A 144,179-nucleotide genomic window follows, 5' to 3' on the forward strand; every position below is an offset into this window, starting at 1 on the left:
GGTATGATGAGGTCAGGTAACTCTCCCTGACACAAGATGACACAATTTGTAAGTAGTGGAACTGGGATTCGAACCATTTTTGAAAAACTCCAAAGCCGACACTTTTAGTCATCATTGGGATTCAAGCGTGGGGATTCAAGCGTGGTATGGGAGTCTGGATCAGAGGGTTTTTGAGGTCCGTTCGACTGGAAGACTTTGTGACTGGGAAAATGGATGTTCCCACCCGCCTAAGGGAAAGCGTTGGAGTGTTAGAGAGGTATTCCAGGGCCCTGCAGAAGGCCCAGGGCTGGAGACTTTAAGGACATGGAAGAGTTGTCAGCGTGCATCACCTCACAGCTCAGCAGCAAGCGATACTCTGTCGTTTGAAGATTCCCAGACCTGCACAAGAGACCAGGGCTCAGGTCCTCATGATGCTCCACTCCAGCAGCGCGGCCAGGGAGCGTCGTGGCGGCTGGGTTCTGCGGCGGAGCCGGGGGTCGGAACAGCGCTCCGGTCCCTGGCCGGGCGTGAGCCGGTTGGGCGGCGCCAGGGAGGCGGGGGCGGAGAGGGCGCGCGCCTAGGCGGCTGCGGCAGTTGCGCGCTGGGGTTGCTGCCGAGCGGTGAGGCTGGTGAGTGTGGCGGGACCTGGGGGCGGGAGGGAAGGAGAGGGAAGGCGAGGGAGGAAGGGAGGGTGCGCGGCCGAGCGCGCGACCTGGGCTTGGGGACTTTGCCCCTCACCCGGCCTCTGCGCCCCTCAGGCCCCTCTCGGTCCGAACGCCCGCCTGCGCGCCGGCGACCCCCGCACCAGCGTCTCCGCAGGCCCCCAGCCCCAGGTCGCCCCCTCTTCGGAGTAGCCCCTTCCTCCGCGCGGCGGCGACGCTCCCAGCCCCACGTCACGCTCGCGCCATTGTTTCCCGGTCGTCGGCTCCCTGGGACCCGCCTGACCCTCGGAGCGCGGCCCTTGGCCTTCGCAGCCAGCCTCGCCGCGTTCCGGCCGGTTGCCCTCACGCTCCCGGCTTTTCTCTCACACTGGTGGCAGCCCCCATCCCGCCTCTGGCAGGCACCCCTTTAGTCAGTTCTTCTTTTTTCCGGCCGACGCCGGGCTCCTCCCGTCCACACCTTAAGCCTGCTTTTCCGCCTTTATGGGCTTCCCGCCCCCTGCGTGTTCCCGGTGGACCCCGACGAACTCGCGGGCAGCTGTGGTAGGATGCGAGGTTGACGGTGTTGTAGCAAGAACCGCAGGAAATTGCAAACTGATTGCCTGCATGCCAGTTGTGTCGTTTGCAGCACTTCCTGGAAGGCTTACATCGAATTGCAAGGCGCCGCAAAAAAAAAACCAAAAAAACAAACAAAAAAAAAAACCGTGCTGGCCATTTTCCAATGGCTCCCAAGTCAGGGGCCAACTGTCCAGTGGCAGTCTATTTTTCTCCCTTTCCTGGGGATCCCTGAAGCTGGCGAGAGCCGAGGTTGATTGCAGATCTGAGGCCTAAACCATTAGTTGTCAGCGTGACGTATAAAGGGGTTTGACTCCGGTAGGCCCCAGTTTTTACAGGCAGTGGGTAGAGCTGGGTGTAAGATGCAGTTTCCCTTGCTGTCAGCTTTGGGCTGTTATTTTGAGGATGCATTGTAAGTGCGGCGCTCTGCAGTGACTAGTCACCATTATAGGTTTGTGTCTCTGTGTGTACGCGCGTGTGTGTGTCCGGGTGCGGAGAGGTTCTTGGTTGAACTGGACTTGTCTCACAATGTCTATACACTGTTCCTTTTGCCTCTTAAGGCAGCGGATGCAAACTCTGCTAACTGTAATGTGAAACTGTGCCGTTTACTGTGGAAACTTAATGTTATTGAGATCTTTTTAGATATTTACCACATTTTTCAACAATGGTTAGAACTTACCCAGATAGACATCCAGGTCGGAAGAGATTAAATTCAAGTAGGCACAGCTAGTTAGCAATTAAAAGCAGAACTCCACATGCTGGGCTGATGCAAACGCACACAGACTTTATTTCTGAAATGCATTTCTACTGCAGTATAAGCCACTGCATTTCAGTAGTATAGATTGCTGCATTACGCTCATCAACCCAGAATTTAGACTTAAGAATTTAATGATCAAGTAATCTGTAAAGTAAGAAGGCAGAAAGAGATGTTCTGCAAGGGGTCATTCAGTTCTAAGATTTGATTCCATCGTATGAAAATTTACAATCAGCTACAAGTTTCCAAAAGTTTATAATTGTAGGAAGATTTACATAGAAATTTACTTACGGTATCTGCAAGCCTTCCGAATATCAGGTATATTTTCCTAAACAAAGTCAAATTACAGTGGAATGTTAGAAGGAATGTTCATCTGTCTCTAGGCTATTTCTGCTGTTTAATGGGGGATAGAAAGGAGCACACAAAACGTGTTTTGTTTTGTTTTTTAAAGTACACCTTTTTATTGCTTATCTCTTTTACCAGAAGGCTTAAATTCAATAGTTAAAAAAAAAAAAAAAGAACCAACTTTATCGTGTTATTTAATTTAATTTATTTTTTTTGTCTCTGACATGCCTTTATTGCGGAGGAGTACACAGGAGATAATGGCGACCTATCATTTATGATTATGCTCTTTTCGAGTTCTTACGTAAATATAATTTTTATGTGGTAATAATTGCTGTGTACGTATTTAAAATTTTGAACTTACCCATATTTCGGGGATGCCCATGTATCTAGAGAATGCATCTACTTTTCATATGTCGAGGCTCTGTAACATGTTTTTATGCCCAGTAGTCAACAATGCCTGGCATACAGGCTCTCAGTAGTTTTTTGTTGAGTGAATGTAGTATTTTGAGCTTCTTAGACTACATCTCCAAACACAAAATGTTAACTATCACAGGGCATGTGTTAAATGACATGTAAGCAGTCAATACAAAGATAATGTGATTCAGGAGACGGCACCACTTATGTTTAAGGGCCTGAGTTCAAAAGTTTTGAGTCTGAGACCTGACTTGCCACTCACCGTCCATGCAGCCTTGGAGAACTCAGCCTTAGAGAGCCTCACTCAGTTTCTCTCACCATGAAAAAGGGAAAAATAGAACAAATTTCACAGAGTTGTGTGGGCAAAATGGGATAATTCCATTGAAGCAATACTGGCACACATTTAATTCTGTATAAATATAAGCTATCTTTTTGGTTCACAGTGGAGAGATTACGGTAGGTTGGTGCTATCAGGGAAAGTCTTATAGAGAAGGTGACTTGAGTGAGAGTATGGAGAAGATACAAAAGTGGATATATTAAGAGTTTAGTGAGTAGATTGTTCTCACTGAAAGGGTTTGGTAGAGTGATAGAGACAAAGCTGGAGAGAGAAATTCTGGGAAATTCTGGTAAGCTCTTTACAAGATACGCTGCATGCATAGAGCAGAATTAAGAGCCCTTTTTTATGAGTAGCTGATGTTCGTTTTGTTTGCTTTTTAGGTTCAGGCCTGAAAAGTTATTAATTTTAAGGAAATTGGTACCAAATTGTTATGCAGTGTTTAGGTCCTTGTCATTTGGCACAGTACATCTTATATGACTTTTAACCATTTGAAATTTGATTGTGTTGTATGATTTGTTACCAAAGTTTGCACTGGCTGTTTTTTCTTTCCTTTTTTTGTGGAAAACAACTTTAGCAGCAAACAAACAAACAAAAACAGCAAAATTGCCAGCAGAGCAGCAAAGCTGCTCCCTTATTCGGCAGAATACACAGAGGAACAAATTTGATTTGGAGAGTCTTGAACTATTTGTTCCTACCTTTTGTGTGTTTCTTTTGGTTGGGTAGCATTATCAATAGTGTGACGTAGAAACATCTGGTATGTTGCTTGGAAAGGGAAGACTGAAGTCTGGTGCCTGAAGTTTAATGGCTAAAAATAAATATGTAAAAAATACAATATAGAACATACGTATCAGTAAGTTTGTTGAATACAGTAAGTCCTATCCCGTATGCGGGTGCAGAACAGGGGGGAAGAACGTGGGGGTGACTGTAGGGCGCCATTTTACCCACTGGACTTGAGCATCCGGGGATTTTGGTATCTGCGAGGGCAGTGGGGTGGTGGTCCCAGGACCAACCCCGGCGGATACCGAGGGACCGCTGCTGTATACGTACGTTTCCGTCTAAAATGGCCAGTAATGTTTTTGTTTTTAACAGTCCTTGGTTCAGTTTAATGGGATTTCTTTAATGTTTTAGTTTAAATTTATTTAAAAACATGAAATGTTTCAAGCACACAGAAAATACAGTAATGGTCACCTTAGTTATAGACAATAATATTTACTTTTGTGGGTTTTCTTTTTCTTTTTTTTTCCATTTCCTAGTTGTGTAGTGCCTTTCTCTTTTCACTACGTTATATTTTTCAAAGAGATAAAATTACAGATACAGTTGAGACCTATATAAATCCTTGCTGGTCCTATTCCCCTCTCTTGCCCTCTCATGAATTCAGTAGTTATTATATACTGTAGTAAAAATATAATGGGAATGATAATCCATATAAGTGCATATACTCTTGTTTAATGTATTATGCACATGATTCTGCAACTTGTCTTTTTATTCAACATCGTTTTTATTTTTTAAGATATGATGGTTTTATGATAAAGCATCGATTAAAGAAGCTCATAGGAAGATTTTTGGGGGAGTACATTTAACTTCTTGTCTTGCCTGTGTTTCTAAATCTATCCCAATATAGGGGCTATTTTTTTAAATCGAGGTAACATATATTTATAACATGATACAAGTTTCACGGGTACAACATAACATTTCTACTTCTGTATACCCTCTGCTCACCATCAATAGTTTGGTTTCCACCCATCACCATACAGTTGATCCTCTTTACCCATTTTGCCCTCACCCCACCACTCCCCTTCTTGTCACTACTACTCTGTTTTCTCTGCAGTTTTATTTGGTTTGGTTTGTTCATTTATTTATTGTCTGCTTTTTATCGTCCACAGATGAGTGAAATCATATTGTTTTTGTCTTTCTTTGACTTATTTCCCTTATCTTAATATTCTTAACGTCCATCCATGTTGTTGCAGATGGCAGGATTTCATCTTTTTTATTGCTTAGTAATATTCCATTGTGTGTATGTCTACACACCACCCCCCCACGCACACACATCTTTTTATCTGTTGATGGGCACTTAGGTTGTTTCCATTCTTGGCTATTGTAAATAATGCTGGGATGAACATAGGGTTGCATGTGTCTTTTTTTAGATGAGTGTTTTAATGTTATTTGGATAAATATCCAGAATTGGGATAGTTGGATCATATGATAGTTCTGTTCTTAATTTTTTGAGGAATGTCTGTGCTCTCTTTCATAGTGGGTCTAATTTATATTCCCACCAACAGTGTATGAGGGTTCCCTTCTCTCCACATCCTCACCAACATTTGTTATTTCTGGTTTTTTGTTGTTGTTGTTGTTTTTTAAGTAATAGCCATTTTGTCAGGTGAGAGGTGATATCTCATTGTGATTTTGATTTGCATTTCCCTTTTAAGTAGTGATGCTTACCATTATTTTTATATGTATCCATGTTAGATATATCTTTAGTTCATTTATTTTAATTGGTCTGTACTGTTGATTTATATGAATAAACCAGTTTGTTTATGAATGTTTAGGTGTTTCTGACTTTTTTGCTCTTTCTGACTTTTTTACAATCAACAGTGCTGTAATAAACATTTTTGTCATCTTGTTTACATTTGTGAGAGAGAATTCTAAGCCTAGGGAATTCTTAGGTTGTAGGCTATGAGATTCTTTACCTTTATTAGATAAATCTGAATTATTTTCCAAAATACTAAATACAAAGTACCCATCAGCAGGTTGTGAGAGTCCCCATTTTGCCATATCCTTAACAACATTGATATTGTCAGACTTTTAAATTTTAAAATCAAATTAAATTTCATTTTAATTTGCTTTTCCATTTATTGTAAGGATTACTCCATTTACATCCATTTATTGTAAGGTTTTCTTTTCTGTAAATTGCTATTTATATCCTTCATTCTTTTTTCCTGTTGGCTTATTTGCTTTTCCGTCATTAGTTTGTAGCTTTCTTTATCTCTGTACTAATTCTCTCTTAGTTTTGCTATTGCAAATATTTTTTCAGTGTTTGGTTTCTCTTTACTTTTTGCTGTGCATAAATTTTACATTTTTATTCCAACTTTTTATTTGAAAAATTTCAGTCCTACAGAAAAGTGCATTGATAGTTCGATGAAAAACACTTACATATTCATCTGGATTCACCAATAGTTAACATTTTGCCACATTTACTTTTTTATTTCATATATACATGTTTTTCTTCAACTATTTAAAAGTAAGTTGCAGACATCATGACACTTCACCTATCAAAAGATACTTGAATGTTCTAATAACAAGGATGTCCTACAAAACTGCAGTAGTCATCACATTTAATATGAATGTAACATTATTATCTAATATACAATACATATTAAACAAATTTCTCACTTGTCCCAATAATGATGTATATAGCTATTCTCCAACCCTACACCTTGTCCAGTATCTAGTTAAAGATTATGAATTACATTTAGTTGCCTTGTCTCTTTAGTTACTTTTAATCCATAGCAGGTCCCCAGATTTTTGTTTGTTTTCATAATATTGATAAATTTGAAGAGTCCAGGTCAGTTGTTTTGTCAAATGTCCTTCAGTTTGGACTTGTCCGACCATTTCCTTGTGTTTAAATTCAGACTAAATGTTTTTTGGTAGGAATAAGATTTAAATTTTAGCATAGTCAAATTTGCCTCTTTTCTTTTGTAGTTTGTGTTAAGTGGTTTTGCTTTTTTTTTTCTAAAAGTTACGTGGTTTTGCTTTTTTTTTTCATATATTTAGTTTATAGATACTGTTTATATTTCCTGCTTAGTCCGCCTTTAATATAGTGTTCAGTTATTATTTTTGTCACACTTTTTTTTTCTACCATCGTATTTGTCATAAAATTACTTGGACAGCTTTTGTTATGTTCTAAATTTGGGCCAGAATATCAAAGAAGGTGAAAATTTTGAGTTATCTGAACAAGCTAAACGTGTAGAGGTTGAAACAGCTCAGGAATTCTGTATCAAAACTGTAAAAGTTTTAAGGTAATTTGTAAGAATTTAACTGGTATCATGCTGTGAATAAGACCAAAATGTAACTTAAGAGAATAAACATTGGAATCTTTCACAAATTTGAAATCGCTAAATGCCATATTTTTAGCCTTGAATTGTTTACTTTTGCAGTAGGTTTGATGAGATAATCCTATGTGGAACTAAAAGAAACCTATAGATAGTATATTAGGATACATAGATTGATATGAGAAAGGCGTGTGAAATTGTGTAGCCTTTGGCACTTAATGGCATTCTGAAGTTTTGACTGTAAAAGTAGAAACCTATTACAACGTTCCTCCAAACACAGAGTACTGCATTGTGCAGAGGCCACTGCGTTGTGTAGAGGCCACAAGTATTAAACACTGTGGGCTCTAATATTATAAATAGTAATTTATTAGCACTGTGTCAGCCCCTGTTCTTAGCACTTTGCATTTATTAATGCATTAAATACTTGTTCCAATTGTGGCCATTTTGGAGTAGAAGAAATTGAAGTGATTGTATAATTTGCTCAGTCATACACCTAATTCATTTTGGAACCAGGTTTTGAACTTTGTGTGGCTCCCAAATCTGCACTCTTCAGTACAAGTATAATTCTGTGACCTTGGTCAGATTATTTAAATTCTCTATGCTGTTTTCTTCTTCGTATAATGAAGATAACAGTACCTGTTTCATATGATTGTTGTGAGAAGTCAAGTAGATAAAATGTGTATAGAGCTTAGAATAATACATAAAAGAAGAGTGAGCTCTCAATAACTGTTAGCTATTATGTTAGCATTATTAAGGCACTGACTTACTCATATCTCTGAATTTTTACCAAGTAGGAAGACTAAGCCATGAATATGAATTTTTATACAAAAAATTAGAAATATCATGGTGATTATTTCTGCCTACCTGATTTTTATCTCTTTATTATTTTGGAAGAGAAAGGTAACAGCTAAAACAAAGTTGAATGGTGAGCCAGGAGCTTATTGATAAGAGAATGAGTTCTTTTTGAAATAAAGCAGAACTTTCTACCTGCCTTTTAATAGAATATTCAAGAATTATTACTAAAGGTGCAAAGTATTATATATTGGCTGAATGTAAAAATTGTTTGGCTCTGTTACCTTTATGCTTTTGAAAGACCTTAGAGGGAGTGTATAGCTAAAGTGGTAGAGTACATGCTGAGATCCTGGGTTCAATCCCCAGTACCTCATCTCAAAATAAATAAGCCTAATTACCTCCCTCTCCACCAAAATAAAATAATTAAATAATATGATAAATGAAAGACTTTTTAATTATAAGACCTAGTTAATTATAGCAATGTTTTGAAGAAATATAAGTCATACAGTGTTTCTCCCCTTATTCACAGTTTCAGTTACCTGTAGTCAACCATGGTCTGAAAATATTAAATGGAAGATTCCAGAAATAAACAATTGATAAGTTTTAGATTGTGTGCCATTCTGAGTAGCGTTATGAAATCTTACAGTGTCCTGCCTGGGACCTCCAGCCATTGGCATCGTCATGTCTCAGTGATCCTGGATCTCCCAAAGCAGATTATGCTCCCTCTGACATATCATCAGGTCAGTAGTAGCCTAGCACTACGTCACAGTGCCTACGTCATTCACCTTACTTCATCGCAGTATGCAGGCATTTTGCCATCTCACGTGGTCAGAAAAAGAAGGGTAAATGTAGTAGAGTAAGATGTTTTGAGAGAGAGAGACCGCATTCACATAACTACTCTTACAGTGTGTTGTAATTGTTTTATTATTAGTTATTGTTGTTAAGCTCGTATGTGCCTAATTTATAAATTAAACTGTATCAAAGGTATGTATGTAAAAGAAAAAAATAGTATATATAATAGTATATATAGGGTTCAGTACTACTTGCAGTTTCAGGCATCTACTGGGGGTCTTGGAATGTATTCCCCTGGGATGAGGGGGACCTCTTTACTACATATTATCAAGCCCAATTATTTAAAATGTTTTCTTTACATGCTCTCTTGTTCCTTTGTGTCAAAAACCGTGTTATTTTTGAAGATCTGGTATTACTCAAAACATTGAGTTGGAAGCAGCCTTGCAGATGTAGAACAAATACAGCATTCTGTGTGATATGGAAGAGGTAATGGAATTCTAGGAGTAGCAGCAGCAAAATGTTCAGGAGAATGTAATAAAATTCATGTCTTTTTTGTATATTTTTGGAACTTGAGGAACATATGAGATAAATTCATATTTTCCAGTTACAGTTTCAGACTAGAGAGTAGAGCATGCTGTTGCTTGAAGAAGAAAAACAAACTGTCCAGGCAACAGGTACTACATTTCTTATCTGACAAGATCTCTTCTCGGTTTTGTTATTTTCCATCAGAGAACAAGGAACCTTTTGTTCCGAGGCCTGGTGTTGAAAGCGCAAAATATTACATTAATCAGGCCAAGAATCTTTTGCGTTTCTGAACCAAGAGTAAGATTCCATGAAGATTTATTTAGAGCCGTAAAGGAAACTAGTGCAATAATATTCTTGCATTTTCAGGCTTACAGAAAAATTAGCTTCGGAAAAACAAAGAGCTCCAAGTGTAGAGGTTTAGGAGTTTATTTCTGCCTGTATGTGTCAAGACTGCTGTTCAGGGAACGGGGGATACAGCAGCGAACAAAACAAGTCTCACCCTTATGGAACTTACATTTTAGAGAAAAGGACTTGACAGTATGAAAACTGTCAAATAGTTTACGTCTGGAAGTGTAAATGTGCAAAAAAGAAAAATAAGGCAGGGTAAGAGGATAGGATAGCAAGTGTTAAGTGTGGATAGGTAAGTGTAATTTTATTAGTTGGAATTTGTTAGCCATCTGTATCTCTTGGTGTGCAAACTATGAATGTTGGCCTTTTACACAAAATTGATAGTACAACTTGGGGCAAATGATATGAAGAACTCGGAATGAAAATAAATGAACAAAAAGCTATTCCTCATGAATAATTTAAAAGATAAAAGTTAATGAAACATTTAACACAATTTACACATAACACACTTTTAAGGAGTTTTATATTTTGGGAAAATTGATATTCCTTCATCTTAAAATATTTTATTTATTATTACCTTCCACATATTACTTTTATGATTAGAAGGAACAAAGGTTACAAAAATACTTGTAAAGCTATATTTATTTCAAAGTGCTGTTCTTTGAGTTGGGGTGACGCTGTTAACGTAAATCACAGTGTCTATAGTTTTCAACACTATTATTAGATGAATTAATCTAAATTTGTATTTGACTTCCCTTGTTTTCCAGGGAATGTATTTGTAAGTAGGTTGGTTTGTGGTCTTGTTACAGGCGGTACACTTGACCGCAACATAACAATCTAACCAGCTAACTTACCACTATGCTTTTTTGGTTTTACTTGATCATCTGTCAAGGATTAGGGTTATCAGGGGCTATGTGTAAAATGTGCTTACTTAGTATGATACCAGGCATACAGATGGACGATACAGCTTTATGTTTTCTTTTTCCCTAAAGTAAACTAGTTTAATATGTGTAATATGCAGTTAAAGTTGTATTTATGAAAATAAATTTAAGGCTGGTGAGAAAATTTGAAGAAACCATTCAGAATTATCATTTCCATTCAAGTTTCAGAGCAGTGTTCATTAGAATGAGAATGGTTGATTACAAAACTTATGAATTCCTAGTTTTGTATTTAAAACACAAAATAAATTTCAATGAAGTTTAGTAAAACAGTGTGTTCATACTTACAGTTATAGTTACCCTGTTACCTATATTGACACACTTACTCCATTGAAAAATGAATATTTGGTTCAAACTGCCATGTGTATTAAACACTTTGCCTAATAGACCTGAGCTGCATACTGTGTTTAAGTGCTACTCATTTCTTTCCAAGTGAGCTACTGATTTGACCTGAAACAGACATTTAAAATGGCCTTGCTACCTAGGCTGCAGGTTGCTCACCAGGCTTATCCTGCAGCTTCAGTTACTCTTTACTTCCTGTTTTCAGCCGTTGCCTGGAGCTGTTGGGGCAGCTGGTTTCCCTTTCTTTGGGGGAGGGTGATGTTAGTGGTGAAGGGAATTATGCATGATTTGCCTATGAAATATTTTTAACATGTGAAACTAAAGTATTTTAGATGCTTAAGGGTTCATTTGGTGCTCTTCAGATACAACTACTTTGCAGGCTGGATATTTTATATTGAAACAAAGAACCGTTTCAATATAAACTGTACTATTAATGTTTGAAAGGAATTAAAATTAGAGCATTTTACTCAGTATTAGTCACTGCTGAACCTTACTGAAAAAACTGCTCTTAAGCTGGACACTGTAAATAGGTGACAAATGAAATGTTTACCTACTTACTGGGAACACTATCTGTTTCTCTCTCTTTTTTTTTTTTTTTTTTTTTTGCCAGATTATAACCATCTATAATTTTATTGTCACTATGAAAAATAGTTAAACATTAGATAGACTTACTCTGTGGATAGAGTCCGAAAGTCTCATAGTAATACTAAGGTGTGTTGAATAAGATCATAGGAAAACTGTCAAATAAGGAACTTTTTGAAGATAATGACTTAAGAAAATGTCACCTCACTCCTTTACCTCACATAACTATATAGAGTTCGTGGCAGATTTTATTTGATATTAGTGGTAATATAGTTACTTAATCATTTATGTTTACATTTTTAGTTGAATAAAGTTTTGTTTTACCTTTGCTGAGCCTCTGTTAACTTGAATTTTTAAAATAAAATGTATTTTGTTTAATCCATGTGTGATCCAAGAAAGTGCTTTGAAGTTTTCCTACAGCTTCTAGAAAGTCATTTTAAAAAAAATATGTAGGGGAAATCTTTTCTTACTCTAATTACTACCTCTAAGTTGTAAGGAAAGAGGGAAAAAAGCCCAAGTTTTTAAAAACAGCTTTATTGAGGTATAAATACATCTAACACAGTGTACATATTTAGAAGGTATAGTCAGTTTTGCCATATACAACTGTGAAACAGTCACCTTAATCAGGGTAATGAACCTCCTCCCCTCGCCGCCCTAGTTTCCTTGGGCCCTTCCCCGCCTCGCTCCTCCATTTTAGACAACCACTGATCTGCTTTCTGTCACTGTAGATTAGTTGGCATTTTCTAGGACTTTTTATAAATGGAATTATATAGTGTGCATTTTTTTGGTCTGCTCTCACTCAGTCTAATTTTAAGATTTATTCATGTTGTATATCAATAGTTCATTCCTTTCTATTGCTTAATAAATTCTATTGTACTGATGTACCACAGTATGTATCCATTCACCTGTTCATAGGCATTTGGTATATTTTCAGTTTCTGGCTATTGCAGACAAAGTTGCTATGAATATTCATGTACAAGTCTTCATATGGATATATGCTTTCATTTCTCTTGAGTAATTACTTGGGAGTAGAAAGATTGGGACACAGAATAAATAAGCGTTTAACTTTTAAGGAAATAACAAAGTTTTCCTATTGTGTTTCTGCCATTTTTATATTCTCACCAGCAGTGTGCATTAGAGTTCTGGTTGCTCTATACCCTCACCAAATTTGGCGTGGTCAGTCTTTTTTTTTAACTTTTTATTTATTTTTTTTTCTGGGGGAGGTGAGGTCATTAGGTCTGTTTATTTATTATAAGTTTTTTTTTTTTTTTTAATGGAGGTACCGGGGATTGAACCCAGGATCTCATGCATACTAAGCATGTGCTCTACCCCTTGAGCTATACCCTCCCCTGGCATGGTCAGTCTTAATTTTAAACATTCTAATAGGCATGTAGTGGAATTTCATTACGGTTGTAATTTGCATTTCCCTGATGATAACTGATGCTGAGCATCATGTCATGTGCTTATTTGCCGTCTATGTATCTTTCTGCTTTGTTTTTTGCCATCTATATATCTTTTCTGATGAAGCGTCTGTTCAAATATTTTGCCTATATTTTAATATTTGGATTGTTTGTCTTACTGCATTTTGAGAGCTCTTTATATGTTTTGTATACAAGTTCCTCTATCAAATGTGTGATTTGCAGGTATTTTCCTCTAGGCCATAGCTTATCTCTGCCTTTTCCCCCAGAGAGAGAGAAAACATTTTAATGGAAAGACAATATGAAAATACAATTTTGTTTTGTTTTGTTTATAGTCCTGTGTTAGCCATGAAAAGGGACCTTTAATAAGTTGAGTATGCAAATAAGATTGAAAAGACAATATTTAAACTTCCTAAGAGAATAAAATATTTTAAAATATTTTGCATCATTCATATATATGTAAACCATAATGTGCAAAACAGGTTAACATGGCTTGTAATGCTAACCTAGTAGTAAGTTGATTGTTCTGTTTTATATATCATCCCCTCACTTTACTGAGGTCTCTGAACAAATAATATCTTCTTATAGAGACATTCTAAGGTGTTCCTGTCTACAGTATGACCATTGTCATTCTTTATTTCTTCATCTTATTTATTTCACTTGTACCACATACTGCTTATCAGCACCTGACACAGTATTTTATATTTGGTTACTGTCTGACTCCTCCACTGAGATGTAAGCTCCACAAGGTTGAAAGTTTTTCTCTTTTGTTGTAGCTTGTCTTTTCTTTTCCTTAATGGTGTCTTTTGAAGAGCAAAAGTTTTAAACTTTGGTAGAATCTAATTTCAACTTTTTTTCTTTTAGCCATTGTACTTTAGGTTTTGAAACTAGAAAATTTTGACTAACCACAGCTCACAAAGATTTTCTCTTATGTTTTCTTCTAGAAGTTTTATAGTCTTAGATTTTACATTTAGGTCAGTGGTTCATTTTGAATTAATTTTTGTATATGCTGAAAGATGCCTGATTGTACTGACTAGGATAGAACCTCCAGTACAATATTGAGTAGAAGTGGTGAGATCACTGATCTTAGGGGGAAAACATTCAGACTTTCACCTTTTTAGTTTAACGTTAGCTGTAAGTTTTTGGTAGGTGCACTCTACCACTAATGTGTTTTAGTTTGGATAGTTTCTGTTGCAATGTCTTCAGGTTTGCTAATGTTTTCCTTAATGTCTAATCTGCTGTTGATCCTATCCAGCATATTATTCATCTCAGATATGATAGTTGTCATTTCTAGATGTTTGATTTGGGTTTTCTTTTTTAGTTTTTCGTGCCTGTACTTAACATTTTCAGCATTCTAGTTTTTTGAACATATGAAATATATTCAATTATAAATTATGTATTGAATGATGTATTATTTGAATTACATACTATATATTGAATTTTGTGCAGTTATAACTTTAGAGCTTTTGAGTATTAATTCCACCATCTACGTCATTTATGAGGTTTGCTTCAGTTGATTTTCTCCTCGTTAGGGATCATATTTTCCTGTTTGTTGGTTGCTAATTTTTTATTGGATGCCAGACATCATAAATCTTACTTAGTTGGGTACTTGTTATTTTTCTTTTACTATGTATATTTTTCTTTCTTTCTTCCTTCCTTTCCTTTTTTTTTTTTTTTTTTTTTTTTGATATGGTTAAGTTACTTGGAAGCAGTTTTATGCTTTCAGGTCTTTCTTTTGACTGCTGGGCAGGACCAAAGCAATATTCAGTCTAGATAATTTTGCCTTACTGCAGACACAAAACCCTTCTAACTGCTCTACTTAATACTGTGTAAATTATTGTGTTTTCCATTCTGGCTAATTGGGGCAGCAACCATTCCCAGCCTGTGTGAGCTTCAGAGGTTGTTCCCTCAAAACCCTTTGGCTGGTTCTTTTTCAGGCCTCTGCTGGTTTCCTCGCTCAGCCTCTTCTGTGCTAATCAACATGCAGATGAAAATTAGAGGTTTCACCTTCCACAGATCTTAATTTCCTAAAATAAAAAGAAATGCTTTTGTGAATACTGTTAGAGATTTTTAAAAGTTGAAATTCACTTAAGGCCTTAATAAATTTTATTTCCTTTGTTTTACTATGTGGACTATAAATATAAACTGCGGAACATGTGGAACTCAAGTTGAAGTCTTTCTTTAATGGCATGACTATTCTGATTTTCTTAATGCATTACAGAGTACAAATTCATTTTTGAGTCTTAAACTTATATAAGATATAGTCATGATCCTTCCTCCAGCCCCCATTTTCCCTCCAAAATCCTTGAAGTTCCATTGTAGTTCTCTACTTTCAAATTTTCTCCCTTTTTTTGGTCCATAAAATAGTCTGGATTTGCTATATGATTTTTTTTAAAATTAAAAACTCTCATAGTATATGTAGATTCAGTTATAATTGTCTAGCAGATAACATCTCTGAAGTTAATTTTATATTTTAGTATGATTTTCACTGGAGTTTTTTTGCCAGTATTTTGGTTCTATAAACAGTCTTTGGAAATCTTGATTACTTCAAAAACATTACAGATCTAAATATATATCCAAAACAATTGAAAACTGGTACTCAAGTAAATACATTGTTCAAATATGTTTATAGCAGCACTATGCACGGTAGCCAAAAGGTGGAAATAGTCCAAATGTCCATCAATGGATGAGTGGATAAACAAACCGGTACATACATACAGTAGAATATTTATTACTCAGCTGTAAAAAGGAAGGAAGTATCTGAAGCATAGTACAACATGGATTAAACTAGAAAACGTGTTAAATGAAAGAAGCCCATCACAGAAAGTCACATGTTACATGATTCTGTTTATATGAAATATCCAGAGTAGATAAACCCAAAGAGACAGAATTAGAATTGGTGGTTGCCAGGGGGCGGGGGAAATGGGGAGAAACTGCTTAATGAATAAGGGGTTTTACTTTGATTTTTTTTTATTGAGTTATAGTCAGTTTATAATGTTGTGTCAATTTCCAGTGTAGAGCACAATTTTTCAGTTATACGTGAACGTATATATATTCATTGTCGCATTCTTTTTCACTGTGAGCTACCACAAGATCTTGTGTATATTTCCCTGTGATACACAGTATAATCTTGTTTATCTATTCTACATATGCCTGTCAGTATCTACAAATTTGAGGGGTTTTACTTTGAAGTGACGGAAGTATTTCAGAACTAGATAGAGGTAGTGGTTACACAATGTTACGAATGTACTAAATGCCATTGACTTATTTGTTTTAAAATGTTTACTATTCTTCTGTAAATTTTACCTCAAATTATTTAAAAAGCTACAACTATGGTTTATTTAAAAATTGACTTAATGTCATAAACAATGTTAACATTTTCAAAATTGGACAGAAGTTAGAATGTAGATGTTTGGTGGTGTTGGTATTTTAATAAAATGTTAAAAAACTTGACTCTAAAAGGTTATTTTTCATCTTTATTTAAAACTGTTTGCAGATGAAAACTTCAAAAATTGAAGTGAAACTTAGAATAGTGCCTATAGTTACTTTCAGTAAAGACACTTAGCTGCTCACCTTGTTTTAGTTGTTTAATGAGATGAAATGTTTTAGTTTATTTCTTCTTTAGTTTAATCTTTAACACCAGCTGAAAGATAATTTATCATAGAAATATATAAAAGCATGATATAATTAGAAATCAGACATTCATTACATACATTTGTATTAACATTGACTGAGCTTAGTATGTTTATTAGAATTAAAATGTTGCTTACTTAACATATTTTGGAATATATATTAACTGAAAATTGTATGTTTTTACAAGTCTATGGTCTCAGTCCCTTTCTTAGAATTTAGGATTAAGGTTAGTTATTATTAGCAGTCATGCTTAATTATTTGGAAGTGGTATGTATGATTTTTCTGGATAAAAATTACTATATGAAATTACTTTCCTGAATTTACATAGTTTAGAAGTATTGGTATAATTTTTCAATACTTCCATATTCAATATATTTAAATAGATAATTATATCAGGCAATTTGCAAACTAGAGTTTTACTAATTTAAAAAAAATCTGATATAAATATAGATGCCAGCATTAATCTGTTAAATTACTTATTTTCTTTTCTAGAACTGAGCATACAATTAAAATAAAATGACAACCTCCTGGAGTGATCGGTTACAAAATGCAGCAGATATGCCTGCTAACATGGATAAACATGCCCTGAAAAAGTATCGGCGAGAAGCCTATCATCGGTAAGTGTTTTGCCTGTTTAATCCTCAAAACAACTGTGTAAAGTGGGCACATATCTTCATTTTACAAGTGATAAAATTAATGTACAGAGCAGTTACATAATTTACTTTAGATCACATAGCTAGTTCAGGCTTCAAACCCCATTCCGAAGTCCAGACTTTTAATTGCTAGTTCCACACTCCTGCTGCTGCTTTTTAAAGAAGATATCTTAGTGCTTCTTATGTCTACTAATAAAAATCCTTAAGAGCAGAAAGTCTTCAGCTGCTTGAAAATTGTGCCTTAGTTATTAAGAATGCAGTTCTAATTGCCATTTACCACAAACTGATTATAGTTTTTAAATAGATTTTTAGGATTGTGCCTACTGATTACTGTGTTAGATTGAATGTTGGTAACTCTGGGTATTAACAGTGTTTTCTCATATTGATTTAAGACTTTAAAATTTTCTCGAAATCATTTTTCCATTAAAAGTTTTAATGTAAGTTTTTTCAATTTATTTGGTACTTTTAATGGATTCAATTAAATGGCTCCTTCTACCTAAATTTTAAGTAGCTGAGATGCTTGGAAATAGGTGCTGCATTTAGGAATCATTTGTTTTTAGACAAATCAGAAATTTCTATTTATAGGAAAGAAAGGTCTGGGCCCTGCTAGAACTCTCTCTGCTTCCATCCTGGGAAAGCCAGGAGTAAGTAGAAATGCTGATATACTGGTACTGCTAAAAAGTTGCATGGGAACTCCAGGAAGTCTACCACAACTCATAATTACTCATTTGTTTCTGGGATGGTTAAACTAGTTTATACAGATAAATTTTTATAAGCAAACAAAGAAAATTCTGATTCTGTTTTTCTCTGTGTAAGAAAGCTAGGTCAGAATTGAGTAACATTTTAGTGATTTAGTAAGCATGATATTTTGAAGAAAATAGTTACTTGATATTAAAATGTTTTGAAAGTTAATTATTGTATCAGTAGTTTTTAAAGTAGGTTGGTGATTTTTGCCTGATGGCAGGTTACTAGATAGCATTTTCCCCAATTTGTTATTGTTTATGTTATAAAAATAACATAAGAACAAATATTATTATAAATACTACTTGTACTATAGAATAATATTTTGGAAACTATTATATCAAGAGAGAGTTCAAGATGAAAAATTAAAAATTGACTTCTAAAAGCAAAAAGCTTTATATTTAAATCATTTAATTCATAATATATACAAACTTTTGTCACTTTTAGGTGAAAACCACACCTTGCTGCTAACCTCTGTCACATACTTAGAAGGATGCAAAGGATGAACTCTGAATCTCACAAATTGTGCTAATTTTTGTACTCTGAGTTTAAAACATGAGTACTGTCTTTTCTAAAATACAGACCTTTTATTCTGCTTTTTCTTCTTGCTTGTTATGTTCACTAGGAACACTTGTTACTTCTACATTCTCGATTCAGTTTGGTCAGTTTGGTTTTATGTTCTCTTACCATCCAGAACAATTTCAAGTGTTTGTTGAATGGGTTGAAAAACTGATTCATACAGTGCAAACCATCCTTTCTCCTCAGTTTTCATTTAACACATATTTATATTTCACATAGTCCTGGAACTCAAATATATGACCTAAATTAAACACATGGGCTTACAACAAATCTTTAACTTGGCTATGTGGAATCTCCAAACTGTCCCACTATAAATGGTATACCCATTTACCTTGTTTTTGGCCTTCATAGATTTTGTTCGGTCGTTTAGTGGTACAGATCTATCAGAGAAAGAAAAATAAGCCATATTTATATTGGTAGTATACTTCAAGGAACTGAAACATTTTTATTGAACATTTGTACATAATTTTAATAATCAAAGTCCAAAATGCATACAACTGATCGACTTTAAAAATGAAAATGTCTAAGTTAGATATATTGTATGATTATGATGTAGCAAACCTAGGAACATGGTGAGGATGACAAAATACAAGATTATAAAACTGTCTCTGCCATTAGTTCTAAGCAGTGGAAAAGGAGTAAACAATTAGAGTCGGAAGAGCTGGGTTCAGGTTTTGTGATACTGAGATCCTGGGGAGGCCAGTTAGCCGCGTTGTGTGATGGTTTATCTTTAAAATGATGAGATTAACGCAGAAGATTTCTAAGATCTCTTCTTCCAATTTTAAAAATTCTGTGCTCAAGGGATATTTGTTGCTTGGAACTTAATAATTGCTAATCAGCAATTGCCTACTTGAGAGCTTAGGAGCCACACTACATGTTAGCGTTTTTAATCAACAATCCTCAAGTGAAAACAAGTTAAGTGTTTATGGGATAAACTCCCAATCACTTACCCAGCAGGTCATGATTTCAACCTTCATGGGAATTCTCTGGTGAATGTGTTTATATGAAGGAAACAAAGTATTTCATAACAAATTGATTCATTTCTATTAAGCAGAAAAATCTGCTGACTATGTAGCATTTCTAGATTTTAGGTTGCCGCTATTCCTTAAACTTTGGAAAAGTAAAAACATATCAGGTTCCAATCAAGATATGAAGACTCAAAATCAGTGGGTACTAGTGATCCTCTGCAGTGTGTGAAACATGTTGCTAGATGTGAAATGGGAATTAAAATGTAAAACAAGAATTTTTATGCTTATCTGTATAAATAAAACATATAGCATAGGCATTTGGAGGAGATGAAATATATAGAGGTGTTTTATACTTTTCTGTTCAATTATTTGCATAGTCTTTATGTTCATAAAGTATACGTTTGGTTATAATGTAACATTTATCAGTGGAAATAAGGGCTAAAATTATGCAATGCAGAGAGATCATCTAAGGAAACATAAAGTGTCCTAATTGTACCTGGTATATCACAGCCTGAGCACACTCTGATTCATTTGGAATGGTATTTCCTGGAAGATTTTAGACGGGCTGGGCTCCTTACATTCTTCATATAGTAGAGTGTCGTCTGAAATAATTGAAACAAAAGAAAAAGCGTCTTAAGGTTTTGAATTTTTAGATCATTTAAAACTTTTTTCCCCTTTTTTCTATTGTGATAAAGTACACATGATATAAAATTTGCCATCTTAACTGTTTTCAAGTATACAGTTCAGTGATATTAAATACATTTACATTGTTGTGCAGTCATCACCACTATCCACCCCATAATTCTTTTCATCTTGAAAAATTGAAACCTTATACCTGTTGAGCAATAACTCCATTCTCCTCTCACCCCAGCCCTTGGCAACCAGTCACCATTATCTTTGTCTTGATGATTTTGACTACTCTAAATACCTCATTTAAATGGAATCATACAGTGTTTGTCTTTTTGTGAATGGCTTATTTCACTTAGCATGATGTCTTCAAGGTTCATCCATGTTGTAGCATATTGCAGAATTTCCTCCTAATATTAAAAAATAGGTTTTTGATTTCTTGCAGGTGTTAGTGTTAATTAAATTTTTAAATAGAAACCATTTAGAGGAAACTTATTTTAGTTTCCTAGTTAAGGCAGTTTGTAGAGTATTCTGTTTCCAAGGCTTTTTATAAAAGACATTTATTGGAGTTGATAATTTATTATTGGTTAAGTTAGGCAGACTATGTTAATCATTTATGATAACTTTACATTTTATATGATACTTTAGAATTCCCTTTTAGAAGCTAAATATTTTTAATTAAATAATATCTAACTTCCAGCTTTTTTTTTTTTTTTTGGCTTAATATTAGGCTTCTAAATTTCAACATGGTCATGTGTCCTTATTAAGAAACTGGGCTTCAGAATGTATGATTTGTCTTCTATTTCCTTGTTATGGTTGTTGAGTCTCCTAGGTGGGGCTAATTATCAGGCCAAACCCTTCATTTGAATATGTTTAGCTATATGTTCAGAAGATAGGCTGAGCTGCTCAGATGTTATCGTGCCTTGAAGGAAGCAGTTTAGACGATTACCTCTGGAATAGTACCTTGTTTATCACCTAGAATCTGATAGTGATGAACACAGATCAGAATTTATATCTACCAGATCCAGGAATGGAGCAGTTAGAATTTTCATCTCCTCTCCCCATTGACAGTGCTCAGGATGCTGAAGTCAGGTATTTGCTTTTATCCTTTTAAAGTTTCAATGATTGTAGTATGAAGAATTTTTGTATTTTCTTTATGAACACAGCTTATGAATTCATTAGTGGTTTTTATCATGTTGAACTGAAATTTGATAAGTAATTGGGATTGTGAATTTTTGGTTATCCAATCTTTATTTTTAATTTAATTGTTTATTTTATTTATCTTTAAAATTTTGTTTGGGGAGGGTAATTAGGTTCATTTATTTGTATATTTTTTTAGTGGAGGTACTGGGGATTGAACTCAGGACCTCGTGTATGGTAGGCATGCACTCTTGCCACTGAACTGTACCCTCCCTCCTTGGTTATCCAGTCTTTTTCCTTATTTTGAAAGACATTGCAATCACTTTGTCTTTAAAGTTTTTTTGTATATTTATCTGAATTTTTTAATTGAAATTTTGGCCCTCAAAGTTATACCAGTGTTTATTTAAATCTGTTGAATAATAATTTACTCTCTAATCAAAATAAATTTATTATATATGTTTGAGTAGAAACTTTTGTGTATATATAGAACATTATTTTGTAATACCTGTAGCTTGTCACTCTAGTAGAATTAGAAATGTTTTCGATTTTTTTAACCTCAAATTAAAAGAGGTATCAGGTTTTATGCAGACAAAGACTACAGGTTGATAAATTTTAATTTGTTCGTCACTTAGCCACTATGGATAGGTCAAAACATTTGATCAGTGGAATACTATTCAGCATTGAAAAGAAATGAACTATTGACACACATAGCTTTGATATGTCTCAAGAAAATTATGCTGTTAATAAAGCCATCTCAAAAGGTTACATACTGTATGATTCCATATCTGTAACATTTTTCAGATGACAAAATTATGGAAATTGAGAACAGAGAGAGTAGTGGTTGCCAGGGTTTAGGGATTGGCATAAGTGGAGGGAGGGAGGTGTAGCTATAAAGCAGTAGCACAAAGAATCCTTGTGTTCGAACTGTTTTGTATCTTGACTCTAGTGGTGATTACAGGGATCTACACACACACAAATGAGTGCATATAAAACTGGTAAAATCTAAATAAGTTTGGCAAATTGTATCAGTGTCAGTTTCCTGGTTGTGATATTGTACTGTATGTATGTAAGATGTTCACATTGAGGGAAACTGGATGAAGAGTACAGGGGATCTTTCTGCATTATTTCTTACTACTGTATGTGAATCTACAATTTATCAACATAATAAGTTTAATTTTAAAAATTCTCTCAGTGCCATACCTTTTCTTAACATCATAGGTGTTGTGTGTTCCAGTTACAAATGCTCTTTATAATATGTAGTTAAACTACTTGATGGAATACAAATTCTCTGAACTTTATTCTTCAAAAAAAGATACTGGATCCCAAAACATTCTCAGTTTGTCTCCCTGCCACCATTCCCCTGTGCTTCTTCCCAAAAGAACGTACCTAAAAGTAAAATAAAAAAGGAAAGTGGTGGTGGTGGCAGCAAGAAAGAGAAAGAATAAAAGATAGCACATATTTGATTTAATGAAATTCTATAATAAGAAACTTAGGTTTAAATGTTATTCATATTTAGATAGTATAGTTCACGTTCAAGGATTCTTTTGGGTACGGCTTCTTTTATTAAGTGTAGTGTCTGAGAGAGAGATTCATCCATATTTTTGTGTATATCAGTAATTTGTTCTTTTATATTACTCTGTGACATTCCATCACATCAGCATACCATAGTTCATTTATTCATTTTCTGATGATGGACCTTTGAGCTATTTTCACTTTTTAGCTATTAAGCATAAAGTGCTACAGACTGAGAAAATATTTTTAAGTCACACATCTGATAAAGGGCTTGTATCCAGAATATATAAACAACTTTTAAAATTCAACAATATGAAAACCCAATGAAGAAATGGGCAGAAGACTGCCCATGTCACTACAGAAAATATATGGATGGCATAAAAGCACATTTGTAACATTGGGCATTAGGGAAGTACAAATTAAAACCACATTGTATATACTAATTACTAAAGTAATGTGACTAAAGTAAAAAATACTGGCAATACCAAGTGTTGTCAAAATTAGGAGCAATTGGAGCAATGAGGAGTAATTCTCATACATTGCTGGTAGTAAGGCAAAATGCTACAGCTGCCCTGCAATACAGGTAGTTTCTTATAAAATTAAAGATGCTTAGCCAATGATCCAGAGATCTTACTCTTGGATATTTGCCCTAGACACATGAAAACTTATCCTGACATGAAAAGCTATGCATGAATAATGTTTATAGTGTGTCTATCTATAATTGCCTCAAACAAGAGACACCCCAAATATCCTTCAATGGGTGAATACATAAATAAAATGTAGTACATCCTTACAATGAAATATAACTTGGGAAAAAGGAAAAAACTGTTGATAAGATGCAGCAGCTTGGATGACTTTCAGAGACAGAATGCTGAGTCAAAGAAGCCAATCTCAAGAGGTTTCATACTGTGTGAGTCTATTTCTCTAGCATTCTGAAAGGCAAAACTGTAGTGATGGAGAACTGATCAGTGGGTTCTAGAAGTTGTCAGAAGAGGGCAACTGTGACTATAAAAGGATAGCAGGGGGGTTTTGGGGAGTGATGGAACCATTTTGATTCCAGATTGTGGTGGTTATTATGAAAATCTAAAAATGTATTAAAATTCATAGACATGTACACCCCAAAAGTTTAATTTTACTATATTTTAATTTTGAAAAAGTAAGAATAAACTGCTGCTATAAACGTTCTTGAATATGTCCTTTGGTGGATGTATGCACTCATTTCTTTTGGTTTCTACCAAGGAGTAGAATTGCTGGGCCATAGGGTAAAGCATATGTTTAGTTTTAGTAGATACAGCAAAAATAATTTTCTTAAGTAGTTGCTCTGAGTTACTTTTATGTGCAATGTATGAAAGCAACACAACCAACACTTTAATATTAATCTCTTGAATAGTATTTTTAACTTAAAAGTTATTTTGGTGGCTATGTGGTGGTATCTCATTTGGTTTTAATTTGTGATTTTCTGGTGAATAATTAGGTTGAACACCTGTTCATATATTAACTAGCCATTTGGATATCCTCTTTTGTGACTTGCCTGTTCAAGTCATTTGTTCATTGGGTTGTCTCTTCCTTTTGATTTGACTTTATATGTGTTCTTTAAAAAACTGCTTTATTGAGATACAATTCATATAACATAAAACCATAATATACAATTCACTAGGTTTTAGTATATTGAGAGTTGTGGAACCATCACCATTATTTAATTCCAGAACATTTTCATCACCCCAGAAAGAAACCCCATACCTATTAGTAGTTACTCCCCATTCCCTTCTCTCCTCAACTGGTGACAGCCACTAATCTACTTTCTGTCTTTATGGACTTGCTTATTCTGGACATCTTATATAAATAGAATAATAAAATATGTGACTTTTTTTGTCTGACTCTTTCACTTAATGTTTTTGGGATTTATCCATATTGTAGCATGAGTCAGTACTTAATTACTTTAATAGCTGAATAATATTCCATTGTATGAATGTACCACATTTTGTTTACCTTTTCACCTGTTGTTTAATATTTGGATTGTTTCCACATTTTGGCTGTTATGAATAATGCCACAAAAAATTGTATATGTATGTTTTATGTGGTCTTGTTTTCAATTTGGGGTATATATATATATGTATATGGATATATACATATATATATATGGATATATACATATATACATACGTGTGTGTGTATATATATATACACACATATACACATACATCAGTGGAATTTGCTGGGTCGTATGGACTTTATGTTTTCCAATGCAAATGCATCTTTGTACATTCTCTACAGCAACGTATAAGGCTTCCAATTTCTCTGCATCCTCGCAGTATCACTTGTTATTGTTAATGGGTTAAAAATGGCTATAGGCATCCTAGTGTGTGTATAGTGGTAACTCATTGTGGTTTTGATTTGCATTACCCTTATAATTACTGATGTTGAACATCTTTTTATGTTCTTATTGGCTATTTGTATATCTTCTTTTGAGAAATACCTTTTTAGGTCCTTTGCCCATTTCTTAATTGAGTTGTCTTTATTGTTGAGTTGTATAAGTTCTTGATATATTGTAGATACTAAACCTTTGTCTGATATATGATCTTCAGATGTTTTTTCCTAGTCTTTGGGTTGTCTTTTCATCTTCTTGGTATTGTCATTTGAAGGACAAATGTTTTTTAGTACTGGTGAAGTCCAATTTACCTATGATTTTTGTTGCTTGTGCTTTTGATGTCATGTTTAAGAAATCATTGCTTAATCGAGGGGCACGAAGATTTACACCTTAATTTTCTTCTGAGAGTTTTATAGTTTTATATTTAGGTTTTGGATGCATTTTGAGTTAATTTTTGTATATGGTTCAAGACTGGGGTTTAAGTTCATTCTTTTGTATGTGGATATCTAGTTGTCCTAGCACTGTTTGTTGAAAAATGAGTATTCTTTCCACATTAAATTATCTTGATACTCTTGTCAAAAATCAGTTGGCCATAGATGTTTGTGTTTGTTTCTGGACTCTCAGTTGTATTCCACTGATCTTTTTGTGTGTCTTTATGTCAGTACTAACACAGTCTTAATTGCTGCAGCTTTTAAGTTTTGAAAACTAACTTTAAGTTTTGAAATTGTGATTTGAGTCCTCTAGTTAGTTTTTTCTTGCTTTTCAAGATTGTTTTGACTATTCTGGGGACCTCCTATATGCACAAGAATTTTAGAATCAGCTTGTCAATTTCTGTTAAAAAAGAAAAAAAGCCAGCTGAGATTTCGGTAGGGGTTGCATTCAATCTATATAACAATTTAAGGAGTATTGTCGTCTCAGCAGTATCAAGTGTCCTGGTTGATGTATATGGGATGTCTTTACATTTATTTAAATCTTCTTTACTTTCAACAGTTTTTGTGGTTATTGGTATATAGGCCTTACACTTCTTTTGTTAAATTTATTTCTAATTATTTTAGAATCTGATGCTATATTAAATGGAATTGTTTTCTTAATTTTATTTTTGTATTGTTCATTGTTAGTTTATGGAAGTACAACTGGTTTTTACATACTGATCTTGTATTCTGCAACTTTGCTGAATTTATTAGCTCTAATAGTTTTGTGTGTGTTTGGATTCTTCACAGATTTCTAAATATAAGATCATGTCATCTACAAATAAGGATAGTTTTACTTTTTCTTTCCCAATTTGAAGACCTTTTTTCTTGCCTGATTGCCTTGGCTAGAATGTCTAGTACCATGCTGAATAGAACTTGTGAGAGTGGACATCCTTTTCTTTTACCTCACCTTAGGAAGAAAGCTTTCAGTCTTTCATCATTAAGTTTGATGATAGCCCATCTCTGACTATGACTACCATAGATCAAAGAAGGAGAGTATAATACAATTATTGATCTCAAATTTTAATCTCTTAATTATTTTTTGAAAAGTGTTTAAAATTATTTAAATAATATACAAGTAAATTCTTACTGTACAATATTCAGGAATACAGAAATATATAGAGTAAATGTGAAAGTTCCTCTTCATTTACCCTTTCACTCCCACTTCTCTTTCTCATAGGTAAACATTGTCAGTACTTTGGAGATCATCCTTCTAGTCCTCTTTTAGTACATTTAAACACACAAGCACACAAGTGCACTTTATTTTTTAAATTTTCTAAATGGAGGTACTGGGGATTGAACCCAGGACCTCATACATGTTAGCCATGTGCTCTGCCACAGAGCTATACCCCCATATGTGCACTTTTAATACAAACCTAATTTTTCTGGATTCTGGACTTTTTTCTTCCTGATAATGCTAGTCCAGCCTCCCTGCCCTTCATCCTTGTCCTCTTCAGATCTATTTTGTGAATCATGTTTATCACAAAACCTTCAGTGGCATCGCGTCCAGCCTGCTTTAGGATAAATTCTAAGCCCAGTAACATAGCATTTAAGGCCCTGTAAGGACTGATCCTTTCCTTTCCACTTTCATCTTAAGCAGCTCCCTTCCTCAAACTGTGTGTTCCATCTATTCTAAACACCATCTAGGTTTTTTCCACACATCATGATATCTGTGTCACTCTGCTTTTCATTTATAGTTTCTCTTCAGTTGGAATATTCTGTACCCCTTCTTTTCCTCTTAGCCTGATTAACACCTGCTAATCCTTTTATTGTGGTGGTTAGGAGCCTGAGCCTTGAGTTAGTTAGCATTTTGGATTATTCCATATAATTTCTTTAGAATCATGATATTTAACTGCTATAAACTTTGTTTTGTCATCTATGAAATTGGAATAATTTCTACCTCACAGAGTTATTTGAGGATTAAATGTGCTAATAAATGTATAAAGTGCTTAGCATAGTGTCAGTTTAAGAACAATGTGGGCATCCTGTCCTTCACTAAGACTCAGCCAGGAGAATACAGATACACCTCTGTTGTGCATATCTCTAATACTGCAGCTAAACATGACTTTTTTAACTGGGAGTAGGCCTCCTCCAGTAGACTCTGAACTCCTTAAAATCAGGGACTGTCGCGTTTGTCTTTGTATTACTGGTACCAGGCACGGGCATGTAGAGAGTCAGTAAGTACTTCTTGAATATGTGAACAGAGTTTGAAAGCGCTAATCATCTTTAGATGGTGCAGTCTCCTTCGGCATAGGAAGCTTATATAAGTGTGTATACCCTCTGTTCAAGTGAGTTGTTTTCCTTTCTCCTTATAAGTAGTAAAGTCTTAAAATAGTAATTACATTTATTTCCACCACACTGAGCTGTGATGCCACAAGCTGAAAATCCAAGGAAGCCATGGGAAATTGGCGCTCTTAAGGATTAGATCATTTTCCATATTTAGTTTGTATTCTTGTATTCATGGCATTTGGTTTGAGGATAGTGAAAGTCCTTCATAGTCAGGTATAATTGAGAATTGGATTTTTAAAAGGTGTTTCTCAAGAGGTATTTTGTCAAGGTAATGCTTGACATTCCAGTTGCTTTTCTGGAACCCCAACCCTCCAAGTTACAATAGTTCTTTGAGTCGCTTACGAATGACAGACAACAGCCCTACCAGATGTTATCTGTCTTCTGTAGATAAAAAGCTCAGGCTTAGGTTAATCAACTTATTCAAGGCCCCAAAGCCAGAAAGTGGAGAAGTGGGATTTAAACCTAGTTGCGCCGGTGCTCGTTCTCCTTCCATACTGCTTTTCTAAATAAACTGAAAATTATTTTAGTTTGAATTTGTAGTATTTAGTAGTGCTTTTAGTTACTTGATGACTGTTTAAACATTTTAGTAACTAATAGAAACCGTTATGGTAGGTAATTTAGGTAATATTTAAAGAAAAAAATTTTTAATTAAAATTTTAACTCATGTAGTATTTCTTTCAGGTATATATATTTTATCTTTAATTTGAATCACCCCTGGGAGGATTTATTTGCCATCTCAGTGTTCTTAGACTTTAGCATACTTGTTTATTTCCTCCCCTGTTGCATAATCCCTATGCATTACATTGGTCAGGAGGCAGGAATGTTGCAGATGTTTTTCTTTCAAACTTCAATTTGCTCTGAGATTTGGAATTAACCTTTAGAATGTTCTGGGTTTATCGCCCATATGCCAGAGATCTGTGGATTTCTTTTTACATGAGCTGAAATTTTCAGGCAATTGAGTGAACTGTTTGTGAACACAGATGCTTTCCTTAAAAGCAGTTAATGATCAGAAAAAAGACCTCAGTGTGGAAATACTTTAGGTTCTTCATTTAATATGACTGGCACATAAATATTTCCTTCTCTTATAGTTCACATTGCTCATTTTCTAAGGAAGGAAATAACTAAACTGATAATTAAAACATAGTGTTTTTTTTTATCCTGTTGATTTTTTTTTTTCCTCCCAGAGCAAACTAAACATGATTTGGACTGACTAGGACCGCTCCATTCTGTGAAACTCACATTGTTTGCGTACTGTTGGCGGGCCTCATTAGGGGGTAAATTTGCTTTTTCTGTGTGTTTGCCAGTAACGATTCCTGTCTCTTACGGGAACTTGCCATTTGGATTGTCTCCTTCCTAAACTGGCTAGTCTTAAACAGTTCAGACTATTAGTTATTTTTCCTGCTCTCCAATTTTTTCTGTTGTCTTAGGTTTTTCAAGTATTTAAAGCTGAGAATATTGGTCTCTGAGATATTGCTTGGTTAGGGTTCGGCATTGTGCCTGAATTTGTTGGGCCTCTCAGGGCCTGAGTTCTCTGTGCTTTAACAAATGAGCTACAGTTCTCAAGAGATCAGTGAAGCTTGTTTGTTGATCCTGTATTCTCTTCCAGAGGAAGTAGATCTTTGAGAATGTCTAAGGAAGGGTAAGTGAGTTTATTATTCTTTTCTCCTCATTTTTCTCAGTGAAGAGGTGTTATAGTCATCTGAGTGAATTAGAAGATTAATAAGCAGTGCTACTAGTCTGAAAGTAGAGATAGAGGGAGAGATTGAAAGAAATTCAGCTGAAAGCTTACATTGTTAGTGTTTCACATGTAATCTACTGTAAAGTTACTGTTGCTATTTTGAAAGACCACATTGAGAATGGATAATCTTAATAGGAATTTAGTGAGATATAAGCACCCTGTGGTAAACTCATTTTGTTTTTCAACAGAAAGTGTTTAAGATTGGAAGAAGCAAACAGTGGTGTTTTACCAAAGAATTTTACATAGAATAAATGAAGTTTAAAAATTTAAATGCATTTTAAAATAATTTGTACCTTTAGAAAATGATATGAAGATTGAAAAGCATCCTGTGTTTTTGTTTCTTTCTGGACAGTGTAGACAAAAAAATAATTTCAAGTAGAATCCCCTATTCCTTTTTATTTTGCAGTGTAAAATAGTTCTCTGTTAGTTTTTTGTTGTTTATATTATTTTCTCTTATGCTTCAGAGTCTGAATTGTTACTGATACTCTTTTTGTGACCACTGTAATAGGTGACAAGTAAGTTTATAGCTGCATACTGTTAATTATCTCATTTCTAGTTTTCAAGCATAACTAGACCTGGTTGAGAGAGACAGTCCCTTTGATCAAACAGAACATAGATCTCAAAAAAAAGTCTTTAAAAATAAGTACAATTTAAAATTTTATTTTAATTTGAAAGCTCTTAATTCTTCTCCTAATTTTTTCTAGTAGAAATTTTGAATTAGTTTCAGAGCCTCACATAATTTATTTTTATCTAATCATGTGTTGACTATGAGCAAAATAAAATTGGCCCACTTTACTGCTATTTTAAAACCTCATTATTGAGTAAAGAGAATAACCATGTGTATAAGTAATTCTGTATTATTTTTAGATCTCTCATGACATCACTAGAATTTTGAGGTTTCTCTAAATGTGAAAATTATGAGAGGACTGCCTCTTCAGGTTTGTAAGTTTTTCTTTCCTTCCAGCACTGGCGACAAATTTACAGTTTTTGTTAAACAATTTTTCTGATGAAGATTATCTCAGATGCTGGTAATAGTTGTCAGTCTTGTACAAGTGGTTGTTTATAAAGCTCGTTTATAGATTTAAGAACTATACTTCTAGATGCAGTCTGAATTCTTGGGAAGTAATTAGTACTACCTTTCTCCCTATGGTAAAGCATATGTTAGAATTGGTTAGTTAAAAAGATCTCTGTATAAGTTAGCACTCTAAGACCTGAGGTATTCTTTTAGATTCCTTTCGAGGGGTCCCTGGGGGGAATTCCTATACTGTCTGAGTAGGTAATGAACAAGTGCATTTGAAATGCATGAATCCTATAAGTGAAGTTTATTTTATTAGCTTTTATTCTCATTTGCTATCTCTAGAGACAAATGGATAAACTTCTACTTTGGGATGAAAAGAATTCTTATATTCACAATTTTTAAATGTATGATGTTTTGATACCTATAAAATATTTCCCTAATAGTAATAGGAAAGGATTGTTAAGAGTTAAATCATCAAAAATTATACTTGAGTGTTGTTACAAACCTGTGGTAATTGAGACGTGTGGTATTAGTGTAAGGATAGACATATGTAGATGATGAAACCTAGTAGAGAGTTTGTGGACTCACACATAAATAGTCAATTGATTTTCAGCAGTGAAGCCATGGTAATTCAATGGCAAAAGGTTAGTCTTTTTAACAGATGTGCTGAAACAACTGAACATTCATATAGAAAAAAAAAAATGAACCTCGACCTTTGCCTTAAACTTGTATTTAGAAAAAAAACACAAAAAAGAATCGTAGACCTAAATATAAAAGTTAAAAATAAAGTGTAGTTGAAAATCTTTCTGACCTTGAATTAGGTAAAGATTTCTTAGATAAAACACATTAAAAACATGAAAGACAAAATTGACAAATTGGGCTTCATCAGAATTTTTTTTAAAATCCTCTACTTTTTGAAAGACAGCATTAAGAAAATGAAAAGGCAAGCCACAGACTGGGAGAAAATATTCTCTCTGTATATGTATCTGATAAAGTACTTATATCCAAAATGTATGAAGAATTCTTTATAACACAATAATACAAACAACCCAGTTTAAAAATGATTCTTCACACAAAAAGACATGGCCAATAAGACGGAAAGATATGCTACATCATTAGTCATTAGGGAAATACAAATTAAAACCACAATGAGATAGCACTGCTACCCACTAGAATGACTAAAATTAAAAACACTGACAGTGTGGAGCAACTGGAGCTCTCATGTTGCTGATGAGAGTGCAAAATTAAAAAAAAATTGGGCAGTGTCTTTTAAAGTTAAACTTACACTTACTAAGTGAACTAGTAAATGAACTCCACTATTAGGTATTTACTCCAAGAGAAATGAAAGCATATACCCACACAGATTTGTATGTGACTGTTCATAGCAGCATTATTTATATATAATAGCGAAAAACTGGGAACAACTCAATATCCATAAGTGAATGGATAAACAAATTGTGGTATATCCATAAAATGGAATACTACTCAGGAATAAAAGAACAAGTTTTTGATACATATACAACATGAATGAATCTGTAAAGTATTGTGCTGAGAAAAAGAAGCCAGATGCAAACTACATGATGTTTGATTCCATTTGTATGAAAACTGTAATGACTGAAAGCATAGATCAATGGTAGCTTGGGGCCAAAGGTTGGCCAGGGTATTGCAAAAGGACATGAAAGAATATGTTGTGGTAATTGTTACATGAGTGTGTACAATTGCCAAAACTCACTGAACTTTACACTTAAAGTGGGTGAATTTTATTTTAAGTAAATTATACCTCAGTAAATTTGGTGGGGGATGAGACTTGAGAAGCTCCTCAACTTGCTTATTTAAAATTTTGTAAATAAAAAAGTTATTGTTTATGCATTTTCAAGGGAATATATTTGGGAAGATACAGGTGCTCTAGGATGTGTAATGCAGGAAAAAATGCATTCTCCTTTTAGTGTCATTGTCATGATTGAACCCTAATCCTCTAGAGCTGTTAGAATGCCTTTTATTACCAGAGCTAATGTTTTTTAGGTTAGAGGTCAAAATCAACTTTATCATTTGCTTTTATTTTAAATTCTAGATTTTGACCTCTCTTTTCCATTATAGGCACAGTTAGTACACTTATTAATTTGGCCTATCTATAACATGGGTAGTATTTTCTTCTCTAATTTTTATCCCACAGAATTCAACCTTAATATGTTGCTACATTTTGTAAATTATCCTGTATACATTGGCCTTTACTTTTAAAAATTGGGGCAAAATAGTAAAAAGGAATTGAAGGGAAAATAGGAAAAAAAAAAAGATAGGGAAAACTTATGTTTAATTAAACTGAGGCTTTAGAACAGTAGGTTTATTTTCAGAAGTACTAATATTGTTTCTGGTTTTTCCCTTAATTAATGTATTCTTCATTTGTTAGTCCTCTTTTTTATTCCCCACCATCCTTGCTCTCATTACTGCAATTTCTTCACTTGAGAATGAAGGTGAAAGGAATTTTAATCTCTTCTTAAAGAGAATCTCCTTAAAATATGCTCTGAAATCTTTGGTGGAAAGACAGCATGATCCTACTGTTAGTCTTTTATTACTTTCAAGATACACATTTTTTCACATTTAGACATCTCTGAACTTGGTCTGTATCTATCAATCTACCACCTAGAATAAAGTTGAGTTCTTCTAGAGAGGACATCATTTCTTTGAGTCACCTAGGGGCAGTATTAACCACTTTAGTAGTGTAACTTCAGACCACAAACCTACCTGACTTGGTTGTTCAGATTCTCAGGGGGAGATTTTTCCCCTTTCCCAGACTCAGTGTCAAGGCTGAGATGTACGAATTTCTTTGTGTGTTCTTTCCGTGTGCAGATTTATTTCTCTTTTTCCCTTGTATTATGGGTATAGGCCTTTGATAATCCTAGCTTTATGTGGCTCTGACTTTTCTTGTGCATCTCCTCCCCCTTTCCTTAGTAGCATGTGATATGGGTGAGCTTTATGATTGATGGCATCTTGAATTTTAATTGTCTTTAATTTTGTTGTATGCATGCCTCCATATGCACTTCTTTTCACTAGAACTTTTTCATAAATTGAATATTTGAATGAGAAAAGTTAATATTTTAATTCATGTATTATTTTAGAAATGATAATATGTTTGTTCAGATTTTTAAAGCACAGGGAGCTGTTCTCCTGGCATAATCTGATAAACAAAAAGTACCCCACCTGAGGATATTCCTCAGAGAAAATAATCAGACAAATTAGTAAGAACTTATTGGCTAAAAATGTGTGAAAATAAGAACTAATGCTATCAAATGACTCTTCCTTTTATGATCTAGTCCAAAATTTCTTGTTGTGTCTACATATCCATGGTATTTGAAGTTTCAATTTTTAAGAATCCATTTCATAAATTAGAAAGTTTTTACCTATTTTTTAGATTACTAGCATACTTTTACTGAAAAATGGAGACATGTAGGCAGTCTGAGGTCTTGCCATTATGTTTTTTAAATAACATTATTGAGATAGAGTTCACATACCATTCAATTCTTCCTTTTAAAAGGTACAATTTGGGGGGAGACTATATGTATAGCTCAGTGGTAGAGTATGTGCTTAGTGTGCACAAGGTCCTGGGTTGAATCCCCAATACCTCTATTAAAAATAAATAAAAACCTAATTATCCCCCCCAAACAAAACACCAAAAAAAAAAAAAAAGTGTAGAATTCATTGGTTTTAGTATATTTATAAGAGTTGTGCAACTGACAATACTATCTAATTTTAGAATATTTTTATTAGTCCCAAAAGAAACTTCCCAGTCCTTCTTCCCCACAGCCTCTGGCAACCACTAATTGCTATTAAGTTTTTAGTTTAAGTTTAATTTTTAGTTTGGTTAAATGTTGTGTCTGCTTTTTACAAGGCCCTATGCTAGTTGTTGGGAAGGCAATACATCTTGGTCTCAACGTTTATAGTAAAGAATAAGAGAACTAGCCACATATTTTATGTATATGATAAAATATAGTAGGTGCCAAATAAAGGATTTTGAATATTCATACTTCTTACATGGATCACAACTTTATAGAATTTTAGTTGTTAGTGAAATCTCTTTCATTAACTGAAAAACTAATCTGAGACCCAGAGGCATCACTATTACATAGTTCTTTGGCACAGCCGAAATAGTTTCTTAAAGAAATCATTTGAGATTACTGGGTCCTGAGAAATAAGAGAGATAATTAAGCAGGACATTTCAGGTATAGGGGACAGTATAAACAAAGCCTCAGGGCACCTTTAGGAAATAACAAGTAGTTCATTTTATTTATTAGAGTAAAAAGTGCATGATGTGGAGAAATATGAAATAAAACTGATTTTGGAAAGATGGTGAAAGACTTTGAACTTCAAGACACACAAATTTGTAATACATTTATTTGGGTAGGTAGTGAGGGATATCTAAGGTTATTAAGCAGGAGAGAAAAATGATTAGAAATAGGGATTAGGACAGTGCTCATCTATGTTGGAGAACTAGTTTTTTTTTTTAATTGCTTTGTTTCAAATTGATACACTTACAAAATATAATAAAAATGAATTACTAGAAAAATGAAGAGACGTAAAATGTAAATCTACATTTTTTATGATGTTAAACAAACAAAATTTTTTTGTCAAATTGCTATAAAATTTTCTAACTATTTGCAATTTCTGTATATTTCATATCATGAATTAGTAACAACTATTCCCAAACCAGCACTGGGCTGTGGACCGCACTTTGAGTAGCACTACTTTAAAGCAACTAATCTGACATTAGTGTGCAGGCAGAGCAGTTGAGAGATGGTTGCTGAAGAATTAATGAGAACCTAGGTAAGTTGTTAGCAGTGTGAAGATCTGGATCAGAGACATTTGGAAATTTAAAGGAAGGCAAATAAGATGATGTAGATTTGAGGGAGAGGAAAGAAATGAAAGATATTAACTAGATTTTAGGCTTGAGGGGAAGAGAGTGCCAATAGAAGAAATAGAAACTAGCTTGAGGAGAAAGATACTAAATTAGGTTATCAACAAAAATCCACATTATCACATTTTTCTATTAAGTAAACACACAATACATCATTTGGTTGATAATCTAAATTTGCACTCTCAAAAAAAGCACATGTAACTTTTTCTTTTCTTTGATTGTAACAAACTTAAGAGTCTATAATTACACAAACCCATAACCAAAACATGTCCAAGAAGATTTTAAACTTGTATCCTTGATCTCATTTGTTGTTGCAGTAACTGCTGTTGGGCCTTTGGCCAGGAAATTGTGACTCCTAGGCAGGGGGAGGAGCTAGGGATAAAGTTCACCATTGGCAAAGAAATTCTATTCCAAATGAATTTGTGTGGAGCAACAGTGATATCCAATGACAAGTTAAATTAGACACAGAGGTGTTTTCTCCAACACTGTCTCAGAAGATACATGCTGTTGAGGGGCCTAGTTCAGACTAAAACAGTCTTTCTGAAGTTAGGTTAAAGTCACACACAAAAAGTTATACTAGGGACTTGAAGATTTTTGTTATGTGACTTCAAGAACTAGTTGACTCAGATAGTTTCACACTTTGCAGAACGGCAACCAGTGACAGATGAGGTAATGCTGCTTTGAATTATGAGTTAAATCTCAAAACCATTAAGAGTTTGCTATTTACAAAATTCCAAATTTAGTAAATTGCATGTTCATGTTCCTTAAGTGTGAGAATATTATATCCCTGTTCTTGGAGCTCATTGTATTAATAGTCTTATTTCTTTTGATTAATATCTGTATTTATTTTGATAGCATTTCTTCAAGTTTCATGCCTTACTACAGTGGGATATAATAGTAAAAGCTGTTACATTTGTCTTTCTGTTGAAGTCTGTGCCTGATTTTTTAGTGTTCCTTGATTTGTCTCCTAAAGATTGTCTCTTGTTTTTAATGCTCAGATCTGTATCTTGCAAATGACTTAGCATATAGGAATTTCTGGCTGACAATTGTGTTTTAAGATTAGGTGCTTAATTAGTTCAGTCATGCTTTCTAGGTTGGCGACTTTGTGCTTTATTTAAAACAAGCTATAGAGGTAGAGTATGTTCCACTGGTTAATAATTTAGAAAAGTGACACAAGTTAACTGGCATTGACAAAGATACAGTGAAGGTCCTGGGACCAAAAGAAATTTTTGGATTCCCTGAGGAGATATGATCTTTTTGTTTTAAATGTCTGATGAAACAGTGAGCCAGGCTTTTAATTGATATAGTACCTAATACTTTCTTTTGTTGTAACAGTAAAGAATAGTCATTAGTTTGAGGCCAAGAAATTAGTTTCTCTTTAAGACTGTATTCTGGAGACATCGTATTTCTGGCTCAAGGCTGCCTCTCTGCTGAAGTCAGTGCATACTTTCAGCATTTGGATGTTTATTATCTTGTAAGTCTTAGCATGTACATTACTGCAGTTCTCTAAAATGCAGCTGTTCCATTTCATCATCATAGCTTTGCTTGTGCACTTTAGATATTCACACATGAATTAGATTTAATTCCCTATTGCCCCCTTCTCCCATGTTTTGTAGCATAAATTAGGGAAAGAAAAGGAGAGATGAGAATATATGTGAGGTTTCTTTTTGTTTCATAATGAATTAGACAGGGAGACAAGAGTAATTGTTTCTCTTTTAAGTTGAGGGATTCCTTCTGTGAGTAGGGGTACCTATTTTAAATGAAAATGAAAAGATAAAGGGTATTTGATTTCATAGGAAAATGTCCTTTTTTCTAATTTTAGACATCTAGAAAGTCTTTAATAGTTTTGGCTACTTCCCAAAAGACAGCTTCTAGAATATATGTCAGAAATGGTACCTGCTTTGTAATAATAAGCATTCGACAAATATTTTGATTGAATAAAGTGACTAGTCAAAGAGGAAAGCATGTGATTTGATGGATATTTAGCAGCAGTTATTTTCGCAGAAACAATAGATTTTCTTATTCCTGAAATATGTCGTTCCCAGAGTTTGTATGGATGATACCCAAGGTGCATTAAAATCTCTATATCCTTAAAAACATAAGGAGTACAGGCTTAACCTCTCTTCTGGATGAGAAAGCAGAGGGTAAACTCTCTAGCTGGGTCTGTTGATAGTTTCTTTCTCCATTTAGCAGTGATTGATAAGAGCAAAGTATCTTTTTCCCTGTGATTTTAGCTGTGCCTGAAACCAGCTCGCATCATTCTTCTATCAGAATCAAAGCTGTTTCTTTTATTATGTGGTCCCATATATATCTCTCCTGGATTGTATCATAGAAAGAAAATCTTCCCAGTCTGTTCCTGCCTGAATTCCCATAGAATATTTTAGGCATGTCAGCTGTTTGGGCTCTGATCAAGGATTTGATCCAGTTGGCCCCCTAGCCTAAATTCAGAGTGTGTTTGAAAAGCCTAAGCTTCAGTGGTAACATTTGGTTTCCAGAGTTAAAACCATTACTAACTAATATATATGTAAAATAGATAAACAACAAGTTCATACTCTGTAGCACAGGGAGCTATATTCAATATCTTGTAGTAACTTAGGGTGAAAAAGAATATGAAAATGAATATATGTATGTTCATGTATAGCTGACAGCATTATGTTGTATACCAGAAATTGACACAACATTGTAAACTGACTATACTTCAGTGAAAATATATATACAGAGTTAAAACCATTACTTGATGTCTTTTCCCTCTCTTGTGCCTTCATAAGGATTTATATAAATGGGAAAAGGTGATAGTAAAGTAGATGCTCTTATCAGTAAAAATAGAGTGAAGTTGATGAAGTGGTAGAAGGGTCATGGTGATATGTTTGGAGTTGTGGGGTATTTTAAAAAATTTTGGGTGGATGTCATTTATCCTCTAGTTCTTTGTATCTTTCAGCCATCCACTATTCTTCCCCAACCCTCCCCCCCATCCATTATTAACCCAATCAAAGTAAATGTTGATTTTCCAGAAGACTAGGTTTTTTTAGGGAAAGAAAGTATAAATATTTTATATAATTTCTCTCTCAGGACCTAAGAGTTTTATTCAGCTAATCTAGTCTGCATAGCACACTATGAGACAAGTAATGATTTTCATGTTTTTCTGAAGATGACAGTTCTAATGCAAGGGCCTATTGATTTTAAGTCCCCAGCTAAAGTATTTTTAAGCAAATATTTGATTATTTGTCTGTTTAAAATTGGTGCATACATTCTGAGATGAGAGGGATGAAGAGTTTAAAAAAAATCATTGCCTAGATTAATGGTTTCTAAACTCTTAAGTTAAAATATGGAATAGTCATCCCTGTGTGTGCTTATTTATAAATTATACTACTATTCTTACTTGTGCATAATAGAAAATGTACACAAATTAGACATTTTTAAATGATGAAATAAGTATCAGTGTAAGATCTAATACTTTCTTCTGTATCCCAGTGGAGTCTTCTGTATCCCCAGGTGCAGTCACTCCTCTTTGGAGAATGCTGACATAGATCATTAATGGGGGAAGCCCAGCTTAGACATCTTTATTTTTAACAAGTTTCCTGAGTGATTTTTGAAGCATTCTCATTTCTCAGAGTTACTTATGAAGTGAAGTCAAAGAAAAGGTTTGGTAATAAGAGGATGAACATTGGATAAAAGTAACCAAACCTGGGGAATCAGATGGAAAGGATATCCTTATTTTCAGAGATGATTAAGACTTACCTGCAAACAGCATCATGGTGATGATCCACCATACTATTATATGTTTAGTTTTCCGTGTGTCTTCATAGTCGTCATTCTGAAATTTGAATCTGATTATTTTATTTCATCAAAATCTGATCATTTGTTCTTGCCTGCAGGATAAAGTCCAAACTCTCTAATGTGGCGTACAGTCTTCATGATTTTGACCCTTGCTATCCTTCTTAGCTTCATAACCTTTTTTGCCTCTTTCCCTGTTCCTCTGGAAAAACCTCTGTTTGCAAAAACAAACAGAAAAGCAAAACTAAAGAAAACTTAGCTCCAGCCACAATAAATGTTTTATAGTTCACTACAAACCTTGTCTTTGCTTGGTTATTCTGTCTGGAATGCCTTTGTTGCTTTGTCCTAACTGGAAAACTTCTACTGATTAAGGTCAGCTCAAACATCTCTTCTGGTCTCTAAACAACTTGTGTTCCCTCCTCCATGTTATTTTATAGCATTTATTGAATTGTTATAATTATTTGCTTATAAGTCTCTTCCCTGTTAGGCTGAATTACTCAAGGATAGAGATTGTATGTTAAAATGTAAGTTCTATGAGGGCACATACTTTTTTTTCTCTGCCATATCACAGTACCTGGCATATTGTAGGCATTTAGTAAGTATTTGTTGAGTGAATCTGTTTATATTTATGTCTTTAGTGTCTGGCATATGGTAGGCTTTAAATGAACCTCTGTTTATTAAGTAAATTACAAATGAATGAGTGAATGAATTATAAAATCTCAGAAATAAGCTTATTTTATGGGGTCAGACTTAGAAAAGAAGAGCTGATTTTCTGAAATCTTGAGTACATGGCATTGTTAAAACTAAGTCACAATAAGAAAATTCATGTATTTTCATATAATATCTGATGTTACTTATGGTATAAGAAGGACTTGAATTATTTTTATTTTGAATCTTGATATTTAAATGAGATTAGAAAGATAGAGAAATAATTCCATTGAATTTAATTTTTTTGTTGTTATTTCAGTGTTAATATCATATTTACTCCTTTTTTTAGGGTGTTTGTGAACCGAAGTTTAGCCATGGAAAAAATTAAGTGTTTTGGTTTTGATATGGATTATACACTTGCTGGTGAGTAGCGCTTTCTGATTGCTTAAGAACTACTACTTTAGATAAAACACAGTAAGCCATTCAATAAACCCTTGTTCGTTTAGTCATATGTCTAGCTGCCAGAAGCTCTTGTCTTCAGGCTGCTTCCACTGAGATTTGTGAATATTGAAATTATCAGATATCCTTGAGATTTAGATTGTACAGATAGGTAGAACAAGTGCTAAATTACTTTTGAGACCCTGGTAAGAAATGAAATGATGAAATTATACCTTAATGTGTATATTTGGGCTTTTTTGGCTTTTACTTTATTAAACTGTTCTTCAAAGATAGAATTTTGTGTCTACCACAGGTAAACTTTTTTCAATTAAAAATCTTAATGTTATTCTTAAGACAAATGGAAAATGTGTTCATTTTCTATTGAAATGATTTCACACATACTATGTAGAGATTTTTTAAAAACTAGAGCTGTTAGCTTTGTTCATTGTCAGATGGACCTTAAACACCAGCACCGAGCTGTTTTTCCGTTCCTGTCTCTGAGATATATTTGAAATAATCAGTGTAGTAGCCAATAGTTGCAACATCTTTTCAGAACTTAAGTTTTTGTTTAAATATTTACAGTCTGGAGAAAGTGTCATTTAAGAGGTAGTAGGAATGAAGGACTGAGTTGAGCACATGTGCATGTATAATGCACATATACATAGCTGTGACACTCAGAAAAGAATCTTTCAGAAATTTTCTCTAAAAAATACTATCTTTAAGTACACAAAACCTTAAAATGTATAGGTTCACTCATCTTCAGAAACCTTTTATATAATAGCATTAAAAATTGACTTCCATTTCAAATTAGACAAATTTCATTTGATGTTCAATTTAGGCCACAAATATAAATGAATAATAAATGTACAAAAATGAACACATGTAGTTATAGGTACTTGCTACATAGATGTGGGCATATTTACCAAACAAGTTATATATTAAAAACATACACTGACTTAATTTGAATTTCTCTTTCTTCCTTCCGTATTCTTTGTTATTTATTTAGTTTTCTGTTGCCTTAAAGGTGTTTTTGCAGCATTTAGATTCTTTTATATTTTCCTAACTGGATGCAGACACTTTCAGGTATACTTGTCAGAAAGCAGGTGGAAGCACTGTACTTTCTCAGTGTAGATTGTGCTATCCAAATTGGGAGAAAATCCTAGTCTCTCTCCTTTGTAGAATTCTAGCTCCCCAGGGAAAAGAATGGTGAGGTAGTTTGGCAGCTGAAAGGGATGTTATCTAAAGCAGAAATAGAAGTAAATGGGGGTCAAAAAGTGACAGTCTTTTTTTCTTAGTTACTAAGACATCTCACTGTATTGAAATAACTCAATTCAGTATTTGTTGAAAACCTGTAATGTGCTTGGCACATTTTTTTTTACTAAGCATTGAGATAACTATATCCCAGTGAATAATGTAAAAAAGAATTCTCTTGTTTCACAAAAAGGCCACTGAATCTTAGTTTCTAAATTTTAAAGCTAAATTATGATTTCTTTTTGTTTTTTGTAATCCCATTTTATATTTTAATGCTTACTCTTAGTCTAGACACTAATGTACTTCATTTATATATTAGTATAATAGTCATTATTAACATTTATTAAGTGTTTATTGTATGCCAAGCCCTATTTTAAGTGTTTTACTTAGGTTATTTCATTTAATATGTAGATTATCTCATTCACATCACTTACTTAATTTTTACAAAATCCCCATGTGGCAGATATTACTGTTTTCCTTTTACAGATAATGCTAAGATTTTTAGGACTTTGTCTAAAGACATTGGCTATGATATAGCTGAACTAAGATTCAAGTGTAAGCACACATGTATATCTATGTTATATAATATATATGTATATAATGTTTAAGTTATCATTTTGAATAATGACAGTTTATAGTGAGGTTTAATTTCAAACCATGCACCCCAAGAAACAAATCAAGACTTCAGCACTCCAAAGGACAAAGCTCTTTAAAGTAGTCCTCTTGAGAGAGTATACATTATTTCAAGAAGTCTATGTTGGATGAAAAACATTGTTACTATCCTTGTGGTATTGCTTTCAGCTCATAAAAGCACATCGGAAAAGAAGTTTATTGACTTTATACTTGCACCTGTTTTCCAGAATGGTATTCATTAAATTTATCTGTGACTAACTTTTGGTTATTTAAACAAACCAGCCACACCCTTAAAGTGCTAAGGACTTTTCATCAGAAAAAGTGCCATGAAGTACAGAGACAAGACTAAAAGAAATGTTTTTTTTAAACCTTTGAGTATTTGGGATAAATATTCCTAAAATAAGTGTAATAGCTTCTGAGGGAAAGTTCTTGGAAAGGGCCTGTATTCTTCCTGAAGCCTTCTCTGAGACTACCTTCTCTGTAAAATCCTGACATATCATTCATCAGAGCACCTTGTATGTCAAGGCAGCTTTTGTTCACTTGCCTGTCTTCCTGTTGACCTGTGAGTTCCTCAAGGGTAAGGATTTCTTTTTCACATTTATATCCTATGTGTTGCCTAAACCTCACATATAGTAGGTGCCCAGCAAATATTTACTGAATGAACAGTTTGAGTGTATCAGCTTTAATATATCAGTTTAAAAGTTAATCATGGTACTTTAGTTTACCCAGTACAAAATGTACACTATCAGTGAAATACTTTTAAATATAAACTTATTTTTAAAATTTTAATAAACTTTATTGAAGAATAAGTTACATATTAATAAAACAGATGCATTTTAAGTATATAGATTGAGTTTGACAAAATGTATGCACCTGTCTAACCACCACCACAATATTTCCATCACTCCAAAAAGTTCCCTCATTCCCTTTTTGAAGTCGGGTTTTTCTTCTGCCCCACCCTCTGCCTCAGTGCTATTTGTCATTACAGATTAATTTTACTTTTTCCAGAACTTCATATAAGTGGAGTCATACACTTAATGCACTCTTGTGTCTGGCTTCTTTTTCTCAGTGTATCGTTTTTGTAATTCATTCATGTTGTGTCTATCAGTAGGTAGTTCATTCTTTTTTTTTTACCTCCAACGTTAAAAAAATTTTTTATTTTGAAATATTTTTAGACCTATGGAAAATCTGCAAAAGTAATAGTTTGCCTTTACTCTCTCCTAATGGTAACATCTTACTTGACCATGGTAGACTATAGTACAGTTATAAAAACTAAGAAATTAACATTAGTACAATACTATTAATTGAACTACAGACTTTATTCAGTTTTTACACTAAAGTCCTTTATTCCAATCCCAAGATCCAATCCAGAATCCCACAGTACATTTAGTTCCTATATTTCTTTTTTTAACTTCCTTTCTGTTTTCTTTTTTATTTATTGAATTAGGTCAGTTTACAATGTTGTATCAATTAGTTGTTATATTTCTTTAGTGTCTTCTGTGACACTTCCTAAATATTTCATTGCTTTGACACCTTTGAAGAGTATTGGATAGGTAGGTATTTTTGTAGACTGTTCTACAATTTGGGTTTGTCTGATGTTTTTTCATGAATAGATTGAAGTATTTTTTATATTTGGGAAGAATACCATAGAAGTGATGTCCCCTTCTTAGAGCATGATATAAGGTGTACATAATGTTATTAGGTCTTATTACTAGTTGATGTTAGCCAGTCAACATTATGAAACTCTCCTTTCTTTTTAAAATTTCCCCCTTTTCTGGAGAGGAGACCAAGTAGTAGTCCTTTGTTTGTATACTGCAATTTGTTTTCCCCTCAATTAGACCTGCTGAGTGCTCTGGTTTCCTATTTTTTTAAGGTGCCCTAATGTAGGTCCATTCTAGACTCCAGATTTTGTGTTTGTGCTCTTTATCTGAGAGTAATCTCCAGCCTTTTCGTGCTTATGTGGGACAGACAGATGGATCAGACTTGTAAGTGCATTCTCTAGGACAAATCAAGCCAAAAAACACCTTGAAAGTCAACCTAAGATTAGGTCCTTGGGCTTGTGAGAGAACAAAAAGGTTTTTAATCCAGTTATTCCTTCTCTGCAGAGTGAAGAGACCACTGTATACTCTTTGTGAATTTTGTTTATTTGGTTTTATTTGCGTAAGGGACTCCTAAAAATGTTATGCTGCCGAATTTGTTGTTACTAACAGTGGACAAAAGAATGAAAATAGAAAACAAAAGGAGAATTGAAGTTTTTAAGGTTTAGTGCTTGTTAATTTTTCAAGTTGTATTTGCAGAAACAGATGCTCTGGTTTCCATTACTCTTAGTATTCTGTTACTTAGTTTTATCATATTCTACCCAGAAATTTATTGCTGAGGTTACAAATGAGAAATTCTTTTCTGATTAAATGAGTGACATAGTGTACTTATATCATCTCCTCATGGTTATAGATCACTTTCTGATAGACTGCTACTCTACAAAATGTGGTTTCTTTATCAAGCAAAATGTTAGTCGGTAGCTGCTAAGTGAGAGTAATCTGGGTATAAAAAAGTGATTTTTTAAAAAGCCAGGATAACCTTCTTTCTGTTTTGAAGGATAAGCCCCATACATTCTGACTTTGGATCCAGTCTTGCTTTTATCCTTACCTTAGATGCTAATGTGGTTGGAGGAAAAGGAGAAACCTCAGAGGATGATAGACCTAGGTTTGGATCCCAGCTCTACCTCTTGGCCACCAGCATGTTATTTAACCTCTCTGAGTCTCAGTTTCTTCATTTAATCCAAAAAGATGGGTAGGGCATGGGGATAAACTGTTGGTATAAGGTTTAAATGAGATGATGTATATAAAATGATTAATGCAGTGAAAGTAGTTTTCTTGCTCTGACTGGTGATACCAAAGTATTAATTACTATACAGAACTTGAGCTGTAAGAGAAATGCTGAGGAGAAAAATATCAATATTAAACTCATTTGCACTCCTGTATATTGTGGGAAAACCTGGAATGCTAGACAGATGGCTGTGGAATATTGAATCACTCTTTTGTTTTTTAATTTTCTAAGTATTGCATATGATCATGAACTTAATAGAAAGTTAAAGTTTTCTGAGTAGATTTTTAATGACAAGATATTTGACATCAGATTCTCCATAGAAATTAAGCAGTGTTTCCGGTAAAGGGTTAATTTTTTTAACAGGATCATGCTGAAGAATAGATTTCTGAGACAAGGTCCTTATTTAAATTAAAATTTTTTACTTTATGACAGAAGTATCACTGATACGCTTCTAATAAGTGCAAGGGGAGTTATTTGCTTTTTTGATACAGTAAGACTTTTAAGTAGAAAAAAGAGGTTGACCTTTGCAGTTCCATGAAAGACTTAAATGTGCAGAAGTTCTATCGAGTTAACATCACAATTATATATGTAGAATTGTTATGTTTTCAGAAGTCCTTACCCCACAGGAGAGTAGAGCAGCATTTTTTGGGTGGGGAGAAGGTTTGTTAGTTTATTTATTACTTAATGCCCTTCACACATGTAGAGTGAGTGACTTTTACTTTAGGATTATGAAAATGTATTACTATTTCTTACTTGGTTTATTTAGGAAATCATCTTGATTTTTCTTTTTTTCAATTAAAAAGTCTGGTGGGGTTTTTTTGACCCTCTTGGGCTCAGAGATCCAAAAGAGATACGTTCCAACATTTTACCAGCTCCTACACCTTTAGGTTTTGAGCCACTTCAATAAGTCCAACAGTAAATTCCTTATTTCTGTTTCCATTTCAGAAGTAGTGGATGTATGGACAGTGTCTAATCTCTCCCATTTTTTTCTGAGGAATTATCAGGAGGAAGAGAAACATTTAATAAGCACATACTGTTATGAGCTAGAAAATGTACTTTGTGTATAGTATACTTTTTAATCCTCAGTGATCTGAAGTAAGGATTACTAGCTCCATTTTTCAAATAAGGCCACCATGTCAAGAGATAAAATGACTTGTACATAGCTTGTATATTGACTTAAGACTCAAAGCTAGAATTTAAACCCGGGTCAGTTTTTATTTCTCATGCTGCTCCCAGCTCTCACAGGTATAGAAATTATTTACCAACCTTTAGACAAGAACTCAGTAAAGAAAAAAGCTCATAGACATAAAAGATTATCCTTCATTTTCCGCAAAATGGGAATTCTTCCTAGGGCAGACTGCATCTTGTTCTTGCATTTGAATGTAATCCTCATCCTTAGAATACAGATACTATAGTCCCCTCTTACCCTCAGTTTCACTTTCCATGGTTTGATTTACCCACAGTCAACCATGGTCCAAAAATATAAATGGAAAATTCCAGAAATCAGTGATTCTTAAGTTTTTAATTGCATGCTGTTCTGAGCAGCATGATGAAATTTCACACCTTCCTGCTCCGTCCCACCCAGGGTATGAATCATCCTTTTGTCCAGTGTATCCTGTCTGTTAGTCACTTAGTAGCCCTCTCAGTTATTAGATTGACTGTCATGACATTGTACTGCTTGTTCAAGGAACCTTTGTTTTTTTAAAATAGTGGCTCCAAAGAGCAAGAGTAGCAATGCTGGCAATTCGTATATGCTGAAGAGAAGCCTAAAAGTGCTTCCTTTAAGTGAAAAAGTGAAAGTTCTCAACCTAATAAGGGAAGAAAACAATCATATGCTGAGGTTACTAAGATCTACGATAAGAACAGATCTTCTATTTGTGTAATTGTGAAGGAAACAGAAATTCTTGCTAGTTTTGCTGTTGCACCTCAAACTTCAAAAGTCATGGCCACTCGGTGTATGATGAGTGCTTAGTTAAGATGGAGAAGGCATTAAATTTGTATGGTAAGATATTTTGAGAGACCACACATAACTTTATTATAGTATATTGTTTTAATTGTTCTGTTTTATTATAAGTTGTTATTGTTTATCTCTTACTGTGCCTAATTTATAAAGTAAACTATCATAGTTGTGTATGTATGGGAACAAACGTGGTGTATGCAAGGTTCGGTACTATCTGTGGTTTCAAGCATCCACTGACAAGGAGAGGAGACTACCGTAGTTTTACACAATTTTTCTTTTGTTTAAGTTTTAGAAACAACCTTAAGGGGATGAAGCCTTAAGAGTACAGTATAAATACTCTGTTCCAAGTATTGTTAGAATTCTAGAGGGCTTGAAAGTATACTTTGGACCCTTTCTTTTTGAATTTTTTTTGTCCTCCCCTTTCTAGGCCATGTCATTGGCCACCGGGGGTGAAATTTAATTATCCTAAACCTAAGCACTTTGCATCAACAAGCCTAAAGTGGGAAGGGAAGATAGAGTAAAGCTACTATATGAGTATCAGGGAAGAAATAAGAGAAACTAGTTCTTGCTATTGCTTAATCAGAATTATCCTGCTACTAGCAGAAGCATCTCAGGACTTTTGATCTCTCATCCTATCCTCCCAGGTGTAGTAGGTGCACTCTGATCTTGTTTTATTGTTGTTGGAATTGACTCAACTCACTTGACATTTAAATGAACATTTTTTTGCATGCTGTATTTACTTGGACCAAAGTACAAGGCACTCAGATCATGTTTCTGTCAGTGACTGTACATTCTTACCAAATTTATTGGCATTAGAGGCATTTAAAGGGATGAGGAAAAACAATCTAAAGTAAGAAGTATTACACAGTATTAGCATACTATCACTGAAGACATCTCAAACAAGGTAGAGTACCTTTTTTCTCCCTTTTAAAAATTGTGGTAAAACATACATAACATAAAGTTGACTACTTTCTCCATTTTTAAGCATATAATTGAGTGGCATTAAATACATCCACAATGTTGTGCAACCTTCACCTCTGTCCATTTCCAGAACTTTTTCATCATCCCAAACAGAAACTCTGTACCCATTAATCAATAACTTCCCGGTCCCTCGTCCCCTCAATCCCTATAACCTCTAATTTTCTGTCTCTGTGAATTTACCTATTCTAGATATTTTATATAAATGGCAGAATCATAGAATATTTGTCTTTTTATGTCTGGCTTATGTCTCTTAGCATGTTTTTAAATTTTATCCATGTTGTAGCATGTCTCAGAATTTCATACCTTTTTAAGGCTGAATAGTATTCCATTATATGTGTATACCACATTCTGTTTATCCATCATCTGTCAGTGGACACTGGCTGCCTTTTGGCAACTGTTAGTAATGCCACTGTGAACATTGATGTACACATATCTGCTGAGTCCTTGCTTTCAGTTATTCTGGGTCTATACCCTGGAATGGAATCCTGGATCCTATGGTAATTTGATGCTTAATTTTTGGGGAACTGCCACACAGTTTTCCACAGAGGCTGCAACATTTTATATTCTCACCAGCAATGCAAGAGGTTCCAGTTTTTCCACATCCTTGCTAACCCTTGTTATTTGGGTTTTGTTGTTGTTGTTGTTGTTGTTTTGATAATAGTTATCCTAATAGGTGTGAGGTGGTATCTTACTGTAGTTTTGATTTACATTTTTCTAATGGCTAGTGATGTTGAACATTTTTCATATTCTTATTAGCCATTTGTATACCTTATTTGGAGAAATAATCTATTTAAAATCCTTTGTCCATTTTAAAATTTGCATTTTTTTTTTTTTAGGGGGAGATAATTAGGTTTGTTTGTTTATAATGGAGATACTGAGTATTGAACCCAGGACCTTGTGTGTGCTAAGCATGCATTCTACCACAGAGCTACACCTTCCCCCCGTGCATCCTTTTTTATTAAAGTATAGTCAGTTTGCAGTGTTGTGTCAGTTTCTGGTGTACAGCATAATGTTTCAGTCATACCTATACATATGTATCTTCATTTTCATATTCTTTTTCATTATAGGTTACTACAAGATACTGAATATAGTTCCCTGTGCTATTCAGTGTTGTTTATCTGTTTTATATATAGTAGTTAGTATCTGCAAATCTTGAACTCCCAGTTTATCTCTTCTCATCCCCTTTACCCCCTGGTAACCGTAAGTTTGTTCTCTATGTCTGTGAGTCTGTTTTGTAAATAAGCTTGTGTGCTTTTTTTTCTTTTTTTAAAAAAATTCCACATATAAGTCATATCATATGGTGTTTTTCTTTCTCTTTCTGGCTTACTTCACTTAGAATGACAGTCTCCAGGTCCATCCATGTTGCTGCAAGTGGCATTATTCTTTTTTATGGCTGAGTAGTATTCCGTGTGTGTGTGTGTGTGTGTGTGTGTTTGTACAAACCACATCTTTATCTGTTCATCTGTTGATGGACATATAAGTTATTTCCATGTCTTGGCTATTGTAAGTAGTGCTGCTACAAACATTGGGGTGCAAGTGTCTTTTCAAGTTAAAATTTTCTCCAGATACATGCCCAGGAGTGGGATTACTGGGTCATATGGTAACTCAATTTTCAGTTTTTTAAGGAACCTCCATACTGCCTTCCATAGTGGCTGTACCATTTATATTCCCACCAACAGTGTAGGAGGGTTCTTTTTTCTCTACACCCTCTGCAGCATTTATTATTTGTAGACTTCTTAATGATGGCCATTCTGACTGGTGTGCAGTGAGACCTCAGTCTAGTTTTTATTTGTGTTTCTCTAATAATTAGCAGTATTGAGCATCTCTTCTTGTGCCTGTTGGCCATCTGTATGGTTTTTTTTGGGAGGAATGCTGTTTAAATCTTCTGCACATTTTTGATTGGGTTGCCTTTTTTTTTTTTTTTTTTTTTGATAATTAAGCTGTATGAGCTGTTTGTATATTTTGGAAATTAGTCTCTTGTTGGTTGCATCATTTGCAAATATTTTCTCCCATTCTGTAGGTTGTCTTTTCATTTTGTTGATGGTATCCTTAGCTGTGCAAAAGCTTTTAAGTTTAATTAGGTCCCATTTGTTTATTTTTGCTTTTATTTCCATTACTGTAGGAGCTGGTTCCAAAAAATATTGCTGTGATTAATGTCAAAGAGTATTCTGCCTGTTTTCCTCTGGGAGTTTTATAGTATCTGGTCTTACATTCAGGTCTTTAATCCATTTTGAGTTTATTTTTGTGTATGATGTTAGAGAATGTTCAAATTTTATTCTTTTACATATCCAGCTTTCCCAGCACCACTTATTGAAGAGACTGTCTTTCTCCATTGTATATTTTTGCCTCCTTTATTGTAGACTAATTCACCATAAGTACATGGGTTTATTTCTAGCCTTTCTATCCTGTTCCATCGATCTATGTGTCTGTTTTTGTGCCAGAACCATACTGTTTTCATTACTATAGCTTTGTAGTATAGTCTGAAGTCAGGGAGCATAATTCCTTCAGCTCTGTTCCACTTTCTCAAGATTGTTTTGGCTGTTTGGGGGTCTTTTGTGTTTCCATACAAATTTTAAATTTTTTTTGTTAAAACAGGGTCTCTTAAAGGAACACATTTCTTGAAAAGTATTTTGTACAAACCAAGGAAGATGACCTTCATCAGAAAGGCCAGAGAAATTCTCATTGTTCTAGGTCATGAGACAGTGGTCAGAGCATCCTTCTCACAACTTGGAAAATGTCGAACTTGGACATTACTCCACAATCCTCCAAACAGATGGTATGCAAGAGAATTTTGTGTTAGGGAATGAGCACCTCCAAGTCAGTGAAAGGTTTTAACCTGTGTGTGTCCTCTGACTTATTCTTGAGGGATTTATCAGTTTGTGAATGGATTGAATTATAAATTGAAATTAAAGGAATGTAAAAATAGGTGTAGTTTGGTAAGTGAAATGCAGTCATTATCCTTAGTGATCTTTTTTCTATTTTTAATTTTATTTTTTAAAGTGTAGTTGATTTACAGTGTTAGTTTCAGGTGAGTGATTCAGTTATACATATACACGTATATACACATATATTTTCAGATTCTTTTCCATTATAGCTTATTACAAGAAATTGAATATAGTTCCCTGTGCTATACAAGTGATCTTTTTTTCTTAAAAGAACTTTTGAACTGGATTTTTTTGTTTCTTATTTTTCTGATATAGATTATGGGGATAAGCTGAGTGTTTGAACAGAGAAACTACAGTAACAGATAAAAAGGGGCCGGGGGGAGGGGAACGTGTGTCCAAAAAGAGATTTCCAAAAAAGAAAAAAAACAAAGGTTATGGTTCATAAAATTACCAATAAAAATAAATTGGAAAACACTCTCATAATACCAAGCAAAATGAAAATCTTATTGGAATATATTATGAGGACTCAACCCAAAAAGAACTGTGAAGGTGAAAAGTGATAATTTAATTCTAGAGTCCAGTCAGTGATGTGTATCAAGGATCCAGCTAGAGTAAGCTGTACTTGACAGGGCCTATGGTTTAATGAGTTTACATAGCTGGAAGTTTTGTTACCTATAAAGCAATAAAATTTACTTTTATGTAAATCCCCAAAAGAGATTTGAGGTAGCTTATAAAATTAAACACATATAAAATTGGTCAAAAGACTCATTTTTATAAAAGAAAGTCCATAAGAAAATATGCTTCCAAATAGATATTATCCTTCATAAAGTCACCTTATTAGGGAAAACTTATTGCAGTTATCTTAGAATTCCTTAGAATTTTAGGAATTCTTTTGAAATTGTTTTCATAACCAGTTTATAAACCCACAAGAAAACCTGCTTCATTGCTTCAAGTAGTCACGTTTGTTTTTTAACCCAGCTTGAATTCCTCTTTTTGTTGCTAGTTGTTCTGAATAACTGCCCCCCAACCCTTAATTAAATTCATCATCTTTTGATGAAAATATGCCACCAGGAAGGATATATTTCTAGAACAGTGTGCTATAGACCCTGAAAATAGTTTTGAAAGAAGAATTTCAGATATGTTTTGAGTGATGATTTGCATTATTGGAATAAATGTATATTGCCTCGGGAGTGATTGTTTTGAGTGGGAGAGGCTCCTTTGGATGAGTAAGTTTTATTAAGTTTGCTTTTAAAAGATGTTACTAGGGGTGGGGGAAAAAAAGGCATTATTTTATGTCACAACTCATAATACAGTTTGTTTTCATTTCAGATTTTTGTTTGTTTCTGTTGTTTTGAGGTACCTGTCTTTTAGAGCAGGAGAACTTACTTTGGAATAAATTCAGTGATTCTTATATAAAGATATTTGGCTTCTTTATTATTTTGTTTCTATGACTGAACTACGCTTTTTTGAACTAAACTATTGTTGATGGCATTCCTAATTTAAAGTTTTTCTCGCATGTTTACACTGTTCAGTTTTCTTTGACCCAACATATCACCTTATGTGTTAACTCTGATTTCCTAAGAGTATTAATGCATGGTAACACTAAGCCAGTACTGTCATACGAAAAGATGAGTGCTTTTGGTAGAATTGATTTTCTCATCAAGACTGTAAAATTGATAACCTTAGTATAGTTAAAATATTTCTGAGCACTCCTTAATTTGGAAAGCTCTTATTATAACTTATTGCTGATAAAAGACTGTCTAGTATTGTGTTGGCCTCTAAATGGGAAGGATTTTTAAGCAGTAACTAAATGATCATCTGACCTAGTTAATGAAGTAATTCTGTAGTTGCATATATATGATACTTATGTACATTTGTGCTACTTAAATATTCTTTGAAAGATAAGTTTAAAAACTTTTCATCTGATAAAAGTTTTTCAGTTGGGGAGAATAAATTAAGTAGGGTAAGTGAAACAAGAATCCAAAATAGTGATGATTATTAAAGCTTGGGTGATAGGTTTAAAGCAGCTCATTTAATATTTTCTGCACTTTTGTGTGTGATTAAAAATATCCTTAATAAAATTAAATTTAAAAATCAGGTGAAGGAAACTGACAAAATACCAATGAAGTGATTATTTTTAAAGGATATTTAAATTTAAAGTTCTTTTCTAATCTTTTCCACTTGAGAATGTAATCTTTATTTTAGCTCTTCTTACTGCTTTTTCTTAAACTTGAGGATTTCTCACACTACCTCCCTCAGGAAATGAAATACTGTTTCTTCAGCCAAGCATATTTTTGAGGTGGTCTCTGTATGTTAAGAAAGAATTTAAAAAGAAGTAATATCTTTCTTGTGGATTAAAGCTCTTTGTATTAGTTGAGATAAATACCCCCAAGACTATTATTATTTTTAGATATATATTTATATTACATATATATATCACCTATTTTAGATATATACATTACTTTTAGGCAGCCCTATTTATATACATATACATGAGTCTACACTTAGTTTCCAAGCTTTGATTCCCTTTATGTCATTTCTGTATCCCAGTTAGGGTTTTAAGTAATTTTAGATTCATCTCTCTGAATTGCAGTAATATGTGTTTGTTCTTAGATCATTAAGAGATTTAAAAGATTGCTTAATAAAACCTAATTCCATCTTCTCTGTATTATGTGATGAGTGACAGAAATAATCCATTGCCAGTATTTATGATCTTTACTTCCCATTGCCAGTCATAAAAAGTATTCGAAGGTAAGCTAAATACTTTTTTATAAATAAATATCATGTAGTATTAGTTGCATCAGTGAAATTACTAAAATGAAACTTTTAAAAAATATCCCATGCCATTTTCAACATGGATAAACTTATTTTCAAAGTAGTCCCAATATAATAGCTATCTTTGGTTAATTATCTCTTTTTTTGCTTACACATTCTCTGAATGTTTATCATGGGGATAATGGCCACTGAGAAAAGGACGAATAATGGAGTTAAGCTGTGTGGGGAAGATTCAGGTTAAACCTTATGGATAAAACCTGCTGGGTCAGGGAACCCAGACAGATCATTAAGTGATTGTGATTCTTTCAGTCACTGTGAACATTTGTTTGATTTCACAGTCATGAGAAGGAATCAGATTCAGATTAATTACACTTGTTATGGCATAATTGTTACGGCGTCATGGTAGGGGACCAAACTAAGTGATTACATAAAACTTCCTTCATTTCCTACATTTTAAAATCCACCCCTCAATTTTTCTTTTAGATGAATAGAATAAGCAACATTGTCTTGGGTACTCTGTGGTTATTGAAGAATGAATTTAGTTGCACCTGGATTTCCAATTCATTAATTACCTAAATTCTATTTACTTTTTTAAGGCTCTTTAAAAAGGATAGTCAGAACATTTCAGTTAGATGGGAGAACTTACGTGGAAGTATCTGATCTAAAGTATATGCTGGAGGTTGCACAACTGTGACCTATGGACCCAGCTCAGACCACAGACCATAGTTTGGCTCAAATAGAGTTTGTTGGTTTTTAAAATTGAATCAGTAGTTAAAAATTGGAAGATACCAAGTAAAAGTCTAGGCTGGCTGTTACCACATAAATGGCAACTTTTGGTTCTCATTCCCACAGGAAAGTCAGCTACAGCTGACAGCTACTTCTCCCTTTAGGCAAGACATGTACCAACATTTGGACCATTTCTCACATTAATCGACCTACCTGACCCTGGTATAGGTATTTGGAACATATTACCTGAATTTGAATCTCAGAAAGTTTGTCTGGCAAACTATAGTACCTTGAAATACTGGTTCTGAAAGTGAATTATAAAAAAAAAAAAAATTATCTGTGTAAACCTGAGTGAATCATACATATTTTTAAAGACTTCCTGGGCTGGGTTAATTGGCCCTGTTTCTGTCCCTCTATACCTCCTTAGTCACACTGTGCTATGGATCTTCCAAAATTTGTCATAAATACCTAATTGTATATCCCTGTAGTGCACTGTGTACTCCTTCAGGCCAAAGACCATGAATTGTTTTGTTTTTTTCCCTCAGCATCTAGTACCTGTACACAGTAGGCATCTAAGTTACATTCTTCTAACTTTAATACAGGCATTTGAGTGTAATGATGTGTTCTTATTTTGAGGGGAAATATATATATTAGCTAGTTTTTTTAAAGTACAAGCAGCTCCTTTGGTTAAAGAGGATTTTTAAAGTTTTATTTCAATAATTTTCAGTTTTCCTGTTTCAATTTAAAAACAATACTCTAAATATACATTTCTAGTAAGTGTACAGGTTCTCAGAGGGAAAAAATTGAATTAGGTAATTGTTTTTCATTTTACTTTAAAATAAATAGTCTCTTAATTCTCTTGGTAATTTTTTAAACAAATCTCCCATTTAGTTTTGCTTTTGCAATGAATTGAAATAGGCAGTCTTTCAGACCACTTGTTTACTTATTTACATATCTAGTCTTTTGGGAGTTGGTTTTCTTTTATATTACTAAAAATGTTACATGGTATCTAGCTTTTGTATTTTAGGTAAATTAAAATTGAGATCATTTTTAGAATTTTTCAGTAACTTTTTAAAGATCATTTGTGGTCTCTTGGATTAGAGATAAAAATTTTGACTATATGTATGTTATTGTGTTGGGTTTTCAAATAGTTGTAAAAAGTGCAAAAAAGTCTCCTGGTATCTGTTTATATGAGAATGGAAAAGATTTTTTTAAAAGTTTTCTTATTGATAATGTGAATTATTGCTTTTTCTAGTTAACAGTCTCAGAGAGCTAACAAATCATGTAGCCTAAATAGATAGAGAATGTGGATGTTCTCATTTATAGCATAAAAATCAGTAACTATTTTTGGGTGGTTGGGTAGGATTTTGTTTTTCATAGTGATTGGTGATACTGGTTTCCCCTAGTTGTAATGTTTTTAGGACTTTTAGACATTATATTTGGTTATTTTTGCTGTTCAACTTCGGACTGTCTCCCTTTCACAAAAACATCCATAAGTTGGATGAATCTAACCATATGTTTTCAAAAACCTTAATGTCTCTGGGGAAAATGACTCCCTATAAAGTTTAAAATAATTCATATCTTAAAAGTGTCAATATCTTGGAAGGATTCATGTATCTTTAAGTCAGTTATTTTACTAGACCAGGTAGTTCCTTTAACTTTATGACAGTAGAATAATATGACCCTACTTACCAAGGGCAAATATCCACTCACAGAATCAAAATAAAATTTTTTCCTCCCTTCCACATTTAGACATCTGGTTAGGTTTTTCAGTAGGGTAAAGTAGATTCTTATCTATATTAAGATCACAAATTTAGGTGTTGGAAGGATAGAAAAGTAGGTAGATAGGTACAGGTAGACTTAGTTTAAATGGGTATGTAAAACCAAGATGAGACTGCTCTGGTTTATTCTTGTGTCCTTTATCAATCTGTTTCACTTACTAAAGTTTTAAATGCTGTTTACCAGTTGCATTCAGTTTCTATCATATAAACCTGAAATGTGCTAGAGAAAATAAACTAAGACAAAATAAATTTATTTTTGTCTTTTGACTTAACATTTCAGGATCAGACTCGATTTGTATTCTAGGCTCAGAGTACCAGAAAAGTTAAATTATGCATAATACTTAGGCTTATCTTCAATACCCTTGTTTTGTTATGGCCAATTAGATGAATTTTAGTGATGGTCAAAGGCTTCTAAATAGGAGGGCAGTAACTCCTGTAAATACCAGTTTCCAAGTGGTATCTCTCTGTTCCAGCCCATCACAACAGTTTTAAAACCAGTTTTTGTTTTTGTTTTTGTTTTGTTTTGTTGCTTTGTTTTGTTTTTTAACAGGCGAGCCAGTGTAACTCCTTCAAGACTGGAGTGACACACTCTGCATCTGCATCTGCCTCATGTGAGTTCTCATTTTGGCAGCAGCATTCTGCTAGGCTGGAACCTCTGTAGAGGTTTGCCCTTCCTTTTTCTAAAATCTGTAAGCTATTACACAGTGTATCTTGGTGGCAGAGGTAAAAAGTGCATGAGAATTCCAGACTTCCCTTGCAGAAAGTTTTCAGCTCATTCCAAAGGGGCTGCCTCCTCCAATGTAGGTTCTATCTTGTATGAACAAAATCTACTCAAAACAGAGCCCACAGCTTTCATCTCCACAGCATGCAACTGATATTTTTTGAAGAGCTGTTTTTTCTTTGCAGATTATGAAGTAAAGAATATCTTAAATGCTCTCAGTAGCTTCAGCTTTCAAAGCTTCGCTTGTTCTCTTTATAGTCTGGTTACGTAACCTGAGAACACTGTGTGCTGCCCTAGTGCCTGAAGCAGTCCTCTTTTTTGGACTCTAGCCCTTAAAATAACTTCTTCCTTTGTCTTTGGATATTGGGTAAATTAGGGTAGGCCTGAGGACTTTCTCAAAGAAGAAATAAGCAGTGGATGTGTGAGGTTATGTTGACTCTTGAAGCTTGGCTGTGTTTTGGAAAGTCAGTTGCAAGAACTGAGCTAGAAGCTATGCATCATCTACTTGCCAGTTTTGCCAGAGAAATTGAAATTAGAGCCTTTGCAGCTGTGGAGAGGCATATAGAGCCTTAAGTCTAAGGTTGTACATATGGTTTCCCACAGATGTCAAGGCTGGCTTTGAAGAGCCTGGTTGATTAAAGAAGGAATTTTGCTTTTTATTTGTCTGTTTAAGGAATGATGGTACTTTATAGGCTTCAGGAATAGTCGTTTTTGCCACCAGGTCAGAACAAATTGTGATTCTTCCCAAAGGACACTTAGAACAAAACATCTAAACTCATGCTCTGTGCAGCTACAGTTCTGCTTCTACAGCCCTAGTTGAACTGTATAGTTCTCTAGCAGATGGTTTAATGACCTGGGAGTTAGTGTTACTGAAATGATTATCTGGGAAGCTTATGAGAGAATGTCAATAGCTTGTAGGTCTTGCTGATTAATACAGAGCTTAGTGAAATAGATAATGTTGTCAAAGTTGAACTTGGACTCTTCTTTGCTAAATCCATCCCCACCTGTGACTAGAGTAGTTTATTTTGAACTAGTTGAAAGAAATTTGAGGGAGAGTAGTGTGTTTCAGTACCCAAGCTTAAGTTTTGCTGTCCTATGTTATCTAGAAATTCATTTTTAACAGTGGCACTATACCCCCACCCCACCCCAAAAGGCTTCAGATGAGACTTGGGGATTAGATTCTGGCTTCAGCTGATGTTTATACTTGCTATGTAACTTCAGGGGTACTCTGTCTTCCATGGTGTACCCCACTTCCAACTACAAAGGGGAAAATACATTGTATTTTTGGGAAGTCTCCTAAACTCACTGAGAGAAAGGAAATTTAAAGTATTTATTTCTATAGGTGGAATTTCTAGAAAGTCACCTCAGTTGAACACTTGGAAATTCTTCCCTGGATTCAACACAATGTGGCAAGAGTATAGCGTTGTATTTTCTGCTATTCTACGTTTTATGGTGACAAAATGGGGAATTGAGACACCACCACCCCACCCACATTTTTTTCACTAAAAATTCTGAATAAATTAATTTGGATATTAATCTAAATTGCCTCATAGAAATAGATTTTAACCACTTATTCCATCACTTCTCTAACTAGGGAAAATTGTTTATTTAGGAGTGAGCCTGGGTGGGGTTGTGACTAAGGTTTGTTTCTGTCTCCCATTCTTAAGACATATCCAACAAATTATCTTTCTGAAAAATTAATAATTGAAAATGTTTTATATGAGCCAAGTCCTGTGAGAACAAATGTCAGTGAATTATCCAAATTACTTAGCTGTACTGGAATTTTGTTCCATTAAATATTGTTTGAAATAAGTGGGACTTTGTTAGGATTGAGAAGTAATCTTTGTTTTATGGAAATTTTGTTAAAATGAGATTTATTTTCAATTGAAGTGGAAGTAAGGGGTGGGATGAGATGTTACTGTATATGTCTCAAAATAATTCAATTTGACATCATTGGATAGCATGCTTTCCTGGTTTTATAATAATACACCAGCTCTTATTCTGGTAGTGTGTATGAATATATAACACTTTCTTTACCACAGTATATGTCATCTACTTTTAAGAATTCCACACCTGATGCTTCAAAAAGTTTTGGGGGGCGGGAGGGTTGAGGATGGGGCTGGAATTGAGGGGAAGAAAAAAATATAGCCAGTTTTGAAAATGTTAGCCAGGGTTAGCATTAGTATTAAATTATTATTACCCCTGAGACAACAAAAGAAATGACAGCTTCTTTAGGCATTGTTCTGGTGAGATGAGACTTAATCATCTTCTAAAGGACCTTAAAATTTTTAGGCTTTTTAAATGTGACAGTTGTTTATTAAAGGATTTTAAAAAACTCACCCTGCTTTTTAAAAATTTCAATTTAATTAAAAGAATGTGTAAATATATGAGTATGTTACAGTTTTAAAGGTACGTAAGAAGGTACATGAAAGTCTCCTTCCTTCCCCATCTCTTAGCCGCTCAATTCCCTTCTTTGGAGGCAACCAAACAGTATTACCAGTTTCTTTTATGTGCTTCCAGAAATATTCTAAAGGATTGTTTTTGGAAAGAGAAAGTTGAATCATATTCATTAAAATATTAGCATTAACTTGGATAGGCAGACTGATTGTAATGAAAAATCAGTTTGAGCTGTTAATCATAGCTAGAACTATAATATAATAATAACAGTTGCATTATTATGAGACATAAGAATAGAATTTTTTTTTTTTTGCCTCATTTGGCATTTAGCAAGATTGTAGGTCATTTTATTTTTATTTTTAATACGGCTTACCCACTCCTGGAGATTGATGGAAAGTTGCTTACTTAAATATTTCATTTGGAAGAAATCTGTTTAAAGGAGCAACATTTTCTTTATACTGAACCACAGTGATTCTATAAAGTTTTTTCATTATAGAAAACTTCAGACATACATATTAAAGAGAAACCCCCATATTCCAAAATCTATTTTATTTTACCTGTAACGAACTCAGTATTCTCTTTGGCAGATAAAGAGGTATATATATTTTATATGTGTGTGTGTGTGTGTGTGTGTGTGTGCGCGCGCGTGCATATTTGCACATACCCATTCTTCCATAATCAGGTCTATAAAATGAGTTACAGTTCTTCAAAGTCTAATTGCCAGTTCACATCCAGATTTCCCTGTCTCAGACATGTCTTTTTATGATTGTTTTAGTAGTGACAATTTGTAAAATGCAGTTTTGATGACTATGACATTGTTAGGGCTGATAAAGAAAACAAATAAATCCTAACAAATAGAATTATGCTCATTGGAGAAGGAGTATAAAGCAATTACCAAGCCAGACAGGAATTCTAAAAAACAGATTGATTTAAAAAAAAAAAACCTAATGTTGAAGGATTCTTACACGAATTATGCATATCAGTGAGGACTTTAACATATTTATTTAGTTTTATGTTAATTATAGTCTCATGGCTAATATCACAGCTGTGCATGTTACTTGTTTTTCCTGCCTTTAGATCATGGGCGTGAAAGAATAGATAAAGGGGAAAAAATGGTGGATTAGGTTTCCTAAGAATCAAAGAGCTGTTCTGAAATGCCTGATAATACATCTTGTTGCTGCTCCTCTTACTATAATATGACCTATTTCCACAGATTAACAATTGAGTTCTGTGATTACTTGGAGCAGTACAAAACATGGAGTTTGAAAGAAAAGAAGAATGGCAGATTTAGGATGAGAGCGGAATTGGGAAAGAGTAGAAATTCACTCATTTGCCTTCTTTTTTAATTGGCTATTCTTTTAATGAGAACCTCCTCTTTATGCAGTGTACAAGTCCCCGGAGTATGAGTCCCTTGGCTTTGAGCTTACTGTGGAGAGATTAGTTTCTATTGGTTATCCTCAGGAGCTGCTCAGCTTTGCTTATGATTCTACATTCCCTACCAGGTAATTTTTCAAGATTTTTTTGGATTAAAACCCTTCCTTCTATCCCCCAAATTAATAATTCCAAATGCATCCATAACCGAAACAACAACAAAACATAGAAAGGTTCTTTGGAGTTTTTTTGGTTTTGTTTTTAGTTGGTGTTGATTCTGAAATTACCATGAACCTTTCATGTACACCATGTGTTTTGTGTTCTTGACTTGAACTTTGAACTTTATTGTTATTAAAGAACAATAAGAAGAGAGATTATTTATGGGAAAGAAGAGAGATTATTAAAACTGATGGGCAGTAATTGCAAATGCTCCTACCTTACACTGTTGGAGAGCAGTTATATGTTTTGCTAATATATTTAACTTGGTAATCAGGAGCCTTCTTGGCAGTTTGCAATTCTGATTTGATAGGAAAGATATGAGATTCAGAAAGATGCTGCTTATTTTGAGATATCAAATATGTCCCATATACAACATCTAATAGAGGAAAATATAAGCCAGCTCAGTTGTCCGAGGAAATTAAAAGAGATACTACTTCAGAATAGAACTAGCTGTAGTATTTTTTACACCTTGTTTGATTAAGCTCTTATTCCTCACGTAAAACAGTTGTGATTATTTATCTGGACAGAGAAAATATTTGTTAGTTGCTCTGGGATTCGTTTTTAAGATTTTATTTACTCACTTTAGCCTCTCGGGTTATATTGTTTTGAACATACTTGAGTTGCCATAAAACTTGAATAAGATAAGGGTTGGTTTGTCGTGATTGAGTAAATACTGCATTAGATTACTGCCTGTGTTACTCTGCATTATTGATGATGTCTTCATTTTCACATAGGGGACTTGTCTTTGACACACTTTATGGAAATCTTTTGAAAGTTGATGCCTATGGAAACCTCTTGGTCTGTGCACATGGATTTAACTTCATAAGGGGGTGAGTGCAAAGAACCTTTGGCCTCTTTCTAGTGTATTTTATATTCAAACAATATGAAGATGATACTGTCTCCCCAAATGTAATATATTTTCCTATTCTCTTGATATTAAAGAGTAATTCCTTTACATCGGGATACTTCACAATTATTTATTAGGCAGTTAGGACCCAAACTGGCTTACGTAGTTAGCAGTTACATTTTGTTTAAATTACATGCCTTCTAATTATATAGAATTTGACAAAGCTGATCTTGCAGTTGGCCCAAAAGGAACTGTAGTGGCTTTGACTTTTTGAACTTCTAAGATTTTTATTTTCTCCTTTTTAAGGCAGTTCTTAGGTAGCTGCTCAGAAGAGGTATGTACATAAAAGTGCTTTGAAAAATTTAAAACTACAGCAATGTAAATGACTAAGATTTTTAACAGCTAATACATTATTTTTTGTATTCTGATGAATAGCTTCAAATGTTTGATCATGTGGTTAAAATTTTTTAAAACATCAGGTTAGCAGCCAAGATGGTGGAGTAGAATGAGGACCCTCAGCTTACTTCCTCTCATGAGCACACTAGAATCACAACTAACTGCAGAACAACCATTGATGAAAAAGACTGGAACCTACCAGAAAAGATCTTCTACAATTAATGACATAAAGAACCACAATGAAATGGTAAAAGTGGCGCACATGCAATATAATCAGATCCCATACCCCCACCCCCAGTGGGTGACCCACAGACTGGAGAATAATTACATTGTAGAAGTTCTCCCACTGGAGTGAGAGTTCTGAGCCCCACGTCAGGCTGCCCAGCCCAGGAGTGCAGCACCAGGAAGAGGAGCCCCCAGAGCATTTGACTTTGAAAGCTAGCAGGGCTTTATTGCAGGACGTCCACAGGACTGAGGGAAATAGAGACTTCACTCTTAAGGGACACACACAAAATCTCAAGCACTTGGGGACCAAGGGCAAAAGCAGTAATTTCATAGGAGCTTGAGCCAGACCTACCTGCTGGTCTTGGAGAGTCTCCTGGGGAGGCATGGGATGGCTGTGGCTCAACCTAGGGACACAGACACAGACTGATGGTGGACATAGTGAGGAGTATTCATTTGCATGCACTCTCCTGGAGGCTGACATCTTGGGTCATTAGTACCAAGACCTGGCTCCCCTCAATAGCCTGTAGGCTCCAGTGCTGGGATGCCTCAGGCCAGACAACTAATTGGGTGGGGACACAACTCTACACATCAGCGGATAGGCTACCTAAAGACTTCCTGAGCCAACAGCCACCTCTAGACACAGCCCTACCCTCAAAGAGCCAAGACCTAGCTCCACCCACCAGTGGGCAGGCATTGGCCCCTCCTGCCAGGAAGCTTGCATAGGGCCTCTAGATCAGCCTCACCCACCAGGGGAAGACACCAGAAGCAGGAAAACTATGATCCCACACCCTGCAGAATGAATCCACAAATGCAAGCCAGTCCCTACCCTGGGACAGCTGGCCCCTGATCCTTCGGTGATGAGCAGAGAATGCATGGCTGGGATGCATAGGATGCCTCCTACAGAGGGCCACTTCTCCAGGGTTGAGAAATGTAACTAACCTACCACATACATAAAAATACAAATAATAATTTAAACAAAATGATGTGGCAGAGGAATGTGTTCCAGACGAAGGAACAAGGTAAAATCCCAGAAGAAGAGCTAAATGACGGGGAGATACACAATCTTCCTAAGAAAGAGTTCAGAGTAATGATCATAAAGGTGATCAAAGAACTCGGGAGGAGAATGGATGCACAGAGCGAGAAGTTAGAAGTTTTTAACAGAGAATTAGAAAATATAAGGAACAGCCAAAGTTGAAGAATATAGTACCCAAAATGAAGAATATACTAGAAGGAATAAATAGTAGACTAAAGGATATGAAGAGCAGATCAGTGAGTTGGAAGACAGAGTAGTGGAAATCAGTACGCAGAGCAGAAAAGGGAATGAAGAGATATGAGGACCGTTTAAGAGACTTATAGGGCACATCAAGTGCACTAATATTCGCATTATAGGGGTCCCAGAAGGAGAAGAGAGAAAGGGCCTGAGAAATTATTTGAAGAAATAATGGCTGAAAACTTCCCTAACCTGGGAAAGGAAACAGTCACCCAAGTCTGGGAAGCACAGAGTCCCATACAGCATTAACTCAAAGAGTAGCACACCAAGACACATTGTAATCAGAATGACAAAAATCAAAAAGAATATTAAAAGCAACAAGGGAAAAGCAGCAAGGAACATACAAGGGAACTCCCATAAGACTATCAGCTGACTTTTCAGCAGAAACTCTGCAGGCCAGAAGAGAGTGGCACAATATATTTAAAATGATGAAAGAGAAAAACCTACAGTCAAGAACAATACTCTACCCAGCAAAGCTCTCATTCATATTTGCTAAAGAAATCAAAAGCTTTACAGACAAGCAAAACTTAAAGAATTCAGCACCACCAAACCAGCTTTACAACAAATGCTAAAGGAACTTTTCCAGGCAGAAACAAAAAGGCCACAACTAGAAACAAGAAAATTATGAAATGGAAAAGCTCACCAGTGAAGGCAACCAACCATACAGTAAAGGTAGGAAATCATCTATACACAAACTAGTAGGGAGGTTGAAAGACAGAGGTAGCAAAATCATCTGTATTCACAATCTGCTAAAGAATACACAAAACAATTAGATGTAAAGTATGTTATCAAAAACAGTAGTCATGAGGGGAGGAGAGTACAAATGCTAGGTATTTAAAATCCATTTGAAATTAAGAGATCAGCAACTTAAAGCAGTCATACATACAAAATATATATATATATATATATATATATATTTATATATATTCATATACACACACACACACAGATATACAAAAACCTCATGCTAACTGCAAACCAGAAATCCACAATAGATATACACACACAAAAAGAGAAAAAGGAATCCAGACATAACACTAAAGATAGTCATCAAATCACAAGAGAACAAAAGAAAAGAGAAAAAAGACCTACAAAATCAAATACCAAAACAAAATGACAATAAGAATATACATAACGATAATTACGTTAAATGTAAATAGACTAAATGCTCCAACCAAAAGATGTAGACTGGCTGAATGGACACAAAAACAAGACCCATATATATGCTCCCTGCAAGAGACCCACATCAGATCTAGAAAGACATACAGACTGAAAGTGAGGGGTTGGAAAAAAGTATTTCACACAAATGGAAAACAAAGGAAAGCTGGAGTAGCAATGTTTGTATCAGACAAAATAGACTTCAAAATAAAAACTGTTACAAGAGACAAAAGATGTATTTCCCAGTGTTCATAGCAACACGATTAACAATAGCCTCAACACGGAAGCAACGTAAGTGTCCTTTGACAGATGAATAGATAAAGAAGGTGTGGTGTATGTATGTCTCTCTCTCTCTCACACACACACACACACACACACACACACACACACACACACTTGACTGGGATATTATGCTATACACCAGAAATTGGCACATTGTAACTGTATTTCAATTAAAAAAAAAGAAGTAAGTCATTTATGAATAAATGCAGAATCATTCAAACAACACTTACCTCTGTAGTCTTTAGAGTCTAAAAAAAAAGCCCATGGAGTAGGAGAGAATGAAGATGGAGGGAAAGGGAGATAGTTATTGAAGTCTAGTGGTAGACAAGGTTAAAGGGAAGTTAGGGCTCCACCAGGTGTCACCTTACATGCCTTGCCAATGAGGTAGAGCTTCTTTTCAGACAGTGGTAAAGCCTTTTAAAGTTTCAGGCTAGGATAATACCAAGATCAAATTTTTATTCTATGGGTCACAGAAAGTTAGCAGTACTGTACTGTAATGGTTTTATTCCCAGCTCCAAGTCTAGTATCCCTGCTTTTATGATACATTACCTCCCCATTAATTTTTAGTTTAAATGTATACTAGCATGATTTGACACTTAAATACAGTTAGCAATTACATTCTGTTTAAATTATGTTATTTTGGGGTTCTAATTGGCTAATAAATAACTGTTAACTATCCTTATGTAGAGGAATTACTCTTCAATGATGAAGGAAATAAGACAGTACATTATATGTAAGGGGACAGTGTCATCTAAACCTGGCTAAGGAAAGCATATCATTATTATTCTCTTCAGCCTTAATTTTCATTACTGTAAATATTGGAAGGCTAGAAGATGTGATATTCTACAAAATTATTCTTTATTGGAAACTCTTATTTCAGAAGGATGACTAAGATAGGGAGCTGATGTGACTTCATATTCGTAACTAGAGTTTATGCCATTTGTAGTTAACAAACTCAAATGGAATTTGCCCAAGTTATTCTGAGTATGAACTTTAAATTTGGTGTCCTTTATTTAAATTAATTAATCTCCATATATTCACTGTGAGGATTGTGCATTTTTATATTTTAGTTTTTCTCCCTTTTGGTTTCTCTGTAAATACTTTTTATTAATACTAACTCTTCTTCTTGTACTGTTTTATTTCACTCTCCAAGGTTCTCATGCATCTGTGACAACTTCTGTTTGTTTCACTGACTTTTTCTTTTAAACTCTAAATATTCTTTGTGGATCTGTTCCCAGTCTTCTCTTTTTTCTTTTCACTCTCAGCGGCCTCATATATAAATAGTCTTCATGACTTCACCTGTTACCTGTGCATTAGATGATCCCAGCTATCTCTCAAGTTTAAATCTCTGTTTTAAGTTCTTGACCTTTGCTTCTAATTGCCTGTAAAAATGTTTACTTAGAGCTTAATGTATTCAAAATAAAACTCTTATATCTACTTTTTATCTAGTTTTCATGTTTCAGTTAATGGTACCCCAACTCTCTGAGATACCTTAGTGTGAGCATCATCATCTTTGAATCTTATGTCCCTCATCTGCCACATTTGATCAATTGCCTGGTCTTACTCATTTTATCTTGGTAATCTCTCTTAAATAATTCTACCTTTTAATTTCCTTTGCCCTCAGTCTGGGACATGTCCCCACTCTTCTCATCTGTACTATTGCGGTAACCACCTGATTTCTCAGTCCTTTGTTTCTGTGTCGGTTAGTTTTTGCTGCATAATAACTTACTTCAGAACTTAGTGGCTTAAAACAATGACCAGCTGGGCATTTCTAGGATTACTCAGCTGATCTAGAATGGCCTCACTCACATGTCTGACAGTTGGCAGCCTGCTGGCTGGGGCACCTCATTTCTGCACACAGCCTTTTATCTTCCAGTGGGTTATTTCACTTTCATTCACATCGCAGTCTCAGAGTTCCAAGTGCTGCAAGAAAAGCAAGCCCCAATACACAAGTGTTTTCTAAATCTCTGCTTGGATCCCATTTGCTGCTATTTAAGCCTGTATTCAAGGATGGAGAAATAGACTGAACCTTTTAATTAGAGGAACTGCAAATTCACATAACAGAGATAGGAAGAATTTGTAGCCATCTTTTCAACACATCACATTTTTTCCTCTATTTTATCCTAATATTGCTACTAATTTAGTATTTTTTACAGTTCAGCTCTGACGGTTTTAAAAACTATCAGTGACACTCTTGTTGCCCCTGAATGAAGTATAAGAACAACAGCATGATCTGACTCAATTCATCTTTCTAGCTTTATTTTTCTCTGTTCTCCTTTCTATGCTCAAATTGGACTAGTTTCTGAATTGTTCTACCTGGCCTTTAAGGACCAGCTCAGATGCCACCACTTTCATGAATCCTTCCTAGATTTTCCTTGCCGCATTCCCACATTGACTTCTCTCCTTAAGTTGAAATGGTCTCCCCTTCCTCAGTTTTCTCATAGCTCTTCACACCTTTCTTGTGGTAGTTGTGACTTTTTACCTTGTTATAATTGTGTATGTGACTCACCTCCATTACCAGACAGATCTTTTTAAGGGCTAGAACCAAGCTTGTTCATCTTCAGAGCTACCCACATACATCATTTGAACCTTGCCTTGCACATAGCCACCAAAATATTTGAATGAATTTTTGAATGATGAATATTTCTCACTTATTATGTTAATTTTTTATTGATAATTTAAAACTTTTTCTTTCAGACCAGAAACTAGAGAGCAGTATCCAAATAAATTTATCCAACGAGATGACACTGAAAGATTTTACATTCTGAACACACTATTCAACCTACCAGGTAGACTTACTCTGTGCTTATATGTACTGATGCTTTCCCTTCTTTCCATGATCATTTGCCTTTGTTCAGGGGAGATAATGAAACAAGTTTGAATTATCTCACTTACAGCTTATGAGTATCTATTCTTCATTTTTCAGAGACCTACCTGTTGGCCTGCCTAGTAGATTTTTTTACTAATTGTCCCAGATATACCAGGTATGTGTATACTATAATTTTCTTTTCCCAATTGATTTTTTTTAAAAAATTAATGTACAGGGTTTTAGAGAACTGGCCATTGTAGGTCTTTTCTGCTTTTCTGAAGTGAATTTAGTGCTAGTGAGAGATGCCACATTGCCAGCCTGAGAGATGGGACAGCACCAGCAGCTCCATGCAGGCTCTCACCTCCCACACGGCCCCTCTCCTTGCCAGTGTGCTGCAGCCATGTTTGGAAGGGACCACTTCTGATTGGCTTCTCCTGGGAATGAAGACGGCCAGCAGAGGTGCTAATTGTGACAACTGAGTGGGAGGTTTGTGTGATGATTATCTGTCCAAGCAGAATTGCACTAAAACCCCCCAACTCATTTCACAGCAGCTACCCAGGAGCCTTTCAGGGATGGTAATTTAGTTTCATTCCCAGGCCCAACAAGATTTGGTTGAGGAAGAAATATTGTTTATCCTCCCTGAAGTAAAATGTTGCTTAAGTCTTAAACAAGTTATCCTTTCCTTTCTAGGGGGAATTGTATGTTCAGCCATATGTGCCAGAGTTTGCTAACTTCTTACCTTCTGTAGGCCTTATCCACTTTAAGGCACTAAATTTGGTGGAGCACTAAGTCACTACGATAAATAGAAAATAGGCAATGCCTTTGTACCTAGACACTGTCAGAAAAGTCAGGGTGGAGAGCACCTGAATTACTCATTTTAAATGTTTCTTTGATGGGAACCTGTTTCTTAAAAGTGATGAATAAAAGAACCTGATATTTTTGGAACTGGTCTTTTAGCTTCCATTCAGTATATTATTCTACCTTTTTGTGTCTGTTCACAATTATTGTATTCAGTTGAACACTATAGTCATCTCTGGTGGTCAAAGTGGATTTTCATTAGGGAGTAATTATTTTCTGAATTAGCCACACAGCCTCTATCCATGTGACAGTGGAACCTTTGGGTCCCCTGGGCAGTGTTTGATATTCATTTTGTTTACCCTCCTTTGGATTCCCTGTCATGTTCTTTTCATCTTTCTGTAGCTGTGAAACAGGATTTAAAGATGGAGACCTCTTCATGTCTTACCGGAGTATGTTCCAGGATGTAAGAGATGCAGTTGACTGGGTTCATTACAAGGTACTAGATGCTGCTGCTTCACCTGCTCTCTGTCTGGCATGTGTTTTTTATGGTCTAACGTTAACTTTCCAAGTGCAAATAGAGCAGGATTTTTCATCTGTTTAAAAAAGTTAAAAAGGATTTGTCCCTATTGATAGCTCTTTAGAATACTTTTGTCCTTATCTTTAGCTGTCCTGCTTACAGAGGTAATGCTGACTTTTCTCAGTGGTGGTGCCTGGCTTCTGGATCTTTTTTCATTTTGCATTTCCCAAACTTACTAGAAGAGATTTTAGTGTTAAGATGATACTTATACCATCCATGTCTTTGAGGAGGATTATGGTCCATTTATTTTTTGCAAATACCTCCCACTTGCCCAATAACATTGACTAATTAATATTACTATGTTTACATTTATTATAAATTGTACCAAATAAAATATGAAATGCCTTTTGATTTTTAGTTTAAAATAAAAATAATTTTTATTTTAAATACATTTTGGAGGCATAATTGCAGCAAATCATGTCTACCACTTTATCCTGGCCTTCTTTAGCTTATTTACTTTTCCATTCAGGAAATACTCAAGAAATGCATTTAGGTTGATAGTAAGCACAGTTGTTCTTATAAACTGTTAAAAATTGATTTTGTTCTTTATTTTCTTTTTTTCTTCCTCTAGGGTTCCCTTAAGGAAAAGACAGTTGAAAATCTTGAGAAGTATGTAGTCAAAGATGTAAGTAATAAAGGGAAAAATAGATCTGCGTGGTAGCTTCTTTTACCTATTAGGGAAATTAATAACAAGCCTGTTTATAATGAAATGGACAAGGGAAGATATTTCTTTGTCTTGGCAATTTAACACACGCCAAGTATAATCACAGAATTTTCAGCTGGAGCATAGGTCTTAGTTTTTCCTGTTTGTTGATAGGCAAGAAGACCCAGTATTTCATTTGTCCTTTTAGCTCTAATTATAGCAATAGCAGCTAGCGTGGTTACTGTGTGCACATCACTGTACCAACTGATCACACATAATATCCCATTAATCTTCCATATAACCCTAGTTACCTCTGCCTTACAAAGAAAGTGGGGCTGGGAGGATTAAATAACTTGCTCAACTTCATACAGTTAGCAAGTAGTAAAGCCAAGAGTCACAGCTGAATATAACCTGAATCATAACCACAGTGCTAGGTCGTCTCAAAAATGTACATATGTGTGACTTATTTAAACTTTCTTTAAGCTATCAACAGAGAATAATGAGGAAATATTTAAAATACTTTAAAAGATATTAGTGGCAAATCTAATAAAATTTTAAAATATCTATAATTTAGTTAATAACATTGTGCCAATCTTAATTTCTTACTTTTGATCATTGTACTGGGGTTAAGATATTAATATTAAGGGAAGCTGGATGAAGAATATATGGGAACCCTCTGTACTATTTTCACGACTTTTGTGTAAGTCAAATTATTTCAAAATAAAAAGCGTGCGCACACACACACACACACACACACACACAGAGCACTGAGATATGTCTTCCTTATGGAGTAAAAGTACCAGAATGCAATATTTTCTCAAAGTACTTTGGTAAAGATTTCTTATTATTTTCAGCCTTTGTACCTCCTGTTTTTCCTCCATTCCCACCCCATGATTGTTGTTTCAAGAAAGAACATTGAGGGGTTCAGGAGAGATCCAGGAGAATTTGAGTGAAGGGAACCTATTTACTGTGAGAGAAGGAAAGGCCTGTTTTTCTTTCTGGTCACATCAGGAGTTAGAATTTCCTCATGTATCTGCAGGTGGGTCTGGGCATTCCTAGCTTGCATCCTGCACACATCATTTTGTTCTGCAAGGTGTTTCATGAAATGAAAGTATACACAGTGAAGCCATAGCTAACACTCTCCATAGAGTACTTAGCTGATGTTTAAAATTGGCTTCTCCTAGTCTCTGACACACTTCACTTACTTTAAGAGAAGAAAGTAATTTAAGCCCTTTCTTGAGGCAGACATAATAAGGAAGTTAGAAATATGTTTTTAATAAGCATATAATTTATATATCATTTTATATATATTATATATAAATCTGTTATACAGCCATGTATGTTATGTGTATAAATCATCCATAGTGATAACGTGGACTTCTAAATGCAAAATTCTGAAACCAACCAACCATCCCTTAAAGGATGTCCCCTATTCCTGTTTCAGTGAACAAAAGTCCAGTGTATGGCTACTCCACAGTGCAAATGAATATATGTAGATGGTCCCTGACTTAAGAGTTTTTGACTTTACGATGGTGTGAAAGCAGGACACATTTGGTAGAAACTGTATATCGAATTTTGAATTTTGGTCTTTTCCTGGGCTAGCAGTATGCCCTTCGGTACTCCCAAGATGCTGGGCAGCAGCAGCAAGCTACAGCTCCCAGTCAGCCCCACCGTCACGAAGGTAAACGGCTGATACGTTCGTTCAGCTTTTCACTTTCAGTACAGAAATAATTTAATGAACTAATTTAAGAAATTTAATAAAGAGATATTCAACACTTTATTATAAAGTAGGCTTTGTGTTAGATGATTTTGCCCAACTGTAGGCTAATGTATGTTCTTAGCATGTTTAAGGTTGGTGAGGCTAGCTATCATATTCGGTATATTATTGGGACATAACCCCATCTTAAGTGGAGGAAAATCTTTGTTTGCATTGTTTCACTTATCGCCATGATTACATTTCAGGGAAAACTGCCTTTGCTTCTGAGCCGGATGAAAGAAGTAGGGAAGGTATTTCTTGCCACCAACAGTGACTATAAATATACAGATGTAAGTACTTAATATTCACATTTGTTTATTTATACAAAGGAATTATTTTGGACTAAAGAACTGTGAAGATGATTAGGAAGATAGTAGTTTATTAAGTGAGGGTAGTTTTTTTTGCCATTTCATTTTGAAAGCAGAATGAAAAAAGTGAAAATATATAGCATACATTAGAGCGGTTCTCAAATTTTTCTAAATATTTCTTTTGATTATTTTCCCTGATTACAATTGGCTACTTGAAGGTTTTCATTTTGGGGTTATTGAAAACATTTGTGCTGATTAAATGTTTTCTCTGTCTCTTTGTTCATCATTCCTATAAACTTGAGAAGTCACACCCTTTATTGCACATGTATGCATACGTGCCCTCCCTACTGTTGGGAGCCAGACAGCAATAGATGGTGCAAAGATGTTTTGATTCTTAGCCATCAAAATTTACTGTCTCTTAACTTAAAAAAAATTTTGCCACAAGGAAAGCATATAGAATAGTCTGTTTAACTCTTTAACCTCATGGTATTTTTGCTGACAGTTACAAGTTCATAGTACTAGCAAGAAGCTCAGCACTCCCCAATCCTCTTTATTTAAAATCTTGATTTAGAAATCTGGTGATTTGGAGTAAGCAAGTAAGTTGGCTTGGTTGGTCTAGGAACAGTAGTAAGAAGGTCAAGTATGTTGTTTTCATGTGAGTCATTATTTTTCTCTACGGCCTTATCTCAGATGCCCCTTACCTCTAAATATGTGTTCCAGTCCACTAGAATTGGATAGGAGTACATGGATAAATCTGTATAAAAATGTCTCCCAGAAGAAGCCTGTGTCCTACTGAGAATGTCAGAAGCTTGTGTTTGTTTGTTATAATGAAGCATTAATTTCTGGCTTCCACTGCCATGATTTCATAAATCTTTAGCGGAAACAGGAATGTGATGAATCCTACATTGAAAAAGACATGTCTTATGAAAAGCTTGTGTGTGATTTTTTTAGGTACATATCTTTTGCAGAAGTAGTATTGGACCTTATGTTGGATTTTTTTTTTTCCAGAAAATTATGACTTACCTGTTTGATTTCCCACATGGCCCCAAGGTACTCTATGTAACTTAATAGACCATTGCTTTAATAATAATGAATGCATTTAATCATCCTAGAATACTGAGGGTAAGGAATTGGTCAGGAGCCATCCAGAAATCATTAATATTAGAAGTAATGCAAGAGCTAGTATAATTTAAAGTCACTAGCAGTTTGAAAACTTACTAGACAGAAATAAAAAGATTTATGTGGTGTTTTGTAGGATGGGATCAGAATAATTTTATGCCCAAGAAGTTCTATACAGAATTGTTAAATTTTGTGTGGCAAAGAAAGGAATTTTCAGGCTGAGGAAGATAACCTGATTAAAAGAAACAGAGAAAGTGTATATTCTTGACAGCGTCTAGATTCTGCTGTTAATTATTGCTGAGTTTTGTGCCAAGAGAACAGGTAACCTTGATGCTTAGCAGAGAAGTTTTCATTCCTGCAGTTTGGCTGTACCTAGATTTAAGGAATACTTATTGCAACTTAGTCACTAGATTTCTTTGAATAAATGTCAGTAAATAACTGTTTTGAGATCACCCAAAAGCACAGTATGCAGTGCTCTTCAGCTTGTTGACTTTAAAAGGTTAATGCCATGTTTCCAGTTGAGGTTGGAAATAATGTGATAGGCATACCTTCTGTATTAGTGCTGTGATTAGCCTGCAATGTGAGCTAAAGGCCAGTGTGCACCTGGAGCCATCATTGTGAGAGCATAACCCATGAAATGTACTAATAATAGTTCCATGTTAGTTTGTATACTTCAGTTCTGATGCTAATCTGCCTCTTTCTTAATCTCTCTTAAGTATTTGTTTTACATCTCCCTTAGTCCCTTTGAGCCTCTTATAGCTCATTTTAGGGTGTGAGCACACTTTCTTTTGTACATTAAGCTGCATGAAATAAATTAATAAGTAGGTGAAATGATTTAAAATACAGAGATTACTAGAGTCATTACTTATATTTTCACTTTGCCTGCCTCCAAAAGGATGTTGGCTTGTAATATGCCACAGTGTGTTTTCAATAAAATAGTGGGCTCTTCTGGTTATACTTAGTATTTCTACATTTCCTCGCATCTGAGTGAGATTAAATATTAGTGCCTTAAGGTTAGGAGGTTAGTGATGTTTTGGCTTTTGCTGTGTCTCCCTTATCAGCCTGGGAGCTCCCATCGACCATGGCAGTCCTACTTTGACCTGATCTTGGTGGATGCACGGAAACCACTCTTTTTTGGAGAAGGCACCGTACTGCGTCAGGTGGATACTGTAAGTTGAGAGGATGATCTGTCTGCGAGCACATTATGCTTCATGTTTCTCCTTTCCTCACTCCTACTCTCCCTAAGGAAACAGGTATTTTTCACTTACTAGCCATATCTCTCTTTTGAAATTAACCTAAGAGTTTTGGTCTTAATTGAGATGGCTGAGTAATTCAAATGTAGCATTCATCTGGCTGCCTAGCCATGTAGCATTTTGGGTGGCGAAGGTGATAGAATGATAAAGCATTACAAAGTCCATATTCTCTTCTCACAGAAAACCGGCAAGCTGAAAATTGGTACCTACACGGGCCCCTTACAGCATGGCATCGTCTACTCAGGGGGTGAGTCACAGACTTCCCTTTATCTAGTGTAAGTCTGCTCAGACCCCACTGTGGAAGCTTTGGCGTCCTCCTGGCACAGTGCCACGTATACTTTCTGGTATTCCAAAGATACCATCTACTGAAGGGAAACACTTCAGTCACTAATATGACAGGAGTCAGGGAAAATGGGCTTAAGCAGTTGTTAGTATGTACTAATGAATCTTTGTTTTTTCACTAAAAGGATCAGTTTTCCCCCATCTTCCTTTTACCCATTTGAGGCATTTTCTGTGTCTGGAATCATTTGGGGTGGTTCCCAAGGAATCCTCAGGGGGGTTTTAGGAGCCCCTGTGGACACAGATGCATATTTTGTTGGAGTGAGAAGCAGTTCAGCAAAGCCAACTCATGGCAGATCTGTGATGAGAAATGGCAGTGGTGCTTTTGAGAGTTATAATCCCTAGAGCTGAGACATGTAGTTTTGCTGCTCTTGAATTTGGTGATCAAGAAGAGCTTTGATCAGCACAGTGGAGCTGAAGGCCTTGTCTTAGAGACAGTAAAAAGATTGATGAAAAAAGACCTAGTAAGTCTTTGTCTTTAAGAAAGGCAAGCCCTTTTTCTAGACTGTTCCTCACACAATTAAAAGAATAAAATTAATCTGCACAGTATTTAATGGTTATGATACTTGGCATGCTGGTTTTTAATATGAAGACATTTTTGTTTTCTCATTGTTCATTCTGTTATTTCAGGCTCATCTGATACAATCTGTGATCTGTTGGGAGCCAAAGGCAAAGACATTTTATATATTGGAGATCACATTTTTGGGGACATTTTAAAATCAAAGAAACGGCAAGGGTGGCGAACTTTCTTGGTGATTCCTGAGCTCGCACAGGAGCTGCATGTCTGGACTGATAAGAGTTGTAAGGAGCCATTACTCTTATTTTATAAATTGTTGATATAGCTACTTTATATCTGAATGGTCAGCTGTGAATCAGTTCTCTTTGATGAACCATTACTTTATATGTAGAAGGTCAGAGGTAGTCAAAAGATGGGCCCTCGTATTTGGACACCTCCTTCTCATAGAGCCAGATACTTCATAGATCTCCGAAATTTTGAGATGAGAGGTTATCTTGTTCAGCCTTCTTGAATCTTTCAAAGTTACATATAGAATGTTACTGTTCTGAGTTCTGTTCCAGTAGTACCTAAACCATGAACTCTACTTTCCTCTGTAGTCCTGTATTTGTCCCATCATACATACTAGTTCCAACCTCTCTGTTCCCAGCCCTTATCTGTGATTCTGGAGCATTGAGGGCTCTGAGTGCTAGTCAGCTCCTGGAGAAGTAGAGAATGAGGCGTTCTCTGAAGTGAGCTATACTCACTGAACTGAGCTTATGGATCTAGTTGTGTAAAGATGTTTGACACACACACACAGGTTCTCCAGCCAGTCCTCGCTACCGTCACTCAGTGTGGTGGAAGGCACTGCCTCTGGTATTACCTTGGCTCCACCACGTGCCCTTAGGCAAATTACTGAGATACCCTGTGCCTTAGTTTCCTCAGATGTGAAAATGAGGATAATGCCTACCCTCATAAGCTGCTGAGATTTAACTGAAGCGCAGTATGTTTGAAAGGAGATAGGCTCAACCTAGGCACAGAACAGAGAAAATGATTTGAGTGAGTCTCAGTTCTCTCAAAGATAGTAGATAAAGAGAATTTGTTACATACAGTGAGTACGTTATAGCTTAATCCTCTTTGGGGAGCCCAGGTTGAGAGAGGCTGGAACACACAGAACACGCACCTGGTGTGGCTGTTGCTATTGGTCATACTTCTCGGTGGGGCTTCTATCTGGTTTTTTGCCTACATTTTTAGCTTTCCACCTATGGAATTTTAGAAATCTAGTCACTTTGGTTCTGCTTTTTTGGACTTGTGACTGATTCTTTCATCTAAAAGTGGAACTGTTAACACTTCGCTGACACACCTGAGATGGGGTGTGTAGTGGCACTGAGTAAGCTCAGCGTCAGCATCCAGTTGGGAGAGCCGTATCGAGTTGGTGGTTTTAAGTAGGAGGAAAGGCAGTTAAAGAGGAAAATTCTGGCATCATCTGCTGCCACATTCCAAGCAGAGTGTCAGTGGGTTTTCCCAAAGGCAGGGGAAGGCAGCAGTTCAAAACAAGGTGCTTTTTGAATTACTTAAGACATTTTCATTTTTCTTCCAAACTCTAGCACTTTTTGAAGAGCTTCAGAGCTTGGATATTTTCTTGGCTGAACTCTACAAGTAAGTTTCCTAATTCTAAAATTTTCCTCCCTAAAACCATCTACTTCTTCAGGAGTCACCTAGATGTAAGAGACATCCTCTCTAGAGATGTTCACTGGATTTTTCTTGTCTCCAGGCACCTTGACAGCAGCAGCAATGAGCGCCCAGACATTAGCTCCATCCAGAGACGTATCAAGGTATCCAGATGGGATTTGGGAGAAACCTGGGAAAATAAAGTTTAAGTAACTATACAGGGAGTGGCACATAGCCCGTGTTCAGTAAATATCTGTCGAATGAGCTGGGCCTCATCTTTTTTTTTTTTCCCTTCTAGTTTACTTACTGTTTTTTTGTTTTGGGAGAGGAAACTAGGTTTGTTTGTTTACTTATTTTAATGAAGATACTGGAGATCGAATCCAGGACCTCGAGCATGTTTAAGCAAGCACCCTATCACTGAGCTATACCCTCCCCACAAGCTTCAATCTTGTTCTTTTAGAAAGTAACTCATGACATGGACATGTGCTACGGGATGATGGGAAGCCTGTTTCGCAGTGGCTCTCGGCAGACCCTCTTCGCCAGTCAGGTGATGCGTTATGCTGATCTCTATGCAGCATCTTTCATCAATCTGCTGTATTACCCATTCAGCTACCTCTTCAGAGCTGCCCACGTCCTGGTAAGTTAATACAGGCTGAAGCTGCTATTTGCAGTTAAAATACTAAGGCCAAGATCTGCAAGTAGCTCTGTGGCACGGCTCAGGAGAGTTCAGATCATTTCTTTCTAATGTGCATAGCCCACAGCCAGGCCACATGGTTGCCCAAAAAGGAGTCTTTGAGGAAGTATGATTAAGGCAGAAATGTTACAGAACGTAACTTTACTCTGAAATGTACTCTCAAAAGTTGTTTGAACAGTGAAGACATTCCTCTATTGTTAGTGCTAAATGAGAGAAATGTAGTTTTATCTTCTTTTCATTCTAATACTGATGTATGTTTCAAAACTTTTTTGCTATGAAATAGGAACTAATAATCTTCTCTCCCATCTTACCCAATTTCAGGATACAGTTTTGAGAGAGTTTGGGGAGAGAAAATAGAATAGGTAATTTTAGGAATTTCTAGGAAGATACAGTATCTGAATTGACTTGGCCTCTGGTCCATTATAGGTGCTTCTGTATGGCCATCTAATAAAGGGAGAGGGATTAGGATCTGGGAAACAGCTGCTTTGCTCTGCCTGCTTTCTGAACCTCTGACTTTGTTCTAGATGCCTCATGAATCAACAGTAGAACACACACACGTAGATATAAATGAGATGGAGTCCCCCCTTGCCACCCGGAACCGCACATCAGTGGATTTCAAAGATACCGACTACAAGCGGCACCAGTTGACACGGTCAATTAGTGAGATTAAACCCCCTAACCTCTTCCCACTGGCCCCCCAGGAAATTACACACTGCCATGATGAAGATGATGATGAGGAGGAGGAGGAGGAAGAGGAAGAGGAAGAATAAGGAGGAAAACCAAAACTCTGAGCACTCACTAAACAAGTTCTGGCAGGACTCACAAGAGGAAAAGCTGTCCCTGTGTGGGTTCTAGGTGGGGGTGGGGGGCTTCATCAGAGGTACATTTGGCAAGTTTCTGAAGACTTTAAAATATTCTAATGATAAGGAGATACTTGTTTTAGTTGTGTGTCTGCACTCTGCAGATGGCTCACAATTGTAATGGAATCTGTACTGGAGGAAAGTCATGGTAAAGCTGGGCTGAACTGCATGCAGCTGCTCCATCGTGGCTTGTAACACTGTTTCCTTGTCTTGTTTCAGCATCAGTATGTCAGTGCATCCAGTACACTAAGGGTGGTGCAGGGTCTCAGAGTGGAGCAAGGAGGACAATGGGAAGAGCTGATCCAAAAATGTTAATGGTACAAATTGGGCTCTTACTCCAAATCCATCTTTTTCAATACATTACCTAAGTATTATGTGTCAATGAAGAAATATCAAATGTAGGCTTCTGTTCAGGTCAGGATTCCTTTTACAAGCTTTCAAGTGTCCTCAGTGACTCTGGTAAGGCTGCTGTCAGTGGCTTTGCAGAAGTGTTCTCTACTTGCTGTATGGCCAGTCTGGAATGAACTACAGTGATTTCATTTTGAGGCAGAAGTCTCCATCCCTTTCTACATTTTTTTGATTGATAGCAAAAATGCTTATGATCCAAAAACAGTCTTTTTCTCATCTCAGATAAGTCTATAGAATTTAGCTGAATGAGGACAAAAGAGCAGGCTGCCCCAAAAGAACCTCCTTCTTGTATTACAGCATAACTGAGTAAAATTCACTAGTGTGGGTTGTACAGCGTAGCCCATGTCACCCATTCCAGCCTTCTTGATCCTCATGCTGTATTTCAAATTAGAGTGTGGGAAGAGGGCTCTGTAAGCCAGAACTTTACTAAAGCAGAGGGCACAATCAGTTCACTTCAGAATCCCAAGTGAAATCACTTCTTGTTGTTTTGAACAAGAATGGATCATTACTGTAAACTTTAAGGAATTATAACTGCCTCACACTAGAACAGTGAAAGTTGTTACAACATTTTTCACAGTGGTGTAGATTCTTACCTTAACCTTCATGTTTCTTCTGTTCTTACTGTCATTTGTCAACACGGGAAGATAGATTAGATGCTCTAGAATTCAATAAAGTATAATATTTCTAATACTGACTTTGACCCCTTCCTGTAGCACAACTATAGCAGCTGCTGGTTTTCAAGTGGGTTTAGGTTTGGGTTAGTGCTGTCAACTTGGCTTTCTCTTCCCTTAAAGGAAATACAGTCTAACCATTAGTTGTGCTCAATACATAGCACTTAAATAGGCTTCAGGTTTTTCATGGAAAGGTTTTTGGTACAGGACTGTGAGGTAAGGCTTTTTTTTTTTTTTTTTTTTTTTAATCATTTTGTAGGTAGGGAACACAGCTCAGTAACTTAGCTATATTACCTCACCACTTTCAATTTATATGGCTTTATATAAGTCACATCAAGAAATATACATTCTAACTGGTATCTATTAGGAACATATGTTACTTTTCAAGTATTAGGTTAGAAATGTTATTGCAAATAGCAATTAGATACTGCTCCTATTTTAAATTTTAGAGAATGTGTTTGTGGTCACCCCCAGCTATTAATTATTCTCATTCAAGATGGAGATGCTGCCCAGTTTGACATGGTCTTCAATTTTCTCAAAGCCAAAAAAATGTCTAAGTGACCAATAACAACTACAGCACTAACTTATTTAACAGCACCTTCACATATTCCTCCTGTTAGAGCAAGGACCAACGTGATCATGTTGCTTTAATTTACCACACTTTTTGTATTACGTTATTCACGTAAGACCTTATCTAAGTTTCTTTTCAGCCAGATGTGTCTCTGGCATTGGGTCCAAAGATTGAGAAGTGAAAAGCACAGAACTGAAGAATTCCACTACTGGTTATAGCTTTCTTCAGGACCACCAAAATACATTTTAAAGAGCTAGGATTCCGCACGAGTCTAAAACTCAGCAAAGCTGTTGCTTCTCTATAAGTTATTCCTGGTAGAAGAGTGTGCTGGGAGTAAGTGGTCCATGGGGAGCTACTCAGAGCAGCTGTAATTGGACTTGTTAATACATGGATGTGAGTTTCTCTCTGTTGCTAATAGCTAAGGAAGCTAAACTTTAAAAACAAAACCCTAAGGGGTTTTAGACTAAGTAGACATTTCTTCCAACTCTTGTCAGAACTTCCTTCCTGGGTATTTGGAAAACACCACTTAGTTTCAGACTTTGTAAAGCATCAGGCAGCCCAGCACATTCAGCAGCTGGTCAGGGGCACAGCAGACCCCAGTCCGGCCTCTGCAAAACGGCTTGCCCCACACATTCATCTCTACAAAGATGGTCAGTTAAAGCTCAGGTGGTGTATTTCAGAAAAGTTACTTAAGGCCAAGAAAGTTTAGTGTTAAATTTTCTCCTACCATAGGCATAGCTCTGCTGAGACCTAAAATAAGAAAGCAAGCCCTGCAAGATACTCTTTTTAAGATGCTTTTAGAAGTGGGTCTTAACTAGAATAACTTAGAGCTACAAATTGTTTAGACATGTTAGTATTGCTTTTAAGCAACCCACTTTAAAAAAGCCACTTGCACTGACATGCCAGACTTAAAAGTACTTTATCCGTGTTTAGATATTTCTAAATCAGATGTATTTATTTAAAAAGTATTTTATCAACAACGTTAAAGCCCTGCAATTTTTCCAAGGCTGCCAGAGAATTTAAAAATACTCTGCTTATTCACCACAAATAGCCTGAGACAAACAACTGCATATCCAAGTCTGCATTAAGGGTAGGAGCCTTGTCCACATTCCATGTTATGGAAACTATTTAAGCTTTCTTTGATGGTGGGAAAAGTGGTAACTGTGATCTAGCTATTGCCATACACTTAATCCCAGTTCCTCAGTTCAGTAGTTTATGTCTCAATACTTAGGTTTCTCACGACATTCCTTCTTGGTGACTAGAGTGTAGAGCTATTCTTAAAGTTTTTTCCTGAAATGGAACAATTTCAAATGATACACAGCTTTGGGGGCCCTGAGGATGAAACTTCCACCATGGAGCTACCTGAGCTGACTTGAAAAAAGAATGGTGCGCAGCTGCTGGAGAGCGGGGAGGACGCAGAGCCGGGCGACTCCCGGAGCCCACGTCGTCCCGTCCCACTCCTCTGCTAAGGGCGAAGCAGCGCTGCATGCTGTTTTCACTGCCGAGCGCAGACAAACTGCCGAAAGCAAGTCATCTATGGAGAGAATACACTCGTTTACAGAATGGACAAGGCGGCTTTTCTGTTTAACCTGGAAACCTCTACTGTTTCTACCTGTCCTCACACACAGGGTCTTCATCCCAAGGACACAACTATCTGTCTTGTTCCCACAATGATATGTAATCTCAAGAATAAGCTGTAAACAATAGTTTGTCCCTCTAAAGAGCTTTAACACAAAAAAAGTACTCCTGTTTGAACACAGACCACTTCATCCCAAGCTTGCTGACTCTTACTGCAAGTGTAAGTAGCCTCTCTTTTCCAATTCAAAACGAAGTGACAAAAGTTTTTGGTCTTGTCCCTTTATGTTCCTTCCCATGAAATACCTTAGCTCCGTTTTATTATTAGAAAAAAAAGATGGATTAGATAGATTGGTTCATGAGTCAAATTAGGTACAAATCTATTCACCCAAATGCTCGGCTTGCCCACTGAGCTCTTCCCAAAGCCACGTCTGGCCAGGGCTGTAGATGAAGCCTGAAGAGGCTCGGCCAAGATAAACCTCACCGTACACACTGGAGCCCAAGCAGCTCGTGCGCAGCCTCCGCGTGGAAGACGGCATATTCTTCCCAAGTCTCACAAGTTGCCGAGATACTCGGAAAGAAGATTCGTCAAGCAAATCTTCCCAACACTTAAAAATGCTTATTTAATGTCCAGTCTTTTTTTAAAGAGAGGGTTCTTACCAGAGGTAATCTTTGACTTGTGAGTATGAGCATTTTGAAGTAACTTCATTTTTGGACCCACTGTCCTCAAGTCAATGATGGAGCAGAACTGTGGCAGGGAAGCTGGCTCCATCTAATAATCCAGCCATGTGGTTGGCCTGTCTGAATGCTTCATGAATCACTTAGCAGGAAAAGCACTTTGACAAGGAATTCCCTCTGCAGCCTTAGGCCTCACCATCAGCCGCCAGGAGAGATGGCATGCCACCAGAATGTCACAAAGGCCCTATAACCACTGCTTTGTTCTGGGACTTTTTGAAAAGAGCATAGATATGAGGACCTTGGAGGGAAAGTGATGAAACAATCATACAAAGAAATCAAAAGCTTATTAGCCATCTCATGTAATACAACTTTTTGGCTTGAATAAGGAATCATCTCTGTTAAATTGAATTACCTTCAAAAAGTAAGGAATCAACTCCAGGCTACAAAAATGTCATTCAGTTTGTACCAGTCACTTTCTCTACAAGACCCTCTGTTCCCTATCTGTCCTCAGAAGTGCTGAGCTGGGAAGAGAGCATAATTTGGTACATTAAATAGAAACCCCAGAGCTTTTTTCATGGTAAAGCTTAGAACTGAAGCAACACGTGAGTACCCAGTGGATGCAGAGGGATGGCTTAGGTAAATCTCATCTTCACTGTAGGAAAATAATTACCTTTTCTTGGAGAATTTCCTGATTTGAGCTCAGGACTCATCTAGACAAAGTGAGTAAAGCAGGAAAAACTACGCAAAGCAGCCAGCTGGGAGTAGATGTGCTGGAGAGAGCATTCCTTCCCCAGCCCTGCTTTCTGCTTTCAGCTCTGCTTCTAAGGAAAACAGACTCCCAAGAAGATAACACTTCACTGGAATGTAGATCTACGGTTCTACTTCCAAGAAATTGGGCGTGGGGATTGAGGAGGTGGGAGTTGTGGTTAGGTCAGCAAGTGTCTGAGAGCCAATCTTGGCAGCAGTTCTTCACTAAAATGTCTCCATCCACAGGACAGATGTAAGTAAAGTAGACTGAGAACATCATGGTTAAACAATATGATGGGAAAACAAGGGACCTCATGAAGAAGCTCAGGTCTGAGAGGAATGTAAAACAGAGTGGAGGAAAAAAGCATTTTGAAAGGAAGTGGTCTAGGAATGGCCGTGAATCTCGACCAGAAGATCTTCAGGGTCTGGTCACATGAGTCAGGAGGGTGAGAAGGAGCAAAGAACTGGAGAAGTAGTGGCGACAGAAGAGGACGTGGCTTATTAGGGGACGTGGGAGGCTCACTGAATCCTGAAGAGCATCTGAACATGACTCACCACACTTAGGCCCGGTGTCCTTAACTTCAGGGTGGACCATCTGTGCCTGCCGCAACTTTCTCCTAGGCTTCCGATCGCAGAGAAGGACCTACAGAGCCATTTTCATCTTCAAGAGCCAACTGAGAGGCTTAAATGAGGCCTTCGATCTTGCCTAGGAAAAAACAGCTTAGATATTTGCCAGCTGAAATATGTGTGACTGAGCAGCAAATGTCTGGGGAAGTTTGAGTGGACACCCCCAGGATCTTTATCTAAAATGAACTGATGGGGGACAGATTACAATCCTTGAGAAGAACACATCCCTGGAACTGCCTGTACCAGGCTGGAAGTTGGAGGCTCTGTTCTAGCAACCACTTCTCTTTGAACATAAGACTTGGTGGTGTATGGCCAAAGGCAATGCCCTGCTGTGTTGCCATGCCAACAGCCAATCCCAGTTTTCCCACCAGTCAGGGGACCAAGGCTGGTGTTGACCAGTTGACAGGGGAGAGAGGGAACACACACATCCGCTAGAAGGGTGAACAGAAATCATCATTTATCTAAATAGAATAATAGAAATGAACAAAAACCTTTGAAAACAATCACAAAATTTACAAATAAATTGATACAAAATAAATAGGAGAGATTGTAAATCTACAACGTCATTTGAATTATAAAACGCATTCATCATGACAATCAGCTCATGAAACCTATACACGTCCTTTGCGCTTTTTAGGTTTATGTACACAGCTCTGAATACTGTGTTCAGAAAACTTCACTGTTGGCAAAGCATGAAATGTACACTATGATACAGTGAGTAAAGGCTAAGAAGGATGGAAATCAGACACAAAGCAGAGTCTTATTTGAGGGCCAAGGCAATGTTGGCATTGGGCCTCAAAACCAAGAAAAGGCATATTAGAAGCCCAGATGGGCAGGCAGCTTCCATGGTCCAGAGAGATGGATTCTGCAATCCAAGGTGGGAATTAGAGACCATCACTGTTGTGGGGCCAGGGTACCAACCTGGCTTGGGGGTGTGGGAGTGAGGAAGGAGGCTCTGGCCTCACAGCCACGCTGTACCATTACCTAGAGAACAGACCCAGTCACAGGAAACCACCTCTAAAGTATTTCACCGAGGTACTTGAGAGGCCCTGTTATGAAGCAGGAGAGCTGCCTCCATCTCCATCCCAAACACTGGCCGTCAGGAATAGAGGTGGGCCCAATAAAAGGGGCCAGGACACTAGGATCAACATAAGAGCAGCAGCCTGTTTAAGACAAAAATAGAAACAAAACCACTCCTTCTCACCCACTTTAAAAGACAACAGAACCCAGGCTCCATGGATGAGGGGCTCCAGAACAGATCTCATCGCAGTCACAGATGATGTGCTAACAGTAGAGGCATATGTACATAATAAATAATAATATAAAATAAAGCATATACACTTGTGGATCGAAAGGACTCCAGAAACAAGAAAAGTCAATGGACCGATACACTCCACCTTCACAGTAGACTTCAGACATGGGGAGTAATGAACCAGGAGCGAGGCTGGGGTTCTCTGGGGAACGAGAAGTCCCGAGGCCTTACTCTTCCCCTCTCCCTTCTGCTCTGGGAGCCTGAGACCAGCTGTTTATAGCGAAGGGGCCTGCGCCTCCAACCAAAAGGGCAGGCACCCAGGTCCATTTGATAGTTCTCTCCAGGGTGAGACTGAAAAGGAATCTGGCCCCAAAAGAATCACTTCCTGAGTGAATTCATGTTGTGGGCAAATACCAGAAGATACCCTGCCAAGTGAGGCAAGACAGTACTCCCAGTCATTCTTCTAACTGGTTCATGTTTAACACCCAGTGGATACTAAAAGTGGAAAATGCGTGCTTGCTTAAGTCTTACAGTATCTGTCAGATCTGTGTACATAAAAACCTTGGCACACGAACTTCTAGAACTTACTCTCTTGCCACTAGAACCTTTGTTTCCATGTTGTTTCAAGTACAGCCTCATATAAAAGACTTCTAGTGAGATGATGTCATTGGCTCTAGCGCACACAGAAAGCTAACTCGAGCCGAGCAAACCACAAAGGTCTGAAAAGCAAAAAAAAGTCCCCAGCCCAAGATGGTGGGAGCAAAGCTGCTCCAAGCTCCGCAGCTGCTCTGAACTGCCATCTTCACCCTGTTCTTAGGGCTGACCAGGGACTCTGGCCTGTCTGGACAAAGAGAAGGAAAAGCAGCAGGTGCGTACTCACTGCAGGAGGAACGCCTGCACGGGCTGCAGGAGGACGGGAGGCCCGCTGCCACAGCCCCGGGCAAGCTTCGGGTGCCCCACACACCCTCAAAGGGAGGCAAATGAACAGCATCCCGGAACCCTCTGAACTCATCACTCCTATCAGCCCGCTCCAATACAGAAGACGCGTGGAAAGATAGAGATTTGCAAATGGCCCTGAGGTATAAAAATCCACTGAGTAGGTTGCTCGTTGATACATTTAGGTCAGAAAAGTTTCTGAATCCCCAAATCACTTTCATATTGAACTCTCTAAATCCCTCCTACTTCTGGGTGAACCTACAACCCAGCCAAATGCCCTTGCTGGATAGACGCACCACCAGTCCAGAGGCCAGCATAGAACCATACCTGACCCAAGACAGGAGCCTGTGTCTTCAGTAAAAAGTGAGCACTGGCGCCGCAGAAGCTGGACCACCAGCTCAGCCTCAGCGCCCTCAATACTCCACAGAGAAAACCAGTCTGGGATCGAAGCTAAGAGGGGAGTTGCTCCCGCTCTCCCGCCACTGGGGGCTTTGTGCTGTGGGACGTGCACCGAGCCAACCCTCCCTGGTGGCCTCTTGCTTAGAACCCCAGGGAAACGAGGTAAGCACCTTCCTGGGCTGGTCCAGGTGGGTCCTCTGCCCGTGACCAGCTCTGGGGAGCACTGGAGGAATCGCGGTCCCCTAGCCCAGGAAAGATGGCCACAGATCCCTGGCTGGTTTTCAGAAGACGACAGAGTTGGGTTTTGTTTTTGTGTTTGTCCAGCCAGGACCCAGTCTCAACCAGCCAGGGCCTACTTAGGTCTGCTCCTCAACCTGAGGGAATTCGAGGGCAGAAGTTCATGGTCCCTGCTTAGCCTAAATTCCTGTTGCTTCATTTCCTAAGGAAAATGCAATTCTACTTGGAAAAGCTGGTCCTTTAGTCGTACGGTACTGGGAACAGCACAGGTAAATACAGTCACAGTTAATGTTCCATGTTAGTGTGAAGTTCTGCATTCAACACCTGCACCAAAATTCTTTGAAATAACATTAGAAAATGGCAAGATGCCTGCCCCTCCCACTTGGGGAAGACAGCTATGTCAGCATGGGCACTGAGCTCTCTTCCAGAAGTGAGGTGAGGAGGGAAGGGAAAGAGTTAAATGGGGTGCTCTTTCCAATTCAAATTAGGTAAGGAGCAAGGCTTAACTGAGTTAACACCCCAATATCCATGCACAAATCTTAAGGGAAGGAACCTCTAAAGCGGTAGGAAAAATGCCTCTCCTTACAAAGAGAACACAGACTGTCCTGGGAATGTTGAGATCCTGGGAATCCGGTCCTAGGAGGAACCTTTGGGATGCTGCAGCCACTGCTTAGGGGCAGGAGGAGGCCCTCCCTCGTCTCGCAGTTGAGGCAACGGAGGCCACTGAACAGGAGGGAGTCCCTGGGTCTGACGAGGCCCTGCGTCTGCTCCACAGCCCACTCCCATCCATGCTTACAAAGCCAGCAGCCCCAGGAGAGGACAACCCACCAGTGGTGCTGAGGACTGGCCACTGCACATCAGGCTCAGCTATCTGATGGCCTTCCTCTGCCATGCTCCCATTTACTTTATAGACACAAACTGCATAGACCTTCTAAGCCAAAATCCTTCTCCTGCTGCCCCACAGAAGCAATGAGCCAGTGTTTCTCCCTCAACAGCCTGGAATTAGTTTCCAGAGGGCAAGTGGGGCCCAGAAGAGGAATCTGTTGCTCAGATGTTGAGCTAACTTATCATCTGAAGAGTCTGCAGCTTCCCCCAAAACAGATGTTAACTGTAGCCAAATGTTAACCTGTATTCTTTCAGGGACCGGACAATATATTTTGGATTTCCTGTTGTTATAAAACAGTGTGAATAATCAAAGGTAAAGAGTGGTTTATAGAAAATAAATATGAACTTGGGCGGCTAAAATTTCATCCTTGGGGAGCCCTGCTACCGAGCCCCCTGCCACATCCTTTATACAGAGGTCTTTTCAAAAAGCCACACACTAAGCAGGTAAGACAGTATTAAAAAGTTTTCTTTCTCCCTGAAGTCGAGAAGCCAGCAGCTGGGATCCTCTCAACAGAGCTTTAGGATTCATAAAGGAGCAGTGGGGCTCTGAAAAAGACCCAACACAGTAACGCTGACTCCGGGGCTCCCTCCAGTAGCCGCATCAGAAGGGGGCTGTGTGGAGAAACAGATTGGCCATGGGAGTCAGACAGGCAAAGATCCTGGAGGCCAGAGGAGCCAGGGCTGGCAGCCAGCCCCCACCAGACCACAGGGACGGCCAGTGCAGGCCGGCCCCAAGCATGCTGTGGTGGTTGGGGCAGAAGCCTCCTCCCCAGCAAAGCCCAAGTTTCATTTCATTACAGGCAACTCCCTGTCATTTCTGCGCCCCTTACACACAGTCCCAGTTCCTGTGTCTCGTCACACTGGCGCTGTGCTCAGCTAAACGCTTAAGGAAGTGGGACCTTTACACTTGGACAGATCCGTTTATAAAAGGGGATGATCACATGGGGTCCCCACATCAAGCTACATGGGGGGAGTGCCATCCCACGGTGGCCAACTTGAGTGCCAGCAGCAGGCCACTCTGCCCTCTTAGGGGGCACCCTGTGACTTCTGCCAGGGGAGGCCAGTGCTTCCCTTGCTAAGGGGCGTGACATCTTCCAAAGAAGCCACTCCAGGACTGAATCCCAGAGGACGCACTGCGCCAGGCATGCATCTGACACTGGAGCCACCAAGCTACTCACTGGGAGGCAAGCCCAGCGTGGTGCTGGTTATTCCTCAACCGCAGCTCCCACCCCTAGAGCCGAGCTGGGGTGCACAGTCCTACCTGGAGGAGGGAGAAGAAAACTGCCGCTTAGCCCCGGGGCTTCTCTTCGTTCAGTGAGACCCACTGGAGGAAAAGCTATCTTCTTGCCTAGTGACTGGATGCAGCGTGGACTAATAGCTCTACGTGGGAAGTGTAGTCAGTAGGAATTCATTTCAGTGTTCAATGTTGCCGACAAAATGCACACATCCCTTGGGTTAACACTTAAAACATAGGTAAGATAGTTAATAACACAATCACTCAAATACCTCCTGACATAAATTTCACTACACGTGATGAATTTGGTATTAAAATAAGACGGAGACACACATGAAATGGCCACAACACACATTTGGTTTCTGAATCCCTGTTTGGGGCCGATCTGACCCTGGCTGTACAGGCAGCCTCTGTGGTGTGGGCCGCATCTGAGGCAGGAGGCACAGAGGTCCCCATGGGCCCAAAGACAGAGAGGAAGAGGGACAGTCGGCTCCCTGGAAGGAATGGCAGGGGTTGGCAGCCCCCAGAGTTCCCTCCTTTAAATACATGGGTCTAGGAATGCCTTCTCGGCACAGAGCACAGCTGGAAGGTCCAACTCCTTTTCTGACAATGACACACGTCCCAGCAGGAAGGGGAGGAGCATGGACTCCACACCACCAGTTTACTCAAAAGCCCTGTGGAAGATTTCCATTTGGCATCTGTGTAGCAGCATCTTGGGTTAACAAGAGCAAGGACGGGGAGGCAGGGGGCGGCGTTCTGCAAGCTGGGGCGCTGGGGCGGGGAAGAGCCCCGGCTGTAGGAACGTCGGGGTGAAGTCACCTTGCCTCTTGCCAATGATAAACCATCGGTTTAAAATTCGTTAACATTCATTTTGGTGATAAAAATTCCTTAGAGTGGGAGCAAAATCACATTCCAAGCAAACATTAAACCTTTCTGAGAGAAAGAGACACCGTTAGACATTAACTTAAAACAACACTGAGCTCAGAGAGACGACTGCGGGTCCCTGCGCGGGCCCCAACTGCAGTGCCGGCAGGTCTGTGTCAACGCAGTTTTCATTCATCCTTCAAGTTCAACATCGACACCCACTGGGGCACAGAGGAAGGGTGCGCTCTCCCTGGGGGGCCCAAGGAAGGCCCCTGGAGGGGCAAGTCCATCCTCTTAAGGTCACATCATGGGGTCACAGCAGAGTTTTGACAGAATCACTTAAAACTCTGCCAAAGACACTTTTTAAAAACATAATCTCTCGAAAAAAAATCGCGACAATTTTCAACTTCATGCAAATCGAGGGAGGAGGAGAGTGAATAATGGTAAAAGGTACAGCTGAAAAAATAAACATGATTCTATTTGGGCGGAAGGAGTTCCTCTCCACAATCTCGAATGCCATGCCCCAGCTGTGTGTCTCACGACTCCTGCCCTCCCCAGCCTCCTCTGCTGCTTCCAGGAAGGGGACAAAGTCTTTGGTCTCAGGATGTTGCAGGATGCAGCGTGGCACACAAGCTCACCCCAACGGGGCTCACAGTCAGACGCCGGGGCCGGGGCATGGGGGCGGGCGGGCGGCCTAGATGGCGCCTTCGCTGTGCAGGCTGTGGTTGGCCTTGCTGTGCGTCACACAGTTCTGTTCGTTAAGCAGGTTGGCCGTCTCGTCTGGCAACCCGTCATGCAGCTCCGTAAGAGTCAATTCAATTTTAGTGTTTTCACTGTCTGAAGACTGAGGAGTTTTGTCCATCCGGGATGCCATCAAGGCATTTTGGTATTGCTGTCTTGAGATCTGGGGCCAGGAGATGGTAGAGAAAACAAACTGAGAGAATGCTTAATTGTTAGGCCCACTGGTTTCCACCTGGTATTATGACACCTTAAATCCCCCCAGAGGCCCCTGGCAGTTGCTCTAGGAGAAAATCATCCTTATAACTGAGCCACTTTTTTAAAGTTCAGGTTGACTCTGGTGAAAAAGTCAGTTTCTACAGATAGAAGTTGTTTTCAAATGTCTCAAAATTTCACAGAGACTTAGAAAACGGACATAGTCTTCCATCAGCTGAAGCTGGTTTGTTCCCCAGAAGCCGTCTTTATTTCAGACAAAGAACCCCGTTTCCAGGGCAGGGACTAGCAGAGGATTCTTCCCACCCCATCTCAGCAAGTCTTTCAGAGCCACAAGCCCGTGAAGACTGGCTGGGAAGGTTTACTTTTTCTCACCGTCTCCAGCTCTCATTCCCTGAAAAAGCCACTTGGGATGTGGCAGCTCATTGGACAGAGCCAAGGAGATCCATGCTTTTCCCAGCCTGAGTCTTGGGCAAGAAGCTGGAGGCAGGGCACCCGCCAAACGACCACGGGAAAGCTCCCAACGCTCACTGCGGAAGCTGACCGCCACCTGCCAGGCCAGGCCAGGCCGCCCTCGCCTCTTACCTTAACGAACTGGAGATCAGAGAGGGCTCGCACTGAGTAGTCAGGGATATAGACTTGGAGGAATGAAGAGTTGAGCTGATTATTGCTGCTCCCCAGCGTTGGTGTTATCGCGTCAATCCGGTCACTGCGACTGAGAGAGTCCGAGTGATTCAAGCCACACGGGCGAGGAGGTGACTTGTTTTCACCTGGAAAGGAGGAAGGAAAAAAAAAAAAAAACAAAACCCAACCACCTTTTAAGTGAGGTAGATATAACTTAAAGTCAGTTCTTTATTTTCCAAATAAGAAGGTAATAACGAACAGACAAGCGCAATCAACTTATACCAGATGCCTCAATGGGGCGGGTGCTCGCCTGCAGGGCCCCGGAGAGCACGTTCACGGCCGCCCCTCAGACACGGTTCCTTAGCTCAGCTGCCCGGCCGGCAGTGTGGACAGACCCAGGCCTCCCTGGTCTCCCCGAGGCGGCGCAGACCCCGCGGCCGTGCTACGTCAGCAGCACAGACTGGGGAGGCGAGCCTGAGACACTGAAGTTACTGGACACAAAACCAGGCCTGCGAAGGCAGCAGTTCACTATTTTGCCAGAAGCAAATAAAGGACTCTTGAGAATGTTCACAAATCAAGATGTGTTCTAAAGTCATCCAAACAGTTCTGTCTGCTCATACCGTACCTCCCAGCCAAACCTGTTATCTTTGCCTCTGACCCCAAAAGCACCCCCGGCAGGCAGCCCGAGGACATCACAGGGTTTCAAGAACGCTGGAAGACACCAAACCCTAGAAGGTTTGATTAGGTTCCCTTCAGTGAGCCTGGCAGTACCCTTTCATTAAAACAAAGTGGAAGGAAATTCAGATGAGTCTAAGTGCTGCTGCTCTCACAGGCAAGTTCACTACAGCTTCTAATAAATTCCATTAAAAATAAAACCCATCTCCCCCGTCAAGGCATCTTCCATCTTTGCTCTTCTGATCAAACCTATTGCACAAATATCAACTGGGAGCCCACACTGGACAGCTCCTGAATTGTACACTGTCCCACAATGCCCCAGGATCACAGGGGACCAGTTTTCCCCCCGATGGTTGGCTCCTCTCTGCAATGTGTCCCTGACTGGCTCTCAGCTGGTCCCACCCTTCAACCACTGGGAAATCTCTCATCACGTTCATCAAAATCTGCTTCCCCAAATGACAATCTCCCCTCCACTCGATGGAGCTCCACCAAGTAACTTTTATTCCTCAGCTACTTGGAATAGCCGTCAGAAGTCTAAAGATAGTTCTCCAGGCTGAATAACTCAACCATTCTTCACATGTTTCTTCCCCCCCCCGACCCCATCTGACCACCATCTGAGATTCCATCCAGCAAACGTCCCTCTTAGGATACGACATGTAGAACAAAACACTTGCCAAAACATGGCAAGTCCCCAAGGAACCCCATACGATGAGTTCAATTTCTCCTTAAATTTTCATGTCACCATTTTCTCTACAATTTTCGTGTCATGAAATTCTCCATTGTTCGTCAAAATTACACTCGGCGGCAGATCCTCTTGTTGCCTCCACTTATCCATGAGAACAAGGCAAATTGATAATTTATCAGATGCTTTTCTCTTTAGCAGGACAGAACTCTGACCCAGCTTTGCTAAGCCTCAGATTCCCTATCTGTGAAAGGCGGATAACAGTACCTGCCTCATAAGGTCTGATGAAGATTCAAAATGAGATCAGATAAGTGCCTGATAACTGAGCCTCGGTAACATTGCTGTACTCTTCTCCATGAGCGCCATCCCCGACCTCTCCGCTGTGTGCCTACCCTCAGGATCAAGCTTCTCTGTGCTTGTGATAACTTCACGCTGGCTGATGACGGATGAAACAGCTCTTTGAAGCAAGGCATCCCACAGTATCCCTGGGCTTTAGCCCCAGATCTACAGGTGCTTCTGAAATGGTCATTTACTTCTGCGTGTTACAATTTAAGGTTATAAAAACAAAACATTTAAAGGGTCCTTTGCTTATTGACCAGACCCTATGCGCGGGACTTCTCAGTCTCCTGTTATTTCCTCCTGAAGAGGATTACAGGGCAAATTCTCTGGTCTCCCAAGGTATCTAGACTCGCTGTCAGCTTCCTCTCAACCCACTGCCCTGTTTTTTTGTGAGATGAACCCTCTCCGTTGCCAGGAACCCACTGCCTGGTGTCACAGCCGGAGAAGCAGACCCTGTCTTCCAGGATGTCTTCTGCAACCTGACGGGAGCCCAGCATGACCAGCCTTTCACCGGCAGGCAGGGAGACACTTGAGTGTTCACACCGAAGAGAGCAAAGGCGTGAAGTGGCCACCCTCGACTTCAGGTCATGTTTTGTTGCCAAATTTACATAAATTTGAAGTAATTATGAAATATGAAAAAAACTTTCAATTTTAATTCCTCTTAGGCCTTCTCAGAATTATTTTCTTCCTGCTTTTTGTCTTGGCTTATTCATTCTACCTAGGAATCCTTTCTTTTGCTAGTGAGCTAGAAAGATACAACAAAGGAACATTCCTAGCCTCCTCCCTTGGAACCACCAGGCTGGAATTCACTAGTCTAGTTCAACTCCCATTTATTAGTTATCATGTGATTATAATGCCAGCATCCCTAAAGACCTGGAACCACAAAACATATTTTCCTATTACTGGATCAGAATGGAGTGGGCAGAGCTAAGAAATCTCTAAGTTCTCCAAAAAAAAAAAAAAAAAAGTAAAACACAAATGAGATTTCCATGATCTTCACTCAAAAGTCACTCTACATCATCAATGACATTTTAAATAGGTAACAGATGCCAGCAAATAAAATGGGGAGGAAAAAATACAAACATACATGTAAGTAAATACACATTCATGTGCATATCACGTGTGTGTATACATACACGTATGAATCTATGTGTATACTCTGTCAGCTGGTCTGATTCAAATAGTCCTACGAATAGTATCTTACGCCCAATATGCCCAAACACCCCATGTTTTTTAAGAGCAGAGATCTAAGGGAATATTAGCTTCTAAGTATTGCTTCCTTTACCAAGTATCAGGATGTTAGAGTTTTGCTGAAACTGGATTATGAAATAAATGCACATTTCATCAGCCAGATTTAAAAATATAAGCTGTATGGAACCAAATAAATACAGAAAAGTTGTACTACCAAATAGGGAAGCCCAGCAATTTTAATTAAAGAGAGATTAAACCTTTGCCTTTCTTTTTAGCAGCTGGACATATGAGTCAGGCACGACCAAGCTCCTGCAGGGCAGTAACCAGCAGCTGGTTAGGAATGTGCACAGTGCTAATTTCAAAACAGAGAGGGAGACAGGAGAAGCAGGGCCACCTGCCTGACAGAGGGCAGAAATACGTGCGCCTCGTTCACACGGATGCCAGGAAAAGGACCAATGGAACAGGGATGCTCGGGCCTCCGCAGATGGGGTACCAAGAAAAGTTCAGAGCCCTTCAGGCTTTTGGCTGAGTGTATTCTGGAGAGGTATCCTCAGGTTTTGAGGCCCCTGGGGCCTCATGACTTTGCTGAGATCACAGAAAGTATCGGGGGGCAGCCCTCTTTTGCTAGCCAGAAAATCCAAGGTCAGCAGTGTGGGTGGGACAACAGGAACACCGAGGACCTGTGTCCCCTTCCAGGGTCATCACTGTTCATCTTCCAAGATGCCCTTCCGTCTCCCAGGCCCTTTCCATCTGTGGGGGGCTTATGCCTTCCTGGACAGCTCATCGTTAAGTCATAGAAACATGGAGTTCTAGAGCTCAAAGAAAAGCTGAAAGCGGCCTTGACCAAATAAAGGGAGCAGACCTGGCCAGCCGGGCTTTGGCGGGGTCAGGGGAGGCAATCAGAAGAATTATGAAAAGGAAACATGCAGAATTACCTGGAGAACCTGCTGCTAACAACTCTGTTCTGCTGACAACAAAGGTACGAGACAGGGACAAAGGAACTGAAAAATGGAGAAAAACAGGGTGAGACCGCATCAAAAAGCAAGAAAGGAGATCTCTGTAATCAGGGGACAGGAGTGGATACCTGTTCTCCCAATGTGAGCATTCAATTCTAGAAATGCAGAAGCCTGTATGATATGATACAGACAAAAAGAACACACTCTACTTTCCAGGAAGAATACAGGGAGGCAGAAATCAGGAGAAATCCAACTCACGTGCTTCTTTACTAAACCAGAAATCTCTTAAGCCACTAATACCCAATTGGGGTTTATAGCTCAAAACGTGCTCTTAAGAATGTCAATCCCAGCCAGCCACACCGAGGGGAGCTCGATTAATCAACTGCCCCAAGAGCGGGACCCAGACGCAGCGTCCCTGTCCATGGCAAGCAATTAATTACACAAATCATTTCCATTCTTAATGAAGACTGACTAACTTTTGACCTGATGCTTTGAAATTCCAAAGTATTCTGAAGCAATTCAAAGTGTTAGTGGAAGGGAACTAAAGCACATCATACACAGACTTCCTGGGAATGGCAGACCGAAGCCATCCTCAACATCGCCTCCACCTGACTGAAAAGTCGGTCAACACACCCTGCCAGGCAGGAGTCATATGTTCTGGATAGGGTTTCTTTTTTTTTTTTAAATTGAGGCATAATTGGCATAAATGGGCAGGGCTTGATGACTAATTACTGTAGGATCTTTCTAGGCAATCAGCATTCACACATAGAAATATTATCTTGAGATTACTGTACTAACTGCATCTCTCAATGAATATACAAAATCCTGAATCCTGATTGTAAAGTCAAGTAAAACACCGTGCTCTATAGTAAGATGCTACTAATGAAACTCCCTCCCTTCCTAGCATTTCCAGACTGGGGAAGGCCACAGAAGCCCCACACACTTTCCACGTGGAAGGCCCGCTCTTCAATTCCTTTTCTGAATGGGATTTACCCTTATATGAATCCACAGCTCAATACGAACTAGGCTAATATTCAGGTTTCAAGAACTAGCAATCAATAACATGCAACTCTACTCCTCCAGCTTTCTTTTCAAAACCACCTTATAAATCCAGTTCTGCTAATCTGGGGCTAATTTAAGGTTGGTTGCTGAGCAATGGTCACAATCTCAACCCCTACCTGTGTTACACAAACATTTCTTCTGGGGCCGTGAAGGTTACAAAGCACTCGTGTGAGTGTCATCGCAGTCTATTCTTCTAACAATCACAGGAGGTAATCTTAGACCCTTTTAATAATGAAGAAGCCAAGGGCCTTTCTCAAAGTCAGGTCACCCATCAATGATGGAACTGAGGCTGTCACCCAGTCTTCCTGACCTAGTTAAGAATCTTCCTGTCCCCTCACCAGTAGTGAAAAGATAAGCTAACCTTCAAGTTTACAGCAGACACTTACTAAGTAAGGGAGTTACACTGGGAGTTGGTCAGGACTTGACAATGGGGACACTGGTCTATTGACTCAAAAACCTGCACCAGAATAATGAGAAGCTGCATCTGGGGTACGGGAGGCTTAGAAATGTGACAGGAATTTTTGACATTTCTCTGGCTTTCTAACTCTCACATCTTTGGGTGCCTGAGAAATTATGTGGCGCATAGATAAGGTCCAACATCATGAACCAGACCTGTCTGGAGGTGTCCCCTCCCCTTTTAAAACCAGGTTTCAGAAGTGCCAGCATTCTTTCAGGATGGGCTATTTTTAAGTTTGAGGTTTTTAACAGTTATTTCCTAGCACAGCATGTCATTCGGTGTTTTGGCCACAAGGTGGTACTCCAGCCCCTTTGTTTACCTGTCTGCCCTGTTCAGCCAGGGTGAGGTAGCGAGAACACATTTATGCAGCAAAGCCAGCAATGTCAAGAAGGACCCTTGAAGTCCCATCCCAAAGGTGAGCCAGGTACCCGTGTTTGCTGCCATCTTGTGCTCAGAGCACTTAGCCTGTGGCACCCTCACCTTTAGTTGCCTGACTCAACCGGCCAGCTCTCTAGTTAAGAAGAGTTGGCTATAGGCAATGGGTATACGTTAACAACCTCAATCAACCTCAGAAAAAATGCAAATTAAAAAAATGTCCAGAATAGTTAACATCGAAAAGATTCGACAGTATCATGAGGTGGCTGAGGAACACCTGGAACCCTCATCCGCCCAGGCACAGCCACTCTGGAAAACATTTGGGCAGCAGCTACTAAGGCTGATCCTGCAATCTCGCTCCTACATACACACTCAGCAGAAATGTCTTCACCAAAAGACATGTACAGTGTTCACAGCCACACAATTCATAGGAACCCCCAACGGGAAATTACCCTGGTGTCCATCAGCAATGAAAAGGATGAATGCACAGAACACTGTATAGCAATGAGAAGAAACTAAGTAAAAGCACACACAGCAGGACTGTTGAATGTGACAAGGACAACACTGGGTGTTGAGAAGCCAGGCTCAATGTACTACATCCTGTATAATTCCGTTTAAATAAAGTCCCAAAATAGGCAAAACCAGTCTATGCTGAGAAGTGAAGATGGTGGCTACTTTTGAGAGATAGTGACTAAAAGGAGTGCACTGGTGGGGGTTTCTGATGTCCTGTCTCCTGATCTCCTGTCTAAACTACACACTCTGAACATTCATGGAGGTACACATGATTTGAGCAGTAATTTTTGTATACATGATATATTTCAATAAAAGTTTTAAATAGGGTAAGCTGGCAGGCACAAAGAGAAAGATGACAGCAGGGCATTATTTCCTGAGACACGGCCCTGCCCAGAGGCCAAGAAGGAAACTCACCTGGAGAGGCTGTAAGGGCCATTACACCATAGTATGAAAAAGCACTGGCTTCAAACTTCATACCTTCTTTCCCAGCTTCCACTTCCACCTTCCCCTGGGAAAAGAAAAAGGGAGTGTTTTCAGTCCAATTACATGAAACCTCTTTGCCAACTCTATGTAAGATTTGGGTCCTTCTTCAGATTGTGGTCTAAATTTCCTTCCCAACAATCCCAAAGGGGTCAAAAGCCTCAGATAATCTTTCCCACTTAGACAGAGGAGAGGGTCAGTTCATCTTAAATATGAAAAACTGGATTTAGCTGGAAAGGCAGAGGTGACAGCAATGTGATGTTTAATTTCTATGAGTCCCAGCATCCCAGTTCGTGAATTCTTCAGGAGCCCTCCCAGTAATAAAAAGATGGAGTTCTTGCTCCATCTGTGGGACAAACACTGAGAAGTGCTTGGTGATGGTCACCCGAGAAGAGCCCGAGTCTGAGCAGAGTCAGGTCAAGAGTCAACACGGTTTGTGACCATGGAACAGAGAGGACTAAACTGGCTCCCAGGGGCAGAACTCACTCTGATCTCACTAGCACAGGTCCTGACCAACTGAGCACACATCTCGCTGGCCAATGGTGGTACCTCCTCTTCTCTCAAAAAGGCATCTTAAGAAAGTCTCCTTCCGACAGGACAAAACCCTCTCCGAAGGTTCTCCCTTTTCTTTCCTTTCTCTAACTTGACCACAACTTCTCCTTCCCTCTTATCAGTTCCTCTGGGGCAGACTGACTGCGCCTTATTCATCCCTGTAGCCTAGGGTTCACCACAGCCCCTTCCTGGTCAGTGCTCAGCACGCATCTTCCGGGCTACTGGGATATACTCGTAAGTGAGCTGCATTATAGATTTCCAAGCCAAGGGTCAGATGGCTGCTGTTCATCTCTCCTCTAATTGCTGCCTCTCCAGTAAGAGAGTACCTTGGTGTGCAGCCTTCACAACGGGTAGACAAAAACTGAGCTACCATTTATTGAAAAGGAACTGTGCTAACAATTCAGTGTTTTATTAATTCATTTAATGCTCACAGCTCTACGAAGCAGACAATCACCACCCTCTTATAAATCAGGAAAGATGAAGTAACCAAAGAACGAGCTCTTAACCAACAAGCTACACTGTGCCACCTGCTAACGCCAACTCTATTACGTGACCACTGCTATCAGCCTACACTAAATTCCCAAGTATGGAAGCCCTTTCTCAAATCTCTTCCTCAGAAGACCATCTGTCGTCTCTCTTCACTCAACAGAAGTATGGCTGTTACCAATGTCCAACCAATTCTCTTGCTATAATATAAAAATCAACCTGCAAACAAATTGGTACTAAAAATCCTGACCATGCGGGGTCCTACAGGTTCCTGTTATGCATAAATTTTATGCAGGAAGGAAAATCTAAGGAAGAGCAGGATCTGAGCCGAGAAAAGGGAACGGTGTCAAGGAAGGTCGGGATGGGTGACAGCAGACAGCCAGGCTCACTGGGTTTGCAAGGGAAGAAGGGTTTAGAAAAGCAGCTTGGTGAGCAAGTCAGACTATGGAGCTCCTTGAATGACAGGCTAAGGAGCTCAGGTTCTTGAGCAGAGGAATACGGCTGTGGGAAGGTCAAGTCTAGACTAGAGCAGTAGCCATGGGGCTGAGAAAACGTTGCTAGAGACACTACAGACAAGGAATCAACATGATTTGGTGGAACCACAAGGGAGGAAGAAGGGTAAAGGGGGGGGGGTGTCAATAATCATGAGAGAAATCTGCTCTGAGTGACTTGAAGACTGGGGACCCCAAGCTTAGAAATGGAACAGCTGGGAAGGGGCTGAATCCCTGGGGAGTAGGAGAGGAGAGGAAGAATTGCAGGAAACAAGGCCTTTTGAAGAGTCCATCAAAAAGGCTGGAAGGGAAGAATGAAGGTCAGGGAAAAGGTCAAACCTGGCAACAGGTATCTGGGAGACGGTAAGAGGAAGTCCATGGACAGAGACAAAGGGTAACTGCAGCCCGTGACCCAGGACAGGAGGAGAGAAGGAAACCCACATGGGACCAAAGGGCAGCAGGCACAAGCAGAACCAGGCAACTGTCCCCATGGGAACTCAGAGAGGGAAGGACCTCAGGATAAAGGGCTGGTCAGAGAGTCACAGAGGAGCCCCCGGGGGCCGGCAGGACAACTTTCCTAAAGGGATCAGAGGTTGGAGGGGAAGGCAGGGAGGGCAGGTGGGACACAGCACAGGCGGCAGGTCCCCGAGTGCAGATGGCCTCAGGGCAAGAGGGAAGTTAGTGTGGAAGGAGACACAGCAGGAACTCGGGGAGCCAAGGTCAAGACCGGGCAGGGAGTATGGGGGTCAGGGCAGAGTGACCGACCTGAGAGGGGCAGGGTCCCCCAGGGAGGAGGGGAAGGGACATGACACTCAGAGACGGTGAGCAACAAGACGGAAGCGCCGAGGGTGTGCCTTCTCCATTACTTATCCATCTCCTCATGGACTGATCCTTGATTTTGTATCAAGAGTGAGGATGCATGAAAACATCTGCCTCTGGTTGTAAGCTCAGCAGTGGCTGCAGGGCCATCTCATAACCCGAATTTCTATGCAGAAAACCAGGAGGAAGGACCAAAGGCCACGGAGCCTCCTAACAACTTCCGTCTTTATGGATCTCCAGTTGATCCAGATTTTTTTTTTTTAAACAAGCCACAGGGCCTTCTGTGTTCTGTGTCCCCACAAATGGGTGTCAGTTCCCAATTCTTTTGTGATCAACTGTCAGAACCAGTGGGGCAACAGTCACTCCCCAAAAGACTGAATACCTGGTCTACCTCTCGGAAAGGAGCTATTCCTGGGGCAGGACTCATGACTCCCATGCTCAGAACCTCTACCTAGCAGACTGAAAGGCAGAGATCCCCAGCCCTTATTGTGCCCTGGAAACACCTGGGGATTAAGAAAACCACTGCTGTCTGGCTTCCAGTCCCAGCATTCTGATTTACCTAGTGTGGTTCTTAATCGAGCTCTCTGGGTGACTCTCGCATGCAGCAAAGTTTGGGAATCACTGCTTTAAGGCTATTTGTGATCAACAGCCCCAGCTTGGGAACCTCTGTGTAGCCTGGCCTCTCACGAGACTCGCCCAGAAGCTGTGAATCTGAGATTTAAACCAGGACAGCTGCACAAAGATTCACAGCCACCTCAGCGGATCTCTCCTCTGCCCCTCAAGACGGGGAGGAACTACTCTCTTCCTTCTGGAGTCTACCTAATCCAGAGCCATCAGATTGCCAGGTCAGTACACTAGGTCAGGAGTTCCCAGCTGCTTGGAATCCAAGAACTAGGAAAATCCACCTTCCTGCTCAGAAACAGAGAGAGGGTTGCCATATTTTTATTTCATTAAGTAAAGATATTTTAAAACATAGCTATCTACTGTGACCATCATTTCACCAAAGCCCAGACATTTTAACCCCCCAAAATATAGAAAATGTATCATTTCAGAATAACACATAGGTCTGTCAGCTGAATACCTACAGCTTTATGAACATCTTACTGCAATCGCCCTTTTCTCATTTTGCCTCAAACTGGTGAAAACTTTGGCAGGTATCAGCATCGAGGAACCCCTGTACTAGACTAATTTCACTGCATTTACAAACCTGCAGGAGAGGAGCGGATCCCTGCCGGTCTTTCGGTTCCAACATTCTGTGATTCTCCAATTCCAAAAGTTTAAAAACTGCCCAGTCCTATATTCCTCTAAAAGAGTGAAGCTTTTCCAGCAGACCAGTTTTAGAAACATCCATAAACACATTTTTTATTCATATATGTGTGTCAATGGCTCAGATAAGAGACCATGTTCGAGTAAACCTACCAGGACACAAAGTAGGGCTGCCCCACGAGGAAGCAGCTTGCCTGGCTCAAAATCAATCAGGTGTCTTCCCACAAAACGACATTTTCCATACCTATAAGTTTTACTTTTGAAACATTCAGAAATTTGCTCTAATCTAGCATATCACCAAATACAAACAAACAAACAAAAACCAGGACAGGACAGACTCCCAAAGAGGAGCCAGGGCTTCATGTTTGCAAATTGACAAAACAGGAAGAAGGCACCCCTGCCCCAAGCAAAGCTGGCGTCCTGGGTAAAGTTACTACCACAGAAGCCTATCTTTCTTTGGAAAAAGGTATTAGATAAGTCTTTTCAACGTTTCTAAGCATCTACAAAGTATTCAACAGCCTCGGGCTAGACCTAGCCCCAAGGTGGAAGCCTGAGCTACCCTAGTTGCACAAACAAGAACAGGTGAACAGCAGAGGTGACACACCCATGGAGGCTGGAGACCCTCAGATACCATATGCTGAGCATCTGCTTGGTCTCTGGCCCACTCTGGGATTGAGTTCTTTTTTTGTTCTGGTTTTTAAAGTCATCATCACCAAGATAGTTTGACATCTAAAAGGAGGTAACTAAATGCCAGGGGCACAAAATGCCAGGTTGTGTTCACCAACACTGCCCAGTAGGAGGGGGGCACCCCCCCCCCCCCCCGCAGACATCCTCTAGCAACATTTTTCAATCTGGAGTCCACAGATATAGTTCTGGGACTCAGCAAGTTTGCTTCATAAATGTTTAAATTGAAAAAAAAATTTTTTTGATGGTCCCAAATTAATTTACACATCTTTCAGGCCATCTGGTTGACCATCTTCTAACCAAATGCTGCCACCAGATGTCAGTGCCAGCCTTTGCCTTTGTGCTCAAATCTCTGAAGAAGTTGCATTTAACTACTGGAATCACTGCGGCTAAGCCTTGGTACTCAACCAACTGGAGCTCGTTAGAAATGAAGCATTTCAGACTTCACCCCAGACGTGCTGAATCCCTAAGGGATTCCCAAGCACATTAAAGTGTGAGAAACACTGAGCCAAAAAGAAAGGAACAGAGGAGGACTAAACATATAAATAATCCAGTCACAGCCAGCAGAGGCGGACTAATAGCACAACATACTGTACAAACACACAGTCACTCAAACTGAGCGCAGGGCTGGAGGGGGCAGTCCTTGCTGGGCACACGGGGACCCAAGTGAGCTTAATCCAAGAGCCTTGGCTGGAGATTCCTGCTACTGTCCTGCGACCAGTGGCACTTTCCTATCACCCACTGTCATTAACACATTTAGAATACTAATTACTAGTTTGTTTTGTTTACAGTTTTATGTAAGCGTTCTCAGCTCGAAGTGTTCAAAAGGAACTTAAATTAGTTTTACATTTATAGGTCTTTAATTTTTTATACGTATTTAATTTTTTAAAAATAGGGTCAACACTAGGTATCCAAGTAATTTTTTTCTTGTACAGGTAACACACCATGCTAAAGACTCAAGAGAGAGGAAACATTATTCACCTACAGCTCAAAAAATCCATGCTAAAGTTTGGTATTGAAGGCTTAACCCTCCCTCCTTCTCCCAATAACAGGTGACACAATATTAAATATTGTCAAAGGCTGTTTAGTTCTAAGATGCTACCTGTTACCTCCACAAAAGAACAGATTTCACTCCATAGGGAAAAACCCCTTTCTATCACGTCAGAAGCCCTAAAAAGTATCCCAGAACATATGTTGATCTCTTTTCCCCTCTTCCTTATAAAATAAAACAGAACATAAATGTTTTTTTTTAAAAAAAAAAAGCCCCAAAAAAGAGGGGATGGGGCAACTGAACAGAACACGTGAGACATGAAATCAACAAAAATTAACACCAGAAAAAAAGTATTCCTTTCTATCAACTATATAATTGGCAAAGAAAAAAGCCAATCCGCTTGATTTCCTATCATTCTTTATATTTACTAAAATCATAATCCAGTTATGTGCTGTGGAAGCACAAGCATGTTATTTTATTTGCTTAGACATTTTACCCTCCAAAGGACCAATAAGTCCTTTACTATAAATACCAATTATATATATTATAAAAATGGTTTATAATAGTTATAACTACATGCACACACTGTCTTTTTTACTTGACATTTTTGTATATGCTTTCTACTTCTTTCATGACCATATAAAGTTCTCTCATACTGAAATTTGATTAGTTTAGACATACAAACTATTTCTACTACTTTATAATTAATAGATTTATGTGCTATAAATCTATTTGCATAGATAGCTTTATAAAAAGCAATTCTTTCTGGAGATGCATGTATATGAGGGACTGTATATATGTATTCCCAAAAGGAAGCTGCCGGTTTAAGGATGTGATTGGTTTTATAGCACTTGTTCTTTCTTGCTCACTGTCATCACGGATTTTTTACAGATTTTTTGGTTTGTTTTCTAAAATCAAAAATGGATGCTTAATTTCATCAGTTGCATTTCTGGTATCTATTGAAATAAGGATTTTTTTCTTTACAGCTTTTCCTAATTAACGTGGCATATTTTAGTTCTGGAGTCCTGAACTCCTAAAATAATCCTAATTCACTCACAGTCACCATGAATAACTTTGGATATGTCATTGGTCTCTAACTGCTACTTTTTCCTTTGGGAATTCTCCATCAATGTGGATAAGTGAGACTGGCCCATAATATCATCAGAGCTTAGATTAGGCTATACAGTCTTAAAGAATGCATTTGACAATCAAATCATCTTGTTTCATTTATATAATATAGAAACTGAGTTCTTTAAAGTCTCAAATTTCTTTTCAAGTGATTCCTTTAATTCTAGTTGATTTTTTTGAGGGGGGTTGGTGAGAACTCCGAGTTTTGTTCTGTTTTTCTCTTATTACATTAATTATGCCAAGAGAATATTGATTTTGTTAATCTTTTAAAAGAACCAGTCTTGATTTTATTTATGGGATGTAAGGCTTTTTCATTTTATTTTATTTTGGGGGTGGCAGAGGTAATTAGGTTTACTTATTTATTTACTTGTTTATTTTTAATGGAGGTACTAGGGATTGAACCCAGGACCTCATGCATGCTAAACACAAACTCAACCACTAAGCTATACCCTCTCCCCAGGGCTTTTTCATTTTAGAAGTTATTTTCATAACAATCTTTATTTAATTTGCTCTTTTTAGTTTGTTCCTTTTCTATTTTTCTGTTGTAGAAAATTAGTCTTATTTCTTGAGTACTTAAAAGAATAAAATTTCTTAGAACTTTGACATACTATATATGGTATTTATATTATTTAACAGTCTTTTATGATATTCTATATATTTTAATGATAGTCTATATTTTCTCCGTGATTCAGTTGCTACTTAGGGTTTTTAGTTTGCCATTAATTCTATTTTTAATGATTATTTATTTAGATAGGTACTACATGCACATGGTAAGAAATTAAAATTTAAAGTGAGAAGTAAGTGTCCCTTCCACCTTATTTCCAGTCCTCCAAGTCTCCTCTTTATAGGCAACGATTATTACCGGTTTCTTTCTTTCTTTTTTTTTTTTTTAAACACAAATGTTATACACTCCATTCTGTACAAACCTTCGTAAGAGAATTGATCACAATTTTTAAATGGCTTAGTACTTTTCAATTGTGCATTTTTATGTCTAATTTTATCTCATTATGATCTCTGCAGTGAGTTTATGAAAGTTCTATCTTTCTGAATTTACTAGAACTTACCTGTAACAGAGTAAATGGCCAATTTTTATGAAGGAGTCACACAGAACTTTCTGAAAGGTATATTTCTCTGGCTTTATATTTAATTTTCTTCAATTTTAAAAATTGTATTAATTACACAATTTAGAACTCTCAACATTTTTTCTTGGTATACCTGCCCTTTATGGTGGTGGAAAAAACTTACACTAAAATTAAGTTCTTATCCATTTCTAGTTTTATATGTGTATTTTGTTAAGTTATTTAAGGCATGTAGAGCCAATAAAGCTTTCTTCCACTATTTATTGTGCTTTTATCACAATACATTTAATTTAAAAATCTACTTTGTCAGATAAAATTTAAGGTTGTATTCTTTTTAAACATATGTAGTGGGACATATGTGCCCCATAACTTACAGAATGTCCTTTCAGTTAAGCTTATTTAATGGTTTGCTTAGAATAGATTAGACTTTATTCCATCTAGGGTTTAAACTTCAAAGTGATGTTTCTATTTATCATTATAAACGTCTTTTAATCATACATACTATAAAAGACTTCCAAACATCAATTTCTTAACAAAAGAGTTTTTCCAGTGTCTGCAGAGGAGGGCAGCTCACTGGCACTGGGACCAGGAAGGGGAGGTGGATATGCTGCTTTTTTCTGGTTTAATGCTCTTGAAATGCAGTCAAACATGCTCAATAACTTGGTACGAGTTTCCAGTGATGGATTAGCGACATTTTAGGGTGGAACATACTCTAAGTGATGACAGCTGTGCTAGATTGATAAGGTCTTGTGGTATTTCGTTTTGTTATACTCTGGGTCCCTCAGGTAACTAGCTGGCCTGCAAGAACCTGATTTTCACCAAACTCTGTAATTTAAACACCTCCATAAATCCTTTAAATCCAGAACACACACTATTAAAAAAAAACCCATGACATCATCAAGGAACTTGTCACATTTATATAAATATTTAACATGACGTAGGTATTCAAATGCAGGTACATGTACGTAAAAGTCTCATCTTTAAAGATTTACTTATAAAGGGACAAGGAGTCTAAGTCCCTCTTCCATAAAATCTATTTTTAGATCCATCAGCCAGGAAATAGTTTTTTTATATACCAACAGAGCATTACTGAACCACAACTTCATAAATGCTAACTATATAAAAATCGACAATTGAAAGCCACCGAGTTTCTATTATTACCACTGCAATTCACAATGTCAACCCTCAGAGTTCTCCTAAATAACTGTCTTTAATGTAATTCAGTTTCTCTAGGTTTAAGGAATATTCACATCTAGGTTTTATAAGAAACATGAATGTTTCATTCCTTCACTGTAGTAAATAAATTCCTTATGTTCCCCCCACACAGTTTCCAGCTTATCTTCCCCCAGAGAAAAAGAAAAACACAATTCAGAATGAGACTAAGGTTAGTGGAAGAATCAGGGTACTGAATGAGAAACCCTGCAAACAGAAGTTTCAGACAGACTGTGTGAAAGCGGCATATAAGCAGTTCATCTACAGATTTCTCTCCAGTTCTTCACTTCTGCTTCCAGAATTCACCAAACTGTCCAAACACGGGGCATGAACACAACACTTCCCAGAGTTCCTAACATCTAGACATCTGATAAGAGTTATTTTCGAGTAAAAAGAACCTTCTTAATTCATTTAGATACTTGGGACCTTGCTGGACTCATGTAAATCGTAGATGTGCCTACCAAGTGCTAATTACACTCTACCTAGGAAAGTCAACAAGAAATAGGAGAATGCTTAAGGTATTCTCATTCTGAAACACAGAATTCCTATAAATTCTTCAATAAAGAGGTACAAGAAGTCAATAAAACTAGCACTCTATTCACTGTACTGTTGGTCTTCACACCAAGAACTGTGCTGTACCAGTGAAACTGGGATACAGCCAGGGCCCCCTGCCAACTCAAGTACAAAAGCCCCTCAGGAGGCTTCATAATGGATGCACCCTCTCACTTTATATAGTGGCTTATGTTATAGTGAGAAGGAGATAAGTCACCATTGCCATGAGAGACGGATTATCCCATCAGCCCCTTGTTCAGAGTCTGGTTAATAACAAGGGGAAATAAAACCCCAATAATAAATGGATTATTTTGATGGCGTTAAGGGAAGAGATAATAAGATATCTCTAGGAAGTTGTATAAGATCAAGTCCTAATGAGGGGTGGAAAAAAGAAAAGATGGTAAAAAGACAACCCAAGGAACTCACGACACTTAAGTTTCAAATGCCCAGCCACAATTTGCACACGTACAGGTTAAGTCCCCCAAACTCTCCAAAAAATACAAACAACTGAATTCATCATTCTTCAAATGAATGCCTCATTGCTTCAGCAGTCACTAAGTGCCCATCAGTACTAGAAATTAAAGCAACTGATGACATTGCTTTATACTGACACTATTTTGCAGACGCGAAAACAGGGAGAGGAAAGCCTCCCAGGTACAAGGCCACCCCAGAAATCACATATGTAATCCTTGTCCCCGTTCACCTACACCAAGTCTCCTCAGAGCTGGAGGCGGGAGGTTGCTCAATGAGACCAAACAACTATTGATTAATTCTTCTGACCTGCAAAATGAGAACGAAGTAGTCTACAGGTTTGTTGCGCTGGTAGAGGTAGTACTCTGGGGCTTTCTTGTTCTTCTCATCAAACTTCAGCTCCTGGATGACATTGGGGTGCTTTAGCAGCCTTAGGAGGATCTTCTCTGACATCTGGGATGGGCTAAATGCTTCTACTTCTATAGATATAAACACAACTTGATATTACACTTCAAATGGATGGAAAAAATGATACTAGTGAGTAAGGTGTTCAGAGAATAAGAATACTTGGAATCAAAAGTGATACGGTACGGATTAACGAGACTTCCGTTTGGTGATCCACTGGGGGCAGATTACCTGGGAGAAATTAGAAAATGCTGAATTCTCGTGTTTGTCGCTGTAAAAATGTTTCCTTTGCAACCTGTCATTGGCTCGAGTCCTCATAAAAACACCCTTATTTTCTGACTGATACAAATGAAAAGTCAACCAGAAGCAGGCTCTATGACTGCCAGGATGCCCTTCAACAGGCCACAACAGTCTGGTCCAACAACGGCCAAGGGAAGAAGCAAAGATCAGGAAGCGTCTAGGTGTGGGTTAGTACCAGGTGCACAGACACAGGGCGTCACATCTCAGTCTGCCATCCGACTACCCCGAGAGAGTCTGGGTACAAAGGAAGGTAGAGACTCAGAATAAAAGCAAGGCACGTGCACACATCAACATGCACTCCTACTTGCTAACTAAAAAAAAAAAAAAAAAAAAAAAAGTAATGTTGATCTGAATTTACTAAAGTATCAATTTTATTTAAAACAACAAAAACCCAAATCACTGACTTAAGGATGCTATCCTGGAAGTCGGCTCCATGGTATCTCAGAGGCAGAGGAGGATAACATTTAGTTTTAAATTGTGGTTTTTAAGTGATGAAGAATCATATTTTCAGAATTAGAAAAAGGATAAGTCAAAGATACGGTTTATATGTTTAAAAAATTTTCAAGTTATACGTGAGATGTAAATTCTGTATCAGCTTCTGTGACTTTTTGGTAATAACAAAATAAGATAGTACATGGCAGAAATTTTGGAAAATACAGAAAAAGATAAGGAAGAAAATAAAATCACCTATAAACCAAGCACTCATAACCATTCTGAGCAACTGGTGAGCATTTCTTTCCAGTACCTTGCCTAGCCATGAGTGCCGGGTACGTGTGTGTACACACAAAATGCAAGGATAGTCTTAGGTACACACGGTTTTATATTGTTTCTTCTCACTTTACATCAAACTATGAGTATTTTCCCATGTCATGAGTATTATACGGTGAGCATTTCCAGGTATCTGAAAACGTGATTTTAAAGAGTGCGTAACATTCCATCATGTGGCCGCTGTTAGCCTTCTTTGCAAAATATTTTAAGTACACTGCATTCAGTTGAAAGGCACTGGCTGCCCATCTTGGACACAGACGTCTTCTACAGGCCACTGGGTACTCTCAGATTTTCTCACACTTCCCCTGGCCAACAGAGCTCACCCTTCACCTAGAGAGCCATCTGGGGATGTGAGCAGGGTCAGTCAGTCTCTTAAGTCCATTCGACCTTGACCTCTCTGGAGCAGTCAGTGCCGGCTGGGTTGGTGGTTTTAATACTGTGAACGCTTGCCTCCTGGAACGGGCCCAGGTTAACACTCTGGTTGGAAGAGGCCATCAAGAAATCCATGTCAGAGTTCTGAGAATGTCTGATTTCACTAAAACTGTAAAGGGTAACAATTCAATTGTGAAAATCTATCGTTCTTCTTTGCAAATCAGAGCAGCTGCGTTACCACTGCTGTCCAACTGTTCTTCCAAGGCTAGCTGAAGAAAAAATTACTCAACTGTCCGACACACAACGGGGTGGTGTCTGGTTGGCACTGTCAGCCTACTCCGCCAGCTGGTCTCCCCTGGGCTGAGCTGAAGCGGATGGCCAGGCCTACTGTTCACATGCAGTGTGGCACTAACATTCATCCTTACCTTTCAGACCAATTTTAAGTTACTGGTCCACCCCTGGTAAATGTCTCAGAGGGTTCATGCCGACACTGAACACAGGAGAGGAGAGAATTTAAAAAGAAAAAAAACAAAAACAAAACAAAAACAAAAACAAAAAAACAAAAAACAAAACACAAAAGTGGCATTACTTGTCACCCCATTTCCCGGTCTCCACCCCCAGCCCACCCCAGTCAGCGGTGGGTGAGAAACTCGCTCCAGGGTTGGCAGAGATTTCAGACTCTGATAAGCTGCACTTGCCTGTTGCTAGGAAACGGTGCATGGCCAGGAGAAGCTGTGGTGATATTTTAACCTTCATCTCGCTGTCTGTCTGCTTAAAGGCAGAAAAATCTTGCTTTCTTTCTCGATGGGCCACTTTCTTTTTCGTTCTGTTATCAGCTGAGGGAGGAAGGAAAAACAGAAAAAGGGAATGCAGTCCATTAGATTGGGGTGCTTTTGGAAAGAAAGTGACATAATATATTTATTGGAAAGGCAAGGCTCTCTCTCCAGATTGTGGGCACGCTACACACACACACACACACACACACACACACACACAGAAAGGGGAAGAGGGAGAGAATCCTCATCAAATCCATCCAGCAGAGTCGTGACACAATCCAAAACAGGTAAGAACACACTATAAACACACTTCATGGAGATCATGAGAGCCCTTACAAGCACATCACAGGGCAGCCACAGACAAAAATCCTCCCCCGGTACAGCCTATACAGCCACATAGCAACAGAGTGCGTGGCCTGGAGCGCACACAGTCTCCTGGACTCAGTGTCGCCTCACCGCAGTCAAGACCAGTCATGTGCTACAGGAGACACAGAAGTGTGTCCCTGCCTGTAAGAGGCTCCTGGCCTCTGCTGAAATAGAAAACACACACACACAATCTCAAGAAACAAACAAGAACACTCACAGAACACTGTTTTAATAATAATATATGTTAGTTTCATTTCTGCCCCAGACCATGAGATGCTCAAGGTCAAGCACATAGCAGGAAAGGCATTCAGAGGAGGTCGGCACGCTTCCCCTGTAAAGGGCTAGGCGGTAAACCCTTCGGGCCCTGCTGTAACTGCTCAGCTCTGCTGTTCAGCAAAAGCAGCCATCTGTCAATGCATGAGCATGGCGGTGCTGCCGGAAAGCTTTACGGCAGACGTGAAATTTTAATTTCATACTGTTTCGCATGTCACAAAATAAAATTATTCTTTTGAGCTTTTTCAACTGGAAAATTTTTTTAAAAAAACTTTAGCTCGTGGGCCATATGAAAACAGGCTGTAGGCAGGCACTTGTGGGCTGTAGTCTGCCAACCCCTGATCTAGAAGGTGTCTAACGCAAACACTTTTTTTTTCCAAGTATTTTTCTGGACAAAGCAATAATCAAGAAAAAACCAGGTTGGAGACAAGACCCCAACTGCTTGCTTTTTTTTTTTTTTATCCCCTAAGAATCAAGAATCTTCACATTACCATTTCATGCCAAGGGCAAAACAGAGTGATTACTAACTTGGCTTGTCCTGCGAGAAGCAATCACAGCCTGTAATTTTCTTCTGTCTCAAATTCTCTTTAGAATCAGGCAGTGGGAATCAATGCAAACATTTTAAATCCTCTTCTAACGGCAAAGGCAGTCATCATCCCTGAGCTCCTATCTAAATCAAGAATGTACCTGAACCCCAAGTTCAGCTTCTCATCTCATGAAGTCACATATGAAATGCATCTAATCAAGGTTTGAAAGAAGTGAACTAAAGTGCAAACGTAAAATCTCACAAATGTCTAAATTGTCTTTCTCATGATGAGTGATGCCCCTGGGGAAACAAATGTGCAGACACACACTTGGTACCAAATAGTCACTGTGAGGAAGGATGAAAAGAATTTATTCTTTTCACACAAATAACCATATTCCCTATTATGAAATCTCCGATCACTCTCCAAGAGTCAAAAGGGTAAAACGTAGAAACTGGTGGGTTTGTTTTTTTTTTTTTAAAGAACACTATACAGGCATGATGAAAAACTAAGATACATTTTCAGAAGCTGGTCATAAGCCAAATATAAAAATTTATTTTTTTAAGGGTGCATAGAAGATTTTTTTCAATTTTCAAATGAGGGACATTCCCTTCTAACAGGACTGAATAAAAATCAGTCCGTTTTGAGCAAGGCTGGCTTGGTCCCAGGTGCTCCAGGCCATTTGAATGATCCACTCTCCCCTCCAAGTCATGCTTCAAAAGCCAAACAGGACAAAAAGAACCCAGATGCTCTTTCTCTATATCACCTTTGAGAGCCCCAAATATCTCAGGCCTTGGGCCATCTTTGGCATTGAGAAACTCTTGGAAGGGTACTACTTTGCTAAGAGTGAGGTTGAGGAAGGTTTAACCTCCACAGTCCAGCAGTTGTGGACTTTGATGAGACAGGATGCACGTTCAACACTCAACCCAAGATCAAGCCTACTCCTAGGCAAACACGTGTGGATACTCCCCTTCCCCACCCCACTGCCTAAAAGGCAGAGAAGCAGAGAATGAGAAGAACATTTTATTACGTACCCCGACCTGTTCTGCCTTCTATATACATGCCACCGTGCCACCATTGCCTCAGCAAAGCTACACCTGCAAATCTCCCCTCTACCCTGGTTGATGGGTTCCAAAAGAAGGCAATTTCAACAGTTGCTATCCATCAATTTAACAAATCCCCCTCACTCTTCAAGAACTTGAATTATGACCTTAGGTAGAAACAAATTTATCTGAAAAAATTTGCCTAATTGTGTAAAATGAAAATTTAGCAAAGAACAATTCTTTTTCCAGACGTAAGATAAATGTGAAAACCGAGAATGGAGTTTTCTTTTCAGGACAAGTAATGAATGTCCGGATCAATGGTAAGAAGCAGCTGGCTTTTCAAAAAAACATGGCCAGTGGACATTACAGGACCTGCCTCCTCTTCTTCCTCCCTGATGAAGGGACTGGAATATCCTGACAGGTGGTACCCAGCCTACACATGCAATGCATAATTAGAAATAGGCAGACAATAGCTGGAGAGATGTCACATGACTCACAAATAACACGACAAATAAAAGCAAAGGTTTTGGAAAATTACACTCAGGCAATGTTACTCACTGTATAAATCTGTTTCATCTAGAATCTCAGATTTGATGATTTCTTCAATCACATCCTCTAATGTGACAATTCCCAGAACTTCATAAAAGGGATCCCCCTCTCCCTCATTGTTTACTCGCTGCACAATAGCCAGGTGAGATTTACCTTTAAGGAAAAGAAAACAAAGTTGAACAGGTAATTTGCTGAGTTTCCTGAATGAGGTCTTACAGATGATTATGATAAAAAAAAAATAGCAGTAAACACAGATACCAGATTATCAAAGTCTACGTTTCAGCTTTTAAATATCGTTTGGAAATACTGCCAATGAAAAGCTTCATGAGCCATCAGAAGCAAGACCAGTTAAGCCAGAGAAACATCGTCTACACACATGGTACCACCACATTACCATCTAATTCCTAGTGGATTTGGTCTTCAGTAATGCCAGCTCTTCCTTTGTGACTTTTTAGCAGCTGCTACTTTAGGAGAACAGTTCCCAAAGTGTGGTCCGTGGACCCCCCAAGGGGTGCCCAAAACCCTTTTAGGAAAGTCAGCAAGGCCAAACTATTTTCATTAGGTTACTACAAGGCAGCAGTAGTGTGGTCAGTGTGCTAGTGGTCACTGTCTTCTCCACCACACACAGTAAGAGGGAAGAAAATCCGTTCCTCTTATGAATATCCTTGATGAAAAACAGTAAAAGATATTAGTTTCATTAGACCTTGATTCCCGAGGACCTTTTAATACTGTATGTGACAAAATGTGAAATAACAAAATACACTTCTGTTGCATTCTGAAGGATGATGGTTGCTGTCTTGAGGAAAAGGACTCATGCAATTGTCTGGGTTGCAAGTTGGAGTAGCCGCTTTTCATTGAACATCATTTATATTTGAAAGAATGAATGACGAACAAACAAACCATGGTTGTTTAGACTTGGATATTTGGCAGACATTTTCTTGAAAATGAACAAAACGAGCCTGTTACATTAAGGAAAACAACCGCAGTGTTTGCCGCCAAAGAAAACATTTGCGCTTTCAAGGGAAAACTAGAATTTTTGGGAAACTTGTACTGACCGCCATGAGCTTGAGGGCTTCTCAACAAAGACGCTCCTGATGAGACAGTTGGTGATGCTAACAAATGTGATTTGACGAGTAGCAAATAAGAAGATATGTCAACATTTAAAAGATCTGCGTAACTCAGTGAACCAATATTTTTCCAAATGGCCATGGCAATGACATTACCAAATCATGCGTGGGTAAACGATTTGCTCAGAGTGCAATGTATAACAGTGGACTTTTAAAAACTTTTTATTTTGCAGTAATTTTAGATTTACAGAAAAGTTGCAAAGACAGTGAAGAGAGCTCTTGTATACCCTTTACTCCATCTCCGACTAATGGTTAAGCACCTTACTTGACTATGATATATTCATCACAGCTAAAAAACTGACATTGATATGGTAATGGTCAGTAAATTCCAGAATTTATTTGGATTTCACCAGTTTTTCCACTAATGTCCTCTTTCTGTTCAAGTATCCACTCCAGAGCACCACACTGCTTTTAGCTGCCATGTCTCCCCAGTCTCCTCTGCTCTGTTATAGTTTCCCAGTCTTCCCTTGCTTTTTGTGATGCTGACAATCAAGGAGAACCGGTCAGGTATCCTGGAGAGTGTCCTTTGATTTGGACGTGTCCGATGTTTTTCTTGTGCCAAGACTGGGGTTATGTGTTTTCTAGTTACATCACATCAGGGTTTACACGGCAGCTGCATGATATCACAGGTGATGTTCCCCTTCGCCGCTTGGTTAATGCCATGTTTCCCAGGTTTCTCCACTATCATGTTACTAATGTTCCCCTTCCCCTCATTCTACTCCTTGGAAGCAAGTCGCTAAGTCTAGTCCACCCCCAGGGAAGGGTGAGGGGTAGGAAGCCAGCTCTACTTCCTGGAGTCAGGGAGGATCTATATTCAGTATTCTGTAAGGAAGATTTTGGACCAAAAGCTTTTAACATAACAGGGCACCAAAAGTCCACTGGTATAGTTTCAGATTCAACATTGCAACTAATCTTTAAGAAACTACCACTTGTGGAGTTCTGGCACAGTATCAAAGAACAGCCACAATTATTCAAAAAGGCTATTAAAATACCCACCTTTTCCAAATACATATCTGTGTGAGGCCAGATTTTCTTTATACACTTCAGTTAAAACAGTATACAGCACAGACTGAATGCAGAAGGTAAGAGAACCCAGCTACCTTCCATTTAGCTAGATAACAAAGATACACAGAAAGGCAAACAATAACACTTTACTATTTATGTTTTGGAAAAGTTACTTTTAATAAAAATATTATTTATGTTAACATGTAATGGATTTATTACTGTCCCTTAAAAATGAATTAGTAAGTAAATATTTTTAATTTCTCAGGTTTAATTTCAAATCCAGTAAATATCAAAAGACATAACCCACGAGGAAGAACACATGCTGTAAAGCTGAGCAGGTCTGGACGTGAACTCCAGCATGGCCACTTTAGCCATCACCAGCTGTGTGATCAGGAGCCTGAGCCACAGTCCCCTCTGCTCGAAACCCAGGTTCACGATCATCACTGCTACACAGACCTGTTGTGAGTATCAGAGAGAATGTCGGTACCTAGCCAAGACAGTGCCTGGGATCCACTGGGTGATCAATAAGTGGTAACTCCTATTAGCTTATTCATATTCTTCCTCAGTTGTAAGGCACCATGAACTTACTACCAGCTTAGTCAGAAAAAAGGACTCCACTACATTCAATGTACATTGTGATTAAGAGACGCATTTCAATTTCAGAAGGATCTTTTAAAATATTAAATATATCTCTCAAACACCAATATTGGTTTCCCCAGCCCAAGAAATGCAAGGCATCTGAAGCACATCCTTAAGCCAAGTAGACATGATCTGGAAACTGCATGATCAGTTAACGTTATTTTTTTTGAATGACAAGGGCTTTGGTGGGGAGAGGGGAGGGATGGTGGGGGTAAGAGGGACTCCTTTAAATAAAGTACACCTAAAACTTCAAATTGGGAGAATTCACTCAGACACAATCAGCCAGACAAACTAAAAATATTCTGAAGGCCAGGTCTGATCAAGTTCCCAGCACTTACTCAGAAACTGGCTTTGGTTCTGTAGGTTTGTCTGCCCTCTTCCGCTCTGTCTCAGACCCCTTTACAGGCAACAATGTCTGGAAGCCTAGAAGTTTAGATTGTCAGACAATTAGGCATCCTAACAATTTTCATCCTTAGCAGGCTCATGCTCAAAGAATGAAAATATTTTGAGCAAATGAGACTAGGAGGGAAACTTATCAGCAATAGATATAAACACCGCATCAGGTCAAGTCAATCCTAGTGCAGCCAATTCAGTCCGGTCAGTTTCTCACATCTGCTTTCCCAAGGACCCAAACATAAGCAGTTAAAAATTCTTGGTGAATGCTGTCTGTCGAAAGTTAAATTCTTTTGCTATTCCCAGCTTGTGATCATTTAAAAGGAATTTTCCAAAGCAAGGTCTAATATTAGACTCAAAATGAAGTTTCCATTCCACTGAGGCGCTATTCTCACCAAAGTAACTACCGCATAATCAGATTGTCTTGGAGCAATTCGTTTAAATGCAGATGGACATACTTGAAATACCAACCCGATAGCACCAACAGATCCGACTGGAAAGGGCCTTTCTCTAGGAGAAATTATTCATGTCAGCTAGGCTTCTTAGATTGAAAATTATGAAGGTTTCTTCCCAGTTCACTTGTAGCCTTTCACACCCCCCACCTTCAATGTTGAAACTTCTTCATCTGCCCCAGAGCCACATTTTTTCAGCTTTGGAATTCCTGGTGAGAAGTCTTGTTTTCTGAACCTTCCCAGTAAGCAGGACAAAAAAAAATTGATACCCTTCTTTCTCTAATCATACTTTTGGAGGACAGACAGCAATACAATGTACCTACTCCCCTACTTCACCATTCACTGCAGGGACTTCAGTCTTCGGCCTCATCAGAGCAATCAAAAGGAAAACGTAACTTGTCAATACAGAGATTTAAAAAACTGAGCTCAGTTAGCATCTTTCTTAACATGAGAAAGATTAAGCCAGGATTGAAAGCAGCAAGACAATTTGGGGGAAATTAATAACAGATTAAACCAAAAGCTAAAAAAGATTATGAACTGATGGATTCTTAACCTCCAAAGAGAAGAATGAAAACACAGCCATTGGCATAATATGCAATTATAGGCATCAAATAACACTAAAACTTTTTAATACATATAGATTAAATAAACATGATTATATAGAGGATTAAGCACACTGCTGTCACAGTGAGCTTGAAGAGAGCCCTCTGCGGCTAGCTATAAGACATGCAGTATTCCAGTCATTTCAAACTGTCCTGAAATTTATCCCTATAGCCTCTCTCCACCTAGTCTGGTCCTAGAAATGGAGGAAAAAAGGATCCCTAAGTCAGATCTAAGAGAATCTAAGCAGGCCTGTCTTCAGAGGACATGGCACTATGAATACATCCCCCTTTACAGTCACAATCGTAAGCAAATTATCATGAAATAGTCACCTAGATCCTTCTGCCTAACTGCAATGTGCTCAAAACAGGGCACTTGCACAGATGAAGTTACAAGAACATGTCTTCACTGTGAGATGGACTAAGTAACAATCTGGACCCAGTAAAACTGGGACCAAATTTCTGCCTCTGCCTGCTTCTACTGCCCCCAAATCAAAGTTTATTATTTGCATATTTTCTCTAGAGAATCAGCCCAGCATGGTGTTGCCCCACTTGCGTCTTTTAACCTTACCACAGTGCTAGGCTCAGACTTTGCATGACAGATAACCACCTGCATTTTGATAGGAATAGTTAACTAGACAGTGATGAGGCTGACCAAGGAAGGGGACCTGTAACTGCCTGATGAAAACATGGCCTCTTTTGCAATCATACAAGTTCGATGTCAATCAAGTGAAATGGAAGAGTAGACAGATGAATTAAAGCAGCTAAGGAAGAAAGGCAGGAGGGCAGATGGACTAGAATGGAACTAGAAACAACCTGACACAGCTGTGCTAATAGAAAGTGACAGACAGTAGTTGAAAAAAACCTCACAACACGAGCCCAAGGCAAACAGAGTCCTAAAATGCCACTCGAACAGCAGGAAGAAAACAAACAGGAGATTCGACAATGAGAAAACGAAGTCAAACATTTCATATTTGCCATGAGTGCTGCGTCGCACACCGCACAGGGCACAGAACGCAAGGCCTCACGGTTCCCCTGCAGTTGTGCAGTGCCGTGGGGCCCCTTCGCTAAGCAAGGGCAGGGCAAATGAAGCATCTGATATGCCTTTGTTTTTAAAGATGTCCCAGTTTATCTAACATGGTAAAATAATTCAATAAGTAGGAATCAACAAAGGTCCTAGGAGCGAGTTCTGTGAAACTAGTGGTAAAAGAAAGAAATGCTCTGTAAGTCAGAATTCAGGTCCCACATCACTAGAACCAAATGGGGTGCAGATGTATTTGAATGGCCATACCTAAGACCTCCCAAGGAAACCAGTTTGCACATTAGTCATCAAGGAAGTCAATATACTTTAAAGAAAATTAGAATTAGATTTAGTCTGACTGACAAAAAATGAACAAATGGATCAATGAGCTAAGGTTTATGAACATAATTTATAAACATAAAATACAATGTTATGTATGTATCAATGAACTACTGTCACACAAAGTCATTCATTCACTCAGTAAATATTTACTGAATATCTACTATGTGCCAGGCTCATACATTAGGGAACAAAACAGAGCTCTGGCTTTCAAGGAACATTCTAGCAGAGAAGACAGACACTGAGGGGAACAGACAGTAAAAAAGCACATCAGATTGTATAAAATGTAGAGAACAAAAAAGCCAGGGCTGAATCATTTAATTTGAGATGGCCAGTGAAAGGCCTTCCTATTAAGGAGACATTTAAGCAACACTGAAGGGTGTTAAGGAGCCAAATGAAGTCTCTAAGGCGCTGGGTAAAACCTTTCTGGGAGAGGGGACAGGAGCAGCCCGACATGCTTAAGGAAAAGCAAGGAGGCCAGCATGGCCGGAGCAGAAGCAGTAAAGGTGAGGTGTGGGGGGCAGGTACACAGACCACATCACCATTGCAAAGACTTTAACTTTTACCTCCGAAGGTGGGAAGTCACTGGAACTTCTGAGCAGTAGACTGACATGATCTGCATTGTTTTAAAAGAATCGCTGGCTGCTGGGTGAGGAAAGGCTTGGCAGCTGATGGGAGGAAGACAGCAGTGGGGAAGGGCAGAACCAGAGTTGGGGGATGATGGGGGGACCAGTTAACAAGCTATTTCAGTGATCCCAGTGAGAGGGAATGGTGGCTTGGACCAGATGGTAACAGTGGAGGTGATGGGAAGGACTTAGATTCCAGGTATGTATTTTAGACAGAGCCAACAGGTCTGTTGATGGATCAAAGGGAGGCAGAAGAAAAAGAGACAAGCCAAGGCTGACTCTAAAGTTTTAGGGCCTGAGCAGCGGGAAGGATGGAGTTGCCGTTTCCCAAGGAGGACTGTGGAAGGTACATGTCTGGACAGGAGAGATCAGTTCTGTTTTAGACAGGTCAAGAGCGAGATGCCTACAGGATATCTTGGTGGAAATGTCAAACAGACAGTTACGTACCTAAGTCCAGAATCCCAGAGAGTGAGAGAGGCATGGGCTACAGATGAAGACTGAGAATCTGCAGAGAACAGAGGGTGGAAGCCAGACATCAAAGGAGATCACCCAGAGACTGGGTGTGGACGGAGGAAATATCCTAGCGTTGAGCCCAGGGCAGGCCGACGCTTCGGAGAGTAAAAAGCGGGGACACAACCAAAGAGGAGACTGAGAAGGTCCAGCCAGTGGGGTGGACAGAGAATCAAGAGAGGCAGGTTTTGGAAGCCAGACTTTAAAAAAAAGCTATTTCAAGAAGCAGAAAGGAGTCAAAAGTATCAAATGCAGCCAAAAGGCTGTGAAAGATGATTTTGGTGACAAAACGTGCTCAAGATAAGAAAGGTCGTAGATGAAAAATCTAAAGATTATTGTCTAAGTGCCATGCCCAAGCCCCTGCCAGCGTGGTTTCCACGACAGCTCTCCTGCTTCCACAAGGGAAACACAAAGTGTCCTGTTTCTGCCAGGGAGACGTCACCAGAGGGAAAAGGCTTGTCTTTAGACAGAGTTTGGTTTGTCCTCCCCCAGATAATACCTCCCTCTTCTGAGTACCACTTCTGGAAACGATGCCATTAGATCTCCCATCATCCGGGCTTAAAACTCTGAAGTCATCCCTGCCTCTTCTCTCCTTCATTTCTCCCCCACCCTTTTTCTTCCCCTCTTTTAATGAAGAGTAAAAGAATGATTACTTAAATAATAATCTGCATAAAATGCACATCTCAGTGAGTATTTATTGAACTACCACCCAGGAGGGACTAGCCAGGGTCAGGGCATAATAATAGACTACAGGGGCAGATGAGGCGGGAAGCTGGGAGGCCAGGAGCAGGGAATGGGGAACAGACACTTAGGGGAGAAGTAGCCACATAGGTGAATAAGACTTCAGGTTCCAAGGGGAATACAGGCCTACTTGTGGCCTCTCCGGTAGGACCTCCTTTCCCCAGTCCCTTCTTTGTTAATAGCAGGTCCCCCCCCCCCAAATAGGTAACATGGTGGTCCAGCAACATATCTCATGATGATTAAGTGGCAGTACGACCTCAGAAGGGAAGCAATTCTCCTCCCATACTTAGCCATACATGGAATATTGAGTTCAAGTCTGGGTCTTGTACTTTATCTGAGGCAGACTGAGGAGAGAACTACCAAGATCCTGCAAGGTGTATAAACTGCGGCACCTGAGGAACAGATAGAGACCAGAGGATTTAACTAGAAGAGAACCCTGGGCAGGGATGCAACAGACTGCAGCCTTCAAATCTCTGAAGTGGGAAGCAACCACCTGGTTCTTGCGCCTCCTCCCCCAACAACTTGTTAACTGTACACTTGGACCTCATGGACCACAAGGTTAACCGTTTTCCTGACTAGATCACCAACTCTTTGATGACAGGGACCTCTCTTTTATTCATCTTTGTACTGCTCCTCATCCCTAGCCCCTAGCCCCAGCCAAGTCTAGCACAGTACCAAACACTCCTATATACGTGAAGGTAAAATTTACTAAACAATCATCGCACTCTATTACTTAAAAGTCTCATTTTCCACCAACACTTGAATTAAAGAAAACTCCTTAGACTAGTGTTCAAAGACCCTCCAGAACCTGGTCCCCAACCACTCCAACTTTCCATCTTTTGGTCTCCATACTCCTCTTATGCTCCCACGGTCCAGGCAGTCAAGGGACTTGATTTCCTCCCATCATAACCTCCATGGTTTTACTCATCCCCACAGACCAGGGAGGAAGGAGTCTCTCCTCAGGGGACAGGATCAGCTGTCATAGCAGCCCAACCCCTGAACTCACTGCCGTAACTTAACCCACGGCCACATCTGAGCCACCTCACAGCCACACCTAACCCCTGCCAAAGCCACACCTGGGCTCCGAGGGTGCCTCTACACCCACGTTACTCTTAGTAGTAGACAGGTCTCTACCCTATCCATCTCCCTCTCAATTCAACAGCTGCAAAATCAAAAGAAAAATAGGTGCTGAATTATAAGCTCTATTACCCCAAATAGCTATTTTCTCACAGATTTTTGTAATCAGTACATGGGTGAATTCATACACATGCCTTGCAGACTTTCTATTGACTAATACGGTGACAAAGCTAGCATTATAACATGAGAGCAAGGGTTAAATTTGCTTAAGGAGAAGCAACACAATTTCATGTGGGGAGCTATCACCTTGCTATTTCTGTTCTGTTTAAAGCTAAATGAAAACAACAAACTTCATGGGGTTGTTTTTTTTTTTTAAAGTACTTATTTTACCTTACCATCCCCACCAGAGCTAAGTGCATTTTTTCCAATTGAGTTTTCCCACCATAAAATACACCAGAAAAATGTGACACAGATCTTAAAATAGTCCTATGTAAACAACACAGGAGTGTATATATAGAAGCACTTGCTGTATATAGAAATCGCTGGTTTTAAGGGATGCTAACTGTTGCTATTCCAGGAGACAAAAGCTCCTTTTTACCAAAAGTTTTACTACTTCTAAAAATTCCAATGACTAACCAGTTAAGTGGCCGGCCAACATCTCCCTAGCAGGACGGCTCCTCCACCCTAGGTCTGCAGGGGTCTTCTCAGCCATCAATAACCTCACTCCCACTTAGGGCATGTCTACCAGGAGGCTTACTGCGTGGAGTATGGAATCATGGTTTCCTAAAAAGAATCTAATTTTTCGTGAGGGGAGGGGTGGGGTTTATTTGATGCAGACAGTATTTCTTAAAAAGACCATTTCCTGGATAGAACCCTGAATTTATCTACTAACTTAGAAGATCATAATAGCTTTCAGGAAACAGACCTGCTATTCGCTGGCCACTCAAACACTGAAAGAAAGAAGGGTACTCATTGAGGTGCTCAGCCTTTAAAGGACTTTAAAAAAGAAAAAAAGAAAGAAGAAAAGAGACAAGCTTACGCCTTCCCAGAGGTGACCACAGAGTCCTGGGCGCAGTGCACAGAGCCTCAGGAGTCAGAGCACCTAGACCAGGATTACCAGGGCCCAGCCCCAACGCCACTCCCCAGAGGTTACCTCCCTTACTGTCCCAGGCTCCCTTCTATTTGCTATAAATACCTATTTCTTAACATTGAAACTGAGTTTGGTCCCACCTTCCCATTCTTAACAGTAGTTTCTAATTCTATATCCCTAAAATAGAAATACCTGACAGAGAAAGAAATTTCAAGTTGAAAATATCTTTTGAGACAGCGTTTAAAAGAATTACGTTTCTAGATATCTTTAGAATGTTATGATTTAACTATTTCAGTGGGTCAAATTTCACTTCTCCGTAAAAATCTGAAGCAGTAAGATCAGAAATACACACTGAGAAAATCCAATCCACATAGTTTGCAGAATTTGACAGCTGAATCAATGGAGATTCCAAGGACATCAACATTTACATGTTAGAAAAGTTTCTGAAATACACTAAAACTACAGATAGTATTCTTATGATGTGCCAGGTAGCTAATACTTACTCAGTGAGTGAACCTACACATTAATCTAAATCCTTTGAACATATTTTTGTTTTCAATCTACACAACTTTCTGGGCAAAAATGGTATTTGTCTTAAAACTACCTCCTACACATTTCTAGAAGTTTCCTCTCAACTTATGTTTTAGGTTTTGTCTGGCCTTATTTTTGAGGTAATAAATCCCATCTTTCCTCAGTCATCATCATTACAGACTGAAGACTCCACCTTTTGACAGTATGCCCAATATTTCATCTAAGGATGTAGCCTTGAACGTAGTGTTTAATATAAAATTGTTTTGTAAGAATCAACTTTCACCTACAATTTTCCCATCAGGCATACATTCATCCACTCAAATATATATTGAATATGTAGTTATTCCTAGCACAAGACTAAGTATATATGGATGTCTAACTCCTTAAGAGAATATGATTATTTTTTAAAATTTGAATTAGAAAATGATTAATCATTATCATGAAAGGATTGCTTTATAAAATGGATCATTTTTCATTAGAATTTTCATCTTGAAATAATTGTACATTCTCGTGCAGTTGTGAGAAGTAACAGAAACATCACGTGTGTTTTTACCCAAGATCCCATGTAGTTTTCCTCAATGGGAACATTTTGCAAAAACAAATTGTGTGACAGTACAGTATCACAACCAGGATACTGACAGTGACACAGTCACGGCACAAAATGTTGCCATCAGCACAAGGACCACACACGTTGCCCTTTATAGCCACACTCACTTCCCTTCCCACCTCCCAAAACAGATCATTTTAATAGCTTCTCTGGTAAAGTAAGTGTTTAGTTTTCCATTGGCCATGGCTCTTAAGCTTTCGCTTTTAAGTTCAAACAAATCTTTTAAAAACTCACAAAATGACCATCTGTAGGAAAACATTTTCCTGTCAACAAGAACTTGTTTTACATGCAACTGTTGAAAACTCAAGAGAAGGGGGTTCAATCCTGACAAGATTAACCCGCCAAGCTTCCCTGAGCCGAGGCACACAGCAGGTAGTCCTGGAACTCAGTGCTTAGACCGGACTGCTTTCAGAGTGGCCGAGACCCAGCCTTGATTCCATCAGTGTCTGCCCCAGATCCCCGGGGACAGTTTTTCCCAGGCTGCTCTCCTGGCTTCTCTGAATGTGATGGATTTCTGATGTGTCACCTGGGATAGGTTAGCAGTCCTCAGGAATTCAATTAAACATGAAGCTAAGTGCTGCTGTGAAAGGATTTTGCAGATGTCATTAAAGCCCATAAAGTGTTAACTTTAAGGATGATTATCCTGGGTGGGACTGACTGAATCCACTGAGGGCCTTAAAAGCAGGGTGAAGGCTTTCTGAGGGAGAGGAGAAATTCCACCTGTCGAAAGCAGCTGCAGACCAAGCCCCGGGGTTTCAGCCTGCTCATCGTCTACCCGACCAACTTCAGACTTCCTTAGACAACCTACAATTACATCAGCCTGTTCCTTAAAGAATGTGGTGTGCGTCTGTCTGTCTTCTACTGGCTCTGTTTGTTGAACCATGACTGACCCCCTCAGGATCCACACCAGAAAGGGATTTAGAAAGCAGATACCAGAAGAATACTATGATTAGACCAAATTTTATTTCCCAAACCTAAGACAATGCATGACTGATTAAGAAGACAAACTAACATACACATGCTAATGTCAGAGAGACCTGGTGAATGAACTTCCTGGTAGACACAGCAGGTAAAGTGACCTCTTAGAACAAAAAATTAAGCTAAACTGTGGTTGTATTTAAGAAACCAAATCATTTACTTCAAGCCATCCAAGTGGACTATCCTATTGAAGACGGCCCTTTAGTCCTCCCACCTAACTTTGGATTCCAGGCCACAAGTGATGGATGGGCTCGTGTCCCCACACCACCACCAGCTGTTCGCTCTCTTTTGCTTGTTCTTGGGTCGTGCTGCCAGATACGTTAGCCAGAAACCCACAGTTGAGGCAATTCATATAAGATTCCAGTCACTGTGTGACTTGCTTCCTGGCCCATCCAAATGATTTGTGAGAAAAATCTTATGAACCAACAGGAACAGAAACTGAAGAGCTTTTTCCATTATTCTTCTCTCCCAGAGTATTTAAAGACTTGGATTTTCCCATCTTTAGGGGAAATATTTTCTTATAAATAGTGAGGCATGCCGGGCATCTCCACTTCATCTTTTTTGGTGGTCTGTAACACTCACTGCACACGCACTGGAATGTTTTCCTAGTAAATGATCAGCAATGGAAAACATGGCTAAGACAAAGGATGGCTTTCAGGCTGAGATGATGGGAACCTTCCCATCTTTCCCAAGAGATAGGTAGTTCTTCTATAGAACTGAGGGGTTTATTTTAGAACCAGAGTCTATTTCTGTCTTTCCTTTAGACTCGTAGCTTTTGTAAGGATGATAAATGAGGACTGACTGTATTAGTGAGGTAACAGTCCAAAAGATCAGTAATAGTCCAATATATCCAGTAAAAGGAGATTTTAAAAAGAGAAATATACTTCTGCTGCCAAGGCCAACTATTGATGTTTTAATTTTATGATTTGCCCTTCTGTTCCTTCCTTGTGTCTTATTTTTGGATCAATAACATTTAGAACTTTGTTTTTACAGCCCCAAACTCTTGATATCACCTAATTTCTTGGATGGTTTCTACAACACAAGGAGACAAGAGCAGTAATTATACAAAGTCAGACACAAATATGGTTCTCTTGTAATACTCACAGTGAATAAACATTACCTAAGTCCGGACAATGTGCTAAAAAATACTCCAGACCAAACCACCCTATACATTTGCCTTAGGGGCAGGCATTTTAAGGTGAGAGATGAGGTCATCAGTTCTTTTAATATCTGCTTAAAGGGAAAACTAAAGGCTGGTTGTGTTAAAACCAACCTCATCCCCCTTTTCTCACTCACGTCTCCCTCTTTTCAGGAAGTCCTTACTGATGACCTCAAGTTGAATGAGGAGATGGGATTGCTTATATTCTGCAGTTAATATAAATTCATAATTATGTATTATCATATAGTTAGTCATGTGAGATGAGGGAAAAGGGCTATCAAAATCATCAAAAATCACCAAGTCCTAGAGTTGAAGGGAAAATTAAAAGTCATCTAGTTCAAACTCTCAATCCAATCTGCAAATTTTGTGCAAATAATAAACTTGATAAAATATGAAGCAGGCAAAAATACTGATTTTTTGCTTGTTGACCTGAGATAAGAAGTCCTGACATTTTACTCTTGTTTCTTATCCTTAGACACTCAAGCACTTCACTGTCATTACAGAGGAGGAAAAAGATGCAATAAGATGATTTTAAAAACCAAACATTTTCTATTTAAAATTCCTTCACAACTCCTCACCATCCCCATTATCTATCTTTCCCCCAGTATCTCTTTAAAATGTGTCAGGCAAAAGAAAGAAGTTTTTCTATTTCTATAAGGAAAAATATCCATCAATGGAAGCCTGGTTAAATAAATTCTCATACATCCATGCAATGGATTACTATGCTGCCATTAAAAAGAATCAAAGTAGTCATATGTAACATTTTCTAATATACGATTTCTAGATAAATCGTTATGAAGTTACCCAAAATACATTAAGAAAAAAATGAATATTTTCATAGTATAATCCTATTTGTATAAATTGTATATACATAGGGAAATTCTGGCAAAGGAGTAAGTTGGCTAGCAGACATTTGGTCCTATCCAAAATGTACATAAGACATTTGGGCTATGCCAAAAGGTTCCTGATAGTCAGTCCTGTCCAAAACAATTTAGCATGGGTCAAATATGCTCATGGACATTTTGAACAGGACCAAGTTTCAAGGACCTCTTGGCATGGACCACATAGCTTATGGACCAAATGGCTTATGGATATTTTGTACAAAGCCAAATATCCTGCAAGGGAAACAGTTACCAGTAGCATGTTGATTGAAATTTGTAGTAACCATTACAAATTTGTGTCCTACTAACAGTGATTCTGAGAAAAACTATTTTATGTGATTCTCATCAAAAAGTAAAAAAAGAATGTAGATTTCTAACTGCATTATTGTATATAATCCTATCAGGAGAGAATGACTAGGAATGAATGAGAATAGAATCCTCTGTCAACATTAGATGCCTCCTAAGAGCCATTTCAAAACCCTCAAGGCCCCTCTGCTTACTCCCTTCCACTGCCACAGAGACCAGTTCCACACAGGCTGGGATTGGCTTCCTGCCCCGTGTGATCAGTGCAGGCAGACATCACCTCCTATACAGCTCGTGGCACAGCTCACTTCTGCCCTGGGACTTCTCTTGAAACCTGCCCTGCAGCTATGCGCACACAATCCAGAAACGGGGAGGAATTAATGCCCATGGGAGAATATGTCCCCCTTCTGTACTTGAGCACAGTTCTGAGAGCATTTCAAAAGCCTCCTTTAAAAAGTCCTAGCTAGGAAAGAACACCTGTTGCCTGTAGCTGAAGCCAACGCACTGTCACATCCTTGAATTTTCTTTCCTTCCTTCCCACATCACTTCCCTTGTCCTGAGCTCCCGGTCCCGGGGATCCCACTCCAAATAAACGTCCCAGCATGCAAGCCTTTGTGTCAGGCCAACATTCAGGCTAAGACACCATCAGAAGTTTTTCTACCAACCAGTGCCAGATGTGTTAGGACACATTCAGATCTCAATATAATGCTGGTTTTGCCCCTTTGTGTGAGTTGGCCCAGTGGGCAGGAGTATTTCTCAAGGTCATTTGTACAGCAGGATAGCTAGCAGTAACTATGCACTGAAGTTACTGCAGACCCAAACTAAACATATCGCCAGCTCAACTTCCCCACAGCTGGATTCCAAAAAATACCTGGGGCCATTCCAATATCACCAGGGATGCAAAAAAGTGAGAAAGGGTAATTAAAAGTGACAAGAGAGCAACTCTGACCAATTGTAGTTAAAATATCCGGATTTTGCAAATTTTAACAAAGATACATGACCATACACAACACATTTGCAAGGGCCCTTCCCGAGACCTACGCATGTGAGAAGCACTTAAAGTTAATTTAGCTTTACGGTAAATCTGCTTTTTACTAGGTACTCATCAAGTAACTGTAACAAAAGGATAATACAAAAACTGAAAACTAACAAATCTATATATTACCACCATCCCCAGTCTAATCTTCTAGACTTCGGATAGAAAAACATCCCAATTGCCTACTTGATCCTCTCCACTTGTCCTAGCAGCATCTTGAGTTCAACCCACCCAAAACTAGCTCTATCATCTTCACCAAACCTGTTCCTCCACTTCTGTTCCTCTTGCTGACTCGTGGTACCAGTTTATATCAAGTGTGAAATTGTGGCAGTCATCTTAGATTCCTCCTTTTTCTCTAGTTTCACCCTGGTTTGACAAACTGGTTACCAAACACTGTGGTAAGTTGTAAACGTCACGACTACCTCCTAAATAACTATTGTCTCTCTCTCATCCTCTGGCCCCATCCCCAGTACGGGTCCTCATTGTTTCTCTTCTGAACTGCAACAGCCTTTTAACTTCTCTTTCTAACTTTAATATCATCGCCCCAAAGCCGTCTCGCCAATGCCATAATCATCTTTCTAAAAAGCAAATCCTGCTTAAACTTCTTTGCTGGCTTCCCATTACATTCGGGACGGTTTAAACGCTTCCCCCTGGCCTGCAGTGGCTGTCATGACATGACCCCAGCTCCTTCTCCAGCCTCATCTCCTACACTTGTGTTCACTCCATGTCACAGCACACTTTTTGCCGTTCTCCAGACTAGATATACTTTTTCACAGCTCCCTCTGCCAAGAATATCTTCTCCTTGGCTCCTTTACTCTTATTTTTCAAAGATGTAATTCAAGCATCCTGTCATCCTGGGAGTCTTCCTTACCTCACTGCCTCACTGCCCAGCCTATGCCAGTTGGGTGTGACGCCCAGTCTCTGTGCTTCCACAGAGCCGTCACTAACTCCGTCAGAGCAATGACCTTTCTGTATTACAATTTTCTCTCTCCTCTACTGTACTGTGAGATTCTTGAAGGCAGGAGTTAAAGTTCCTAGTTAAAGCCTCAGAAGCTCGCATGGTGCCTGGTATATGATACTCTCAATAAATGCTGAATACATAGCTCAAATTAATCATAAGAAAATGAGAAGAAGGATGACTATTAGGAAAAAATAGTATTCTCTTGCAAGCTCTTGTCATAAGAGGAGACTGTTTTTCTTCCTGGGACACACACAGTAAACGAGGCCAATCAGTGACTGCTGGTTGATTGTAATTTTAGCAACCATTTCCCAGAAGACTGACCAACTGTTGTTACCTAATCTAAGGCCTGGTACATAAAAGACTCTCATTTCCTATTTAATTTAATTGTACTGATTTTTATTATTTTAACTCCTATTGGCACCAAATTCTAGAAAAGTTACAATAGAGTTTATCCCCAGATGAAGCCAGCTTAAAAAACAAGTAGAAATCAAACCCCGTGTGCCTTCCTGTTGGGCTTAAGAATATCTTCAAAGAATTTTCATTGTCTTCTTAAATACACAATATGAATTCAGCCTGCAAATTGAGACTGATATTCAAATACGACAGTTTGTCAAGTAAAAAAAAAAAAAGAGAGAGAGAGAGATGCACTTAATTTACTGAATGAGTGTTCAAAAGAACTCAACATTCATTTGCTTGTGTCAAGATCTTTAAAACACCCTTTGAGGTCTGCCCCTAGGTAAAAATGCCATGTCACTAGCTCTCAGGGAGTAGGTGCTACAACTGATCAGTACATCACCCTGGTTCCCGACAACAGTCAAAGACCTCGGTCATCCTTCGTCACTAATCCATCACCGAAAAATTCAATTTTAGAGCTCAAATATGTGTGCTGGGACCCCAGAGAACACTGTCAGTGCCTAATGGCTTAAAATTAGATAGATCTGGGTTGGGACCCTGTGGTTCTGCTACATACTGGCTGTGTGACCGAAGACAAGTCACTTATCCTCTCCTGGCCTCTCACTTTAGTCATCTGTGCTTCAATTTACAATGAAAATTGAATGGAAAAGCTTAGAATTTAACACAGTGCCTGGCACACAGCAAGTACACAGTAAACGATAATGCATGTATTATGATGAGCTTTCTCCTGGTTCTGGAAGCTACAGATCATCCTAAATACACGTGTAGAATACTTTCAGGAGCTATAGAGACAGGATCTTGAGATCATTGGGAATTTTCAGCTGCAAGATGCTTCTTTTAAAACAGAGGTCATAGACATCTAGTGAAGGGCATAATTTACACCACCTGAGTGTTCAATCCTAGGTAGGCTTTGTTCCATTTAAAAATTCTTCAGGATAGCAAGTCCCCAAGTTGTCCACTCTGTTTCTAAAAACCAAAACTTTTGCAGATGGGTGGATTCAAATGGGTTACGGAGATTGTCCTCCCTCCCCTCTCACCTCCAGAAGTAGTTGCTCCCGCTTACTGGATGAGGCAGTGGGGAGGGCGGCCCCTGAAGGAAGCTTGGACGGCCACTGCCTTTGTCATATTTCCTCTGTGAAGAAACAGAAGACTTCAGTTCCTGGGATTGGTCAAGCTCTAGAATAGAGAAACTAAGGAACTACTTTGTTTTCTCCTAGACATTCTCATCTCTCTGTGCGCATCAGGCCACTGCAGAACAGTTGCACGTTTTTGCATCTTGGTCAGGAAATTGGAATGATAAACATAGGTAGCTTGCCACACACAATAAACTGAGGAGGTCGGCACAGAGCAAAGAAAGACTCAAAGACTGAGGGGATGACAAGAGAAAGAGCCAGTGAAAGAATCAATTATATACCACAACCGTACCGACCCTGACATCTGCAAAAATACTGCCAAGATTACAATGTTTAAATTCAGAACTGACTTGAGGTCAATACAATCTCCCTCTGGTACTGGTCATGGATTCATTCAACAAATATTTTTATTGAGCATTCATTATGTGCTAGGCACTGTGCTCAGAACTAGGGATTAAAGCAAAAATGCATACAAATAAGACTAGTCTTCACTGTCAAGGAACTAGGAGTCTAGTGCAGAAGACAAGGCAAGTAAAATTACAATATGGTAGACTCTCAGGTGACCTCCATGTGACAACTGCTGATTAACTGGCACACTCCATTCTCCCTGTGAAACACAGTGAGGCCCACTGTAAACTGGATGCTCTGGGCTAGTAAACTACCACCGAGTGCTCTGCACACTATCCTCTTGTAGATTAAACAGAATGTTTACTAAGAATTGGTTATTTTTGTTCCCAAACCTATTTATGACATCTGTACTTGATGCTACAATTTTGTGATTTCAGTATTATAGAAACTGATGAGAATAAAAAAAGAGTTGCTGTTTCTATGGAAACTATGATGAGTCCTCTGAATCAGTAAAAGCCAGTTTAAAAAAAAAAAAAAAGAAACCCTCAAAAACTGATACTGAATTAGGATTGGGAAAGGGAATTATGAAAAGTAGGGGGGAAATCTATAAAGATTCTGCACTTTGTATTGTTAGTTTGAAAAATGCTTGTTAAGATGTCACTTAAAAAGGGAAAAAAACACTCAGATTTAGAGAATGGAGAGAAGATGTATCATAGATGTGGTTCACATATCCGTACAGGGTATACAAATCAGTGAACCAGTCGCATTCAGAGGAGAAGACTTAGTCCCACATCAGAAGAATGGCAATACTATTTTCCACAATCTGTTGAAATCAACTGATTCAAAGAACATTAACGGCTCCTAAACATTAGGAAAGATTGATGGAGAAAAGAATTTTCATGTGGTGCCAAACTACCACTCCACGCATTACTGTGATAATCTGTGGATAAGGAAATCGAATCTTTACAATGGGGACAACTGGTAGTCGCCACCTCAATCAAGTGATCAAATTCAACATCACTAATTGTGGACAATGAGACTATCCACCACCTGCTGTGAGGCACCCTCATCCTCCGTGAAGTGTTCTCGCCAAAGGTGTTTAATCAAGAATTTGGATCTTACTTCCAGTGTATAGGAAATACTGAAGATAAGAAAAATTAGTTACATGACAGTATGAGAAAACAATCATAGAAACTCCAAATGTAGAACACTCTACCAAAGACCTGGCTTGGTTTCTTTAAAAAGCCAATACCATTACTAATTTTGTTTGGTGTCATTAGAATACCAATTTGGCTACATAAGAAAAGGTCTCTGTCTTTTTTTTTTTTTTTTTTAAGTTCAAAGGGGTAAAATGACATGTCTTGTTTTTAAAATATTCTAGCAAAGAAAAAAGACAAATGAAGCAAAAATGGCAAAATATTGATTATTGAATCAACAGATATATTGGGGTTCATTGTTTATATGCTCTACTTTTGCACATATGTTTGAAACCTATAAAAGACAGACACTTGATGTCATGAAAAAAACCAAGGCGAGGATTATTCTAGCTTAAAAAAGACGTAACCAAGTGCAATGCACAAACCTTGCCTGAATCCTTGTTAGGGAAAAAAAACAACTACAAATGACATTTTGGGAAAATGACATTAGAAAAATCTGAATACGGACTGGGTAGTAAATAATTGAGAACAATAAATGTCTTAGTGATAATGGAATGAGGATTACGTAGGAGAAGCAATGCTGAACATTTCAGGGTGAACTGTCATGATGTCTGCAATTTACTTTGAAATGATTAAGGAAAAAACATTAAGAACGATCAGATCTAGGAGACAGGTCTATGAATATGCATTAAACTAGGCTTTCAACTTCTCTGTATTTTTTAATAGTTCCATAATCAAAAGTTAACAGTTTTTCAAATAACTGAAATTTTTTTCAAAATATATTTAAGGTATGTATGTAATTTTTAAAATTCCATACTTCAGTTTAACTTGTTATTTGGTAAACCAACTAAAAGGTAAGGGGGAGAGGATCCAGACAGTAAGGTGATGATGTATGTTTAACAACCAGCTCTCTGGGAAAAACAGCCCTGGTTTGTAGCATTCGCCAGTTTCCACGTTATAAATATCTCTACCATGAATGATTCCAAACTACTAACACGATGTCACTGAACAGAGTTGGGAAGAGATGGTTTCCAAAAGCCAGTTAGAGCCAGTTCCAATACCCTGAATCCAGATATGACAGAGGAACACCAGTGGTGACAGGAGAGAAGGAAAAGATGGTTTGCAGAAAACAAAGTAAGAAGCAAGGTCATCAGTGGACAAGAGGTGGGAAGGGGAGGTGGAAGAGAAAGGTTTGAGTACAAAAGACCAAGTATGATAGTACCTTCCTTAAAGAGTTGTTAACAAAGAATAAATTATATATAAATATTCAGATACAGTAATGACTAACTTACTAAGCACCTCCTCCTACTATTATTATTTTCTAACCTGATCCACAATCTAAAAGGGTATCTCATCTTTTTAAGAAGTCATATGGTGTTTGCCTCTAGGGAAGGGAACTGAATGGCCAGACAACTTGCGGACAGCAGTGAGAGGAAGCAGCTTTACTGCTTTGAGCCTTTTAAATTTTGAAAAATGTGAATGTATCACTTATTCAAAATATATATGAAATTAAAATCTATAAAAATCTAGGACATGGGTCTCTTGAAAGAGCTCTGCTCTTCTCTTACCATAAGCCCCTAACCTGACATGTACGCAGATATGCCTTCATCCCCATCATTCCTAATACAGGAACTTAAAAATCAACAACCACAAATCAGTAAGAAGAGTTCCAAATCATCGTGCCCAGCCAACATGGGAGAAGTTACAGTTTAGCAGGTCCATTTATACATGGAGAAGTCAGAATCTTGGCTACCTCAGTACCATGATAAAATCCATATGAAGCCTTCCATCGCTCAGCATGCCACATTTCACTCAAAAATACATTCATTCAACAAATCTGCACTGAGAACCATCTAGGTCTTTGAGCCTAAAAACACACATGAATAGAATTCTCTCTCCAACTTTAAGGAGTTTTAACTTGTCCTTGGAAAGACTCCTTTACTAGGAATTTACCTAATTTTGGACAACTATCTTTAGGCCAAAATTACTATTTATATACATAACAGTAGAAGTAATTCTTACTTAAAGGAACCAGTATTTTCTCATAAATTTATGGAAAACACATCTTGTTAAATGAATCCTATTTTGGAACCATGATTTAGAGGTGTATTCTTCCAGGAGGAAAAGCCCATAGAAAAAGGAACACATTATCATGATACTTAGATGATTAGCAGTGGTAAGTCCAACTCTGTAGGACTCCAGGCCTCCACTGGCAGGAGTCAAGTGAGGCAGCAGAAGTCAAGAGGGAATTGTAATCCATGGAGTAAAACAACATCCCTGCAGACCTCCTCCACCATCAAGGTCAAGTGGGAGCCCCAGAAATCTGTTTCTGGTAGGACCACTCCCTTGTCTTCCCCTGAATATCCAGCCTCTCCACCAAGGTCTGTCTCGGGATTATGAGGACTAATTTCATCATGCCCTTGACGCCACTCACTACAAGAAGCCCAGGACTCCAAGGCCATCCCTTATTCTTCACCAGCCTCAAGTGGTTTCCTCACATGCATGCGTTCAATAGCACTCTGCTGAAGACCCCTTGCAGATCTTGGGAGCACTGTTTTCTCCATTGTTACTGAATTCTGGCCTCTTTGACCTCCCTGAATTCTCAACTGTCTCCTCGATTCAGGGAGACTGCCAGGCTCTGTTTGGGTTACCCCGCCTTGTGTTTTGACCTCCATCCAGGTGGTAAGCTGGGGAATCAGAAGCTCTCACCTTCTCTCAAGGAGCATTTTCCTGCATTGCCTGTTGTCCAATGTCTGCAGACCACTATCTCAATATATTTAGGACAGCTTTCTACTTGTTTAAGGAAGGAGAGTCAATCTGGTCCCTGTTTTTCCACTTGGGCACAAATGGAAGTTTCTCTTCTAATGTTCTTATTTTCCATCCTAACTTAGTCACTTTCTTCCATGGCCACTCCCTTGACCTTATCATTCACAATTACTGCAATCCTCATTACCTCAGTTCCAAACATTTACTCTCCAACCACCACTTCCTTTTGCTTTTGTTTGTTTGTTTTTTAGGTCACTTCTGCTAGTACCCCAATTCCAACAATCACTTTCAATCCAGTGTTTCTACCGCCTGAACATGTCCTCTTTTCCCTCCCAACTAACCCATAGTTCATTCCATCATCAGTCATTTTAATTAGGCCCCCATTCCTTGGCCCCTCTGATTTCATCTTATTTGCTTGGCTAATTAACAACCCAGGTTAAACCCAACTGACTAAGAAATAGTACATATTCCATATTTTTACCTTGTTTATTGTCTTTTATCCCACTAGAAGGACAGCTCCTTCTGAAGACAGGGATTCTCATTTGCTTTGTTTACTGTTGTATTCCCAAAGGAAAACAGTCCTCAACAAGTGGATGATACTCATTTCTTGATTGGTTTAAATAAAATCCAATGCTCAAAATAAGTATTTAAATGAAAACACTAGAAGTGAAACGCATCATCCTATCTAGAACATCAGAGTGCTTTTTGCTGAAGAGATCATTAAAAAAAGAAAAAGGGAATGTGTATGTACTTCCATCTCTCTTTTTTTTTTTTTTTGAATAACCTCTCTTTATTTTATTTCTTTTTTTAATGTTATATATGATTGTGACAAGATGGCAAACCAGAGTGGACTCCCGACACAATCTTGGAGACTCCAGAGACAGGTTAATGAAACTGTCACACTAACATAAAAGCTGTGAGAAAAGCCTCTGGCAACAGAAAGCAGCCAGGTTTCAGCTGGGAGGAGAGCTCCGTGCCAGCCCGAGAGGCGCCCTGGGGGAGACTGGGAAGGGAGAGGTTTCTTAAGGTGTGTTGCCTTCTCTGTGTTGCTCATGCTTTTTCTGCCCCCACTGCTCACAGCCCTCTCTTGCCCAGTTGACTCCAACAGCAGTATTAGGGTGATATATACGCTCAAGCGGGCTGGGTTGGGGCACTGCAAAGCCCTAAGTGTATCTTCCTCTTCCTACCCACCTTCGCAGCCAAGGTAAGGTGATGACTATTGTCAGAGAAAGCTCTCAGAGGCACCAGCTAGTGCCTAGGCTTTGCTCAGGAGTCCAGGGATCCATCAACAGATGACACGGCTAACACCCCCAGAGAAAACAGAGTCACAAAGAAAAACAGATGAACTTACCTAAGGGGCACAACTGCAATAGAGAACAACAAAATCAAACCACCCACATCAGCCAAAATCAAGTTAGTGCATCAGTTTAGAAAAGAATAAATCAGTAAGTATCTTCAAAGAGGGACCATGACTGGAAACATGTAGCAAAAACAAGAAATTTTAAAATGAGAACCAACTAAATAAAAATTTAAAAGTAAAAGAAAAAAGAATAAAGTAAAAGCCAACTAGAGTCAACAGTATGAAAATCCTAAGAGCTAGGATAAAGAACCCAGTAACTGGGCTAAATAGCTGAAGATCATCAGGTTAAGAAACTCCTAGAAGACATGAGGAAGGGACAGAAAAGAAGAGACATTAAGAGGTAGAGAGAACTGAAGTGGAAATGCTAATATATCTATGTAGTACAAGGCCCAGAGGAAAAAGAGGGGAGAAAAAGCAGGAGGAGAAAATATTTGAAAAAGAAATAACTAAGATTTCCCAGGATTACAAAAAGACGTAAGATCTCAGACTGAAAAAACTCCATAAAAAGGGAACAAAAGAGGGGAAAAATGTAAAACTAGTCACAATACAATGAAATGAAAACACAACAAAAAGAATTCCAAAAGTTTACCAAAAAAAGTAAATCACTTATCAAGGAAAAGCAAGAAGCAGCAGTCTAACTCCAGAAAGTCTCAAAAGCAACGCTGGTTCTAAGAAGTCAATGGACTGATACTTTGAAAGGTATGAGAGAAAAAAAGATCTCAAACTTAAGAAATACATATTCTTAAATATATTTTACAAATGTGAAGGGTAAGCAAGTAACTTATTAAGTTAACTACTCTTTACATAAGTAGTAAACAAAACAAAAAAAGTAAAGCCATAGTAATTCCAGAACTAAAGTTCTTTTAAAAAAAATCAAAGCACTTTTTTTTGTTGGAGGGTGGGTATAGAGAGGAAGATGAGAGCTTCTAAGATACCCATCTTTTCTGAAGTGTGGCGGGGGGAATAACATACATTTAAAGGTTTAAAATAGGAAAAGGTTTTCAATAGGAATAAACACAAGTATGTATAAATTATCAAATTAAGAGGTAAGGGGGTGAGGGTATAGCTGAAGTGGTAGAGCACATGCCTAGCATACACAAGGTCTTGGGTTCAATCCCCAGTACCTCCTCCAAAAATAAATAACCCCCCCAAAAAATCTAAAAAAAATAAAAAATCTTTTTAAAAAAGAGTTGAAGACAACTACCAAAAGAATAAAGATAGAATAAATAACTCTCAAATTAGAGGACTATCTGATTTAGCCAACAGATAGGAAAAGAAGAAAGCAACAACAAACAGAAAACTTGAAATAAAGTGGCTTAAAAGTCAAAATATAGAAATATTTTATGATTGGTATAAATGGGTTGAGCTCCAGAACAACTTTTAAAAAGATACAGGTAATATGTGCTCACTGCAGAGAAAACATGAGGAAGTATTTTAGAAAACAGAGTCTAAAGAAGAAATTGAAAATCCCCAATCCCACCTTTCAGACATTTCTCTCTACTGAAGCGTGTACTACACATCTTTTCACAAGAAAAATCGTGCACTTAAGTCTTGAAACTCTTTGCATATCAATCAACATAGAACCTTATAATTTTCAGTGGGTAAATTATAGCTCAATGTTGTAGCACCACAACTGTTAGATATCCAATGTATTTAATTCCTCTAGGTTAGACATTGCAATTGTTTCCAATATTTCCTCTTTCATGTAACGTTTGATACTTCCTCCTGGGAAAACTGCCCTTCCCCGACCTCCACCCTCCACAGGAGTGAGAGGAGGTCCAGAGCTACATGTGGTAAGACCGCCTCTTCACCTCTCAGCTCTCCCTCACTACTGGAGACTCCCATCACCACAGTCAAAGCCTGAAATAGTTCCCATCCTTAAAACCAAAAAACCTCCCCAGATCCCCTATCTCTTTCTCACTATCACTCCATTTCTCTACAGCAAAACCCTTAGAACTGGCTCCATTCACTGTCTGCATTTCCTCATCTTTCATGTTCTACTCAATATACTCCAAACTAGTCTCGTCCAGTGAAGCTATTCGTGAAGATCTCCAATGACCTCTCATTTGGATAAATCCAGAGATCAGTTCTTAGCCCTCGGCCTATTCAATTTTTGATTACTCCTTTCCAGAACCAACCTCTTTACTTCGCTTATACCACATCCCCCTGGGTTTTCTCCTGAATGGCCACCCCATCCCAATCCTCCTTGCTGGTTCCTCCCTTCCCACAAACTCTAGAAGATGCAGTACCCTTGATCTTCATTTTTGGATCTCTTCTCTTCTCTATAGACACTTACTCAAGTAATTATCTCATTTAGTCTCAAAGTTTAAAATATCATCTGTATGCTGATGATTCCTACTTACGTCTCCATCCAGATCACGTCTCTGAATGCCAGATTTATATATCCAAATGCCTACCTCACATCTCTACCTGGCTGTCTACCAAGTATATGAAACTTTCTTTAAATTGGTTCCTCCTTTAGTGGGGAAAGCAATGTATCAATCCTCACCCAGTTGCTCAAGCCAAACACCTAGGCTTCTTCCTTAACTTCTCTTTCACTTCTAATCCTCTGAACGATGCCCAGAATTTCATCTTCTCTCACCACCCCCACTTCTACCCCCTTGGTCCAAGCCACCACTCTCTCTCACCTGAACTGTAACAACAGCTTACTAGCTGGTCTCTCTGCCTTACTCTTGCTCTCTACCATAAATCCTCTGCAGAAGAGCCCAAGTAATCTTTTTTAAAGTTCACTACAGTGCCATCACTTCCCTGCTCCAAACCCCCCAGAACTCCCCATCACACTTAGAGTGAAAAGAAAGCCCTACCATAGCCTGCAAGGCCTTACTGACTCCTGCTGATTTTTGTGACTTCATCCCTGACTACTCTGGGCCTGGCTTACTTTTCTCTAGACACTTCCTGCTGTTTCCTTAAATATGCCAAACATACTCCTGTCTAAGGAACTCTGCTCTCCCTGTGCTCACTTGTGGACCACTTCTATCTCAAGTTCCACGTTTCTTACTCCCCAACTCCATTCAGCTCTCTGTTCAAATGTCACTTCCTCATGAGGCCTTCCCTGACCATCCTATCTACAGCAGCTCCCCTGCCCCAGTCAAATGCCCTCTTTCTGGGCTATATGCAGCACTTACCAGTATCTGACATTATATTTCATATTTTTTTGCTTAGTCTGCTCCCCACTTACAGAATGTACAAAGGCAGGGACATTATCTTAGTGACACCATATCCTCTGTGCCTAGAACACTGCCTGGCACATACTAGGCACAAAATCTTTTCTGAGTAACACTGACCACACACCTTAGCTACACATCTCCATGCAGTAAAGGCTATGGATCTATCAAAGGCTAATGATCCTTCTTTTCCTACCCCTGCAAAATCAAGAGATTCAGACAAGGACAACATAAAAAAAAAATGTATTATTACAAAATAATTCAGACTTAAACAGTATAAAAGAAAATAAACATCCATGTACGTACTACCTAGTTTAAGGAATAAAACATAAGTAGAGCTGAGCCCCATGAACAACCACTCCACCAAGGCAACTTAACAGGTTTGAAGAAAACCTAAAGGAGAGAAAAGTAGGGGTTTTTTGACTCACCCTTTTCATCTGCCGTTTTAAAAACTGAAAATAAAATTATGTGATGAAGTACTGTAAGTATTAAAAAAAAAAAAAAAAAGAGCTCCATGTTGCAGTGAGATTGAGGGTTTGGGATGGAGAAGACAAAAGGGAAGATGAAATACTAGGGACATGGGCAGGATGAAGCAGAGACCTGGTGACACCAAGAGGAGGAGCAAGGCCAGAGCAAGGTAATGTTAGGAACCAGGGGCTGACTGTCCATCTTCCCTACCGCACTATAATTTCAGGAGGACTACAAACGCGCCTGGCTGAGGGATCAGGATCTAATGAGGCATACATCCTATGGAGGGTAGTCAACACTAACGTGTCATCACAGTTTGGCACAACAGCACAAATCCAAGGTGGGAAGTGAACGTTGTACATGACCGACAGGAAACAAGCTGGTGGGCTCCAAGTCTAAGTGGAAGAGAGACAGAAAAACCAATAAGAAGAATACTTCAGAATATGAAAACGAATATAGGTATGTATAGGCATGACTGGGACATTGTGCTATATACCAGAAATTGACACATCATAACTGACTATACTTCAAATCAAAAAAAAGAAAAGAATACTTTAAAGATTTAATAAAGTTAGAGTTCAACTGGAAACTCCAGGACCAATTAAAAATAGATCTTTTAGATCTTTGTCACTCAAGAGCAGTATCACTAATCCAATAGAACAATTTCACACGTAATCAAATCTCTAATACATCAAACAGTATCTAACCTATTGTACCACAAAAGCTACTGACTCTTGTCTAGCCGGTGGGGCGAGGGTGGGGGAGGATAAGGATGCGACTGGGATATCTTGTTTTTGCCAGAAAGTCTAGAAAGGAGCCAGTTAAGGTTAAATGGCAACTTGACCACTAATTCTATGAAAATTCATGAGTTTTAATGGTACTCAAAAGGCGAGAAATCTTCTGAACTCTAGGGTGCCTGTGGTGAGGAGGACAAGCAGAAATTAAAAACCAGCAAGACCTAGCTGCTGAACCTTGAGTCTTGACCTGGGGCCTTTTCCTAATTATTTCATCTACCTAGAGGAGCTCCTTTCTTTTAATTCACACAAAAGGTATTGTTTGTGCTAGAGATGGTCCCGGGCACAGGACAACAGTGCACATGAGTTTACAACAGTATCTGTTAAAAAAAAAAAAAAGTTATGTGTCAATCATCCCAAATTACTACATATGATTACTGGACAAACTTCTATCAGTGCAAGCTGAACAGGAAGATGCAGCCCAGGTAGGGTCTGCAGAATCCTGTCATCTCTAAATTAGGAAAGAGGCTAAAATTGGGTAAGTATAATATACAAGAAGAGGCACAGGCTTGAACAGTCCCAATACTATCAAGCGGCTTAGGCCAATAAAACAAGCCTGAAATTGCTGACCCAGATCTGTATCTCCAACCTAAAGCCCTAGAGTAGGTTCCAAATGGTAATTCTGTCCATTTTTGGTTGGGCAAATTATAATCCCCTAATGAAGACCCAATTTGTACAAAAATATCCCTACTGTATTTATACCAGTGTAGTAATAACTTCCCTTATAACCATTAGTGTATGCTCTTAAAATGTTTAGAATTCTTAAGAGACTATAAAGTCTTAAAGTTTTATCCTAAAGACTTGTTTATTAGGAGAAGCTTGAAGTACCTGAGGAAATTAGATACATTAAATTTGCAAGTATGGTTTGAAATGCTTAAGGAACTCTCATCACATTTGTAAATGGTATTAAATGAGAATTTCATGTGTTCAATTTAAAAGCATTTGAGCAGCAATAAAACTAGCAAGTGTGTTTTTAATATTAACATAAATTTAATGGATTTACTTTAATTTCAGTGGTTTATTATGTTTTTAGTTGTGTTTTAAAGATTTAAAGAAAAATAGGCTTTTTTAATGAAAATTTATTATTTTGCCTGATTATAAAATGATACATACTCATGTAGAGAATTAATGCAAAACAGAAAAATATATAAAAGAAATAAGCTTCAATTCCATCCCTCAGAAGTAATCACTGTTAAAATTCTTCTGCCATCCTTCCTAGTCCTATTCACCCACTTAATTATCCAAAGTTCCTCATGGTTTTCATAGAGCTTAAATTTTAGTTGGGGGTGCAAACCAAAAAAGGACAAACTAGATCCATGTTTTGTAGCAACAATATGTAATAAAGACGTTTTTATATCAATGATTCATCTATATTACCATTTAAATTGCTGTATGCTATTCCATATTATGCATGTCTCGTATTTCTTTTAACCAAGCAATGGCTGATAGTTTCCAATATTTTCTTGAATTGTTAAGTAGGGCAACAATTGTCAACCTTCCTTACAATTCTATTTTAAGCATCTAAAATAATTGATCTTTATTAGTTTTTTATTTATTAATATTTTAAGCATCTTTGTACAGAGCACGATCACTGCTTAATAAATGTTTAAGTGAATGACCATGGTGATGAACATGCTTAGATTCATGAGATTCAAGGAAAAATAGGCTTTTAAAATCATAATTTTAATAAGCTAAACTCTGACCAAAGTATAGGTTACTTAGGGGCTGCCTGACATAGTAAAACCAGAGAGTCTACATTCAAATTCCTACCTTTTATCCCACCTTATTCAAGTTACTTGAATTTTATAAATGTCAGTTATAATTATCATCATCATTGACTGATATCACCTGACAAGACTATGAACGCCAAGAATAACTTCTCATTTTCTCTACATCCCTAGCATTTAGCACATTGTCTGGTACTCAACAGGCATTCAGTAAATACTGCTTGAATTCAACTGACATATCTAAAATTCTAGATTAGGCTGTGAATTGCAAGTTGGAATGTGTAAAGGAAGGGAACCACCATGATAAACAGCAGGAGCAAAGATAAAAGGACCAATAAAAACAAGACCCCCAATTTTATACAGTCAAAAAAATTTTCTTCTTAGGTTTTTAAATTTTATTCTGAGTTTCTCAAGGTCCAATTTATATTAAGGGAGTTCAACTGGGATTAGATGGTAATAGCTGATCAAAATCTAGACCCTAGATCTAGAATTAAACAGATTCAATAGAGAATGAGATTAAATTTATTGGGGGGAAAATCTAACAGTTCAGTGTGGAATTAATTACTAGTTTTTTCCAACCACCAAAACTTGTTTCTGAATTAAAGTAGAATACAGCCTTAACCCGTTCAATTCAGGGCACCCTTTTTATTTTCCATTGCTCTTGGATTTTCCAGCAGTTTAGTCTCATTTGGGTTAATTACCAGTACTCCAGATGGAAAACTTTCCTGGTAGGTTGTTCCATTCATGGCCATTTGGAAAGTACTGCTTGCGTCAGACTCTGTTTTCTGCTTGGATAAAGGGGGCTGTTACTTCAAACCCCATTTTTCTTGGTATCCTGCAGTCACATTGAGTACACCCTGTACTCGCCTTCTACTCATGACCTTTCAAAGTAAAATGTTTTATCTAACCCAAGTTAGCAGATTTACCTTTTCTTAGAGTACTGATTAGGGCCAAAGGGGCTATAATTCTATCAACAGACACCACATGATTGTAGTAAAAGTAATAATACACAATTATTGAGGGGCTGTGTATCCCAGGCACTGGGCTTGTATATCCCATGTAATTACCCAAGAGCCCCATGAAGATGTTATTAATTCCATTTTATAAATCACAAAACAGACTTTAAAGGAGACAAACATTCCCTGTGTTTCTGTCCTCCCTCCAAAGGACTTGAAGTAGATTACTTAAAATTGTTTCCTCTTACAGAAAAGGTCCCTCTGAACTACTATCCTCATTTTATAAGGTTAAGAAATTGAAGGTCAATGATTACATAAGCTAAGAAGTATACAGACAGACCTGAATTCTAGTTCTGATTCCAAAATCCCTACTGTTGCTTATTTGGCTATACTGTCTCTACAACTGAGTAAGGCCTTTCACAGTACTTCCTTCAACTCTCAACTAAGGAATGAAAAATCTGCCTGAAAAGGCTCTCTTATATTGTACTTCTCTTTTATGTTTAAAGAAAGATGTGGAAAGGAGCAAGAATGGCAAGACGATGGTAACTTCTCCCTTCAAATGGTCTTAAACTCTTAGTTAAAACAGCAGACTTCAAACTGGCTAGAGTCACAAAGTATTGAACCCTTTCCACAACATTCTCCAGTGTCTTCCTAACTTCAGTAAACTGCTTGGCTTCCAGGTAAATAAATTCAACCTTTTTTTTTTTTTTTTTGCAGTTCAACTCAAGATACTTTAATAGATGTGTCAAGTCATCTGTCCTTCCTCTCAAAACCCAATTATAGCAGGTTCTTCCATAGCATGTATCACTGTTGTCTGCTCAGCTAAGTCTTTTTTTTTTTTTTTTTTTTTTGGTGGGGAGGTAATTAGGTTTATTTATTTAGTGGAGGTGCTGGGGATTAAACCTAGGACCTTGTGCATGCGAAGCAGACACACTACAACTG

General features: G+C 38.3%; 2 protein-coding genes across 11 annotated transcripts in view; one reads left to right on the forward strand and one right to left on the reverse strand.

The window, feature by feature from the left end:
- The first annotated feature begins 463 nt into the window (after positions 1–463).
- Positions 464–79,454, forward strand: NT5C2 (5'-nucleotidase, cytosolic II). Of its 8 annotated transcripts, none has more exons than XM_074373699.1 (18): positions 464–608; positions 16,955–17,079; positions 40,246–40,319; positions 60,655–60,772; positions 61,595–61,690; positions 67,736–67,827; positions 67,965–68,022; positions 69,048–69,141; positions 69,794–69,847; positions 71,828–71,911; positions 72,938–72,979; positions 74,110–74,217; positions 74,482–74,548; positions 75,271–75,441; positions 76,741–76,792; positions 76,908–76,968; positions 77,265–77,441; positions 78,023–79,454. In XM_074373699.1, the coding sequence occupies exons 2-18, from the start codon at positions 16,979–16,981 to the stop codon at positions 78,266–78,268; spliced, it is 1,695 nt and encodes a 564-aa protein (XP_074229800.1). In that variant the 5' UTR covers positions 464–608; positions 16,955–16,978; the 3' UTR covers positions 78,269–79,454. The 8 variants fall into 8 exon arrangements, with proteins under 8 accessions (XP_074229800.1, XP_010969274.1, XP_045363313.1 ...); XM_010970972.3 differs by lacking the exon at positions 464–608 and adding an exon at positions 8,549–8,624; XM_045507357.2 differs by lacking the exons at positions 464–608; positions 16,955–17,079 and adding an exon at positions 20,987–21,122.
- A 4,621-nt stretch (positions 79,455–84,075) lies between these two features.
- Positions 84,076–144,179, reverse strand: part of CNNM2 (cyclin and CBS domain divalent metal cation transport mediator 2) — a 127,910-nt gene continuing 67,806 nt past the window's right edge. The window contains exons 2-8 of one of the 3 annotated variants that reach the window (XM_010970974.3): positions 112,864–113,007; positions 110,022–110,159; positions 107,788–107,957; positions 97,682–97,775; positions 94,840–94,905; positions 90,979–91,163; positions 84,076–90,346 (exon numbers count right to left, since the gene is read on the reverse strand). In XM_010970974.3, the coding sequence (XP_010969276.2) occupies positions 90,137–90,346; positions 90,979–91,163; positions 94,840–94,905; positions 97,682–97,775; positions 107,788–107,957; positions 110,022–110,159; positions 112,864–113,007 (1,007 nt within the window). In that variant the 3' untranslated portion in view covers positions 84,076–90,136. Of the gene's footprint in view, positions 90,347–90,978; positions 91,164–94,839; positions 94,906–97,681; positions 97,776–107,787; positions 107,958–109,748; positions 109,814–110,021; positions 110,160–112,863; positions 113,008–144,179 lie in introns of those variants that run through there. The other 2 variants (XM_010970973.3, XR_012510145.1) reach the window with 2 other exon arrangements.

The sequence above is a fragment of the Camelus bactrianus genome, chromosome 11, assembly GCF_048773025.1.
Source record: "Camelus bactrianus isolate YW-2024 breed Bactrian camel chromosome 11, ASM4877302v1, whole genome shotgun sequence".
Lineage (NCBI taxonomy): Eukaryota > Metazoa > Chordata > Mammalia > Artiodactyla > Camelidae > Camelus > Camelus bactrianus.

Coding starts and splice junctions, on each gene's coding strand:
- NT5C2 (XM_074373699.1), top strand. CDS start 16,979: ATGACAACCTCCTGGAGTGATCGGTTACAAAATGCAGCAGATATGCCT. Junction 40,320..60,654: donor TATGGATTATACACTTGCTG/GTGAGTAGCGCT, acceptor CTCTTTATGCAG/TGTACAAGTCCCCGGAGTAT. Junction 71,912..72,937: donor GTGACTATAAATATACAGAT/GTAAGTACTTAA, acceptor TTTTTTTTCCAG/AAAATTATGACTTACCTGTT.